Genomic DNA, 144,179 nt, shown 5'->3' with positions numbered 1-144,179 from the left:
TATATATATATATATATATATATATATATATATATATATATTGTTTTGCAATAATTGTTATTTTAAGATTTGACATGTTGCTTAGCCTTACCTCGTCTGTCACTGCATCCTCTGAAAGGATGATTTTGAGAATTTGCTGTGGCATTTGTAGGTTTTTTTTAGGTTGTCCTTCTTGTTGTACTGTAGTCATGCTCTTTTGTCATGTGAGTCACTCTATTTAGGAAAGCTAGTAAGTCTGCAGTGATATTAAAAACAAGATATAACATGCATTTGTTATATATAAATATTATAGAAACCTTCAACATTAAAATTATTCATGTTTATGCTATTACAATTACAACATTTGTCTACTTTCTATAACATTAGTACATAAGAACATAAAGTTTACAAATGAGCGGAAGCCACTTGGCCCATCTTACTCATTTGGTTGTTTGTAGCTTATTGATCCCAGAATCTCATCAAGCAGCTTCTTGAAGGATCACAGGGTGTCTGCTTCAATAACATTACTGGGGAGTTGATTCCAGACCCTCGCGATTCTCTGTGTAAAAAAGTGTCTCATATTTTCTGTTCTGAATGCCCCTTTGTCTAATCTCCATTTGTGACCCCTAGTCCTTGTTTCTTTTTTCAGGTCAAAAAAGTCCCTTGGGTCGACATTGTCAATACCTTTTAGAATTTTGAATGCTTGAATTAGGTTGCCGCGTAGTCTTCTTTGTTCAAAAGTGAACAGATTCAATTCTTTTAGCCTGTCTGCATATGACATGCCTTTTAAGCCCGGAATAATTCTGGTCGCTCTTCTTTGCACTCTTTCTAGAGCAGCAATATCTTTTGTATAGCGAGGTGACCAGAACTGCACACAATATTCAAGATGAGGTCTTACTAGTGCATTGTACAGTTTTAACATTACTTCCCTTGATTTAAATTCAACATTTTTCACAATGTATCCGAGCATCTTGTTAGCCTTTTTTATAGCTTCCCCACATTGTCTAGATGAAGACATTTCTGAGTCAACAAAAACTCCTAGGTCTTTTTCATAGATTCCTTCTCCAATTTCAGTATCTCCCATATGATATTTATAATGTACATTTTTATTTCCTGCGTGCAGTACCTTACGCTTTTCTCTATTAAATATCATTTGCCATGTGTCTGCCCAGTTCTGAATCTTGTCTAGATCATTTTGAATGACCTTTGCTGCTGCAACAGTGTTTGCCACTCCTCCTATTTTTGTGTCTTCTGCAAATTTAACAAGTTTGCTTACTATACCAGAATCTAAATCATTAATGTAGATTAGGAATAGCAGAGGACCTAATACTGATCCCTGTGGTACACCGCTGGTTACCACACTCCATTCTGAGGTTTTTCCTCTAATCAGTACTTTCTGTTTTCTACATGTTAACCACTCCCTAATCCATGTACATGCGTTTCCTTGAATCCCAACTGCGTTCAGTTTGAGAATTAATCTTTTGTGCGGGACTTTGTCAAAAGCTTTCTGGAAATCTAAATAAACCATGTCATATGCTTTGCAATTATCCATTATCGATGTTGCATCCTCAAAAAAATCAAGCAAGTTAGTTAGACACGATCTCCCGTTCCTAAAACCATGTTGACTGTCTCCCAGGACCCTGTTACCATATAGGTAATTTTCCATTTTGGATCTTATTATAGTTTCCATAAGTTTGCATATAATAGAAGTCAGGCTTACTGGTCTGTAGTTACCTGGTTCAGTTTTGTTTCCCTTTTTGTGGATCGGTATTATGTTTGCAATTTTCCAGTCTGTCGGTACCACCCCTGTGTCAAGAGGCTGCTGCATGATCTTGGTTAGCAGTTTGTAAATAACTTCTTTCATTTCTTTGAGTACTATTGGGAGGATCTCATCCGGCCCAGGGGATTTGTTTATTTTAAGAGCTCCTAGTCCCTTTAACACTTCTGCCTCGGTTATGCTAAAGTTATTTGAAACTTGATAGGAACTGGATGACATGTGGGGCATGTTGTCCGTATCCTCCTTTGTAAAAACTTGTGAAAAGTAATCATTTAATATATTTGCTATTTTTTTTCTTCATCTACGATTTTGCCATTTGTATCTCTTAAACATTTAACCTCCTCTTTGAATGTTCTCTTGCTGTTGTAATATTGGAAAAACATTTTGGAATTTGGTTTTAGCCCTCTTAGCAATGTTCATTTCTGTTTCTCTCTTGGCGTTTCTAACTTCCTTTTTGACTTGCGTTTGCAGTTCCATGTACTCTTTCTGTGTACTTTCTTTTTGGTTCTTTTTTAATGCTCTGTAAAGTGACTTTTTTCGCTGAATATTTTTTAATTGATCTATTGAACCATTTTGGCAATTTAGTTTTACATTTAGATTTGTCTACTTTAGGGATGTAATTGTTTTGCGCCTCTAGTACTACATTTTTGAAGAACAACCATCCTTCTTCTGTGGGTGTTTTCTCTATTTTACTCCAATCTACTTCTGTTAGTCTCTGTTTCATACCTTCATAGTTTGCTTTTCTAAAATTGTAAACCTTAGCTTTAGTCATTACTTTTGGGGTTTTAAAAAACACTTCAAATGAGACCATGTTGTGGTCTGAGTTTTCCAGTTGTTCTCTGACCTCTGTTTTAGTTATTCTGTCTTCATTATTTGAAAAGACTAAATCAAGGTATGCCTCCCCTCTACTCGGTGCCTTGACAAATTGTGTCAGGAAGCGGTCATTTGTCATCTCCACCATTTCTATTTCATCCTTCGCGCTACCCACCGGGTTTTCCCATTTTATATGGGGGAAGTTGAAATCCCCCATTAGTATGGCTTCTCCTTTTGCTACACGCATTTCTGATGTCATTGTATAACAGATTATTTTGCTCACCGTCTGAATCTGGCGGTCTATAGCATGCTCCTATTATTATGCCCTTTGAATTTTTGTCCGTTATTCTGACCCATATTGATTCGGCTTTATTTCCTTTGTCCAGGTTTAACCCTTGGGTTTCAAGACTGTTTCTTATGTATAGCGCTACCCCTCCTCCTCTTCTGTCCTGCCTGTCTTTCCTATACAGTGTATACCCACAAATATTATATTCGTCCCCATCACTCTCAGACAACCAAGTTTCAGTAACACCTATCACATCATAGTTACTTCTTAGTGCAGTAGCTTCAAGTTCTAGAATTTTGTTTCTGATACTTCTAGCATTTAGATAAATACATTTAATGGTTGTCTTACCTGAGTTGTTGTCCTTGTTTTGATGCGGTCTCCCTTCTGTTTTTTAGTTGATTTCTCCCCCCTTCCTTTCTAGTTTAAATGCTTCTGAACCTGCTCGAGGATCTTTTCTCCAAGTAGATTGGTTCCCTTGTTATTCAAGTGTAGTCAGTCCTGTCTGTACAGATAGTCCTCGTTGTAGAATGTGGTCCAATGATAAAGATAGGTGAAGCCTTCCCGTGTGCACCACGTCTTCAGCCATGCATTTGATTAATTATTTCCAGCTGTCCATATAGTCCTTTGCAAGGTGCTGGTAGTATACCAGAAAATGCCACAGTTTTGGTTTTTCTCTTAATTTCCTTCCTAGCTCTCTGAATTTGTTTTGCAGGGATTTTGGTCTGTCTCTTCCAATGTTGTTTGTACCGATGTGGACGACTACTACCGGGTTGTCTCCTGTTCGTTCTAGGAGCCTGTCCACGTTCTCAGTGATGTGCTTGACCGAGGCTCCCGGAAGGCAGCACGCTGTTGTAGTAAGGGGGTCCAAACTGCGAATTGAACTTGCTGTGTTTCTCAATATGGAGTCCCCAACAATCATGACCTCCCTTCTTTTTGCTGTCTGGTCACCACTGTCAATAGGGTCCTGGATGTTGTTCCTTTCGTTCTCTTGTTGTTGGTTGTGCTCATCAAAATTCTGAAGTGACTCAAATTTGTTGGTTGTTTTGATTTCTGGTGGTTGTGTTTGACTAAGTTTCTTTTTTTCCCTGCTTCTGCCTACCTGAACCCAGTACAAAGATTTCTTACTGTTTTAATATATATTCACATGATACCATGATGTTGACTATTTTAAACAACTTACTTTCGATAAGTGTTATGGAGTTTGTCAAGATTTGTACTTGTTTTTTCAAGTCTGAGTTTTCTTGTTTTAATGAGGATATCTCTGCTTTCGTTTTTAATATGTCTTCATTGTCATTCTGTAAAAAAAGTAAAACTTAAACTAAATCCTTATAACATTTTATAAACTCTACAGTTTATGAATCGGTTGTATAATAGCCTAATGTTCACATAAAATATCTAATGCAAACATCACATTTATAACTTACTGTACCTCACGTTTTGATTGTTGGCTGTCAATGTCTAGTTGTTTTACCGTCTGAGATGCCCTGGCCTTCACATTTGCCTCGCAGGATCTTCGTTGAATTTTTTAAGCAATACGAATAACAATATAATATTTCAATATTAATAATGAATTATTACCCGTACCATGGTTTATGTATGTATATATATATATATATATATATATATATATATATATATATATATATATATACACACACACACACATACACATATATATAAACAACAACACAACTCACAAACTCATCAGACCCCATGTCATCATTTTCATTGGAATACCTCCTCTTTGTCTTTTTTCTCAGTCTTTTTCCAGCCTCAGTTTTATTTCTTTTCATATATTCTTGTGCCTTCTCTTTGATGTCTTCTTTATTATCTGCAAAGTTGATTAATTTGAAATGATATAGTTGCAGTATGATTATCCTACTTAAACTTATCTTTTTTGTAATAGTTAACAATTACAATAAATAAACATACGATTTAACACACATGTACAGTACAATAAATACATAATAAACGACTTAATATTGATTACTTAATGTTAAAATAAAGTAAATGCTGTTACTTACCAGAAAAGCATATAACTTTCGCTGGGCACCTTGCACATTACATCTGTATTTGTGGTTGATGCCTCCTGTGAGCCAATCCACTATAACTTCCTTAGAAAAATCAAAGGACCAATTGTTGAGGTCTTTCTTTTTCATATTTTATCCACTTGGAAAATGATATTTCAAATATTGGATTCGGTTGATCGTTAAAAAAAATATAATAAACAATATTCCTCCATTTATTTTAAAGTTGACATCTACAATAACTGTACTTAATGGAACGCTTTGAGTTTAAAATAAACAGCGCGTGCCTCAGAATCAAATTCTGCTGCTTACGGTATTCATATCGTACTGATTTCCAAAATTGTAAATTTTACTCACATTAAAATAATAATAATAATAATAATAATAATAATAATAATAATAATAATAATAATAATAACATTGGTACTAGTAAAATGTTTAATGTTAGTGGAGGTGGAAATATATATAAAAGTTACTTAAGCGAAGATGAAGACGCTCCTCAGTCAACAAAGTACCGATGACAGAAATTAAGAAGGCTATCCACAGATGAGAGCTCCTCAACAATTTCAAGTGCACCTGAGAACATTCTGGAAGCGATTGCAATTTCAGAGTTGGTAAGTATTTGTTTAAATAAATTAATTAATTTGAAAAAAAATCTTATAGTGTGTTTGTTTTTTTTTAGTTTGTTTTGCATTGACGAGTATAAGAGTACTTTTTTCTCTTTTTTTAGATACAGGCAGGTGCATGCAATGAAGATAGAGTACAGAGGTAAACCATAACAATAATAAAAAGACAGGATACCAGAGTTTGCTACAAAGCGGTTTTAACTTGATAACTGATTTATTTGTCACCATTCAAAATGAAAACTAAACTGAATCACTCCCGGTGTTACATTCCAGAGCTGTACGTCATTATCGCCCCACCCACGTTCCTACTGCATATGAGCGCAGTTAAATTTTTCATACAGCTATTATGTTTCCAACCTTTTTTTAATACGTTTATGAAATATCAGCTCAAGTAATTCAATTCAATTCAATTATTAATTATATACTCTATAGAAACTCAAGAGAGACATTGAATACATATTGTGAATGGTAATTAAAGACAAACAGAGCAAAATATAGACAAAATCATGTAGTATATGTAGTTACCCAAAGAGTTTTTTATTTATACATATATCAATGTTTGTTATTTTTTTCTACATATTCCTCCAGAGTATAAACGTCGACACACTCTATCCAGGAGCCAGTATTTCAAGACAACAGAGTGAAGTTCTGTTAATGGGCATTGTATTGAAACATGGACTTTCTGATGCAGCGCTGGATGATTTATGAGTGCTCATTTCTCAAACTATACTGCATCATCTAAATATCTATTAAATCAGAGATTTAAAGATAGTTTAAAAAACTTAGAGTATCACTATTATTGTTCGGAATGTGCTTGCTACATTGGAAAAATAGGCATTGAGAATTGTCCTGATTGTGGCATGTTGTTTAATAAGAAAAAAGCAGACAAAGATGGAGATTATTTTATAGTCTTGCCACTGAAAAATCAAATTAAACAGCTGCTTGCAAACAAAGATTTCAGGGGGTTATTGTTTAAACAAAGAGAAAAAAATGGAACATATAGTGACTTATTAGATGGAAATATATACAGAAAACTTAAAGATGAAGAAAAGATTGGAAAATATGATTTAACCTTACAATGGAGTTGTGATGGGGCATCAGTTTTTAATTCTAGCAACCAGGCTATATGGCCAATCCTACTTATGATAAACGAATTAGAGCCAAGTGTGAGAAAACAACATATATTGTTAGCGTCGTGGAAAAAGTATACCACGGATGGACACATACCTACAGCCATTTGTAGACAAAGCTACACTTCTTTCTATTAATGGTGTTAATTGGACAGATAATGACTATAAATGGTTTAACACCAAAGTTCATGTGCTTACCTGCACTGCAGACTCTGTAGCACATTCTGTGCTAAGACACTGCACACAATTTAAGGGAAAGCATGGCTGTGACTGGTGTCTCCATCCAGGAGTAGTTGTAAAAAAAGGTTTGGGGCATGTTCGTGTCTATCCAAAGCAACAAGAACAAGAGTAATGAAGCTTAAGATAGCATAAACATGATGCAAAATGTGCTGTGGAAGGAGGCAGTGCTGTGCATGGAATTAATGGGCCTAGTGCTTTGATGTTCATTCCAAGCTTTAACATCATTGCAGGCTTTATTCCTGATTACATGCACTGTATTTTGCTAGGAGTTGTACGACAGTTAGTTAATTTTTGGTTTGATCCATCTAACTCATCAAAACCTTATTCTTTACGTAAATATATGGGAAAATTCAACAATTTGTTAGTAAACATTAAACCACCATCTGAAATAACTCGTACACCTTGTTCCTTAGAGCAAAGAAAATTTTGGAAAGCATCTGAGTGGAGAGCATTTTTACTTTTTTTTTTATTCAATACCCTTGCTTTCACAGTTTCTACCAAAACATTACTTGTGTCATTGGTTCCTCCTTATATATGCCATTCATTTGTTATTGGCAGATACAATGACTGACAGTACAATTGTGTCAGCAAATTGTGCTGATAAAAAAATTGTTAAAAAAATGGAGATGCTCTATGTCTTAGAAAATGTGTCTTTCAATGCACACCTGGTTTTGCACCTGGCAGACACCTGGGGCCCAGCATGGGGTGTGTCTGCATTTCATTACGAAGGGAACAACAGAGTACTTTTGAATTTATTTAGTGGGACTCGGTATGTCCCTCACCAGATTTGCAGTGCATATCTTATTATGAATAGTCTACCTCGGAAAGCAGAAAAGTGTATGCAAATGGATCCTGCGAATGTTCTAAGAGCATTCAATAGGATATTTCCAGATTTGAAATTGAATCCAATGATCACATTTCACATGCCCATTCCCTTGGGAAGTGGTTTTAATAACAAAATGTTTGTCATTCATCAGCTAGCTGTAGAACATGCTACCAATACAATCTTACCAAATACAGTGGGTGAATAGTTTGATCATTTTGTTGTTAATCACTTTGTATCATTCTGTGAACTACACTAGAGCCACCAAGAGAAATAGTCATGCAGGTCAGCTAGAGAATGGGAGATTTGTTGACATAATATCATTGGTCAAGGTAAAACTTGACTGTAAATGCAATTTCCACGGCAATTGTGCATGTGTTGCTTCACACTTCATACTTGCAGAAATTCCGACCAGCAAGTGTGCTGCAGTTGGTGATTGCGAACTTGCAATAGGGTGTGATGGATTTTTATATGAGGTAGGAAGGTGCAGAAGTGTGTGCAGTTAATTCAGAAACGCAAAATATATGTTTCTCTGTTTCCTAACCATCATGATTAAAAGAGCAAGTATAACGGTTGTTATAAAAATTCAGTCCCCACATGTAAAGTTGCAGAAACAGTAGAACATTATCTAGTAAAATGTGGGAAATATGAGAAACAGAGAAGGAGAATGGAGAGGAGGCTAAGGGAAATGGAGGTGTATGAGGTCAACAGAAAGAGCTTGCTGGGAAAAGGGAAAGAGGAAGGGAGACTGAAAAGAGAAAATATATTGATGAACTATATAAAGGAAACAGGAAAAGAAGGGAAGTTATAAGTAATAAATAAAGATGACAGAAAAATAAAGTAAAAAAGTCAACAAAGGACTACAGATAGAGGGTGCTAATCATCTAAATAAATGGAATGCACCCTCTAGATTAACCAGAAGAAGAAGAGTTGAGCCAGAGCGGGGAAGTGCTGCGCCTTGCAGGACAGAGGAGAGAAACTTGGTGTGTGTTTAATGAAGAGTCAATTCACGTTGCGAGTAGGATTTAGGATCTGCCACACCAGAGACATCCCAGGATCATTGTAACCTTTACCAGAGACATTCCAAGATACCTGTAACCTGTACCAGAGACATTCCAAGATATCTATAACCTGTACCAGAGACATTCCAAGATACCTGTAACCTGTACCAGAGACATTCCAAGATACCGGTAACTTTTACAAGAGACATTCCAATATACCTGTAACCTGTACCAGAGACACTCCAGGATCACTGTAACCTGTACCAGAGACATTCCAGGATCACTGTAACCTGTACCAGAGACATTTCAAGATCATTGTAACCTGTACCAGAGACATTCCAGGATCACTGTAACCTGTACCAGAGACATTTCAAGATCATTGTAACCTGTACCAGAGACATTTCCAGGACAACTATAACCTGTATCAAGACACGTAACTATGAGAGTTTTCATGTTTTTAAATTGTTTGAAATTGTAAACATTGTAGTGTGTTATTGAAAGAAAGGTATAGAACTGAAGTTTAGTTTATTAGTACAGATAATAGCATAATTATCTGCATTTAATCTGTTTTTAATTGTTAAATAAAATCAACTCTTGTTTTATTGTTTATAAACAAGTCCAAGTATAGCATTTTTATGTAAATAAATGGGTTAAGCTACAATTTTGAAATAGGGACACCTTCCGGGTTCTGTGAGGGCCTGGAAGGGGGGAAGATTCACCTTGCTAGCTACAGAGGCTCTGTGACAGAAAGCGGGAGGATCTGAGCTGTAAATCTCCCTCCTGACCCAAGAATGTGCTAAGCAGAGGTACTTGCAAGTCTGTAGTGAAACAGACCGGCTTGGAGAGAGGGGTGGAAAAGGAAGTCGGCCATCTTAGTGCAGGGTGGAATGACCATATTGGGGAACAAGATTACTGTGATCAGCTGTGCTGCATTAGACAACTGGCAGGTGTGCTGAGTTTCGCTGATCATGGGGTGGAGTCTCCTGGTATATAAGGGCTGTCATTTTGCAAGTGCAGGGCTTTTGGAGGTAGCACTGAACCTGGGTTGCTGAGGTGTGTGTGTGTGTGTTTGTTTGTTTGCTACGTGTTTTTGGTTTGTTTATTATCAGGACCGGGGTCGGAGTGAGTCGGCACGACAAGGAGCTGCCGCACTACTGCCAGCACTTTCACCTTGGACACCACACACCCCGCACAACTGAACTGTACACATCAGCACCTGAGCACCTGCACTTTCCACCACCCTGAAAGTGCACAATAGAGCTGAGAGGGACTCGCTCTATTGGGACCTATGATTTGTATTTTTTTGTTGATTTGGACTGCTTTCCCATAAATAAAACACACCCTCTACCATTGCTGGTATTGGGGTTATTTGCACCTGTACCAGTGACTCTGTGACATCTGTTTCACCACCACACCCACCGCACCGTCACATTTGGTGTCAGAAACGGGAGCTGAAGAGATGGATCCAACTGCCTTGGTGCCGTTATTGACAACGCTGGACCAACAGAGGGAGGATGTCGAGCTGAGGAGGGAAGCCCAGGAGGTGGAGAGGCAGGAGGAGCTCACTGCCGCCTACACTTCACTCATCCAGACAATGGCCCAGCTGCACCAACCTGGTGTGGCACCAGTGGCTGTAGGGGAGGATGGATTCCCCATAGGTTCGATCCCCAAGCCGAAGCTGCAGAGGATGCTGTGTACCGAAGACCTCTGGCTTCCCGGCCCCACGTGGTGGCACAAGAGCTGCAAGACCAATCCGACCGGTGACTCTGCCCTCCAGAAAAATCGAACCAGGAAGTGGCCGAGCTGATTTACATCGAACAGCTTACAAGCATGATGGGGGCAGAAACTCGGAATTGGATTGCACAACACCGGCCCACCACACTGACGTTGCCCTTCTCGGCATCAACCTCTCTCCCTCCCAAGAGTCAGATCCAGCTCCCCAGCCCACCTCTGCCTTCACTGAGACCATCATTAACACCCATTCTGGCACGTGCCCTGATGGGCCACCTCCCTCCCAAACAATGGAGGCCGAGGTTGGCCCCTAGCTGGGGTATAACAGGATTCTCTCCCCCCCCCCCCGTTTGCTCCAGGGCAGCGAGAGAGGTCGGCTTCCTTGGTGTCCTCACCCCTGGTCTGATGGAGATGCCATGAGCCAGGTCACATCCAGCGATTCTGCCCTGTAGCGATGGAGTGTGATGTGGCTTCCCACTACCCGGCTCTTGAAGCAGGTAAGTCCTGGGAAAAGGGTTGGGAGGGGCCTTGTGTCATTGATGTAAAGATTGGCAAGAGTACCCATGCCTTAGTGGACTCAGGGTGTGGGCAAACTATGATTGGGTCTGCTCTCGTGGAGGGTACATCTTGGCAGCCGCATGCCCACGTGGCTATTTTCTGTGTGCATGGAAAAACCAAGGTGTATCCGACCACAAAATTATATGTGACTGTGGGAAGTCGGACAGACCACGTAGTCATGGTTGTCGCGAATAGTTTGCCCTATCCTGTCATTTTGGGGAGGGACTGACCGTGTATCAAACAGCTGTTATTGGGTGAAACCGGTCCAGCCCCGAGTAAGGTAGTAGTTGCAAAGAAGGATCGTATTGGCCAGATCTTTCTGATGCAAGCTGAAGTGTTCTCATTTTGCTTCCGGCCCCGAAAAACAAAACGAGAGCGATGGGCTGAGAAGTGGGAGGGGATAGCATTGAGACAAGGGTGGGGCTTGATTGGAGACACTTCTGTGTCTGTTAAAAGCCAAGGGAAGGGGATAGGGGTATAGTGTGACCTATGGGGCAGAGTTACTGAAAACGCCAGTGCACGGGTGTGGCAAAGTGGTTTGTAGTGCTCCGGTGTATAGGTGAGTTGAGGTGCTCCAACAAAGGACAAACACAAAGTCTACCGGTCAGGTTTCTTTTAATGCCCTTTTTAAACCGGGTTTCAAATAATAAAGCTGGCTCTACCCAGCAATGGGTATTGCCAGTGAAAACTGGACCCAAAATAATAAAGCTGGTTCTACCCAGCAATGGGTATTACCAGCTACAAAACAAAGGGGTTGCAGTCCCGAAATAATAAACACAAAAACACGTCTCCAAACTGGGTGCTCTGGTGCAGGTGCGGTGCTCTGAGTGCTGGTGCTCGTGCGCGTTCAGGTCCGGGCTTCTTGCTGCAGCTCCAGCTTCGTATCAGCCGTCTGGCAAAACAAACACAATACTCCTCAATGAACCCACACTTCATTCAAGATTCCGTCCTTGTCTCCTCCCATTAACCACAACAAAGGAGCCGATTACGGCGTCACGTCCCCCTAAAGTACCCTAAGCTCCACCCCCTCCGATAGCTAGTTCAATCACGTCTCCTCCAATTCATGACTGAAACTTCGCTCACCGTACTAGGGCGATGACTCCAGGTACCGTAACGCCGCCCTCTTCCTGAATGGCCGGCTGCCGACTGTCCCCAGGATGAACTGCCCAACCATTCAGTAGGAAGCCCGCAGCTCCTGTTGTACAGTGCCCTCACTGGTCGAGAGGGAGATTTTTGATTCGGATTCATTCGCTCTCCGTCACAACAGGCTACCATAACCTCGCTCGACATACCGAAGTTCTGGGACCGGAATGTTGACCTGGCAGGGAACAAAGTAATTACCCCACCTTGGTTAACATCCGGGCGCAGGTTTGGTCTGTCGAGGGGCAGGCTATTGATAATACTAAGCCGCTCACTTTTCCCCACTACGTCATATCTGGGCAGTTACTGCATAGGGTAACCCAAGCCCTGGGCACAAGTCCTCCTGTAAAACAATAATTGGTTCCTGGGCCTTTGAGTTGAGGTGATGCGGTTGGCACACGATATACCTTTTTTAGGGCACCTCGGTTCTGAAATGACACTGGAGCGAATATTGGCTCAATTTTATTGGCTTGGGATATGTGGTGAAGTGAGGAAATATGTCACGGAATGCCCTGACTGTCAAAAGATGGCGCAGAGTTGAGTTCGCCCTACCCCGTTGGTCCCACTGCCCTTGGTGGGGGTTCCCTTTGAGCGTATTGCAATGGACATAGTGGGCCCATTGATTCCCTCTGACTCAGGATATATGCATATTTTAGTAGCGGTGGACTACGCAATGCGATATCCTGACACAGTGCCTTTGAGGTCCACTGGTGCAGCTACAGTCGCAACCGAATTATTTGAGATTATGTCTAGAGTAGGGATTCCCAGGGAGATTGACTGATCACGGAACTAATTTTTTGTCTAAATATCTTGCTCAATCGTATAAACTATTGCAAATCCGCTCTATTCGCATATCGGTTTACCATCCACAGACTGACGGCTTGGTGGAGTGGTTCAATCAGACCTTAAGATGCTGAGGCAGTTTGTAAGCCAAGAGCAGAAAAATTGGGCAAAGCTTCTCTCATACCTTCTGCTTGCAGTGAGAGAGGTGCTAGAGAGCTCAACTGAGTTCTCCACATTTGAGCTGCTGTATGGAAGACAACCCCGAGGCATTCTCGACCTAATAAGAGAAGGGTGGAAGAAGCCTCAAAATGAAACCAAAAATGTAGTCCGGCACGTAATGCTGTTGAGACAGTGCCTAGAAATAATTGGCATACTAGCGTATGATAACTTAAAACAGGCTTAGTATTGTCAGGAGCAACATTATAACAAAAACGCACGAATTCTGACCTTTCGGCCTGGGGATAAGTTGATGTTGCTCCTGCCCTCAAGTGAATCAAAGCTGTTTACTAAATGGCAGGGCCCATATGAGGTAGTGTGGGCAATGGGACAGGTAAATTATGAGATTCGGCAGCTCAACTGCCGTAATAAAACTGAAATTTACCACATTAATTTGTTGAAACCCTGGAGGGAAAGGGAGGCCCTGCTCATTGAGATAATGTCGAGGATGATTTTGGTCCTGATGTTCATACCCCTAGCAATGTGAAGGTTGTGGTGGGGGATCAATTAGTACCCAATCAACAGTGAGAGATGCAGGGGTTAATTTGAAAGTCTGGTGATGTTTTTTCTGAGTTGACAGGTAGAACGAATATAATCGAACATGCTGTTGTTACTTCCCTGGGTGTAAGGGTGTGGGAGAGATTGTATTGCATTCCTGAAAGTCAGAGGGGGACAGTGAGGCAAGAGGTAGCGGATATGTTGGAGTCATAGAGCCTTCATGGAGCGAGTGGTGCAGCCCGATTGTCTTGGTTGGCAAGAAGGACGGCACCAATTGTTTTTGTGTGGATTTCCGCAAAGTGAATGCGGTCTCCAAGTTCAACGCACATCCTATGCCCCGAGTGGATGAGCTCTTGGACCAGATAGGAGGGATACTGTCAAATTCCCTTAACTCTAAGCTCGCGAGAAAACCACATTTTCGACTTCGGAAAGGTTGTTCCATTTTGTAACCATGCCGTTTGGTCTGCATGGGGCTCCAGCAACCTTTCAGAGACTGATGGATCACGTGCTAGCTCCACATCAGAAATATGCGGCCGCGTATATTGACGATGTGGTAGTGTTTAGCTCTTCCTAGAAAGAGCATCTTGTTAGACTTGCAGCCATCCTTCCTTCTCTAAGGGAAGCGGGACTAACAGCCCACCTGAGGAAATGTGTGTTTGTCAAACTAGAAACACAATATTTGGGTTATATTATGGTTAATGGTCAAGTGAAACTGATGGCCTCCAAAGTCTAGGCTTTGATAGACACTCCGATTCCGAAGACCAAGACCCAGGTGAGATTCCTTCTCGGGTTAGCAGATTATTACCGTAGATTCCTCCCAGAGTTCTCCACTATTGCTACCATGTTAATGGACCTGACTAAGAAACAGGTTCCAAATTTGGTAAAATGGTCAACTGAGTGTCAGGGTTTTTTTGATGTGATAAAGAGGCGACTGAGTCAAGCTCCTGCACTAATATTTCCTGTTTTCAGCAATTAATTTATCCTCCAGACTGATGCGTCTGATGTAGGTCTGGGGGCGGTCTTGTCCCAGGAGATTGATGGAGTAGAACACCCCATCTTGTACATCAGTAAGAAGATGCTCCCTCTAGAGCATAACTACTCCATCATCGAGGAGTGTCTGGCCATTAAATGGGCTGTGGTACAGCTCCGGTATTATCTTCTGGGGTGTCGTTTCGTCCTTGTCACAGATCACACTCCGTTGAAATGGTTAGACACGATGAAGGATAACAACACTCGGATAACTCGGTGGTATCTGGCGTTGCAATCTTTCAACTTTCGGATGAAACATTATACATAAGGAGCACTCAAACACAGATTATTTCTCTAGGGAGGGGGGCCAATTGGGGAAGGTAGTGTTGGCCGAGTGTGCCTTCGGTTGCACTCTGAGGAAAGGAATATGTGACAGAGAGTGAGAGGATCTGAGCTGTAAAGCTCCCTCCCGACCCAAGAGGGCGCTAAGCAGAGGTACTTGCATATCTGTACTGAGACGGGCCGGCTAGGAAAGAGGGGCAGAAAAGGAAGTCGGCCGTCTTAGTCCAGTGCGGAATGACCATATTAGGGGACAAGTTTACTGTGATCAGCTGTGCAGGTGTGCTGAGTTGCGCTGATCATGGGGTGGTGTCTCTTGGTATATAAGGGCTATCATGTTGCAAGTGCAGGGCTTTTGGAGTTAACACTGAACCTGGGTTGCTGAGCCATGTGTTTATTTGTTTGCTACGTGTTTTTGGTTTATTTATTATCAAGACCGGGGTCGGAGTGAGTCATCATGACGAGCTGCCGCATTACTGCCAGTACTTTCACCTTGGACACCACACATCCGCACAACTGAACTGGACACATCAGCACCTGAGCACCTGCACTTTCCACAACCCCTCAAGTGCACAATAGAGCTGAGAGGGACTCGCTCTATTGGGACATATGATTTGTATTTTTTTTTGTTGCTTTGGACTGTGTTCCCATAAATAAAACACACCTTCTACCATTGCTGGTATTGGGGTTATTTGCATCCGTATCAGTGACTCTGTGACGTCTGTTTCACCACCACACCCACTGCACAGTCACAGGCTCTCAAAAGTATTCACCCCCCCCCCCCTTTGGACTTTTCCACATTATATTGTGTTACAACATGGAATCAAAATCATCTATGAATGAGTTTGACCAGAAAAAAGGTTAAGACTTAAAAAATATGTCAGCTCAGTTCGGAAAACGTTAACCGCCTCTAAACATTGTTAATGGCTAATTTTATTAAGAAAACTTTTATTTTAATGTGTTTGTTATTTTTGAATAATCTATTTTTATCAATGGAGAAAATTATTATAGGCTCTTTTAATGTGAACGGGTGCTGGGATTTTAATAAAAGCACAATTATTTGATTTTTTTAAACAGCAAGCATTCAAAGGTGATTTTATTGCAGGAGACACACCCAGACGGCAGTAATCAGTCTCACTGGCAGTCTGAGAGGAGGGGAGCTGGCCACTGTATTAAATACTTTTGACCTGGTTGACATTTGGAGGACTTTTCATCCCACAAATAGACAATATACATGGATCAAATGTAATCAAAATCAGCTGTCAGGGGCAAGCCTGGATAGGTTCTATACTCTACAACAGCATATTAACAAATTCACTAAAAGTAGTATAGCACACAATAGTTTTTCTGATCATCATTTTGTTTCCATCACTGTTTCACTACTAACCAAATCACATTCAAAATCATATTGGCACTTTAACAACAATCTGCTACAGGACGAAAACTTCACTAATTATTTTAGATTGTTTTGGAAAAATTGGCAAAATGAAACTAATTTTAGTAGTTTAAGACAGTGGTGGGAGATAGGGAAAATTCAAATAAAACTTTTTTTGTCAACAATAACAACAAAATGTCACCAGGTCAGTGGATGCAGTGGTCAGTGAGCTGGAGAGAGAAATTGTTGAGTTTGAGAGCCAGCTGGACAGCGAGAACTATGAGGGGGCGTATCCAGGCCTGCAGGAGAGGAGGCAGCTCCTGGGCAGCCTGCTGGAGAAGAAGCTGAAGGGCTGTCTGCTCAGAGCCTGCTTTACTGAACTTAAAAATATGGATGCCCCCACAGCCTTCTTCGGCCTGGAGAGGAAGACAGCGGAGCGCAAGACATTGTGCTGTCTGAGGCTGCCCGGAAGGGAGAGAGGTCTCCAGCCCTGCAGAGCTCAGGCATGTTGCAGTGAGCTTTTATACTGATCTCTACAAGGCTGAGGGCTGCGACCCGGGAGAGATGGAGCTGCTTCTCCAGGGTCTCCCCAGCCTGGACAACCTAATGATCACCGAGAGGAGAGGGCCTATCGACAGCTTTGATAGAAAGAGCTCAGTGACACCTACCAATAGGCAGGAGTATATCCCATAATTATGTTTTGGTGGTTATCTTAGATTTGAAAGGGAACTACAGACAGTGTCCTTCAGTGCTGTAATAAATCTCCTTTTGTTTATAAAAACATATTTTTGCTGCACATTGAATGCTTACTGGAATAATACATTTTTATACATTTACATGAAATGTATGTAATTAAACCGGACATTTCGAGACAGGGCAGGATTTTAAATGAAATACACATTGTTAATCCATATCAGTTTCTAAATGAAATCGCGGATATTTGACTAGTGAAACTTTTATTAAGAATGCTTTCCAGTATTCATTTATAGCCTATACATTACAATGTTACAATAGTACATAACTGTAATAAATGTTCTTCAATTAACAACATATTTTAATACTGTTTCAGAGTTGTTGTTATTTGTTTATAAATCATTTTTATCACCGATAACCCTAAATGACCCAAATGTATTATAAGATGTATTATTTATATATTATGGATTTTATAATATATTAGTTGTCTTTATATATACACACACACACACACATATATATATATATATATATATATATATATATATATATATATATATATATATATGTTATATACACACAAATCTATAATATAATGTCATAGATATTAACATAAATAGTATTACAATACATATTATATATTATACATAATTGTGTGTATATATATATATATAATTATATTATATATATATATGATGTATTTTTGTAATGCAATTATATACCATTAATTTATTATGTACTATTGTAACATTGTAATGTATACGCTGTAAATGAATACTGGAAAGCATTCTTAATAAAAGCCTTAATACAAAGCCGGGGGATAGGCTTTGTCTTGTAGTGTACATCTTGGTTTTTGCTTTTGCAACTAAATAGATATATTAATTAGACAATTCGAGAGTTGGTGGATAATTTAATTGTTTAAAATCCAATTTGAGCTAAATAAATTAAACCCTGAAAAAGCCTGCGTGTATCTGCTTGTTTACACCTGTTAACTTACAGCTCTCTCAGCGGCAGACCTATAAGCACCCAAGATGGCGGACCGAACTCTCATTTGACTGCATTGAGAAGTCAGCCGTTGGTGGATCTAGTTCTATATATGTGATGGATAGAGTGAGAGAGAGACATGATTAAATTCTCCTTGAAAAATGGAGCAATGAAGACCTTCGCGCCACCTCTTCACTGTCACTTGATGTTGATAGTAAATATTCTTCGTTTATGTCTTCACTGACACAATCGCTGACATCTGATTCAATGGAATTGTGTGTATATGAATTTAAAATCGGAAGCTGAATACTTCTTTCTCACTTAGTGATTTTCGGCATTGTCGTACATAATATTTCCCACCATACAAATTTTCCCACCCTAACTTCCAGTTCCGTGCAGGATTTTTTTGCCACAAGGAAAAGTTACTCAATTGCGAAACAATGTTTATACTACATTTATTCATTAGAGTGGCGGGTTTTATTATGTGTAAAAGAAGCACCGTTATTGGAAACAAGTACAATGTTTTAATAACAATTGCATGTATAACACAGTTGTGGCAAAATATATAATTAACAGCACAGACAACGTTTTCATGTTAAAAATTACATTTTATTGAAAAAAATTATAAAATAAAGTAATAACAAACTTAAAAAACTGTTAAACTGTCTAAACGGAGATAGCTCTAAATGCCTCTATATTAATATATATATATATATATATATATATATATATATATATATTATATATATATATAGTGAAGGATTGGTTAAGTAAAGGAGCAAAATGTGAAAAGAGAATATAAACTAAAAGGAGGGTAAACAAAGAAATTGGATTATGATTTGGATTGAGATTTGGTTTTGATGACGATGTAGCAGGCTTAGCCTGCCTTGTTATTAGTTAAGGAATCATTTGTGTAGATAGGGCCTGAGATCGGGTTAGGTTTTGTTTTGTTTATAAAAGTGTTTAGTTGAAGAAGGAAAAACGTGTGACCAGAGGGCAATCCGTCACTATATATATATATATATATATATATATATATATATATATATATATATATATATATATATATATATATACAGTGCCTTGCAAAAGTATTCAGACCCCTGACCAATTCTCTCATATTACTGAATTACAAATGGTACATTGAAATTTCGTTCTGTTTGATATTTTATTTTTAAACACTGAAACTCAGAATCAATTATTGTAAGGTGACATTGTTTTTATGTTGGGAAATATTTTTAAGAAAAATTAAAAACTGAAATATCTTGCTTGCATAAGTATTCAACCCCTGTGCTGTGGAAGCTCCCAGTTTGCACCGATGAAAGAAATTGCCCTAATGAGGACACAATTACCTTACCATTGGCCTCCACCTGTGAACCATTAAAGTTGCTGTCACATTTTCTGGATAAAAACCCCACTGTTGAAGGATCATTGGTAAGGCTGTGAATCTGAAGGAAAATGAAGACCAAAGAGCATTCTACAGAAGTTAGAGATAAAGTAATACAAATGCATAGATTAGGGAAAGGGTACAAAATAATATCCAAGTGTTTGGATATCCCAGTGAGCACAGTTGGATCAATAATCAGGAAGTGGAAGATGCATCACACCTCCCAGGCACTGCCAAGAAAAGGCCATCCCCCAAAACTCAACGCTCAAACAAGAAAGAGACTTATGAGAGAAGCCACAGAGAGGCCAACAATCACTTTGAAGGAGCTACAGAGTTCAGTGGCTGGGAGTGGAGTAATGGTGCACCAGTCAACCATATCAAGAGCTCTGCATAACACTGGCCTGTATGGGAGGGTGGCAAGAAAGAAGCCATTACTCAAAAAGTACCATCTGAAAGCATGTCTGGAGTTTGCCAGAAAGCATGAGAGTGACCCAGCTGCGATGTGGGAAAAGGTTTTGTGGTCAGATAAGACCAAGATAGAGCTTTTTGGCCAAAACTCAAAGCACTATATGTGGCGCAAACCTAACACTGCCCATGCCTCAAGACACACCATCCCTACAGTGAAGTATGGTGGTGGCAGCATCAATCTGTGAGGATACTTCTCATTAGCAGGGACTAGTCATCTTGTTACAATTGAAGGAAGAATGGATGGAGCAAAATACAAGAAAATACTGCAAGAGACTCTTCTTAGTCTGCTAAAAAACTGAAGTTTGGGAGGAAATTCACCTTTCAGTAGGACAATGATCCCAAGCACAAGGCCAAAGCAACATTGGAGTGGCTCAACAACAAAAAGGTGAATGTCCTACAGTGACCCAGTCAAAGTCTTGATCTCAGTCTCATTGAGAATCTGTGGCTCTATTTGAAAATTGCGGTCCACAAACATCGTCCAACCAACCTGAACAACATGGAGCAAATCTGCCAAGACGAATGGGACAAAATCACTCTGACACTGTGTGCAAAGCTGGTACATACTTACCCCAAAAGACTTAAAGCTGTTATTGCAGCGAAAGGCGGCTCTACCAAATATTAATGTGTGGGCGTTGAATACTTATACAAGCAAGACATTTCAGTTTCTTATTTTTCTTAAAAATATTTCCCAACATAAAACCAATGTCACCTTACAATAATTGATTCTGAGTTTCAGTGTTTTAAAATAAAATATCGAACAGAACGAAATTTCAATGTACCATTTGTAATTCAGTAATATGATTGGTCAGGGGTCTGAATACTTTTGCAAGGCACTGTGTGTATATATATATATATATATATATATATATATATATATATATATATATATACACACACACACACACACACACACACACACACACACACACACACACACACACACACACACACACACAGTACTGTGCAAAAGTTTTAGACGGGTGTGAAAAAATGCTGTAAGTACGAATGCTTTCAAAAATAGACATGATAATAGATTATATTTATCAATTAACTAAATGAAAAGTGAGTGAACAGAAGAAAAATCTAAATCAAATCCATATTGGTGTGACCACCCTATGCCTTCAAAACAGCATCAAGTCTTCTAGGTACACTTGCACAAAGTCAGGGATTTTGTAGGCGTATAGTCAGGGGTATGATTAAACAACTATACCAAACAGGTGCTACTGATCATCAATTCAATATGTAGGTTGAAACACAATCATTAACTGAAACAGAAATAGCTGTGTAGGAGGAATAAAATTGGGTGAGGAACAGCCAAACTCAGCTAACAAGATGAGATTGCTGAAGACAGTTTACTGTCAAAAGTCATACACCATGGCAAGACTGAGCACAGCAACAAGACACAAGGTAGTTATACTGCATCAGCAAGGTCTCTCCCAGGCAGAAATTTCAAGGCAGACAGGGGTTTCCAGATCTGTCCAAGCTCTGTTGAAGAAGTACAAAGAAACAAGCAACGTTGAGGACCGTAGACTGCAGCAGATGAAAGACACATCATGCTTACTTCCCTTCGCAATCGGAAGATGTCCAGCAATGTCATCAGCTCAGAATTGGCAGAAAAGAGTGGGACCCTGGTACACCCATCTACTGTCCAGAGAAGTCTGGTCAGAAGTGGCCTTCAAGACTTGCTGCCAAAAAGCCATACCTCCGACGTGGAAACAAGGCCAACGACTCAACTATCCACGAAAACACAGGAACTGGGGTGCAGAAAAATGGCAGCAGGTGCTCTGGACTGATGAGTCAAAATTTGAAATATTTGGCTGTAGCAGAAGGCAAGATGTTTGGGCCAACCCACCTGCTGAGTTCCTTCAAAAACTGTGTGCAAGTGTACATAGAAGAATTGATGCTGTTTTGAAGGCAAAGGGTGGTCACACCAAATATTGATTTGGTGTAGATTTTTCTTCTGTTCACTCACTTTGCATTTAGTTAATTGATAAATATAAACTATTAACATGTCTATTTTTGAAAGCATTCTTACTTTACAGCATTTTTTCACACCTGCCTAAAACTTTTGCACAGTACTGTGTGTGTGTATATATATATATATATATATATATATATATATATATATATATATATATATATATATATATATATATATACAGCTCTAGAAAAAATTAAGAGACCACTGAAAAATTGTCAGTTTCTCTGGTTTTACTATTTATGGGTATGTGTTGTTGTCATTGTCATTTTCTGCAAATAAATGCTTTAAATGATAATATTTTTAATTGGAATTTGGGATAAATGTTGTCAGTAGTTTATAGAATAAAACAAAAATGTTCATTTTACCGAAACACATACCTATAAATAGTAAAACCAGAGAAACTGATAATTTTGCAGTGGTCTCTTTATTTTTTCCAGAGCTGTATATAGTTTCATAGCATTTTGTATAGCCAGCAGTGGTGATTAAAGTAGTGTATCAGTAGGGTGAGCACTCGTCCCTAATTGGGCGGGACATTCCCAAAATGTAAAGATCAAGTCCCGGACCCAGGCTTAATGCCTCCGGGACGGCATTTATCTTGAATTCGTAGACACAGTGCAATCTTACAGTTTAGCGCCAATCAAACCATAGCACAGAGACTGAAACTAAGCACTGTCCTTTTAAAGAAGAAATGTTTTTTTGTTTGTTTTGGTGGGAAGATATTGTATTTATCCAATCAGCGTGGATGAGGGGCGGGACAAGAAGGCTTGGTCTGAAGCATGATGGAGGATTAGCAGTCAGATGAACAAGTAATCTTCAGTAATATAGGAACAGTGTCAGTGGTGTGTGTGTAAGAAAACTACATGAAAACAAAGTACCCTAACCATCTAGTACAATAAAGTACAGCTTTGCTAAGACTAATACTGTTTCTGAATTACTGTGGGCAGCAAACAAGTAATACTGATCAGCTGCTGACTACACTGCCTGTGAACAGACCTCATTGAACAGCTGTGCAACGTTACAGGTTTGAGTGCGAGAGTAATTGCATGTGATAGCGATTTAATATTAGTTAACAGAAAATAAATAGCAACATTAACTCATTAGTGGCTGCAAGTAATAATAATAATAAGAAGAAGAAGAAGAAGAAGAAGAAGAAGAAGAAGAAGAAGAAGAATGAAAAACAAGCATATATATTATTATTATAATTATACAAGTATTAAGCACTGATATTCATTTGAACTATACATATATACACATTTACATTTGCAGTACAATTTTTACACCAAAAAAAAAAAAAAACAGTTGAAGCGAAACACTAAAATAGCAGCATTTCAATGATTGATTAAGTTTCACTTCACCCTCCGGAAAAGCAAAACCAAAAAAAAAAAAAAAGAAAACTTGGATTTTAGTTTATGCTCGAATCGGAGCTTTCTGGTATTGTGGTATCAAATCTTGCAACGGAACCGGAAGTTGGGGTGGGAAAATTTGTACGGTGGGAAATATTGTGTATGTCACCTGTCTACAAACACTGCTGGCATTTTTGTGACTGGGATAATTATATGTAATTCAGAGGGTGCAAGAGATAAAAGGTGTTACAGAAACGTTAGGTTATTATCATAACCCTGGTTCCCTGAAAGAGAATGACAACCATTACCGAAGAGCCTCTCTGACCGTCAATCACTGAGCGTAGATAAAAAAAAAAACTGCCCTATCAGGGCCCTGCTGTGCGGGGAAAGTCCCTCCCACCTCCTATTGAAGAGGGACATCCTTACAGTAGCACATCACCATTTTCACCCCAGGTCAGCTGGGGACACGACCTCAAAGGGTAATGGTTGTCATTCTCTTTCAGGGAACCAGGGTTATGGTATTAACCCGAACTGGGCATAACATGTGTTGTCAATGGTCCTCCTCTCACTCATGCGGGGAGGTCTAAAAGTTTCCAAAACCATTGATTGGTTAATATGGAATGCGGATACCACCTTTGTCAAAAAGGATGGATTTGTTCTTAATGTTACCTGCGAGTCATTCCCAGTGAAAGCCATACATGTGTCATCGATGGACAGCACATGAAGCTCACTTACTCGTCTGGCAGACGTAATAGCTATTAAAAATGCCACTTTCAATGAAACACGGCGCAGTTCTGCTGACGCCATGGGCTCAAATGGGGGACCCATAAGGGCCCGCAGTACCACTTGAGGGCCATACTTTTCATAGGAGGACGGAGCCTCCGAGCCCCTTTAAGAAACTGCACTGCCAGGAAATGTGCCCCAGGGGACACTGAGTCAGTTTTGTCATGGCACACTGATATTGCTGCCAGGTATACCTTCAAAGTGGATGCTGATTTTCTTGCATCAAACAAGTGTTGTAAGAAGGTTAATATCATCTCAATTCGGCAAGTCACAGGATCGTGACCTTCGGCAAGGCACCAGTCTTGGAAAACTTTCCGTTTATATAAGTACTGGGCTCCAGTGCTCGGCGCCCTAGCAGACTGTAGTGTTTCTACTACTGCATCTGGCAAACCTCGTCTGAATAGACGGCTCCGTTCAACAGCCAGACCCAGAGTAGGAGCTGGGCTGGGTTCGGGTGCCATAATAGCCCCTCCGCTTGGCTCAGGAGGTCCTTGTGCAGCGGAAGTTGCCACAGCTGATCCAACAACATGTCGGAGAGGAGAGCAAACCAGGGGCGTCTCGGCCATCTGGGTGCAAACAGCAAAACGTGTGCTGTCTCCACCCTGATCCTCTCTAGTGTCAGGGGTAATAATGGTAGCGGAAGGAACGCATACAATAGCCCCTGTGGCCAGGGGTGAGCTAGTGCGTCTACTCCCAGGGGGCCCCCGTCTCTCTCCATAGAGAACCATAGGGGGCAATGAGTTGACTTGGCTGTGACAAAGAGGTTGACTTGTGCCGGTCGAAATCTCTCCCAAACTTGTTTCACCAAATGAGGATGCAGCCTCCACTCCGAGCTGCCTGGAGCTCTTCTGGACAGGAGGTCTGCTGCCTTGTTGTCCACAACGGGGAGATGAACCGCCCTGATGGAACGCAAGTTTCTGTGCGTCCAAGACAGGAGTCTGTGAGTTGTGTGGTGAAGGCCTGGCGAGCTCAGGCCACCTTGTTGGTTTATGTAGGCTACCACTGTAGTATTGTCCGTCCAGACCAGCACATGTTTGTGCGCTAACTGCTGGCGAAAATGCTTGCATCATTTGGACATTTATGTGCGCTTGCTGCCAATGTCTCTTCCACTGACTTCTTATTCCTCTTCCATTCCAGACTGCTCCCCAGCCCAGGCCGGATGCATCTGTAGTCATCACTTCCCTTCTGTGAGGGGATCCGAGGGGAGAACCGAGGCGTATATTGCCAGGATGGAGCCACCACTCCAGTGTCTTCCGGCATTGTCTGGACACTTGCACCAGCCGGTGAACTGATCTCGGACCGGGTGCACCTTGAGAGTATTTACCCAGGCTTGAAGCGGGCACATTCTCAGCAGCCCTAGTGGAAGGATTCTCGAGGTTGCTGCCATCAGCCCCAACGACCTTTGATACACCTTGTCCTGTAGGAGAGCATCCTCTCTGAATAGGGAGTGTGGCCTCCAACAACCGAATCCTGTCTTCCAACAGTGAGGCAAGCATGCTCACAGAGTTCAGTTTGATCTCAAGGAGCACTGTGGACTGAGACGGTAAGAAGTTGCTCCTCTGTTGATGTACTGAGAGCCTTAACTTCGTCACATGACCTGTTTTGTGTGCGCCTCTGCGCGTGCTTTTGAATACGCGCAAACTAGCCAATCGTCCAGATAGTTCAGGATCCGAATACCCAGCAGCCTGAGTGGAACCAGTGTTGCATCCATGCACTTTGAAAAAGTGCAGGGTGCCAGCGAGAGGCCAAAAGGCAGCACGCAGATTTCGTACCCGTTGCCTTCAAAGGCGAAGCGCAGATATTTTCTGCGCATGGGACGGACAGGGATGTGAAAGTAGGTCGATCGATGTGAACCAGTCGCCTGGTTGGATGGACTGGATGATACGCTGTGCTGTAAACATGTTGAACTTCCTCTGTTTGAGGAACAAGTTGAGGACTCTGAGGTCCATAATTGGTCTGAAATCGTCGTCCCTTTTGGGCACCAGGAAGTACCTGGAGTTAAAGCCGCTGAGGGCATCGCTTAGGCTTACCAAGCATACAGCGTTCTTCCTTTCAAGATTGGCAATCTCCTGTTGAAGGTCTATCGCCCTTGCTGGTTTGACAGTGGTGGGGAGCACATCCTTGAAGGGTGGCGGACTTATACGGAATTGTAGAGCGTATCCGTGTCTCATTGTCGATAGCACCCAGGAGTCCTGGGTGCAGCCTTGCCATGGGTCGTTGCCGTTGGTCAGTCCAGTTGCGGGGAGGTTTGTTGGCAGCTGGGGCCCCTCAGGGGCAGTCTCCCTTGGGCTTGGGAGGGGGCAGGTGTTTCTTAGACCCTGGCCTCGGTCTCTAGCCGGAGAACCGGTTACCCCTGGCCTGCGGTGGTCCCCTGCCGCTGGCTCTGCCAATGCCCCTGTCTGCTTGTCTTCTCTGGGGTGGAGGGCAATGTTCAGACCCTTTCACCCCAGCAGGCTGCCCATGCCACCTTGGGTGCTGACAGTAAGCCGGAAGGCGCGAAAACTTGGAGGCGACCTCCGTGGCCTTATGGGACCTCTCAATGCTCACATCAATCGTCGCTCCAAAAGTCTGTAATGGGGGCGTCCAGTAGCGCCACGTTCTTGGTCTCCACTACCTTAGCTTGTGTCAGCCACAAATGCCGGCGGGTCTGTTGGGTCCTTATCCCCCGTGGTGAAGGTGGAACCTTGCACCAAAACCGTGACAGTGTCCCAGATAGTGGGGAATATGCCTAGGCCCGCTTCTTGGGCTCCTGCAGCATAAAGCAGAGACTCTGCTGTTCTTGAGGCTGAGAATGCAGACGCTGGGTTGCTCCAGGAAGTCCTAGCATAAAGGGAGGGCATGCTGTGGGTGCCCTTTCTGCTGGAGGCAGCAATTCCCCTTTCACTCTTATTCTGCCGGCCAGGGAACATCTGTGGCTGTAGCTGCACGCTGCATTAGGGCCCGGAACTCTTCCCTCTGCGACACGTGTGGCAAGGGCATTTAGGAGCCTCCCACTGTGGCCTTCCCGATGGAGGTGGCTGGGTCCAAGACATCCGATCTGGACTCCGACAAGGACAGCTCGCCTGGGCTAGGGGGTCTAGGCAGAGGGGATGGGAAACGAGACAATGGTGGCTGGGACGGCCCTGTGATTTTAATAGGGTCTCCAGCATGGTCTGCTGAGCCCTTACAGTCTCTGCCAGTTCCACGAAGCACTGTTCGGCTGAGCTTGGGGACAATCGATGCAACTGTGATGGAGATTTTCTGCACCTGTGTGGAGAAGGGGAGCGGTGAGTGAGCAGCGACCACCTATCCCTTGGGGAAGGGGAGTGGTGCCTGCGTGGCGACAGCCTGTCCCCTGGTGAGGGTCCCCTCGAGAAGAGGTGACCATCTCGCCTCCCTTGAGAGGTGTCTGCGCCTCTGTACTGGTGGTGGGGGAGGAGAGGGTGACCCAGATGGGCGTGAGTGCTCCCTGGTCACTGTAGCATGGGGGGGGGGTCCTGGATGACCTCTGCAGAGGCTCTTGGACCACTGATCTCTTCTCCCCTGGCTGGAGGAGAGAGAATCTGCTGGGGATAGGGCTGCCCTCCATTGCTAAGTTCTCCTCGAAAACTTCCTACATGGAGAGCAGTCCAGCTCAACTGCCAGTACCTTGGCCACATGTTCTGACCCTGGGCATCAGGCGCAGGACTGGTGCTTGTCCTGCCTTGTTAGCTTCGCTGAGCATTGGTCACACTGGTGGAGCCCAGCGGAGGACCCAATCGATTGAACTGACATGGTTTTGCAGGTGAACTGCTGTACTCAGTGCCGGGCTGCAGACACTTTAGAGTGATTCACCAGTGCCAAATTAATTGGTGCCGGAATTGGCGTCGAGGCAAGTGCTGTCGGTGCCTAGTCTTTGCCGAGTCAATCGGCGCCGAGGTTGGTGCCAATGTGTAGTGCGTTCGGTGCCGGGCTGTAGACGGCCTCGAAGCTATTCCCTGGTGCCGAATCAATCGGTACCGGGATCGATGTCAAAAAGAGCGCGGTTGGTGCCGAATCAATTGGTGCCGAGGTCGGTGGCGACGTGCAGCGTGGTCGGTGCCGGGCTGTAGACAGCCTCGAAGCTATTCACCGGTGCCGAATCAATCGGCACTGGGAACGGCGCCAAGAAAAGCATTGTTGATGCCAATCAGTTGTTGCCGAATGGACCTGTTCCAAGGTTGGTGGTGATGGTAGGCACAGTTGGTACCGGGCTGTAGGTGGCGTCGAAGGTGTTTACACCGGTGCCGAGTCAATCGGGACCGGGAAGGCACTGGGTTCTGTGTTTAAAGTTGCAGAACGTGCCGGTACATTCATACTACTAAAAGGGATATATATATCCCTTTATATATATAGGGATATTCAGGTTAGATGCAAAATGCGATATTTGCACCAAAACTGAGCTAAAAGTAGGATCATTCATCTCACAGTGCCTACTTTCTGATGTTCGGTATCCTTTGTCCTCAAAACACTATGTACACCACGTTAAATACAACTGAAATGATCGTTTCTTTCCATAACTCACTATTTGCCAGGCTTCTAATTTAGCAAAATCCGACATATCCACTGAGCCAATCGACGTAGAGTATCACTCTTGTGACTCTATTATGGCAGCACCCAGAGGAGTATAGTAGCGAATTTAATCTTGTAAATTGTGATTTTATTATTAAATGATGAATAATTTTAAAAAATGCAGGGAAGTCAATTTTCTAACAGGGTGTAGCAATGGTGAATAAGCATTCACAAATAATGCTTAGAAAACTCACTCGATCGGAACTGTGAAACCTCCCTTGCAATGCCAACCCCAATTAATGGTGTTTTCCGTTTGTGTTCTGCCTCTGCGTATGATGTGAAGTTTATCGTTTGAATTTACTGAAATGCGTTGCATCTTTAGAAGTATGTGAAAAATCATTTTACAAAAATGTGGGGATTTATACTTGGTTATGACCCTGACTGAAGATGTCGTTAGCAAAGGGGGCCTGTTGTACTAACGAGGTCAAACAATAGGTCACGTTTTACTAAACATTTTAAAACGAATAAATAAACAATTGCCATAATGAGCGCTATTGTAGTATGTCGTTTAAAACATAATAACACACTATTCATAATAAAGTTGAGTTCTTATTTATAAACAATAACATGTTTAAAGCTTGGGACTCTGTCTGTAGCTTGGTGTTGTTTACATTATCGTCAGCATATTTTAAGTGATTGAAAACTGAAATTACTTTTTTAAAAACACACTTTTCTTATACCAATACAGTATTGGCAAGCGATAATCAGTTTGTTTGAAAACCAGGCTTTAGTCATTGATAATAGGTGTACAGGCGGCAATTCTGTGAATGCTGTGGGGCTCAAGCACCAATGGAAGAAAATAAGGTCCTGCACAGTTAAAATAAATCACCTGTTCTGTCAAATTATAGAGTCGATGCTTCACAAGCAGAACTGTTATTGCAGCGTTTAAAAATGTAAAATCCATTTATACAAAAACTCCCAGCTTTCTAGAAAAGATTTGCGTTTCCCTTGTTTTTCTTTTGTATTTGTTTTGCTCTCATTAATATCTAAGGGTCATTCTACAAATGCTGTCATTCACCTTTATAGTAATTAAATTCAGATAAAAATGGCAAATAATCACATAATTCCAAAATACTTAGTTTAATTAAGGTCTTTTTGAATGTTCATGTTGTTTTCTACTCTTTTAGCTGCAAAAGTTTAATTAATTTCACATTTCAAAGTCAGTGAGAGCATGAATATTGTCCGTCACTCATATTATGAGCAGAGGTGTTATGACATTTTCCTAATGTAAAAAAATATATTTTGATAGTTTTAAAGCTTGGTTGTAAACAAGTGTATCTAAATATTTATTTAGATATGTGGAGAAGTAGTAGTCTTCAATAATTATTTACATATGTTTCATTAAAATTTGTCACCCAATTTAACATCAGTGGTGTTACCACAATGAAAATTCTCTGGTACGATGAAAAAAAAAGGCCTCAAGAAGTCCTTACTGTTGCAAAAGGTCACTGGAGGTGGGGCTTGGGCGATGAGCACATGGTGAGTGAGCACAACCTTGCACTTTCTCATAAATTTGATGAACTATATGGTTATTTTGTCACACTTTAAAAGCATCACTGGTGTTACCACCTTTTATTGCTGGGAAAATGTAATTTCAGCAAAAATATTAAATACACTTAATACTTCACTGGTACATAAAGGGTTGATTAACCTTTTTTCTGGGAGGCTATGGTCTTCATCTTGGAAAATCTCTCATTTCTAGAATTTGTCAGCGGTATTACCATCAGTGGTGTTACCGGTCTTGCTGGTAACACTACTGACAATGGGGAACATCACTGACTATTTGTGTCTTTTTAAAACATTATCCCGCTCCTAAACAAATGTTCAACATAAAAGTATTTATTTATTTATTTAGCACTTATTATAGCACCTTTAACCAAGGCGCTTCACAAGTTTGTAGAATTTGTACAATCTGAAAAAATGGGTGAAGAAAGAGGGTAAGATTATTGGAGTAAGGTGAGAAGATTAATAGCTATACAAAAGCAAGGGCCAGAGGCTAGGTCAGGATCGGACAGGCAGTCATAACAGGAGGTTGGGTGCCAGGAGTACGGGTAGGATGGGCTAGAGAAAAAATACGAGTTTTAAGGGAGGAGCGAAAACTGCATAGAGTGGGTGACTGTTTTATGATGAGTAGGAGTTTATTCCAGTGAAGGGGAGCAAGAAGAGAGGAACGGAAATGGGATTGGGCACAGGGCAAGGGTGGGGCAGAGAGGGACAGTAGGGATTGGGAGCATAAGGGACGAGGAGGAATAGGAAATTAGTTCAGCCAGATCTGGTGGGGCATGGCCATGGACAGATTTATATACTAGTGTAAGGAATTTAAACAGGCAATGGTGGTAAACAGGGAGCCAGTGTAGCTGGAGGAAGAGAAGGGAAGTGTGGAAGGAGTAGGGGAGGTTAGATATAATACAGGCAGCAGCATTTTGAATTTGTCGAAGTGGTGTAAAGGCATAACCAAGCTGGGTGAAAATGAAAGTTTGGTAGTGGAGAAGGAGATGGAGGGGTGTATTTTGCGGATTTTGAATAGGTGAAAACAGCAGGTGCGTGTTATGGCTGAGATATACTCAGAAAGGGAGAGGGTGGAATCGAATATGACCCCGAGGTTACGAGCAGAGAGGGTTGGAATGAGGGGCTGGGACGGAGGGGATGGGGGGTGAAATGGTGGTGGAGACGAGGGGGAGGGGAAGAAAAGGATTTCAGTTTTTGATGGGTTGATGAGGAAGTAACGGCACTCCATACAGGATTGGATAGCAGCCAGACAGGCTGACCAGGTCAGGGGTAAAAGAAGGGAATGAAAAGAAAATCTGGGTGTCATCAGCAAAGAAATGGTGGGGGAAGTTAAATGGGGAAATAATAGCTTCTAGGGGTGATGTGTACAGGGAGAATAGTAAGGGCCTGAAGACTGAGCCTTGGGGGACACCAACAGTCGGGAGGGGAGTGAGGTTATTGAAGGCAACGGCAGAGGTGCATGAAGAAAGATATAACTGTAGCCAGGCAAGGGGTGTGCCAGAGATGCACAGGCTAGAGAGAGTGGAGAAGAGGACAGGGTGGTCGACAGTGTCAAAAGCAGAGGAAAGATCGAGAAGAATGAGGATAGAGGAAAGTCCAGCATGGAAGAAGTTGGCCAGATGGTTCGTATCACATGACTTGTCAGGTATGGCAAAATTAAGTGCAGCAGAGAAACAAAAAAGATACAGGCACAGTTGTTCCTTTGGAAAAGGTATTCAAAATATTTTAAACAATTGAATTGTTAGAATAAAACAACTTAATTGATCATTTTCAATGTATTTTAAACTAATGTCATCTTTCAAAATTTGATATATTTCTTAACAGTTCATAAATTAATGACGTTTGTTGATACAACAATGTGTCAATGTCATTGTTGTTACATTGTGTCAGTGGTGTTACTGCACAGAGGATTGATGTTCTGGTAACAAGAATGCCACAACCTAAATATTCATCATTTCAACATGCTTACTTGTAACATTATTTGAAAGACAACATGTTAAGGACATACTTATGCAAGTTTGATGAAACATATTCAATTATTGTTTAAATTAGAGGAAAAATAGGCCAGCTCAAATCGATAAATGGCATACAATGCAATTTTACACTTTAAAAAAAAAATAAAAAAATTACAAAAATCTTCTTTTAGAATTGTTAGAAGACATTCCTTTCCTAAACATGTTGTGCAAAAAAAATTAACAAATAAGATTGTGGTTAACCAGTATTTGCATTTTAGGTATGAGTAACACCACTGACAAAAGAGCAGCTTAACCACTATTTGATTAAAAATATTAAAATAACTGAAATTAAGCTCTAAAATTAGTTGTATAAGAAAGATAAGATGTTCACAAATGCATTACACAACTTTTTCTTAATGGTGAGTTTCATTTCTAAGAAATTTTCAGATCCAAAAGCCACCGCATTTGTAGAATGACCCTTATAGTAGATTCAGTGTCCGTCAGTTCTGGCAGATTCTACTGTACTTGCTGAAGTGGTTTTATCCCACTGCTAATTAAAAAATAGCCACTGCAGATGCCTGTAACAGATCCAGACTGCCGTGCTTGATCATATGCCTGAAGATGACATTCATCTTATGGACTGTGGGCTGCCTTAGTAACTTCCAGAGAAATGTGCTGAAAAAAATTAACACCTACAAGGCTGACTGCAGTCGTACAGCTGGACTGGAAACTACCATATGAGTCAAAGTAGGCTGCTTCGCAAAAACATTGACATTGCCACTGGTTTCATCAATGGGGCAATAGAGAAGCTTCAAGCTGTTTCCTACTATCTGGAAAACACAAGTATGGTCATACCCATAACCAATGGACTCACCCATACCTTTGTATTTTACACTCAAAGTTTGAAATCATGGACAGAGTCTACATTGTTTGAGAGCAGTTCTCAGTCATTGGTGCTCATCCAATCACCATTCACAAATGCCAGGGTAAAGACTCTAAAAACAGTTATGATGGATCTTGGTAACTCAATTTCCTCCTATGGACAAAGTTTCGTTGCACTTTCCAGAGTTACATCCTTAAACGGTGTCTACCTTATCTTTTTTACCCCACCTGCATTAAGGCACCTCAAACTGCACTTACAGAATATTTAAGATTTATTGCCCTAAGTTGATAAGCTTGAAGGAGACCAACACGAACAAGGGACACAAGGTAAAAGATTGAGTGCATTTCATTCACCGAGCCATCACTAATGTTCAGGAACAGCAGAAGCCTCAATCTTCTAAGAGAATACTTGCAGTTACACATCCATTCAGAGGCTTGAGCAACCCCAGTTTCACCTCATGCTATGCAAATGCAACATTGCAGTGCCTTCTTCACTTGCAGCCTCTGAAGGATTCATTAAAACACAGTCAACAAGAGGCTATCAGGAGCTTTGTTTACAACTATGAACACTTGCCATCCACTGCATCTCTAACTATTGTGGATATTTGTCACTTCTTAGGAGAACCCTTCAATAGAGGTGAGCAGCAAGATGTTGCAGAGTATCTCACCAAATTGTCTGTAATTTGTCCTGAAGTATCTCGCATGGTTTCAGTCACAATAAGTCATGACATTCTATGTACTAGATGGATCCACTGTTCATCAAACCAACAGGTGTTGCATGTTCACCCTCTACAAGTACCTGCTGGTACAGAGTCCATGTGTTTGGAAGAACTCATAAGGTATTATGTATAACAAAAAAATTGTCAATGTAAAAAAACAAGTTAGAAAAACGCAACAGCCGTTTAAAAGTAGGATATCAAACACAAAACCCCAAGTTAGGAGAAGCAACTGGCAACCTTTTCAAGCATCAAGTAAATAGGCACAATTGTAAAGGTGCTGGGGCCCAACATTCACACAATTGTTGCTTCTAACTTGGCTTCTTTTCTTTGATCGCTCCACTTTACATTGAAATGCTCATTCCCTTATCAGCTGGGTTTAACCAGAATAAAGATGCTGAAGTTCAACTGGCGACTTTTCACTGGCTACCGAACCCTCCCTGTTGTATTGCTGTAAAAAATAAAGTATTTGAAAATGGAGAAGTTGCAATTTTTTTTTATTTTTTATTTGTGAGTAAAAATAAAGTCGGTCGAAGGCTTGGTTGCAAAGTTACAACAGAGATTCTTTTAATGATCGAGAAAATTAGGAACTCCCCATAGCACACTAAAAATGACCTCTTGTTAATCTCATTCTTTTCTCAGAGACAGAAATGAAAGACATTAAGAAGAATTTGAGACATATTGTATGTCTCCTATTTCTCATTTTTTCTCCCGAGACAAAAACTAGTAGAAATACTCTCTGACGGTTCTCTTGATAATCTCACTGTCTCGGTATCTCAGAATGAGATCACTAACTCAGACAATTCTTTCCATAATCTGTGTCAAAATTCTACATTCTAATACTCATGACATATAAATTACAATTTACTGTTACCGCCCTAACTTCTTTGATTGAGTCCCCATGCATACATATTTATTTATTTATTTTAGTAGACTAAAGTAGGTTTTTTCCACCTACAAATGTGTTTTTTCATAATAGAATTTCTCACTGGACACTGCAGCTTTAAGGTTAATGTTTGTTTTGTGAAAAGATTTGAAATGACAAAACAGTGGACCTATTGCAGCAGCTTTGTATTGGTTTACACTTTTGACATTACAATTTAACAGCACTTATTGATTTTGTGTGCTCTATCTTTTGAATTTTAGCATGACTGATTGTAGTAATCCATCGACCAATATGTCTAAAATACTGCAGTAATATAAGCGTGCAATTTTGAAAACAGGTTTTGTTGTTTAGCCTGAGTCACTGGTGCACGGGTTTCCTATAAAATGCAGGCGAGTTTTATTTTTTTAATTTACGGATTATTCTATGTGTTAACTTCCACAAAAAGCACAAATCCACCTTTCTGCAAACAAATTTACATTTAACTGTGCATAGGTTTTTTTTCAGATTTTCTTTTATGCCGTTTCTGCGTTTTGAGTTTCCGCCTTCATCGAGTATTTTTCCGTGTAAGACAAATATAACGATAATGACGTTTATTTAAAAAATAAAGTTATAATTAGAATTGTAAATAATTATGTATTCAACTTACAAACGTTATGACATTACATGAAAAGCGATTGTACAAAATAAAAAATGCATTAGTAATACATTACGGTTACTTTTTTAAACACCTAATATTCTATGAGAAATCCAAGGTAGTGCGAGCCTTTTTTTCCCTTATATTATTATTGGATACAGTAAAACATGTTATTTAATTTTAGCAGATTATGAATAAAATTTTTGCCTGAATTGATTAGCTGGGGCTTTCTTCATGAACTTCGGAACAGCTGACGTTCATTGTAGTGACGTATGAAGATATCGCGCAACTTTGAACTAGCAGTTGAAATTGAAAGTTTTTTCTGGCGGCAACCGCCACTTTTTTCACAGAGCAGTGGAACTAATTCAAGAAACCGTGTGTAAAAGGTAAGCCTAAAGCGATATGTGTGTTTTTTGTAATAGGATTAGTCAGGAATTGGAATTAAAAACAAAGAGAGAGAGAGACGGAGAGACGGAGAGACGACGACGACGACAGGAAAGAAAGGAAAAGAAAACCAAACCGAAACTATTACCGAAAACATAACCATCCAACTATTCAGGCCTGCTTTTTTTTTTTTTTTCTTTTTTTTTAAATATTTAAATACAGGGATGTTTAGATGGCGCTCTTAAAATTGGTATTTAATGTTTAACTTAATAATATGGGCAATTTATCATGATTTTTCAAGTTGAATTGTTAAGTTTTTGTCCTTGCAAATGTCATTCGAGAGCATGCATGCAGTCAGGACCTAGCGTAACGCTTGGGAGTTTACAGGTATAGCACGCTGTACAACCCGAAAATAGTGCAGTTTGAATCGAAAGGGGATTGTTAACTTTCTCTTGTCATCTAAGTATATATGAACTGTTATTATAACAATAAATAATAATAACAATAAATAATAATAATAATAATAATAATAATAATAATAATAATAATAAAAAACATACAGGTTTTAAAGCAATGTGTTTATTCACATAATGCCATACATACATTTTAATCAAGTTAGTGTAATGCGCACTTAATTTTTTTTTTTTTTTTTTTTAAGAGTTTTGTTGCCTGGCCTACACAGTACAAGAGCATACTTGAATAACTGCAGTGAAAATAAAAAGGATCAGGTAAAATAATGAATTCTGTATTATGTAAGAATGAACATGCAAGGGATAAGCTGTAACCTACATCTGTAAGACTAACGCATTGCTGATGAGAATATTAATTGTTTGCAAATAGATTCCACTTACTCTTGCAACGTTGAATATATTGCTACTTTTAATTTATATGTCAAAGGGTTATATAAAATAAAAAAGTAGTTATTAAACAACATCAATACAATTAAATACAGTAGTAACCACCTTTTGATTAGTACATGTATTTATATTTAGGATAAATTAAAAATGTAATGTAACATAGAAATTTCAAGGGAATCTTCTATTTAAATATTAGTAACATAATTTAGTGCATTTTTCCTGGACAAAAGACCATGATTTGTAAGTGAGTAATAGAACTGTTGACAGGTGTGCTGCTTGATGGCAGGGAAGAGCTTCCAAAAAGACAAAGAAAATTGCCAGAAAAGATAAGGGAATGTGATGATTCATCAATGAGCCCTCCCTCAGCTGAGAAAAAAAGGTTAGTTATACTATACAATGTACATTTTATATAGTAATGATTTATATGTATGTGTGTATGTACATCTGCTGTTTGAATACTTTTTCAGCTAGGAGGATCTTGCTGATGCTGTTCCATTTGGAAAGCATGGAAAGGTCCCTGAAAGAAAAAAGCTTTTGCATCAGAAGATTGTGGATGGAATACAATGCAAGTATAGCTTTATCTCTAACATCAGACCCCCTAGTTGTTGCATTTCTTCTTGGACATTCATGTTTTACAATGATAAAGCACAATTGTCCCCATATCTTGTGAAAAGTTATTCGAAAAAACCTATAAACAAACATTTATGTTGAATTTCAAAACTAACAAGGATGCTTAGGTTAAATGTGTAACCCTCAATGGCTTCAATTTTCCATTAATGAATACTATTCTTTTAACATTAGTTTTTGTCAAAAGTTAAAAAGAATAGGGAGGCTAGTTAAACGAATCAGAAACCTAAACTTTATATCACAAAAATATCTGCTCACACAAACTCATTGACAGGGAACATAAGTTTACGTTAAGGATTATGATTAGGGGGATTATCCCACATAACAACAATCCCAATTGGAAAGATAATGGAATGAAAAAAGGTACTGAATGACATTTTTCTTCAATTAGGAGTTTACTGCACAAAACACAATTTGGTAGTTACAATTAGGACACTGCTAAGCTTTGAAAGTCAAAGCACAATGAACATATTTATGTAAGATGGTTATGTAGTTTTATATATATTTGATATTTACTTTATTGTTTTCTTAATCATTTAAAACTCTGAATTTCAGCTTATGTTCTACTTTGTTCCACAGTGGATGGATGGACAGCAGTGGAGTCCTCTAAACTGAAGAAAGCTTTTGTAAACAAGTGTCGTCTAAGAGTCAAAAACGAGACACCAGAAATAGGTAACACTTGTTTGATTCTTGTACACCTGTCTGATAATGACAGTTTATGACAGCTGTTATAACAGGTTGACAGCAGATCTTAGTTTTTGAAAGCTTGGAAAGATCAATTACAGTTTAAATGGGTAGTTTATACTATTTGCATTTTCCTATTTAGAGAGGTTATTGATAGATAAAATAAAAATGTAGTATTATTGTATTGCCCATGTTTATATTTGTTTCATACACTGCAGTATGTATATAAACACACACACACACACATAATATATATATATATATATATATATATATATACCTAATATGGATATATGTAATATGGGACGAAGGATGTTGAGGCCAGCACAAGTGTGCGTCTGCTTTGTTGCAACTTTCCTAAGCCTGACATGCCTTTCCTGTGCAGCTGGTTACTTGTCAAGGGGAATTCTAGTACGGAAACTACAGAAGTGATACACATTGAACCACAAGCGGGGATTCCCAGTGTCTAATTAAGGGAGATATATTGAGGGTGAATAGCCCATAGAGTATTTACTATGGAGACAGGTATGGAAGCACCTGCCAACTGAGCACCCATTGTCACTCGTCTGTATTGCTGTCCTGTTGTGACTGAGACTGGGAGATGCAGCTTCTATACAGATACATGCATGATAATTTAACTAGTCGTAGGGCAACACATTTTCACACATGTACGTGCTAGATATTATATGTATTATATTTCTTTGTGGCTGAGTTTGTCAGTTGTTCATTGTGGAACGGTAAGTGAACTGTGATAGTGACTGCGTGATTATTGGAAATCATGATTGTCATTACTTTTACATTGTATATACAGTATTGGGTATACTTCAAATACTTCAGTGATTCTGCAGTTCTCCCATGGTTATACTAGGTTGCCATGTTTTTAGTAGGCTTTACCATATCTCTGTTCTTTACAGTGTTTATCCATGCTATAACTGTTTCAAATCATTTTTCTAGGTTTTACTATGGAAAATGTTATAAGCGTGCCAGTAACTAGCTCCGTCAGCACAGTGAATCATGTTGCGCAATGCTGGGGATCCAGCTGTTTCTATTCTCTGGTTGAAACAAGGAAGTAATACTGTGGTACAGCTACAGAATTTCCATAAAATTAAGACGTGGGCGAATACTTAGAATAATTTGCTGCAGTATACATAAAGGGAACCAAACAACAAACATTCAGAATTCTGCACCAACAGCATACTACGGTATTTCTACACTTTTACCTTGATTATATGCATTCACCATAGTTTGCACAGAAGAGGTGACTGTTGCTGAGAGTTTTTGTACAGAAGAGGTGACTTGCGGAGAGGTTGTGTACAGAAGGGTGCTGAAAAGGTTTTTTTTTTTTTTTTTTTCCGATCAATCCAAATTAACAAGAAATAAGACTGACGGCATCCAGAGAAGCTACAGAATATGGGGTAATCATGACTATATTGTATTGTCTCTTTACCTACTAATGATTCAGTAACTTAGTCTAAATAGTTGGGGTATTACAACATGCAGGTCATGATACAAAATATATCATGTTATGGTGTGGCTACCTGATGTGTAAAATGATCAAATGGACATGCAGAGGTGAAGGGGGTGGGAGCTTTACTATAGCTGTCTACAGGGGAATCAGTTCAGATCTAGTGGGTGAGGGTGTGAAACATGTACTGCAGGGTTAGCGACAGCAGACGAGATATATAGCAGTGGGTTTGTTATAAACAGCACAAGAGCTCCCTGAAATAAAAGATGAATCCTGGAGGGTGGAGGCTGATTGAACACAGTCAGGAGGCGGATCTGCTCATCTGCCCTATGGGAGTTCAGCGGACGGGTACAGGGATGACATGAAGACTCCTATTGCAGTTTGAGCCACCCCAGGTTTTCCAGTAAACTCAATGTAGCCCTTCTGAGCCTCTCCTTTGTAAAACCTGGCACGGCTCAAGCAGCTATACAATGGGAATCTTATTTCCATCTCTGCTTCGCATCTCAAGAACAGCAGCAGAACTGTACATTTTCTTTCCTGTTTTGTAGATTGCTTTGTGAGCGCATCACAGACCCAATCTAGCCTCCATAGGCAGGACCCACTTTGCATCTTGAATCTTTAAACTATTGGCCATAAGACCAGACTTTTATTACCACTTGTGTGAGAAGCAGCATGGGCAGAGTCAGCAGAGAAGCTGTCCCTGATGTGTGAGAGGGGCTACACAGTGGGCTGAGATTTCAAGATCGCCAGGGCGGGGCACTGTGAGCAGGAGGCGCTCTGCTCCAGTGTGTCGTGGTTGGGAGAGGATGGCAGTGTGCTCCTATAAAACTCCTTTGCAGCTCTCCAATCAGAGAGCTCAGAAGACTGACATCCAGTTATAGCCATAGAGATCAGGAGCCAGATCAAAACATTCCAGATACTAAAGGACACAGAGCTAACAAAATAATCCCACTAGATCTTGCCTAAAGTATATTGCATCATTTCATACATCACACTATTAACTATTAGTGAGGAATTTTCTTTCACTAATACATATTAGGTGAGATGTACTGGGATTTTTTTGTTAGCTGTGTATTTTAAAGCTCTTGAATAGTGATTGCACCTTCCTCATCACTGTGACCATATACAGTATTATATAAAAACTCTGCATTTTAAATTATTTGTTAATGTATAATATAAATTATTTTAAAATGCTTATGTTGTTTGTCTTTTTTAAAAAAAACTTTAGAAAATGCTTCACCAAAAGGCATCCCTGGCTTACCTTCTTGGTTACATTCCAAAACTATTTACACCTGCTGGACATTTTATTATACTATACAATTAAAAATGAAACGCCTCGTTTTATTGAAAACATTCAAACTTAGTAGAAAGCAATCTGATTCTAATAAATGTGTGCATCGTTCCTATTAAGATATACACCATGCACTCAAATTATAGCTTATAAAGAAAAGCCCTGAAGAAAAAAAACAACCCTGCTTTACTTGGAATCTTTTAAAAAATCATTAAATTAGTTGTATAGAAAGGCTGCACTAAACCATTTAATTTTGTATTTGTAGCATGCACCATTTGTCATTTAGGAGAAATGAGAGAGGATTAGCTCTGTCAATTGTACTGACAAGTTCTGCACAAGATAAATGAAGTATAAAGCTATTGGTGCAGTGTACATTTAGTTAATCCTTACTGAACTGACTACACTACAAACATTTACAAAATGTTTTGGTTTAGATTTGGATTCGTGAGAGCTGCCCTGTCCTGTTTAATGCTGGTCTGGGTAGGCTGTGATATGTATAGGAAGACATGTCCAGGCAGTCTGGTTTCTCTTGACTCCACAGAAGATGGCTGGATGCGCTCATAGCCCCAGATCCTTTTCCACGCTCTCCCTCAGTTTATACTTCTGAACCTGGAAGAAGAGCAGGTGAGATTAGGAATATTGTAAACAGACTTTTGAGAATACAAAATTATACTTATAGGGTTTTTTTTCAAAGTGAACTAACTTGTTTTTGTGTAAATCAGTTTTAAGTCATTCAACTAAAAAGGCAAATTACATTATAAGCAGAATTAGTTAAAGATACAGTACAGCAGTGTCTGCTCTGAACACAGCACACTGTCCTGTATATACAGTGTCGTGGTGTAGAACCCATGAGGCAGACAACTCACTTGTACCCATATTGGGAATATATGGATGCTGATCTGGAATTTTCCTATAATTCTATTGGACAGACCCAGACGGCTCAAATGCAGCTGTTCAGGGGCCAGAACCAGGCCCCCTGCACCTGACTGAGCAGATTGCGGTGCTTGGGCAGTCTCCGCTGCATCGGGGTTGAAAACCAGTCTCCTGGGCCAATGTGGGGCTACTAGCAGCAGTTTGGCCCGGTCCTACCAGATTTTCTCCACACACAGCCGAAGCAAGGCGAGCGGTGGGAAGGAATATAACGGTTGCCTCGGCCACCAGTGTGTCAAGGCATCTACTGCCAGCAGGTGGAGAACCAGAGGGGACAGTGGGTTGATTCCTGGGAGATCTCCCGAACCTCTCCCAAATGAGGTTCACCACCTCAGGGTGAAGCCTCCACTCTGAGGCGCTGGGAATTCTCCTTGAGAGGAGGTCCTCCCAGTTTGTCACATCAGACACTGCCCGCAGCGAGGCAAAAGCTTGTGGGCTACGCGATGGAGACTGGGCGTCCTTAGGCCATCCTGGTGGTTAATGTAAGCCACCACTGTTGTACAAGCACATCTCACTTGAACCTCCTGCAAAATATGTTGCAAGGACAGGTAAACTCTTATGTGGAGACCCTGCAAAAGGGAAGTTCCACACACCTTGTGCACCCGTCATTCTACACAGCGCACCAACCCAGGCTGGACCTCCCTTCTGGTGACACTGCACAGCGCTATGCAGAGGCGCAGATGGGATGACTGTTTCCACCAAGAGAATGCCTTTAGACAGTGATAATACACAGTCAATAGGCCGGTCGCAGTTCAATGCGGGCTGAAAAACCCTGTTGTGCCAGGATTGCAGAGGGCGCATGCACAGGAGACCCAAAGGTAGGGTCTGAGAAGCTGCTTCTCTGTTGAGTTGAAATAGCTCTAAACAGATGGCAATTTTCTGCACTGCTGTCTGACAGAGTGGAGTCCATGCACACTCGTAGCTACGTGGCTGACTGAGAAGGTGTGAGCTGGCTCTTTGCATGATCACCGAAGACTCAACCCCTGAAGGTGGCTAGTGACAAGTTCCGTGTGACAAGTTCCGTGGCACAAACGAGCCAGTCGTTCAGATAATATAGTACCCTGATGCTTTTGAGTCTCAATGGGGCAAGGATAGCGTCCAAGCACGAGGAGCGAGAGACAGGCCAAATGGCAAGACATGGAACTCGTATGCTATTCGCTGAAAGGTGAACCTGTGCACTGGTTTTGTGGTGATTCGGAAATAGGTGTTTTGGGGGTTCACCGTGGTGAACCAGCTGTTGCATCATCAACATTTTTAAACTTCTTTAGCTCAGATACAGGTTGACCTGTCTGAGGTTGAGGAGTCGCCCCCTACTACTCTAAGTCGCTTTGGATAAAATCGTTTGCTAAATGACCAATTAATAATAATAATAATAATAGTAATAATAAACCCTGGGTACTGAACTGAAGTTGTTCATGTTACAAATATTAAAGTAAAATACAAAAAAATAAATAAATGTATTATTTTGTGTATGGGACAAATCAATAATTAGTATGCATTTATTTAGCAATTTATTTTTACGTACAGTTATCAGGGGCACGATTCTATTGTAAGCACAAAAAATCACGACAAAACATGAGGGTACTGCGAAAAAAGTATATAACGTAATAATTAAACATTAAGTGCTATAAAAGAATGCTCATTTGTTATGAAAGTTTATTTCTGGGTGTGTTTCATTTTTATTACCGCTATGCTCTGGTCAGAAGTTAAACACTAAAAAAAAAAAAAAAGAGAGAAGAAAAAAAGGGCTTTTCCCTGGACATGCATCAACACCCTACATTACAGCAAAGCAAAGCAAACAAGAACTTCCTTCTGGGGAGTTTCATTCACTGGATGTTATTTTTTGTGCTTGTGTGTACTTACTTTACTTTTTACAGTAGTATGCATTGTTTTAAATCACTTTTTAAGATGTTAATGGTGTATTTTATATGTCTTGACTATTCCCTCCCCCAACAGACTAAAACATCCCAATCATTTAAAAATGACCACTCAACAACAAAAATATTAGTAAGTATAGAAGTCTGTATATTAAACCAATAACCCCAAAATGTGTAAAACAATTGGTGATTGATTATTCCAAGACATGTTATGTACAAATACAGTACAATCTTTAAATGTTTATCTTGTCTATGTAATAATTTGCAACTGAGGAGCAACCAGATTTTCTGACTACATACTGTAAAGTTACCAAATGTGTAGCACAAAATACACAACATTTTACACAAATTCTACACTCTGATATACTAAAGTACACTCTGTTGGTTTCATGCAGGTACACTTTTCCTAATAAGTGTGCTGTGTTTTGTTTCAGTCTGTAAAAGCAAAAATTATCACCCATCGACGTCTTAAATAACAAGCACGTAACTGAGTGAACAATGTCATTATGAAGCACGTAACTGAGTGAACAATGTCATTATGAGGCACGTAACTGAGTGAACAATGTCATTATGAAGCACTTAACTGAGTGAACAATGTCATTATAAAGCACGTAACTGAGTGAACAATGTCATTATAAAGTACGTAACTGGGTGAACAATGTGATTTTGGATTAACTGAGTGAACAATGGGATTTCAAGTACGTAACTCCTGAAAATTAATTATGGATTTTGTAAGGGGATTCAATTCGGCATCCTGAAATTAAATTTTTGGGGGGGGGGGGGGGGGTGGTGTCCATATGACACTGGTAATGATATATTCCTAAAAAACCTCCAACATGGAATTAAACCACACCTCCTGTAAATATATCCATCCCTTCCCATACCCACCCTTACACCTTTGTTTTTCTTTTATTGCATCATTGTATATGTTTAAATAAAAGTATTTTATTGAGTTATTAATTAAGAAATGTAAATGGGCTTAAGTATTAATTTATGACACTGTGACATATGATATATGCTACATGATATCTTTATATATGATACATGTGATATCTTTCAAATTATAAAGCAAGGTCATGAATTAAGTTATGGTATAATAAGTATTCTTAAACTGAGCTGCAGCTGATATACAACATATAAAATAATAATAATAAAAAAAATAAAATAACTTCAGGTGAAGAGTGAGTTCTCACACAGCTTTAATTTTCACATTTTTCATATTTTCACAAATTCCACTAATGGGACCGATTTTTCAAAACATAATCTGGATCGGGTGATCTGGATTCTGTAATCCTAGATTTTGTGATCGAGATTCCTTTAAAAACAAAACGGATTTCGTAAGCATAATTATTTGGAATATGGATACAAGTAATCCAGCAATGACACTGTCTGTAAAAAAAGATCAAAACGTTCCAGATAAAAAATCTGGAACAAAAAATATCGGAAAACAAAATCTGGATCACTGTTATCCAGATTAAAAATTTTGAAAAACTGCCCCCTGAAAATCAAATTCAAAAGAGCGGGTTGATGACCTTGGTACCGGTTCACCACGGGTAGCTCTTTACAGAGTTGCCCACCTGTGCAAGCTACTGGCAGAACCATTCAATCAGTACTCACATGAAACTGAGGGAAGCCTGCTTGTTACAATTAACTAACAGCCCTCGTTATGGTGATGCAAAAGCTGTCACCAAAACATGTTTGCCTGAGTTCCACTTTCCTTTAGAAAGGTGTGTGTTGAAAATGACCGTGCATTTCAGTCAAATACCTCAGTTTAAAATGTAATTGAAGAGTAAGAGGAAAACGAGAAGCAAGTTTCACTACACAAAGTGGGATTACATTGTCATTTTGGACCTTCCTAAATTAAATAAACCCTGCCTTGTCATTACAGCACAATGGAATATAGGGCCCAATGTTCTGTCATTTATAAAAACAACTTTGTATTCATATCCTTGTTGCCAATGCTGTGTATTTTTTTCCCCCAAAACGTTCTGGCTCATTTGAGTGGTATATTAGCAGCACTGCACAAGCCCTGTTCTCAAGCCTAAACACCACACAATTGCCATTGTGCAAGATAACAGCACACCAGTCTTCTCAGGCCGCACAGTCCTGGTCAATGTGGCTGAGTGCATTCTCTAAGCTCACTGACCAGAGACAGCCTGGCAGCCTCCAGACAGGCAGAAGCAGCAAGGAGGACCTACCTTTCCAGACACTGTGAGCGGGTATGTCTCCACGAAAATCACGTACCGAGGGATTTTGAAATGGGAAATCTGCATAAAACACAAAACTATTAGATAATAAACAAGGTGTCAATTTTCTAAAATAATAATTACAGGGCTGTTCTTATGTTAAGCAGTATGTCAGAGATGATGCAGTGATCAGTTTGAAAGGGAACCCTCTTTATTAGTGTGGGGTAGACTTTAGCACACAAGAATCCAACATGGAAAAACAGCAGAGCAGCTGGCTTGTCTAATTACCCCCCCCCCCCCCCCCCACTCACCTGCCCTTTGCAGGCGGCCTTGATCTCCTCGGCTGTGCACTCCACCCCCGCCATCAGTCTGATGCAGGCACACACCTCTTCTCCCATCCTTTCGTCCTTCACACCAATCACCTGTGAAGAGTGATGAGAGAGGAATCTTAAGTGCCTTCAGGAAACTGGATCTTTCAAGATCTCCAGTGACTCCTTCAGTAAAGACACGCCCTCACTGGAGTGCAGGAAGAGTGGCACAGTAACACTGAACTCATCAGCTCCCACAGGGAGTGCAGCACTGGCCTTCCCTATTCACTGTAGTGCACTTCAGCGCCCCCTACTGATCAGAATGAGCCTTAACCCCCCCAGGATTCACACATTTTACTACTTTGGATTCTGCAGATCTTAGCCTGGTCTATCAGTCCTGCTGCTTTCCAGACCTAGAGCAGCTCTTAGCCTGGTCTATCAGTCTTGCTGCTTTCCAGACCTAGAGCAGCTCTTAGCCTGGTCTATCAGTCCTGCTGTTTTCCAGACCTACAGCAGCTCTTAGCCTGGTCTATCAGTCCTGCTGCTTTCCAGACCTAGAGCAGTTCTTAGCCTGGTCTATCAGTCTTGCTGCTTTCCAGACCCAGAGCAGCTCTTAGCCTGGTCTATCAGTCCTGCTGCTTTCCAGACCTAGAGCAGCTCTTAGCCTGGTCTATCAGTCCTGCTGCTTTCCAGACCTAGAGCAGCTCTTAGCCTGGTCTATCAGTCCTGCTGCTTTCCAGACCTAGCGCGCCTCTCAGCCTTGTCTACCAGTAAAGCAGCTCAGTGCTGTTGCTGCGTTTTGTCTTCTTATAGGAGAGATTTTGTATGTATTATACGAGTACAGGGCGGCTGATGCCAGGCTATTACTGCATGGATGGATTTTTTTAAATGGTTGAAATCAGAGCCTGACATATCTACGTCTTGTAGACAACACAACAGTCCAACACACATGAAGCTCAGCAGTCCCAGTGACCCCCTTCTCACTCCTGAGCAGTCGGCTTGGCAGAGGCAATGAGGACGTGCTTTTCTAGACACTGTGAGCGGGTATGTTTTCATGACAAGCACCATGCAGTAAGGATTCTTTTACCTGGACCTCGTGGACCTTGGGGTGTGTGTGGAGGAACTGCTCGATTTCGGCTGGGTAGATGTTCTCTCCTCCACGGATAATCATGTCCTTAATGCGGCCCTCGATCTTACAGTAGCCATACTCATCCAGGGTGGCAATGTCTCTGCAAGAGGGAAGCACAGTCACCAATGCCGCCCGAGAGCAACAAGCTTGAGCAGATCTCACATCAAGAGCTGCCTCCATCTCATTACAGTATCCAAGCTGGGACTGCAGTCTATCTGCACCACTTTCTATAATGTCTGTATATTAGACACAAGCACAGATCAACAAGGGCTTCAACAAAAGAAAAGGGCGAACCAGTGATAAAACTGACTGTGAGCAAGATGTAAGATGAAAACCTTGGTTAGCACTCTTTTAACTAATCAGGACTGCAGGGGTTTCAAGCTACAAAATGAGTAACAAACAATGTAACTTGCATTCGATTCCTGCCCCATCACTCACCCGGTTTTGTACCAGTGTTCGGTGGTGATGCTCTCCGCTGTCTTTTCAGGGTCGCCCCAGTACCCCAGCATAACACAGTACCCCCGGATCAGCAGCTCTCCGGCAGTGTTCAGGGGCACAATCTCTCCCGTGTTGGGGTTCACTATTTTAGCCTGCAACATAGCAAGGTCAGGAAGGATTCTGTTCAGACATGGACAGGAGGACGCCTCAATCTGCCGGTAGCTCTACGGTTTCACCTCACAGACAAACTTTTTCATAATGCTTTCCTCAGTACCATAATACTGTACACCAACTCAGTTTTACTTCACAATGTATGTTTGTGTGTTGGAAGCTATGGTTGTACCGAAGACACAACAGTGAAAAGTAACCCTATTTGAGGGTGTCCTGGAAAAGCCTGATAGGCTTGTGTAATAAAGAGAGAAAGAAACAGCTGTAACTCTCCCTCTCGATTAGAAAGGGCGCTGTGTAAGGTTGGTAGTATGCTTCCCCATAAACAGGAAACAGGAAGTGCATAGCTACACGTATGGAAAATGATTCCCATGTGATCAGCTACGGACCTGGCAGCGATTGGATAAACAGTGGCGCTGTGCCAATTGCAGGGAGGAGTTGGGTAGTACAAAGAGGACGCAGCTATGTGAGTACAGCCCCTTGCGCTGAGAACCTAACCTATGGCCGAAGCATTGTTTGTTTTGTTACGTGTTTGTTTGTTTATTACAGAGGGGGAGTTACAAAGCCAGCATTTTCTGAGCACTTCGTTCACTGCACAGACAGAAACACTCACCATGATTCCACAGCCAGCACTCTGAGCACTTCCTTCACTGCACAGAGACACTCACAACGATTCAACAGCCAGCACTTTGAGCACTTCCTCCACTGCACAGACACTCACCATGATTCAACAGCCAGCACTTTCTGAGCACTGGATTTGAAGAGCGTTATTTTGTGCACTGTGGACTTGGATTGGAGAATTACTTGCGCATTTTTGTTTGGGTTTTCAAGCCTGCCGTATTCCCCCCAATACCACTGCTGGTAGAGAGGTGGCGGCTCTTGTTTCTGTTTGAACAAACTTTCGTGAGAAATATTGCCTGGACAGTCAATTTATACAGTACAATACTCGCATAGGGTTCACATCTTGATTAAAAAAATTAATTAATTAATTAATTAAAAAGCTGTTGCGAAAAGTCTTGATCACCCACAAAAATTTCAGTTTTGAAAAAAATGTATTTGCTTGGTAATATGAAGCAAGAAAATGAAATCGAGGGCTTTCAAGTATTTCCAAGACACCCCTCTTCAATGCACTGGCTTTCAAGCCAAAGACAGGTCACATCACAGCCCTGTTTCCACTGGGTGCTGCTGGTATCAATGGATACTGCAAGTGGGTTTGGGAAGCAACCCTTATATGCTGACTGTCCTCATCTATAGCCTCCTACTGCATTCATGTAATCCCAACATTACATTCCAGCTTCATAGTCCTTCCCTAAATTCAAAGCCTGTTAGCTTGTTCCTGTTCGCAAGTGCATATGCTTTTCTATACAAATTAAGTAAATATATAACAAAGATAAAAAGGGAAAAACATATATTGAATTTCTACCCAACCCTACTCGTAAATAAGTTCTGTGCAAATTGCTGGAGAATATTTGTTTCTTGTTTGCTAATGTTTCGGATTTTGTGTCTGTCACCTCTATCATGGCAATCTAATATAAATACAGCTTCCTCTTCTTCCGTTTAATAAAGGGAAGCCCTCCTTCAGAAACAGGCCACTCCTCCACTCGTCCCGTTATCAAATAGAAACTGAGTTTAAAACTATTCCTTTTGGCTGCAGATGTCCCTGGAGTGAAAATAATCAAAGAATCAGTAGTGTGCCGTGTCACTGCAGTACCACAGAGCCACCTACTGACTGAAATCAAAAGATGTCTGGAGAACCAAACCCTCCAGCAGGATTTTCAAAAGGTCTTAAAGATAATGAAAAAATCGATACGTAACATTGATTTTGGCATTTTCAAGCGGTCATTATGCTTTCTTTGTTATTAAATAATTGTGCCAATGTGATTTATGTAATGATGTTGATCTATGAAATAATGTTAATATCTTAACAAGCAGTGCTTCTTGCGACTATTTCTTTGTGTGGGAATTTGAAAGCAAATCCGTGTTAATTGTCATAATTGATCAGGAGTTGATTTGCACTTGAAAAAGGAGGGTTTTAATTAACGAAACAGTGTATAACTCATCTTGAAACAGAACTGTAACAGATGATACAGATAGAGAGAGTGTACAGGACAGGGTTAATTCCTTACAGACTACCTAGATAATCCAATAGTTATAGTTATAAACATATTTAAACCTTTTCTATACTTGTGGTTATGAATGAGATTGATTCACTTGTTTTAATCATCTGTAACCGTATGGAATATTTGTTGTATTGCTAAATTGATATACCGTTATTTGCACCCAGTATACTGTTACAGAAATTATCAAGGCAACTGTAGCCTTGATAACTCTGGAACTCTGGAAATGTACATTATATGACAACTGACCTCTACTGTAGATTTTATTTGAATAAAAACTACATATTACAATAAAGTTTCCTTACAGGCAACAGATCATTGACATGGATTTTGCCTAAATGTATTTGTAATTTTGACCACACTATCTACAGTGTACACTTTCATACGTTTGTATGCATATAAAATGTTATTACAATACTGTAAGTGTTTGGTGGCTACTTCTAATCATGTTGAGTTTATTTATCGCAGAGGCGAGCAAACGGTACCAGAGAAAATGCATGGAGGAATTCTTGTTTAGCGAGAAATGTATTTATTAACGACCTCATCGACTCAATTTCAAAGTATCAACAGATTGACTTTACTAAGCAATTCCATTTGAAAAGAATCTTGCTACTAAAGCGGTCGTTACTACAGCCCACTCTGACACCACTCACCTCACTGTGCGGGAGGGCATATCCTACAGTCTCGGAGCCCACTCTGACACCACTCACCTCAGTGTGCGGGAGGATGTATCCTACAGTCTCGGAGCCCACTCTGACACCACTCACCTCAGTGTGCGGGCAGATGTATCCCACGGTCTCAGTTTTCCTCTTAATTTCATCCTTTGGGAAGCCCAAGAAAGTCACTGGGCTGTTTTCGGTTGTCCCGTAACCAATCTGGAGAAATTAAAAACAAGACGCTGCAGTTACCAGAAATCATAAAAAAACAATCAACTGTAACCCCACAATAATGGACTTGGGACTCTCTCACATAGTTGAACTCATAAAAATGGTGCAATGTGGTAAACAGTGTCTTTATTGATATTGTAATCATTTTGACCTGTGTTTAAGGCGAAGCATTCTATCAGAGTGTTCTGCTATCATAGAACGTATGGTAGTACCCTCAAATTGAGCTTCCTAACAGGTGGAGAGAAAGGTTCCTAACGTGGCTGTAAATGCAAAACTAGCTGTAAGTGTTACCCCATGACCTACCTCTATATACTGTACATGTAGAAATGAAAGAGATTTCAATAACCTGAAACTTATACTAAAGAATTCTGTAACTAAGGTTTAATAATCCCTAGATATAAGTACAAATGTAACCGTGACATTTACATCAGTATAGATGGAAAGACACCTCTTTACACAGAAGCCCCATAATTTGATACTCTTAAAAACTAACTCCAAACATTTCCCAACCAAGTTTTATCACAACTGTAACAGTGGTTCTCAATATGTGTAAAACTCTTAATGAACCCCTGCCTGCTGAGCGTGTGCGTGCATTGCTTGCGTGCGAGTGTGTGTTACGAAGCGGGTACCACACAGCTGCACTCAGCGTTCAGAATCAATTCACAGCCCCCACCGCACAGACTAACCTGCAGCTGTTGAAGGTACTGTACTGTGACGTGCTGTGATGCACTGCGATGCACTGTGATGTACTGTACTGTGATGCCATGTACTGTGATGGTGATGTACTGATGCGATGTACTATGATGTGATGTACTGTGATGTGATGTACTGTGATATACTGTGATGGTGATGTACTGTGATGCACTGTGATGTACTGTGATGGTGATGTACTGTGATGGTGATGTACTATGATATACTGTGATGCACTGTGATGGTGATATACTATGATATACTGTGATGCACTGTGATGTACTATGATATACTGTGATGTACTGTGATGGTGATGTACTATGATATACTGTGATGCACTGTGATGGTGATATACTATGATATACTGTGATGCACTGTGATGGTGATGTACTATGATATACTGTGATGGTGATGTACTATGATGCGATGCGTTGTGATGCGATGTACTGTGATATACTGATGAACTGTGAGTAGGTAGGTAGGCCTACTTACTGTATAATGGAATGAACCCAACATCTCAAAAGAGACAAGGAACCATTGCTTTCTTCACACTTTAGAGATGAGCCTACTTTGATGTAATGTTGCTGACTTTTTACATTTTTCAGTTGCACTAAAATTCACAACAAACAGTCAAATAGGGAGGCAGTGGGAATGCTATAGAATGAGAAGAGGGTGAGGCATGTGGTGGTTAACTGAGAGCTGGCACAGCCGGGCTGCAGAAGCACCGGAGCCCACTGCACTCTTAGTTATATCTGAAACAAAAACACATTCGAACTGTGAAAAAACACCAAGTTATTAGAAGTGCCCAGCCATTTAAAGTAGAGATATCAAAAATACAAGAAAAGTTTCAAGAAAGCATTGGGGCAACCTTGCACAGCACAAAGCAAACAGGCACAACTGTAAAACCGATGGGGGCCAAGGCTGCCCTAATTGTTTCTACTAACTTTGCTTGTGTTTTTCATGCATTTGATCCACTTTTATTGTGCCTAATAACACAAGCCAAGTGGTATACAGTGGCTCTCAAAAGTATTCACCCCCCCTCTCTTGGACTTTTCCACATTTTACTGTGTTACAACATGGAATCAAAATGGATTTAATTAGGAGCTTTTGCCACTGATCAACACATAAAAAGTCCATAATGTCAAAGTGTAAAATAAAATCTACAAATTGTTCTAAATTAATTACAAATACAAAACAGAAAATAATTGATTGCATAAGTATTCACACCCTTGAGTCAATATTTGGTAGAGGCACCTTTGGCAGCAATTACAGCCATGAGTCTATTTGGCTAAGTCTCTACCAGCTTTGCACATCTGGACACTGCAATTTTTGCCCATTCTTCTTTGCAAAATTGCTCAAGCTCCGTCAAGTTGGATGGGGACTTTTGGTGAACAGCAATTTTCAATTATTCTCAATTGGATTGAGGTCTGGGCTTTGACTGGGCCACTCCGTGACCTTTTTGTTTTTAAACCACTCCAGTGTGGCTTTGGCTGTATGTTTGGGGTCATTGTCCTGCTGGAAGATGAATCTTCTCCCAAGTCCCAGGTCTCGTGCAGATTTCAGCAGGTTTTCCTCCAGGATTTCTCTGTACTTTGCTGCATCCATTTTGCCCTCTATCTTCACAAGCTTTCCAGGCCCTGACGCAGAGAAGCATCCCCATAGCATGATGCTGCCACAGCACCATTCTGAGAACACCATCCCCACCATGAAGCATGGTGTTCTCAGGATGGTGCAGTGTTAGGCTTGCACCAAACATAGTGCTTAACGTTGAGGCCAAAAAGCTCTATTTTGGTCTCATCAGACCATAGAATCTTCTTCCATTTGGTCTCAGAGTCTCCCACATGCCTTCTGGCAAACTCTAGCCAAGATTTGATGTGAGTTTTTTTCAACAATGGCTTTCTTTTTGCCACTCTCCCATAAAGGCCAGTTTTGTGACGTACCCGGGCTATTGTTGCCGTATAAACAGTGTCTCCCAGCTCAGCCGTGGAAGACTGTAACTCCTTTAGAGTTGCCGTTGGCCTCTTGGTGGCCTCCCTGACTAGTGCCCTTCTTGCCTGGATATTCTGTTTTTGAGGACGGCCTGTTCTAGACAGATTCATAGTTGTGTCATATTCTCTCCATTTTTTAACAATGGACTTTACTGTGCTCCGGGGGATATTCAAAGCTTTGGAAATGTTATATCCTACGCCTGATTGGTGCTTTTGAAGAACCTTATTCCGTATTTGCTTTGAATGTTCCTTCATCTTCATGATGTAGTTTTTGTTAGGAAATGTACTAACCAACTGTGGGACCTCCCAGAGACAGGTGTATTTAACCTGAAATCACGTGAAACACCTTAATTGCACGTAGGTGGACTCCATTCAACTAATTATGTGACTTCTAAAGACAATTGGTTGCACCAGAGCTTATTTAGGTGTGTCATATAGTGTGATATAGCTACCCTACTTTTTTCTAATCTGCCTGTCCTCTGAATAGAGTTATCACCAACAGCTCAAGCCGTGCGAGTCCCCCTGCACTCCACTACACTCTTCAGGCAGAACCACTGTGCCACCCTGAGTGTGTACAGCTGCAAAAAAAAAAGTGCTTATTCTAAGCTCTCGAAGTACGGTATGGCTATACTGGATCAAAAGACACGGCAGTATTCTGTCAAAGCTGGTACTCATTAATACAAGGAGTGCACTGGCAACACAATCACTCGGGGAGACTTCATTTTGCAGTTAGCCCTGGAGCTTCGGCAGAAACATTTTGATACAAGATAAGAAAGCCGGCTGGCAAATGCCCCTCAATCTTCAGCCAGCACTGCGCCCACCGGTACACGGAATAAAAGACAATGCCAGGTTGCTAAATGCAATAAACTTTTGATGTCTCTGCCTGTTGTGAAAAGCCAGTCTGTGACAATGCATTGGTACAGTTGAAAAGTGTGTTTTCTACGTAGATTGCACTTAGAAAGGTGTAATAGAACTCAGAACAAACAGACAGAGCCTTTGAACTATGTTTCACTAAAAGCACTTTCATGTTGCATAGGTTATGTTATATTTTTGTTTTATGCTATTTTTAGAACTAGTTATTTATGTTTTATAATTGTATATGTGCATAAAGCTTTTACACTTTACGTTTACACAGAAGTTTATTGCATTTATTTTGAAAAAAAATGAGAATAGTTTAATTTTCAATGTAAATATGGTGTTTCTGCTCTGAAAATGTTATGATGTTCAGAAATAAAAATATTAAGTTGCATCTGATTGTTTATTTTTAATTTTCATATCAAAACTGTTTTAAAATGGAGCTGCACATTTTGCGGGTGTAACGGTTGTATGTAGTCTGAAATCTCAGCAGTTCCAGTGTTAAATAAAGACAAAACCAGAAGCTTTTATTGTGTATTCATCCTCAGTGTAATATACTCCCAAATTTAATTTATTGTTCGCTTATTAAAAATAAATTGCACATGTCAGTTTATTGTGAATTTCTGCATTGAAGGTGGCATCTCACTAGAAACTAGTGGACTAAGCACACACTGATGATGGGCAGAGTTTCAAATGACACCGAGGAAGTAAGGGGAGCAGCTGCCACGGACCCTGAAGCTGTTTCTTCAGGTAAGTTTGTGTCCTCGTTATATGTAAAGCACACATATTCAAGTTCATTTTCATCCTTTCAGATCTCAAAAGGTGTTTTTCTTAGTTGGTGGACACCCACGCATCCAAGTCGTGCCAAATTAAGTTGAAGATCAAACCAGCCTTTACGCACCAAGCCGATCTCGGCGTCAGGGGACGCTGCCTCAATTTCCCGCAGAAACTTCAAATCTAGGCCAGTAATTCAGGGGATGGTGTCTGGCCTTGTCTTTACCTGCTTTTCTAAGAGTTTTCATGACTGACAGGAATACATTCTTGGTTTTAAGCTCACTGTCAGCAGAGATGCTAAAACTTCTGCGTTAAATCTATTTAGTCCAGCTCAGCGTTATAACACTGGAAACTGAATATTGGTCTCCAGTTGAACTTTTTGCACTAGCATAAAACTGCTTCATGTTGTTGAGATTTTTTTTTTAAACTTATTTCCTTAAAATATCCATATTTTTTTCTTTAAACCAGCCTTAAGTACATTAACAGCCCATGCTGTGTTTTTTTCAGTCTTTGCTTTCTTCTATTTCATTTAGCTGTTCCTCATCTACTGTTACAGGTTTACTCGACAGTTGCTGGTGAACTTATTTGGTATTATTATTTTTTTTTCAGGTGGACTGCTGTCTTCACTCAGAAAGTTGGTGCTGTACCAGTTATCTGGAGCTTCTTCCCTAAATATATTAAAGGAATTAGGTGTAACGTCACTCATTTCTGGCAGTAGTTTTGTAACTATTAACAAATAAAATGGCAGTTTATCATGGAATTTATAATTCAGTGGTGCATAGTGATTTATTCAATGTGACAGGCTCATTAATATGCAAGCAATGGTATAGGCTATATACAGCTCTGGAAAAAATTAAGAGACCACTGCAAAATTATCAGTTTCTCTGGTTTTACTATTTATAGGTAGGTGTTTGGGTAAAATGAACATTTTTGTTTTATTCTGTAAACTACTGACAACATTTCTCCCAAATTCCAAATAAAAATATTGTCATTTAGAGCATTTATTTGCAGAAAATGACAACTGGTCAAAATAACAAATAAAAAATGCAGTGTTGTCAGACCTCGAATAATGCAAAGAAAATAAGTTCATATTCATTTTTAAACAACACAATACTAATGTTTTAACTTAGGAAGAGTTCAGAAATCAATATTTGGTGGAATAACCCTGATTTTTAAGCACAGTCTTTCACATTGATGTTGGGTGACTTTATGCCACTCCTGGTGCAAAAATTCAAGCAGCTCTGCTTTGTTTGATGGCTTGTGACCATCCATCTTCCTCTTGATCACATTGCAGAGGTTTTCAATGAGGTTCAGGTCTGGAGATTGGGCTGGCCATGACAGGGTCTTGATCTGGTGGTCCTCCATCCACACCTTGATTGACCTGGCTGTGTGGCATGGAGCATTGTCCTGCTGGAAAAACCAATCCTCAGAGTTAGGGAACATTGTCAGAGCAGAAGGAAGCAAGTTTTCTTCCAGGACAACCTTGTACTTGGCTTGATTCATGCGTCCTTCACAAAGACAAATCTACCCGATTCCAGCCTTGCTGAAGCACCCCCAGATCATCACCGATCCTCCACCACATTTCACAGTGGGTGCGAGACACTGTGGCTTGTAGGCCTCTCCAGGTCTCCGTCTAACCATTAGACAATGAGGTGTTGGGCAAAGCTGAAAATTGGACTCATCAGAGAAGATGACCTTACTCCAGTCCTCTACAGTCCAATCCTTATGGTCTTTTGCAAACCTCAGCCTGGCTTTTCTTTGCTTCTCATTGATGAAGGGCTTTTTCCCAACTTTGCATGACTTCAGCCCTGCCCCTAGGAGCCTGTTTCGAATCGTCCTTGCCATGCACTTCACCCCAGCTGCTGTTTGCCATTCTTTTTGTAGGTCACTTGATGTCATCCTACGGTTTCTGAGTGACACTCGAATGAGTTGGTGGTCATCCCGGTCAGTGGAGTCGTTTTCGCCCTCTGCCGGTCTGTAGCTTTGTTGTCCCCAATGTGTGCTGCTTGACCTTGTTCTTATGAACTGCCGTCTTTGAAATTTTAAGGATGGAAGCAACCCGATGCTCACTGTATCTCTCTGCCAGTAAAGCCAGAACTGAACCCTTCTTTTCCTCACTCAAAACTTTCCTTTTCAACTCTTTGGGCATGGTCAATAGTTATTTTTTGATTCCAATTACTTTTGAGGTACTACTAGCACTGTTTTGCCATCCAGCTGGTCCTATTGCAAGAGGATAGTGATGACCACAGGAGTGGTTTTTATACTTTTCCTCATTAAATAAGATTTGGTTCAGGTGATCCCCTAATCAGTACCTCATTCAGTAGAATGAGGTGTGCCTGCGTTGGAATTCAACAGAAACTGGAATGGAATGGCTGCCATACATATAGAGATGCTGATTTAAGAAAAATTTGCAGTGGTCTCTTAATTTTTCCCAGAGCTGTATATATACACCCACACACACAAACACATATATACAGGTAGTGGGCAAAAAAATGGAAACACCTGGGTAAATGAGGGACACTAAGTATATTGAATGCAAGGGCTTCCACACAGGTATGGCTCATGCGTTAATTAAGCAAATGACATAAGAACATAAGAAAGTTTACAAATGTTGTTAGTAGCTTATTGATCCCAGAATCTCATCAAGCAGCTTCTTGAAGAATCTCAGGGTGTTAGCTTCAACAACATTACTGGGGAGTTGTTTCCTGACCCTCACAATTCTGTGTGTAAAAAAGTGCCTCCTATTTTATGTTCTGAATGCCCCCTGGTCCCTCATTCTTTTTTCAGGTTGAAAAAGTCCCTTGGGTCGACATTGTCAATACCTTTTAGAATTTTGAATGCTTGAATCAGGTCGCCGCATAGTCGTCTTTGTTCAAGACTGAACAGATTCAGTTCTTTTAGCCTGTCTGCATACGACATGCCTTTTAAACCCAGAATAATTCTGGTCACTCTTCTTTGCACTTTTTCTACAGCAGCAATATCCTTTTTGTAGCGAGGTGACCAGAACTGAACGCAATACTCAAGATGACATCTTACTTTTAACAATACTTCCCTTGATTTAAATTCAACACACATCACAATATATCCGAGCATCTTGTTGGCCTTTGTTATAGCTTCCCCACATTGTCTAGATGAAGACATTTCTGAGTCAACATAAACTCCTAGGTCTTTTTCAAAGATTCTTTCTTCAGTTTCAGTATCTTCCGATATTTATAATGCACATTGTTATTGCCTGCGTGCAGTACCTTACACTTTTCTCTATTAAATGTTATTTTTGCTATGTGTCTGCCCAGTTCTGAATCTTGTCTAGATCATTTTGAATGACCTTTGCTGCTGCAACAGTGTTTGCCACTCCTCCTATTTTTGTGTCATCTGCAAATTTAACAAGTTTGCTTACTATACCAGAGTCTAAGTCATTAATATAGATTAGGAATAGCAGAGGACCTAAAACTGATCCCTGTGGTACTCCACTGGTTACCTTGCTCCATTTTGAGGTTTCTCCTCTAATAAGTACTTTCTGTTTTCTACATGTTAACCACTCCCTAATCTATGTATTTGCATTTCCTTGAAACCCTACTGCGTTCAGTTTGAGAATTAATCTTTTATGTGGGACTTTGACAAAAGCTTTCTGGAAATCTAAATAAACCATGTCATATGCTTTGCAATTATCCATTATCGATGTTGCATCCTCAAAAAAATCAAGCAAGTTAGTTAGACACGATCTCCCTTTCCTAAAACCATGTTGACTGTCTCCCAGGACCCTGTTACCATATAGGTAATTTTCCATTTTGGATCTTATTATAGGTTCCATAAGTTTGCATATAATAAAAGTCAGGCTTACTAGTCAGTAGTTACCTGGTTCAGTTTTGTTTCCCTTTTTGTGGATCGGTATTACGTTTGCAATTTTCCAGTCTGTCGGTACCACCCCTGTGTCAAGAGACTGTTACATGATCTTGGTTAGTGGTTTGTAAATAATGTCTTTCATTTCTTTGAGTACTACTGGGAGGATCTCATCTGGCCCAGGGGATTTATTTATTTTAAGAGCTCCTAGTCCCTTTAACACTTCTGCTTCGGTTATGCTTAGCATCCCAGCGTGCTTAGGGTCATGTATAAAAATTCTAGACAGACCTGGTTGCCTATAATTATGGCTAGCATGGCTGCAAGAGGAGATCTCAGTGATTTTGAAAGAGGGGTGATTGTTGGGGTGAGTTTGGCAGGATCTTCAGAGGCAAGACAGCTCAGCTTGCTGATGTTTCTCGAGCAACGTTGTCTAAGGTGACATCAACAGCAAAGGACAACAGTGGGTGGAAGCTCCAGGATTGTGATATCCATGCATTAATTCGAAGTGCAAGACAAAACAGGCGAGCAACTGCAGATCAACTGACTGCAAATTTCAACTTGGGGCGCGAGCAGCCAGTTTTATCAAAAACAGTCCGCTGAGAAATCCACAGAGCGGGGTACCATAGTCGGGTTGCAGTGCACAAACTGCTCATCACACCTGCAATGCACCACTGGACTCGTAAATGTGCAAAGAGCACAGGCAATGGACTGGCGAGCAGTGGAGAAATGTGATATGGCCAGATGAATCATCCTTCACCATGTTCTCGACAAATGGACAAATGCATGTGTGGCACCAACCTAAAGAACTCTAAAGCCCTGAGTGCTTGGTTCGAACAGTGAAGGGTTCTGGTGGTTTCGTAATGTTGTGGAGTGCATTTTCCTGGCATGGTTTGGGTGCACTCATTCCCTTAGAAGGCATGGTCAATGCTAATCGCTACTTAATGGTACTGAGTGATCATCTTCAGCATTTCTTTCCTGCCGGGGGGAGTGTCTTCCAGGATAATAATGCCACCATCCTCAGAGCACGTGTGGTCGCCCAATCGTTTGATGAGCATGACACTGATGTTATCCATATGTCATGGCATTCTCAATCACCAGATCTGAACCGAATCAAGCATTTATGGGATATTCCGCACGTGGTGGCCCAACGTCCTATTAAGTGACTTTACATTGGTGTTTCCAACCACAAATTATATATATAATATATATGATATATAATAGATATAATAATGATATATTTAAGTACTATTGTTTGATTGTTTGAGTAGTACTGCTCCTTGGGATAACAAAAGACACGATTTTAATTAACGCAAGAACAGCGAAAGATATGACCATGCCCTGCTTGAGTAATGAAGATCGCCTGGTTGCTATCAGCATGACTGAAGGCAGCCTGTCTGTGAGAGAAGTTGCCTGGAGAATGAGATGTTCTACTTCAACAATCAGTAGACTAGTCCATCTCACTGGCGGCGGCGTGGCGTGCTCTCACTGGCAGTGTGGGGCACTTTCTCTTGGGCGGCGCGGGACACTCTCTCCAAGGTGGCGGACACTGCCAGCGGCTGCGGTCTCTCTGGCAGTGACTCGACGACCACCTGGATGACCTCATCCAGCTCCCTCTTTTATTTGGCAGGTAGTAGGAAGACAAATAGGAAAGAAAGAGCCACCGAATTTAAAAGCATATCTCCCTGCCTGTGCTTTTGGTCTCCATTTTGTTGTGTATATGTTTTTAAACTAGTATTTTAAAAGGCATTGGGGTTTTAGAGGAGTGCTGGAGACGGGCGGTTTTGGTTTTATTGTTGTTTTTTTTTTGTGAGCCTCGTCTCCGCGCAGGTATTGTGCAGGTATCCACACTGCCCTTTAGTTTTAAATTGTAATTCTGTGTTTAGTTATTGTTTTAATTAACAGGCAGTGCAAACCGCTTGCCGTGACTCTGTATTCTACATCTGCCCTGTTTATTAAGTATAGTTTACCACTTTTGATTTAATAAAGCGATGTTCATTGCCAGACATAGTGTGGTCAAGTTTATATTTTCCCACCCTGATCAGAAAGAACAAATGCCCTTCCCAGGTGCTCCATATGTTCAGCAGCAATCTGCTACATAAACGAAAGTGTAATTTTTTCTAAATAAATATAATTGATTCAGCATAATGCAAATGATATATCCAAATTCAACCATGATTTTATATTATTTCATCAACAGTATACCACAAACACAATAGAAACTATCAACAGTGAAAATACTTCAATAATGTAATTGACATATCTGACTTATATCAGAGATTTCATATTAAAGAACACAAACTGACTCTGTCATTGAGATCAATTGGTTCTAATATTTGGAGGCAAATATCCAGTATGCTTCTCTCTGTAGTATCACAATCCCACCTCGAGCTGGTAGAGTTACTGTCTCCACCCCCACAAATGATAATGAGTGTGTTGGTGATCCATGACCACCTTTTTTACAGTGTTTGGCTATTGCATATTCTTGGTTTTGGTTCCTAATTGCTGCTTTATGTTCAAAGACCCTTATATTTAAGGCTCTTTTCATCGGACCTGTGTAAAAAAAGCCCGCATGGACAGGTTAACATATACATTACTCCTGTGGCATTACAGTTAATGAAATTTTGAGTTTGTATCTTTTTACCTGATTGTGGGTGATTAATAGTGAGGTAAAAAACATAGTTAGATCACTTTTAGTGTTTTTACCTTTCTTTTTAAGAAGTATCTCTTGATCACAATCTTTAGCTTTGTACATTGTTTCTTTAAATACAGTCATCATATCCGAGGAAGAATTGACCTTTCGGTATACTTCTTATCAGTGAGCGAGGATGTTGACTTTTTACCAGTAATGAATTCTGATCCGTTGGTTTATTGAATACAGTAGTTTGTAAGGTGCTGTTCTTATCTTTAGATATTTGAAGTCTAAAAAATGTACTCTATCTAGATCAGATTCATATATAAATTTTAAATTGCCTATTTGCAGAATTAATATAATCCACAAAACGATCAAGTTGAGTCTTTCATCCCGACCACATTAATAAGACATCACAGACCAAAGCCTTGGTCTATCAAAACTGCAGTGTACTGTAATACCGAGTAACACAAGTAAGCAGGTTGTTGATTCATAAAATGTGCCTTTACTGTTAACATAATGCATTATGCTACATTTATTATTTTACTGAACTAACGTGAAATAACAGAAGCATCACCATTTATATCATTTAAAGGTACAATAATTGCAAACAGCATTCATCTACATGTAATTTTAGTCAAAACTGAACAGAAATCGTTCTGCACGTATATTACATATTGTTCATGCTGTGCTCCTTTTTGCACAGCATAGTCCTTTTAGTACAGTCTCCTTAGCTTAACCGTTTAGCTGTCATATATAGAATATACAGATTCTAGTACAAAGTTATGATACTCTTATACCAAATATGTCATATAGATTGTTTTAATTGTGAGTCTATTTAACGAAAGATGTTAAACGTTTATATACAAACAACATAAAAATATTGCATATCATTCATATTAGTACTGGATTTTGTAACAAACTATTGAAAAAATTATTTTTTCTTAATAACATGTACCAGTAAGTACATTTTCTTAAAAGGAAGAAAGAAACTTGGTCAAATCACGTCAAACTGTGCTCGCTCACCGGTGGTGCACAGTAGGGGTCACAAATTCCAAGTATCTGGCACATCATAAATGAGATCTTTCTAATTCCTGTGACTGGAGGTAAGAAGTACGCTCTGTGGTTGTAAGTACCACCAGTGTAGCGTGCTGGGGTCACGTGACTGCAACCCCTCACTTGGATTGTTTACATCATGTGGATATGTTCGTTGCCCTCAGCATTATTCAAATAGAATGTACAGATCAGTATTAGACAGTACAATTTTTTAATAAGATAGTGGAAATAATTTAAGCAGCCAATGTATGTCAAAAAAAAAAAATGCTCTGCAAACCCTGTAAACAGCAACACACATTCTCCCCATTCACTAATGGTGTGACCCGTTCCCCTTACAATACATGTAACATATATAAAAGACAGACGAGACAAACTGAACAGACAACAAGTCCTGCAACAAAGCAATTGTCAGGGTTTTCTTTTATTTTATTTATTTTCGTTTCATACAGTATTAAATGGCAGTGTTTATATGATAGTGAAAATAAATAAATATCAAGATAAATAAATAGTGTAAGCATTTGTTTATTTTAATATTTATATGAATTTATTTATTTAATGTTTTACCAAATGTATAGGCTATCCATCACATACCCAATTCTCAGAAATTAATGTTTCTTTTTGTCCAGTGGGGATCACAAATAGCGTTACTCTCATCAACCAGTTTCGAGAGAGGAAACTGTACTTTCTTGCACCAATAGGGACCACATTGAGAATTACACTGACAGGAAAGCAAAATCTCAGAATGAGGATGATGATGATGGCTCGAAAAATCTCAAAAATATAAGTCCCGAACTACTGCTTGTCTCAAATAATTGTGTAGCACTGACAGTTATAATACAACACGCTTGCAAACTCAAGGTTATAGGTTCAAATCTCATGCGTACCAGACCTTTTTTTATATTAACACAAAGAAAGATTTTTTTGAAGGCAAACGTGGCATTTTAAAACAGAAATAAATAATTTAATAAAAACTATATAGACGTCAAAATAAATGCATTCCCCGGTATATTTCCATGTTGACAAAAGAAGTTAATTGTCATTCAACGCGTTCTGTTCTGTAATATTCATTGGGTGGATCACAGTGCCTAGAGCCTGTAAAAATATGGTGGAAGTACAAGAAAAAGAAGGAGATGGACATTTTTATCTTACTTTGGAGACTTATTTCTTTTACTGTATGACATGTATTAACTTTTTTTTTTTTTTTTTTTACATTTCACCTAAGTGTGTTGGGAACAACACATTAAAAGTGGAATGGTGGTTTTGGCTGATTCTGTTCTTCTCGATAATACCATATTATGAAATGGGTAGAAGCAATTTGCGAAAATACTAGATTCTGATTGGCTAAGACCTATTCCCTAGCCATTAGATATCTAGTGATAACGCAGAACGTAACCTTGGTTCCCTGAAAGAGAAGATGACCACCACGACATTAGGAATGGGATATTCCTGCCCTTCGGGTAGGTATTGCTGAGTTCTCTATACCAGAGCTGCCGAAAGGCCCCTTCCTGGGATGAAGCACTCAGTCCCGCCCACCGAGGGAATAAAACTGTCACCCAAAGGAAGCTCTTCCTCTTTTTCCATCGAATCTGTGAGGGAGACCTACGCGACCTTGCGGGTGGTGGTCATCTTCTCTTTCAGGGAACCAGGGTCCGTGTTCCGTGACAGATGAAGAGCTGGTCAGATTGACACAGAGCTCTCGTCCCATGCATGCAGCACCTCAATGCCAGCACTGGGCAGATGAAATTCAATCTCTCATCCTCCGTTGAAGCATACAGAGGTGGATGAAATCACTCCAGTTCCACAGACTGGTTAATGTGGAAGGCTGTAATCACCTTGGGGAGGAAAGCAGGGTTGGTGTGCAGAGACACTCTGCTGCCATCCACATAAATACGCATGCAGGAGCTGTGCACAGACAGCACCTGCAGCTCACTGATCCGCTTAGCGAAGGTGATCGCCAAGAGGAAGGCTGTCTTCATAGACAGGTACTTCAACTCTATGTCGTGTAAGGGCTCAAAACGGGGCCTTTGTGAGAGCCTCTAGTACAATATTAAGGCTCCATTCGGGGAGAACAGTCCTCCTAGAAGGGCGTAATCGCTGCATGCCTTTAAGAAAACAGGTAGCCAAAAAATACACACCCGGAGACAGAGAATCTATGGGGCATGGCACGCAGAGACAGCCACTAAATACACCTTCAAGGTGGAAGGCGACCTTCTAGCATCAAGTATTTCTTGTAGAAACTGCAAGATGACTGTCATAGAGCAAGAAATGGGATCATGGTTTCTAGCCAGGCACCAAGCCTGAAAATACTTCCACTTACAGATATATAAGGACCTAGTGGAGTCTGCCCTAGCGCTAGGGCTTCTACGCCAAGTAGACCGCCTAAGCGGTGGAGGGAGTACCACAGGGGGCAATGTGTCATCTCTGTCAAGGCGAAGAGATCGACCTACGCCTTCCCAAACCATTCCCAAATGCGCTCCACCGTCTGAGGATGGAATCGCTACTCTGACGGATGCGGGCCGTTCCTGGAGAGGAGGTCCGTTGCCCAGTTCACTACTCCGTCCGTAGGAACAGCAGGTTCCTCTGAGCCCATATCAATAGCTTGAAGCCCATGTGATGCAACCCCAGGGACCATAGGCCGCCCTGGTGGTTGACATAAGCCACCACTGTTGTGCTGTCCATCCGGATCAACACAATTGTACTGCTCAGCACTGAGAGGAAGTGGTGGAGAGCACTGGATACCGCTTGCAACTCCAGCATGTTTATGTGCAGGGATGTCCAGCGGTCCAGCCAGGATCCGCGTATTCCTCTGCCTTCCTGAACGGTCCCCAAGGGTTGGTCCTCCCTTCGTAGACAGCACTTGGTGGTTCAGCACACTCCCAGTCGTATGAGGGTAAGTGTGGTGGAAACGCGTCGACACTGTCGGTCTGTGTTTGACAGCACAAACCGGTTATATCGACGTCGGTAGTCTTGATTTATCAAAAACCGTGTTAGAGTCACACTGGACGAAAGGGACAACTTTTCCTTCTCCGTTTAGCCTATCGACGTCCGAGACAGTAGGCTATCCATACGCACGTAGTATCACGCAGAGGAGCCCGGGGTTCATGCACCACGTCACTGACGTGACCACATTCTGTTGCATTCTTTATGGTGAGGCCCAGCCTGACCAGATGCTCTGTCACGACCGCCGTGTGGCGGCACACCTGCTCACGAGGAGAGCGCTCGCCCTTGTCGAGCTGGTCAGCGACTTCAACCAGTTTATTGACCTTATTAGAGTTTATTACTCTTAGCCAGGATAGCGTCCACACACTTTGAAAATGTATGAGGCGAGGAGCTAGGGTGAGGCAAGAAGGCCACACAGCAAACTCGTACACTCTTCCTTGAAAAGAAAAGTGGAGATACTTTCTATGCTCTGGACGAATGGAAACGTGAAAGTACGCATCCCATGAGTATACGGTGGTAAACCAATTGGCTGGCCGAACAGACTGGAGGTTGTGACGGTGCGTCAGCATTTGGAATCTCCTTTCTTTTAAGAACCCTTTGAGGAGTTTCAAGTCTAAGATGGGGTAAAAGCCACAATCTTTCTTGGATACCAGAAAGTACCTCGAGTAGAACCCCTCTCCGTGGGAGATGGGGTCTATGAGACGAATGGTTCGCTTGCACAGCAAGGCGGCCACTTCTTTCTGAAGTACCGAGGCTTGTAGAGGGTCTGTCACGAAAGTCACTGATACCTTAAAAAAAAAAAAAAAAAAAAAAAAAAAAAAGGTAGGGGCGTGGATCAGAAAACCAGTCAGTATCTGGTGTGAGCAACATTTACCTCATGCAGCGCAACATATAAACTTTGCATAGAGTTGATCAGGCTGTTGACTGTGGCCTGTGGAATGTTGTCCCACTCCTCTTCAATGGTTGTGTGAAGTTGCTGGATATTGGTGGGAAATGGAACACGCTGTCGTACATGTCGATCCAGAGCATCCCAAACACGCTCAGTGGGTAACATATCTGGTGAGTATGCAGGCCATGGAAGAATTGGGAAATTTTCAGCTTCCAGGAATTGTGTACAGATCCTTGCGACATGGGGTCGTGCATTATCATGCTGAAACATGAGGTGATGATGGCGGATGAATGGCACGACAATGGGCCTCAGGATCTCGTCACAGGATCTCTGTGCATTCAAATTGCCATCGACAAAATGCAATTGGGTTCATTGTCCGTAGTTTATGCCTGCCCATACCATAACCCCACCGCCACCATGGGGCACTCTGTTCACATCGTTGACATCAGCAAACCGCAAAAGGGCACTTCTTTCCCGAAGCGGCCTCGTCACAGCAAACAAAATCAATACGACAACCGCAACTGTACGTCTGGGTGAACAAAACCACTGGAGTCAGTCTGTATAACAGCAATCCCTGAGATTAACTACAAAACCACTGGAGTCAGTCTGTATAACTGCAATCCCTGAGTAACTGCAAAAATTCTGCATCTGAAAACATTGCAAAGGAAAAGAAAATGTAAACATCTCGCCATACTGAGTGAATGAAGCAAATTTTGACAACCTAGGAATCACCAAGAGCCACACAAAATGGGCTATGAAAGTTTTCCGTGCCTGGTTAACTGAAAAGAACATTGACATTGATTTACAAACAAAACGTCACAGCAGCAGCAGCAGCAGCAGCAGCTCCCTCTACTGGACAAACTCCAGACATACATGTTGAATCACTGAATGCAACATCGTGTTCAATATCTACAATGTCTAAACAAGAAACTATTATCGAAACCCCAAGAAAGAAAATATTATACAAAACAGTTTCAAATCAAATGTGCTCTTGTTAAGCTAACTATTTTAGTTACTGTGGCACTACTTTTTCTCTCAGTGGAAGATCACACAAATAAAAATTCTTAAAAATAAAAGTTAAAACTTCTTCATTTTACCAACAACATACTAACAGACCCATTTAATAATAGCAATAATACACTGCATGGTCTGTGTGTTTTCATGAGACATCACCACTTCTTCAGTGGTTAAAGGCATGATAACACTCACCCTGTCGTGTATTACTGAGTTTACTACAAAATAAAACCACTTTTGGAACGACATTCCCATGTTTGTGATCCTAGAATACAGGAGTAGAGATATACTCATTACCTGAGCAGGGCAATCTCAACAGACGGGACCAATTCCTACTTAAATCAGTTCTATAAATATACACCTTCAGCCAAACAAAGTGGTGTTGTCCTTCTGTCCTCCAAACTGCGGATCTCAGTCAAGGAAGGCCTTTTCACTCACAAGGACTGAGGCAACCCATTGACTTCCAGGCTAAGGTCACAGACACTAGACCAATCCTCTCTCTCAAACTTCAGTCTTTTTAAAATTGTCATTAAATGAATTGTAGCTAATAAATCTTATTGCAAATTCCACACACTCTGCACTTCCATTAGCTACACAGGTCTCAAATATGCAGTTTTTATAGAAGCATGGGTTATAGTGTTAGGCTTACTGGGATAGGGTTATAGTTTTAGGGTTACAGTGTTAGGGTTATAGGATTAGGGTTATGGTGTTAGGGTTATAGGATTAGGGTTATGGGGTTATAACAAACATGTATTTTAATTTAAAAACATGACATCTGGTACAGCACCTGGTTAAACAAAACTGGCTTTGCCTTCCAGCAAGTCTGTTACTGCTTAACTTCCTTGGTCACTTCCCCCCAGCAGTGTCTTCTGTCAAAACATGTTACTGGCTTAAAGCATGTCAGTCAGTAAGGGAAGGGGCTGGCTTTGACAGGAAAAAAAGCCAATGAAAGGGTGGGGACAATTTCACCCTCTAATTTAATTTGGATCAAAGTGATCTGGATTTTCTGATCCTATATTTTGTGATCGAGATTACTTTTATCTGGATCATTTTGAACCGGTTTTTCAGAAAATGTCATTGCTGGATTACACTTATCTCAGTTATCCTTAATGCATTTTGATGTTTTGAAAAATCCAATTGCACAATTGAAAGTTCCTTTCAAAAGTTGTGGAGAAAAATGTATGGAACTACAGTGGCTCTCAAAAGTATTCACCCCCCTTGGACTTTTCCACATTTTATTGTGTTACAACATGGAATCAAAATGGATTTAATGAAGAGTTACAGCCATGAGTCTATTTGGATAAGTCTCTACCAGCTTTGCACATCTGGACACTGCAATTTTTGCACATTCTTCTTTGCAAAATTGCTCAAGCTCAGTCAAGTTGGATGGGGACCTTTGGTGAACAGCAATTTTCAACTCTTTCCACATATTCTCAATTGGATTGAGGTCAGGACTTTGACTGGGCCACTCCAGGACACTGACCTTTTTGTTTTTAAGCCACTCCAGTGTGGCTTTGGCTGTACGTTTGGGGTCATTGTGGGAATCTTCTCCCAAGTCCCAGATCTCTTGCACACTTCAGCAGGTTTTCTTCCAGGATTTCTCTGTACTTTGCTGCATCCACTTTGCCCTCTATCTTCACAAGCTTTCCAGGCCCTGATGCAGAGAAGCATCCCCATAGCATGATGCTGCCACACCACCATACTTCACGATAGGGATGGTGTTCTCAGGATGATGTGCGGCGTTAGGCTTGCACCAAAAAGCTCTATTTTTGTCTCATCAGACCACAGAATCTTCTTCCACTTGGTCACAGTCTCTCACATGCATTCTGGCAAACTCTAGCTGAGATTTGATGTGAGTTTCAGCCGTGGAAGACTGTAACTCCTTTAGAGTTGCCATAGGCCTCCCTGACTAGTGCCCTTCTTGCTAAAGATACTCAGTTTTTTAAAATGGCCTGTTCTAGACAGATTCACAGTTGTGCCATATTCTCTCCATTTCTTAATAATGGACTTTACTGTGCTCCGGGGGGTATTCAATGCCTTGGAAATGTTCTTATATCCTACCCCTGATTGGTGCTTTTGAAGAACCTTATTCCGGATTTGCTTTGAATGTTCCTTCGTCTTCATGATGTAGCTTTTGTTAGGAAATATACTAACCAACTGTGGAACCTCCCAGAGACAGGTGTATTTAACCTGAAATCATGTGAAACACCTTAATTGCACACAGGTGGACTCCATTCAACTAATTATGTGACTTCTAAAGACAATTGGTTGCACCAGAGCTTATTTTGGTGTGTCATAGCAAAGGGGTTGAATACTTATGCAATCAATTATTTACTGTTTATTATTTGTAATTAATTTAGAACAATTTGTAGATTTTATTTTTCACTTTGACATTATGGACATTTTTTGTGTTGATCAGTGGCAAAAACTCCTAATTAAATCCATTTTGATTCCATGTTGTAACACAATAAAATGTGGAAAAGTCCAAGGGGGGTGAATACTTTTGAGCGCCACTGTATTTTGTTATCTACAATTAGTTTAAGGAATAATTCGATTCAGGCAAAAAGAGGTTCAATGCTATGTTATAAATATCTTGTCATCCTTATTATCTCATGTCTATGTGAACCACAGCCCGTTGGTTTACCATCACACAGACGGGTCATAAGAAGTCTCTCCACATCTACACTAGTCACATGTACTGTATGCAATCTGCTGCAGAAAGGAAACCTTATATCATGCCTGGTCTGATTGAGAGCGGCATGTTGCACAATTTCATCTGTGCCTTGTCAATATTTCTAATGTCTATTTTTTTTTTTAACTCTGTTTAGATTGCCATGTGACATTTGACATTTTGCATTTCAGTGATTTTATTGTAACAAATGACTCTGAAGTGCCTCAAACTGTGGTCCTCCTATAGTCATGGAGGGTTCCTGGCTTGCAGGATGCCTGGTAGTTTAAAATTTCCACTTCCATCAGCCTGTTGGCAAAAACAAGAGCGAAGCACAGTGATCCAGCAGGGCCTCAGTCAGGGCAGCACACACAGGACCTCATTCGCATACTAACATTACATCTGTTAAGTAAATACCAGATTCCACCCAGCCAGGTAGAGGCCAAGCAGACTCATAAACACAGACATCTGAGTCCAAACACCTGGGAGGGGAGCCAGGAACAGCAGAGCAGACAGGCCTTTAACTCTTAATAGCAAAATAGTGGGCATTTCAGGAGGGACAGGAAAACACCAGCTGCCTTAGTGTGACCCGGATGGCTTGTGGGTGACGTCAGATGGGGAACAGATTGACACAACAGGAAGTACCACAGGTAAAGTGCTGCTGCGTACGTTTATTAAATAAAAAGGTTGAACAAAAGAGAAACACTTCACAAAACAAAACGGCACGGTGGCCAAAACAGACAAACAAAAACAGACACGGAACAAAACAAGTAGCAATTGTGTTCTATATTATTCTCTTTACCTCATGACTCACATCTCTTGCTCCGCCACTGAACACACTAAACCCTGAGTGAGAAATTTGTGCTTTTATCTGCAGCTGTTCCGGGACTCAATTGATAATTAATCATTCAACTGACTCCAGGAAACGTAAACTGGCAGTACAGCTCAAAAGAAGATGGCAGATTACGTCACTAAATTACGTCTTTCAATACAATTTCATATCACTAACAAACAAGTGTGATTAATCTATGAAATCGATCGTAGATGGGATGATTAATTAATCAATAGAAAATGTCAAGATTAAAACCCCTAGATAATGCATCAGAATCTGGATTACAGTTATTAAAAAGAAATGTCATTATTTATTCTGATTCAGTTCTGCATGAATCTGGTCCACTGGGTCCTAGAGTGTAGATGTAAAAAGAGACAGGAGAAACTATTCCCTGTTTTCTGCAAAGTTTTAAATCCCAGCCCTTAGGATATTGGGGAAACAAAAGAGTATGTTTAATAACAGCCTGACAAACAAAGAAATAAAACACTAGTTGGCAAACTATTGTGATACTAGTCCCCTCTTGGCAATGACACATCTTATCTTTAAGCTTTGGATTTGGCAGATGCATTAGCAGTCACACGTGTGTGACACAGCATCTAGCACAGTCACTGTGCAACACTGTTAGAACATCAGCAATGTCAGAGATGGACAAACAGAGACACTGTTCTATCCACTGAGACCCGTCCCTTACAGCATGACTATTGTCTGGATCAGAATCTTCCAACACAGTGCACAATCAAATTTGTTTTGAATGATCTAGGGCAGTGGTTTGCAGCCCTTTTAACACTGCACCCCTTCTGTCTGGAGGTTTCAGCTCAAGTACCCTTTACAATATTAAATATAAAAAGAACACCCTGATTTACAATATTTGTTCTCTTTATTTGACATATAATTTATGTCACAACAATTTGGGACTGACACACTGTTTAAGACAGAATAAAACAGTACCTCTTGAAACTTTGACTTACAAGTCACTTGGGGTGGGCTGCAAGTCCAAATCTTAAAAGTCGGTCTTAAATCTCAAGTCAAACTTAAATATTTGAATTATGTCTGTTGCACCAACCAACAATTTAGCTTGGCTTAACTGCGTCCAACGATACAAAGGATAATCTGGATGTACCCTCATCAAACACCATAAATAAATTCAGCAAGATGCTATTGCTGTTACTAAAATGTAGACTAGTACAGAGTGGCAACCTGCTCAATTGAAATCATGCCTGCGTTCAGGTGGATGATCATTTTTTAAACTAAACTATACTAACCATTGAGATGCTAAACAAATATGAAATAATTATGCCCTGTGGTTTAGAGATAATATAATACCTTAAAAATTTCACAATTATTATTTTCCTTTAATTTTCCTTTAATTTCTTCATTTTAGAAGCACCCCAGTGGTGCGTGTGCCCTGGTGAAAACCCCTGGTCTACCAGGACATCCATTAATGAGAAATGAAGAAGCACATCATCCAAATACTGGATTCATTCAATTCAATCAGCTTCACTCAATGATAGCGAATATTGTACGTATACAACACAAAAGACAAATACTTTTCATGAAAACATTTGCCTAATGTGTAATATAATTTATTGATAGGTTTTGTTTATGTTTAATTAGCTCACTCTACAAGCTGTGAATCCTTTTCTAAGTCCCTTGCACCTAAAAGAAAAAAAAAGAAAAAAACACAAGAATCTTTCTAAAAATGTACAACACACTAAAGCACAATCTAATGCTTGGAAATACTACCTGAAGTGAACAGCAGCTCTAGCACCTGCGTTTTGGAAATACCATAAATTTATCAGAACTTGTCATTTTTAATATAACAAATTATGCACCTTAAAAAAAAAAAAAAAGTTTTTGCTACCCCCTCGATACATTCTCTGTCATTCATCAAAACTGTAAGCATTTCAGTACAGCTGCCAGCATCACGGCTATTTCTTACTAGTTTTGTTAAATTACCGTAAATCATTTTCCCTTAGTTGTCTGCGCAGAATCTTATTATCTTGGAACAATTTAGAAATAGTGTTTGTGGAAACATTTCAGCTATTGGTACAGTGTGTTGGAAATTGAAATTCTTGTTCTGTGTCCTACTCTCTCTCTTGTTTTTCTTCTACAGTCTATTGCATTTTGCTTGCTGCATTACATCGTATTCAGTTTGTTTACTTTCATTTGTGAAAAGATTTTCCTTAAATGATGTTTATTTTTAAATAAAATGTTATAAACTATAAAGAAGTAAAGATGATGAGAGAAATGCAACATAGATACACAATGAGAATCCACACCAGTGCAGTGAGGTTTCCCTTATAAAAACAACCACAGATGCGCCAAATCACAGACGGTAGTCTTTAGCAGCATGGAAACTGTTAAAGATCACAGAGCGCAGGCACAACCCTTCGGTTCCACGTAACACGTTGGCTCTGCTTTCAGGTGTTTTCATAACTTTATAAATAGTGCTGTGTTCTTTCAAGCCAAAGCACATTCCCTCCTCTCCCTCTCTCCTGTTTGTTCAGCCACAGACCAGACAGAGCAACCAGCACCAGACATGCAGAGAATGAGCTTCCTGGTTGCCTCTTTGCTAGCCCTGGTGGCCAGCGTCTCTCCTGCTCTGAGTCAGTGCCCCAGTCCCTGCCACTGCCACAGTGACCTGCAGCATGTCATCTGTGACAACGTGGGGCTCAAGAAGATCCCAGTAGCGTCTGACGCCACACGCCTCCTCAACCTGCAGAGGAACCAGCTGCCTGTGATCCCCAGCGGTGCCTTCAGCAGCTCGCCAGGGCTCATCTCCCTGCACCTGCAGAGCTGCCACATCAAGGAGATCTCGGGCAAGGCCTTTAAAGGGCTCAAGAAGCTCATCTATCTTTACATATCCAACAACGAGATCAGCATCATCAAGCCGGGCGCCTTCGAGGACCTGAGCGAGCTCACCTACCTCTACCTGGACAGCAACCGCATCAGTGACCTGCCCCGCGGCATCCTGGCCCCCATGATCAACCTCTTCACCCTGCAGCTGAACAACAATAAGATCCGTGAGCTCCGGGCCGGCTCCTTCAGCGGCGCCAAGGACCTGCGTTGGCTCCACATTAGCGACAATGACATGGCTTCCATCCAGCCCTCTGCCCTGGAGGATGTGGAGAACCTGGCCATCCTGCATCTGGAGCACAACCGTCTGTCTTCCTTCCCCAGTGCCGCCCTGAGCAAGCTGCGTGTGTTGGAGGAACTCAAGCTGTCCAAGAACTCCATGAAGAGCATCCCTGACAATGCCTTCCAGTCCTTCGGGAGATACATGGAGAAGCTCTTCCTGGACAACATGGGTCTGGAGAGGGTAAGCACGTCTGCTTTTTAAAGGAGGTGGGGTATAGTCCAACACAGTGGTAGTGGTACTCACTTGTGGCTCTTTCAAGCTATGTCAGTCCAGGATTTTTTCTTTTCCAACCACATCCATAATTACTGAATTGAGCCATCAACAGCTGTCTTCCAACCAGCTCTTGACCTGAAGCAGGGAGTGCTGGACCAATGTCCGGCACTGGCATGGGCTGAACTGAAAGCACCGCAAGTGCTCTAATCTTTGACAAATAGCTGATTATCTACGTAACAAAGTGGTTATACATTTGCCAAAATGTTCTGTAAAATACCTAAGCATTGTGTTAAAAGACCACAGATGGAATCACAATTGATGTAGTAAAATTATACCTTCCATACGCCAATTTCCACAGTTTTGTATATTCCCTCTCTAAAGAAGCTTTAGAGCTTTTGCAACCTTTTTTTCAGCATTGTTACTACATCTTGCCAGCTTCCTATTACAGTAATAACAAAGGTTAATAGATATTTTTTTTGTTTAAATATTTGTTTTCATTCTCTAAGTACCACGCTAATGAAGAATGCAATAGCATCACGCTAATGAAGAATGCAATAGCATCACGTTAATGAAGAATGCAATAGCATCACGCTAATGAAGAATGCAATAGCATCACGTTAATGAAGAATGCAATAGCATCACGTTAATGAAGGATCAATAGCATCACGTTAATGAAGAATGCAATAGCATCACGCTAATGAAGAATGCAATAGCATCACCCTAATGAAGAATGCAAAAGCATCACGCTAATGAAGAATGCAATAGCATCATGCTAATGAAGAATGCAAAAGCATCAAGCTAATGAAGAATGCAATAGCATCACGTTAATGAAGGATCAATAGCATCACGCTAATGAAGAATGCAATAGCATCACGCTAATGAAGAATGCAATAGCATCACGCTAATGAAGAATGCAAAAGCATCACGCTAATGAAGAATGCAATAGCATCACGCTAATGAAGAATGCAATAGCATCACCCTAATGAAGAATGCAAAAGCATCACGCTAATGAAGAATGCAATAGCATCACGCTAATGAAGAATGCAATAGCATCACGCTAATGAAGAATGAATGAAGAATGCAATAGCATCACGCTAATGAAGAATGCAATAGCATCACGCTAATGAAGAATGCAATAGCATCACGCTAATGAAGAATGCAATAGCATCACGCTAGTGAAGAATGCAACAGCATCACGCTAATGAAGGATCAATAGCATCACGTTAATGAAGAATGCAAAAGCATCACGCTAATGAAGAATGCAACCGTACCTTCTCTAACACATTAGCATTTACTGTACTGTAGGAAAAGTTTAGAAAAGAGCAATTTTATTAGCCCAGCTTTTTATTAAGTGAGGTTGATGAAGAAGCCTTACAAGGGAAATACAATCCAAGCTAAAAATGGAGGTATAAATAGGGGGATTGTAAATAACAGCACATTGCAGGCTGCTTTCTCCAGAGTTTCACTTTAGCCTCCACTGCAGTGAACTGAAGGATATTGTGCATGTGTCCTTGAATGTGTAAAACCAAACAACAATAAAATAGTCTAGATGCATTCTTTAAAAACAAAAACAAAACAAACAAAAAACATACGTACTGCTTTTGTGGATCACATATAGCTCTAGAATGTCTATATGTTGTTAAGTATTTATGTTTATGTTGTTTATTATTTATTGGACCAATACCTGTGTTATCAATATAATGTATTTCTTCATAATCACGATTTCCCTTGAAGAAAATGCAATCTTGAAAAGAAGTATCAAGTTCTTGTTTGTTAAAGCAGCCCGACTGCTCCACACTGTCTGTAGCACCCTAGCAAGATAGTGCTGAATCTGGAATCCTGGCTAGGTAGAATTATGTTCCTGTCTGCATGCAACTCAGTGTTGATCAGTGACAGAGAGCACTTTGTTGGCAGGACCCCTTTAATACAGGTTCCATTAGTAGCCCCTAGACAGGGGCGGGTGGGCTTTCTCCATGTAGGGAATGAATGAACAGTGTAGTCCCTGCAGTGGCTAACTGGCCAGTTCTAACCAAGCTAAAGGGCATCATCCAGTAAGTGGTGAAGACAGCATTCTACTTTGCAAATTCACATGCATTTGCATATTTCTGTAAATTCATGGCACGTTTCATAGGACATTCATGGCTACATGCTGTTGCAACAGCAGCTGCTCAAGCCTGAAAACACAACAGCATCACAAAAGGTCAACGTTACGTTGCAGCTATTGTGACATGTTCCAGAAACTCCAGTAGTGAAGCTGAATTGTAGAATTATATAACCCAATGTAGAGGCAGTGTCTGAGGATGGAAGTCCAGTCTCTGGGTTCAGAGACCAATGCGCTATTTGTTTGGCTGACGATGGAAGTCCAGTCTCTGGGATCAGAGACCAATGCGCTATTTGTCTGTCTGAGGTGTTGTAAGAGCAGGACACTGTTTGTGGAGTGGACAGCAGGATTTCATGTTACTCGACTCGTCAGTAACTCACCAGAGTTTAACACATAGACCTCAGCGATGCCAGTCCTTCAACACCTAAACATTTAGAAAAATGTTTACTCACACAATGCTGACTAGAAGAGTTTTTTCAGTGGCAACATGTGATGAGGACGGGTGGGGAGCACAGTCCCCTTAAGATTCAAAAGGCCAACCTGAAAAATGGCTTTCCAGACCAAATCATGTATTTTTAGGCATGCTTACTGGCCGCCATCCAAGCGTGTTGAAGACGAGTGTTATTTTCAGATGCAGTTTATTTTCTCAATAGAATCCCCTGTAAACAGGCTGCAGAGGGATCCTGGTGGATAAATATAAGCAGTGTACTAGGATGCATGAGAAGAGGTATTTTAAAGTTGCCATCGGCCTGCTGAATAGACAATCAGGTCCTTTGCAAGGCTGCTGGCAGGATAGTCTGGGAGGAGACAGAGAGAGAAACAGCCGGGAATCTGGACAGCCCATCTCCCACTCCTTCTCACTGAGCCCTCGTTCTGACACAGTGGAATTTTCCATCTTCTCTCTCCTTGGTCTTGCATAAGACACACATGTTTTTATTTCTCTTTTTCGTTTTAAAAGACAGGAATCATACAGCTTGCAGAGATCCAATCTCTTGGCACCACCCCGAGAGGTTTCACATTTTAATGTTAAAAATGTTTGATGGCCACTGCCAGGAGGATAATCTGCTCTCATAAAGAGCCATGAGTGAAGTCTTAACCATTTATACACAGATGCATGGTGGGCGTTTGCATTACCTGGTAACTTTCATCGACTCTCATACTTACTGTGTTTTGCAGAGCAAATGTATTTTTTTGGACTCTTGAATAAATAGGCTAGCTCACAAAATAAATTGTTCACCTTTTAGAAGCATTTGACTGGATTCTTATTTGGAATGATGGATGCAATTCGGTTCATCGGTTCAGTTTTGTATCAACTCTTTCAGCTGTTTCTGACATCCAGACAATTTTCATTAACACCAAAATGTGAAAAACCAAACTGCTGTGCAGCCAAGGGAACGGGACATAGCATTATTAGTTTTATGGGTTTTTTTAACTCTGAAAATAAACCCAACACAGTGTTATTGCATCACTAAGATCAATGTATGATGCAATGAGACATCATTTCACTCAGTTTATTTACATTGTTCGGTGACATCATTTATTAAACATTTTAAAATTGCTACCATTTGCAAGTGACTTCTAAAATGATAGTGCTTTACAGTTTAGTTGTTTTGTAAGCAAGGTTATAAAAAAAATACAAAAGCTACTACAAAGTAAATAATGCAACCCTTTGCAATAATTAACCAAGCAAACAAACAAATGCAGCCCTTTGAAAAGCACAGCAAGGTTTGTTTATCCTTTACTTTTATTATTTTCATGTTTTATTATTTTCTGTCCCTTAGCAGTAATAAAATATGCAATTCATGTTACACTAGCCTTAAGTAGCATCTCTCAGGAGTACCTAACAAGAACAAAAAGCCAGTTATACTCCAAAATGTATTAAATTAGCAGAGCTGGGAAGCAGTGCCAGAGGTCTCCTATATTATTGCTGTGCGCTACCGACCTCAGCACCAGGCTTCAGCAACCGTGTATAAAGTTGAAGTAAAATCCCTAAAACCTAATTAATATGGCAAGATTTACTTTGTCAATAATTTGTTGAAAAAGACAAACATGGGGCTTAGCTTCAGAACGTTACAAAAGCACTCAGGTGGATTGGCATGCCCTGAGGAATGTGTTGAACTCGAACAGACTACCAGTATACTGGATCCACAGTAACAAACAATAACATTCTACCGGCGAGAGCCTTGCACTGTCCCTGCAGAAATCAGATGAATGTATTTATTATTATTATTATTATTATTATGATGATGAACATTATGTAGTGGGAACTGTAGGTGAGTAGGATAGCTTCTAGATTTACAACTAGTACTTTGAATGGAAATGTTTATATTATTGAGCAAAACTCCAGGATTTGAGCTCAATTTTAGACAGAAATGCTGAATCTACCCTCCTCTAGGAAATCTTGATCATATTATTTATGTACATGCACAGTGTGTAAAAAATATACAGTATATGCAGTCAAAAAATGTTTAGCAACTATGCAAAGTGCTTTGTTCTGGAATGTTATTATTGTGTGGGTATTTGTGTAATGATACAAAGCGCTTTGTTTTAGAATGTTATAACCCTTCTGTAAACAATAAGATTTTTCATCATTAAACCCTTCTGTAAATAACACAACTTTCCATCATTAAACCCTTCTGTAAATATAAATAAAGTCCTTCTCATCTCGTTCCAATAAGCGGGGGCATCCACTGGTTCACAGAACAAGTTTTCAAGTGTCACAATTTTGTACAGTTCCCTTTTAATAATGTCTTAATTTAGCTTAGATGTTTCCATAATATGAAATTAAGGCTGCTAACAGTTTTTTTCTGAAGCTGGTGGTTTAGAACCTGCTTCTGGCAGAGGTACAGTAACTCTACTGATCTATCAGAGTGCGTGTGAGAACAGGATTTCTGTCTGACAAACAAGACTCATTTCAGGGGCTCCCGAGTGGCGCATTCAGTAAAAGGGCTCCACGTGGCGTGCAGGATGTGCCTTATAGTCTGGGGATCGCAGGTTCGAGTTCAGGCTATGTCACAGCTGACCGTGATTGGGAGTTCCTAGGGGGTGGCGCACAATTGGCCGAGCTCTGTTGAAGGTAGGGAGGGCTTAGGTCGGCAGGAGAATCCACGGCTCACCGCGCATCAGCGACCCCTGTGGCCGATAGGGCGCTTGTGCTTCTGCAGTGGAGCCGCCAGATCGGCGTTGTTCTCCGCCGCTATAGGTCTGGTGGCCTCGCTTTGGATCCGCAGTGTGAAAAATGACAGATTGGCAGAAGCACGTTTCAGAGGACATGTGCTCCAGCCTCCATTCACCAAGTCAGCAGAGGGGGGTTGAAAGCAGTGAGCCAAGAATACAGACAATAATTGGGCACACCAAATTGGGGAGAAAACCAGGGTAAAAAATTGGAGGCAACAAAATTTATAAAAAAAAAAAAATAATTAAAAAAAAATTGATTTCAAAGTGTGCCAGTGACTGATGGAAACATAGATGGACCTTGAAGAGATTAAAAGGATTGTACCTAACAAAATAATTTCACAAATGCTACCTGCTCTGCACTACTTTTAGCTATATAGTTCTATATATATTTTCATTTGAAAACAGGACAGCCCGGTACTACCTGAGGTTAAAGATCTATGTTTCTATGCCTTACTCTTTGGTTATGTGCCCTGCCTTGCTGAAAGCATGCCAGTCAATAGTGGAAGCAGTTGACTGATTCAGGACAGGAAAGGAGCCAGGGAAGAGGGGACAATTTCACACTCCATATGACATGACCCAGGAAGTGCAAAACACACTAAAACAGTTTCTTTGACCTAGTGAAGTATCAGATATCATGTTATTTAATGAATATTCTTGTTTGGTATAAAGGGTGTTTCCATTAAAACTGCACATTTGAGACGAATATAAATGGCATGAAATGTTATGGAACGAGATGCATTTTGTTAGCTGCAACTCTTTAATTCAATATAGTGTTTTAAATATGGGTAATTTCCTTTAACTTTGCTTTCGGAAAAGGTCTGCCGCTTAGCAAGCTGTGCCTCAGTTTGCCTACCCTGGACTGTGTCTGCCTGCAGACAGTACCAGGGTCCTGGGGAGCATCGCAGATAGGCCCCTCACTAACAGCATGTTCCTGCTCAGTTTTCAGACGGAGCATTTAACGGAGTCACAGCCCTCAAGTCCCTGCATTTGGAGAACAACAAGCTCAATACCCTTCCCAGCAGCCTCTCCTTCACCACCATTGAGAACATGACAATCGCCAACAACCCCTGGATGTGCAGCTGCTCGCTCGCCCCACTGCGCAAGTAAGTGACTGCAGGCAGTGCCAGAAACACAGGGAGCAATACTGCCTGCAACCCTCCAGCACTTACGATAGTTCCCCACGCCAAGTTATTAGCGTTAACTACCAGACTCTCTATACAACAAGGATAGTTTATGTGCTTTCAAAGTATTGGCGCAGCAAAAGTAATTTAGCCAAAAAGCACCATTTCACTTTTAACCTGCAGTTCCCAATACTTTTAGGTGAAATGTAGAAAATCAATACCTGTCACACAGTAAGAGAAATAAATCAAAAGTAAGGTAAAAATGTCCTCCTTTTTTTGCAGATTTCTGCAGGCCCCAAGCACTTTTTGTAAATTACATGACATCCGAGTTTAATGACAATTAACTTGTTTTGTCAACATGGAAATATACTAGAGAACGCACTTCTGGTGACTACTATATCATTTATATTAAATGATTTAATTCTGTTTAAAAATGGAACATTTGAATAAGGTCTAGCATGCATGCAATTTGAAACTATAACTTTCAGTTTGCAAGCATGTTGTATACTGTCAGTGCTACAGGATTAGTTGAGAAAACAAGCAGTAAGATGAAGTCAGTCAGCTGAGAATTCTCGGGACCTTGTTATATTTTTCAGATTTTGACCTTGAGCTCTGAACATTTTTGGTTTCCTGTCAGTGTAACGCTCATTGTGGTCCCTATTGGCATAAGGAAGTAGTTTCCTCTCTCGATACTGGTTGATGAGAAAAAAGACAAAAAAGAACATTAATTTCTGAGAATTAGCTATGCTGAAGGATAGCCTATATATTTGGTAAATGTAAAAAAATAAATAAATATATTAAATATTGAAATAAATTAATACATAAATCAATACATAGACATTTATTTGTCTTTAGCTATCTTGATAGTTATTTCTTTTTCACTATTAGATATAAACACTGCCATTTATTACTGTATGAAACGAAAATAAACACTCAACAGTTCTTGTTCAATTGCATATTAGTGAAGATTTTTGTACATAGAGATCATCATGCTTTCATATTTTTACTTTCAAATTAAAAATGGTTATTATTTTCGTGCCGTGAATTCCAGTCCCTGACAGAAATTATCCGTAGTTTCAAATAAAACAAACATTTTCAGAATTCAACACCGTAGGGTGACCAGATAGCAAGAGTGAAAAATCAGGACACTTTCAGCTGGTGAGGGGAGGAAAGAAACCTTGTGAACTACTGAATAATGCAAGCGACGCAAACTGCGTGTCTTTCTTCTGTAGATAGGCTTTTTTATTCCTTTGCCTTCCAGTGTGCATTGCACTTAGGCAAACAAAAACTTAGAGAAATATAATTTTAAAAAAAAATACTGCAAAGTGGTTAACTTTCTTGCTTACTGTTCAGATGACAATGATGTTTTAATCAACCTATCAGTCTGCCTGTACTGGCTTTTCTGTGACCTGTTGTACTGTACACAGTAGGTGGGACAAAGTCAATGCCGCATTGTTTCCGGTTTGGTTGCTAAAATCTAGTTTTCAGCATTAAACGTAAAATACCAAAAATGGACGACAAAGCAAAACAAGCAAAGTATATTTCGGCTGAGAATTTCCCAATTAAAATGTACATGCAGATGGAGGTAATTGTTTTGCACATCTTGTAATGTGACAAAGAAAATACGATCGATCGCCATAACTTCAGAAACATATTAAAGAGGCTGCTGAACAGAACGTAAAACAAAGAACAGTTTTCAGAAAACAAACTGGAAAGTCAGCGCAGACAAAAAGTATTCCTGTATTGGTTGTACCGAAGCTAAATCAGCACTACAGGTACAATCAAGCACAGCTGCCTCGTTCAAACAACCTTTTTAATCGCAGTTAGAATTTCAGACCCAGATAGGCAAGTTTTCTTTGTTTTCGGTACTGATAAAATAAATTCCTCGATGGGACAAATAACATGACAAAAAATTTGCTGCATATATGGACTTTATTAAAGAATGCCAGATACCTTTAGGTAACCGATTTTTGGGACTGTTCCTAATTGATGTCCCCATCTGTACAACTTGGCAAAGCTTGCCTTACACTTCCAACCAATATAGTGGCTGCAGACATGCAGTCTCAATGTATGGGTAATCCACACCAGATAGAGAATGTTGGCAGCAACTGCAGGGGGATGCTGCATGCTTGCCTTTTAACAAATGACAGCACTTTAAGTAAGTAAGCAAGTACCACTATTTTAAGGCTTTTATGGTATTCTGAAATATTAGGTGTATTTAATGTTTAAACAGGTCAGCGAAATGTCTGTGAAATCCTAATTCTAATCCTAACTGGATGACTTGACCATGGACATATGATTGAATCAATTTTTTTTCCCCACTACGTTCGGTACTTGCACTTTCTTTTTTGCTTTTCAGTGACAGGCTCGACAACAACACCAGCCACCATGACATTGCGCCAGTAAAGCCGGAAAAACACATGATGCATACCATATCACATGACTGCAGGTTAATGTGATTGGATAGCCGCATAGATGCAATACAAACAACTCATTCAAACAACACGCCCTAAACCAGTAATGCTGTTGCATCGCAAGTCAGTACAGCAGCCACAAACAAACTTTCCTAACAAGAAAATAAAAATGTCACATTTTACACCTGAGTTTTCTATGTTTACTCTAAAAATCGTGACAAATGGCGTCCCGACAGACCCTCGATCGGAAAGCGGGACAAAGCCCCTAATATTGGGACGATCCCGATTTTTACATACATACAGTGGTTTGCATAAGGTGGTTTCACCCCCTACCAATAACATCACATTTTGTTGAATTAAAAATAATGTATGCAGTTTTTAAAACCAACTTTTTTTTATTCAACGCTGTAGTGTTAAACTGAACACTGTTATATGAGGAGGAGGTTAAATGTCAGCAAAACATGCTATTACTGCTATGAGTCTTTTGGATAGGTCTCTACTAGGTTTGCACAGTAGGATGGTGACATTTTTGCCCATTCTTCATGGAAAAATTGCTCCAGTTCTGATAAGTTTGTTGGGGATTGTCGATGGACTGCAATCTTCAAGTCTCGCCATAAATTTTCAACTGGATTCAAGTCAGAACTTTGACTGGGCCACTCAAGAATATTAATTCTCTTCTTGTTCAACCACTCCAGTGTGGCTCTGGCTTTGTGCTTCGAGTCATAGTTATTCTGAAATCTTAATTTCCTACCCAGTTTTGTAGTCTTCACTGACTCAAACAGGTTTTCCCTCAAGGATTTACGGGTACTTTGCACCATCCATTCTCCCTTCTATCCTGACAAACTTCCCAGTCCCTGCTGAAGCATCCCCATAACATGATGCTGCCACCACCATGCTTGACAGTTGGGATGGTGTTGACTGGGTGATATGCAGTGTTAGGCTTGAGCCAGACGTGACACTTAGAATTTAGACTGACAAGTTAAATTTTTGACTCGCCTGACCACAAAACCTTTTTCCATGTGTCTGCAGTATCATCTACATGCTTTTTCGCAAACTCCATACATGCTTTAAGAAGAGGCTTTTTGAGTAATGGCTTCTTTCTTGCCACCCGTCCATACAGGGCAGCTTTGTATAGGGGCCGGCTTATTGTTCATGTGTGTAGACTGACTCCCATCTCAGACACAGAACTTTGCAGATCTCTCAAGGTCATTGCTGGCTTCAGAGTGACATCCTGAACCACTTTCCTGCTTGCCTGGCTGCTCAGTTTGGGAGGGCGATCTGATCTGGATAATCAGAGCCTTTTAAATTTTATTGTACCCTTCACCTGCTCTGTGCCTCTCTTACCACTTTATCCCTGACTTGTTTTGAAATCTCCTTGGTCTTCATGGTTGCTTTGCTGGATCACTACGTGAGCTGCAGCTTGAAAGTCGTTATATACCTGAGGGAAATTATCTACAATTTAAACCACTGACTACACACAGGCTGAAACCATTTCACTAATTTTGTAACTTTTCAAACAAATCATCTCCACCTGAGCTTATTTAGGGCTGTAGTAGCCAAGGGGTTGAATACTTATGCAACTGAGATTAATCTGTTTTTCTCTGTAAATCTTACTTATTTATATTCTACATGCATTTTTTAACTTTATCAAAGTGGAGTAGTTTCTGTACATTCTACATGTAAAGTCTAATTTGAAAGTGTCGTGGAGTGCGTTCAGGTGCCAACAAAATGTGAAAACTTATACATACACACACATACACACACACACACACAGACACACACTGAGCATCAACAATTTACTCAAAGCCTCCACTAGTGTTTTCCACTATTATAACAACTTTGTTATTAATACAGCTTAGTTTGGGTGTGAAGAATCCAAGCTTGTCATTTAGCAATCTTTAATGCACATTGATCAGAATCTTCAAAAACTTGTGATCACAACAACTCAAAGTAAACTATACATGAGCAGGTAATCTGAAGTGTAGTAGCTAATCCAATTCTACTACCTTGGCTTGTGTTTTCCAGGCACAATAAAAGCGGATCAAAAACACAAGCCAAGTTAGTAGAAACAATTGGGGCAAACTGGCCCCCACGGTTTTGACAGCTGTGCCTATTTGCTTGGTTGCCCCAATAGTTTCTTGAAACTTAGCTTGTGTTTTTTATACAAGTTAGAAGAAACAATTGGCTGGGCACTTTTCTTAACTTGGTGTTTTTCCACATTTCCAATGTGTTTTTGTTTCAGATATAAAAACGTACGGTTATTATCATAACCCTGGTTCACTGAAGTAGTAATGTATCCATTAAACATGGGTTAACCTATTACACCCGATTCCACTGAACACTTTTACCAAAGTCGCGTCTACGCCCACGACGTCAGCACGTCTGTCTCCACCCCCACAGGAGACAAGCTACGTGCAAAATGGTACTCAGCGCCATAAAGTTTCTTTAGCCTACTGCGTAGAATGTATGCAGCGACCAAAGAATTGTGACGGATACATTTCTATTTCAGGGAACCAGGGTTATAATAATAACCTTACATTCCCTTTTAAGTACAAAATATATTCCATTACACATGGGTAAGTATACCTAAAGCCGTCGCAAGAACATGATCTGCAGAACAGCCAATTTTGAAAGACTGATGCCTTGCCGTACTGATAAGACAGAGTAACGTCTACAGAATGCATAATTACCTTATGAAAGTGCTTCTGAATGCAGCCGACACACCACTGTCAGCACTCTGGTTCCAAAAGCAGGGTTATGAGGATCCAGGACATTATGCCTGTAGAACCTTGTGAAGGTGTGAGGAGTGGCCCACACCACTGCATCGCATATGTCAGAGACCGATGCACCCTGAAAAAATGCCCAAGAGGTAGCAAGACACCTGGTAGAATGACCAGTAACCTTCTCTGAAGGAGGCACTATCCAACTGGACAGCCTCTGTTTTGATAAGAGCTTGACTTTTGTTTTTAGCTCCAAAATAAATAGTTGCTCAGACTGTCACCAAATTTTTGTCCTGTCAACATAATACGCAGGTGCCCTGACCGGGCAAAGTGCATGTAGTTGACACGCCTCATTTGACTGGAATATAGGAGGATGGAAAGCCTCCAATTCCACAGACTGATTGACATGGAAGGTCGATAAACATTTAGGCAGAAAGGCCGGATTTGTAAGGAACGTGACCTTAGTCCTAGACTCTGTAAAAAAAACAAGCAGGCTTTTGCCACTAAAAAAGCCTGCATCTCACTAACACGTCTAGCAGATGCAACAGCGAGTAAAAATGCTACCTTCAAAGACAGCTATTTAAGCTCGCAAAATGCAGAGGTTCAAAGGGTGGTTTTGTGAGTGCATGCAGCACCACATATAACCGCCAATGAGGCACTTTGTTCTTCAAAGGAAGCCGAAGCCACCATGCTCCTTTTAGAAACTGACCAGCCACAACGTCCCCTGCGCCTGGCTGAGCAGGTCGCGACATGTGGGCAATTGCTCCTAGAGATACTAGATACTAGAGGTGCAAAACAATTACATCCCTAAAGTAAACAAATCTAAATGTAAAACTAAATTGCCAAAATGGTTTAATAGATCAATAAAAAAAATATTCCGCGAAAAAAGGCACTTTACAGAGCGTTAAAAAGGGTCCAAAAACAAAGTACACGCAACTGCAAAGTCAAAAAGGAAGTTAGAAAGGCCAAGAGAGAAATAGAAATGAACATTGCTAAGGGGGCTAAAACCAATTCCAAAATGTTTTTCCAATATTACAACAGCAAGAGAATATTCAAAGGGGAGATTAAATGTCTAAGAGATACAAATGGCAAAATCATAGATGAAGGAAAAAAAATAGCAAATATATTAAATAATTACTTTTCAAAAGTTTTTACAAAGGAGAATATGGACAACATGCCCCACATGTCATCCAGTTCCTATCAAGTTTCAAATAACTTTAGCATAACCGAGGCAGAAGTGTTAAAGGGACTAGGAGCTCTTAAAATAAACAAATCCCCTGGGCCGGATGAGATCCTCCCAATAGTACTCAAAGAAATGAAAGAAGTTATTTACAAACTGCTAACCAAGATCATGCAACAGTCTCTTGACACAGGGGTTGTCCCGACAGACTGGAAAATTGCAAACGTAATACTAATCCACAAAAAGGGGAACAAAACTGAACCAGGTAACTACAGACCAATAAGCCTGACTTCTATTACATGCAAACTTATGGAAACTATAATAAGACCCAAAATGGAAAATTACCTATATGGTAACAGTATTCTGGGAGACAGTCAACATGATTTTAGGAAAGGGAGATCTAACTAACCTGCTTGATTTTTTTGAGGATGCAACATCGATAATGGATAATTGCAAAGCATATGACATGGTTTATTTAGATTTCCAGAAAGCTTTTGACAAAGGTTTGTGGAGTGATGAAACAAAGACCAAGCTGTTTGGTCATGCTGATAGTCGTTTGGAAAAAGTCTGGTTTGGCGTACAAAGAAAAGAACAACAAGCCTACTGTCAAGAATGGAGGTGGTAATCTTCTTCTATGGAACAGTTTTTCCTGTAATAGCACAGGAGATTTAGTTCCAATACATGGTAAAATGGATTCCATAGCATACCAAAAGAGAGATATTAGCCAATCATCTGAAACTCTCCACTGTAAAACTTGGTTTAAAGCACTACTGGACGTTCCAACACAACAATGATCCAACGCACACATCAAAATATACTTTAGAATGGTTAAAGAAGAATAAAATCAAGTTCTGGAATGGCCTAGTTAAAAGTCCCGATCTAAATCCGATTGAAAATCTTTGATATGAGTTGAAGAAGGCTGTGCACAATTAAAGTCCTCAGAATTTGAATGAACTGGAACAATTTTGTGTTGAAAAGTTGTCAAAAATCTCTAGTCATGCTAAAAGCTCATTGACAAATACCCGAATCATTTAAAAGACATTATTATTGCTAATGGTGCCTCAACTAGCTATTAATATAATTTTCCTTGTCAGGGTATGAATACCTTTGAATTAACATTTTTGGAGTTGTAGACATCTATTTCTTGTAACTTTTTTCCCTCTTACACAAAAGCAAAACTTTTGCTACAAAAATTTTTTCCTATAATTAATTGTTTGAAAAATTTCTAAAAATTATATGTAATGGGGTATGTACATTTTTTACTACAACTGTATATAAACTACAGCCACAACCCCTCCAGCTCAGGTAAAACAGAGGAAGCACATTGTGGCAGAGCTCAGCTCTGCCCTTTAGAAATTGGCAGGGATGGGGTTAAATTCCCCTACCTGCCTGGCTTTATTGTGTTCAGGTGGCTGGGGTTGATTAGTTGCTTAGCTTAATTAACGATCAATCAGCACCCAGCCACCTGACATAACAGCCAGGCAGGTAGGGGAATTTAACCCCACCCCTACCAATTTCTAAAGGGCAGAGCTATGCTCTGCCACACCCATATATAAACTACAGCCACAACCCCTCCAGCTCAGGTAAAGCTCTACCTACAGCAGAAAAGTTGTGCATTAAAATTTTGACACTATCAACCTTGATATGCCTCAAATCATATTAAATCTGTAATCACTAAGTTATGAACGGTACCAGACAAAACGCGTAAAGTTAACTACTGTATTTTGTTTTTAAATCAATGAAACTTATTCACCCCAACTATTTACCATAGACTTTGATGCCACACTCAATATTGCAGTCTGAGTTGTAGTAACAAATGTCAAAAGCCAATTATTAAAACTGTCCTATTACAACCAAATTGCAATGTGCATCCCCCACAGTGAGGGGTGTTAGAATGACAAGGCTCTTCTGTGCTTGCAGGTGGATGGACTCCAACCGGCTCCGCACAGAGGGCGCCTGTGCCGCTCCCTCTCAGTACCGAGGCCAGCAGATCAGGGACACCGCCGCCTTCAACAGCTGCAGACAGAAGACAAAGAGGGCTAAAAAAGGGGCGCGCTATTAAAGAGGTACAGGGTGGGCCTCTCTCACTGCTCTCGGGGGGCTACTGCACAGCACTTCATCTTACATTAGCATTCACAGTTACTGCCAATTCATTCCATACACATATTCACTTAAAAGCATGCACACTCTTATTACACCTTGAGCACCAAGTCTGTGTTTAGCTGACTGGTATAGCTTAGACCTGCAACAGTTTAGTTAGCACTCCTGGAAGGAGTTAGGTTTTTGGTTTTGTTTAATTTGGAGTTTGAAATAAACATGCAGGCCTGCCCTGTTGAAAATGTAAGGTTATTATCATAACCCTGGTTCTCTGAAATAGAAATATTAACCATCACTAATGGGTTATTCGCCTTTAAGAACCCAAGAACTGAAGCATGTACGCCAACAAACTCTCGCGAGAGTGCATGACACAGTGCAAGTTGCCCTGACAAAAGCACGCTGCGGCCATTTGCAAATTCTCTTTTTTCCCCCACCAAGAGAGAGTCTGGAGACAGTATCTGGACACTGTCACTAAGCGGTTGCGGTTCAGCATTGGGTGAGGGACCATCCTGTTGAACCAAACCTGTAGGGGTCGCATATGTAAAAGGCCCAGGGGAAGGGATTAAGAAGCTGCTGCCATCAAGCCCAGAAGTTTCTGGAATGTCACCACTGGTAAAGCTCTGCCTAACCGGAATAGGTCTAGACAGGCCGACATGTCTGTCACCATGTCGTCCAACAGAGCAGCTGTCATGGATGGACTGAGAGTCCAGACTCAGACCCAAGTACCCCGCTACTTGGGTTGACTCCAACTGGCTTTTCGCATGATTCACTTTCAGGCCTAGTCTGAAGAGGTGATCGGTGACGCGTTCCTTGTGTTGTCGTGCTTGACCTGGCAAAGCCGCACAAACGAGACAGTTGTCCACGTAGTTTTGAACTCTGATACCCTTGCGTCTCAGAGTGGCCATGCATTTCGTAAAAACGGGTGGCACCAGGGACAGGCTGAACGGCAGTACCTGAAACTCGTAGTCTTTTCCTTGAAAGGTGAACCGAAGGTACTTCTGGCGCCCTGGTTTTATGGAAATGTGGAAGTAGGCGTCCCGTAAGTCCACTGTCGTGAACCAGTCGCCTGGCCTAATGGACTGCAACAGCTGTCGCAGGGTCAACATCTTGAACAGCCTGCGGCTAAGGTACAGGTTGACCTGTCTGAGATCGAGGATTGGTCTGAGGCCACCGTCCTGCTTGGGCACCAGAAAGTATTTTGAGTAGGACCCGCCGACCATGTCAGAGGGTGGTAAGATGCGAACAGCCTGCTTGTGCAGGAGGGCCAGTGAATCATTGGCTCGGGGGTCCTTGACCAGCGTATGGACCATGCCCCAAAAGGGGGGTTGTAAGGAGTATCCTTGTAAGGAGTATCCCCAACGTATAGTGGTAAGCACCCAATAATCGTGGGTGCATTGGTCCCAGTAGTCCAGCTGGTCCCTGGAGAAGGAGTCCAGGGCCTGTGGCAGCAATGTCCTAGGGCTGTTGCTTCAACTTTGGCACACACGGTTCCTTGGCAGGTGCGTTGCGCTGAAACCGCTTGTGCCTACCATACCCTCGGCCCAACGTACCAGCAACTGCTGGAGGGTCCCGTGGATCGCCCTGAGGCTGCCACTGTGGCCGGGGTGGTGGTCTCTGATACCACTGCCTCTTAGGCGGTGATACAGGCTTAAGGGCAAGGTCATCAAATACCTTTGTTGCCTCCATTGCCGCCTTGGACCGAAGCAACATATCATCCACTGCAAGGCCAAAAGTATGCTCTGGTGTAATGGGCGCGTCAAGCAGAGCAGCCTTATTACCCTCTGTCAGCCTGGCTTGAGAAAGCCACAGCTGACGGTGTGCTGCTACCAATACTGCCATAGTCCGCCCTTTTATTTGGCTCAGGAGCTTCGAGAGATTAACTGCAGGGGTGAGTCCCACCTCAGCAGCGGAGCACCAAAATGTAGCTCTGGTAAGCCAACAGGCCTGTATTGTAGTTGCCCAAACGCGCAACAAAAGCGTCAATGGAGTAGGCTTTCTTTAGAAGGACCTCCATGACCCTACACTGCTTGTTCGGGCAAGGGCTTCCTTGGACAGCAACGCCAGGTTAGCTGGCTGCGCCAAGGCTTGTATAGTTGATCCCACTGGGGGTCCAGGGGCTGTGGCTGGGTGTTGCGATGACGAGGTAAACAAAAATCTGGGTGGATGGGCGGGGCTTCAGATGGAATCTCCTTACGCTCATCAAATACAGAGCACCTCTCGGCCTTTGTGCTTGGCCATGGCACCTTAAATGCTTCATTGGCTCGATGCATCAAGGGTATCAGGTCCCCAGGTAATGGAGGTAGAGGCAGCGAATCCAATGCTGCTTGTTCCTCCAATACAAACCCCTCTTCTTCTTCCGAAGCAAGGACAGAGAGAGCATCCTCCATTTCCTCCCCCACCGACCCAAATGAAGTGGGGAAGGGAAGTTACCGTGTGTGACGGAACAGGTGCTTGTGTCGCCATATTGGGGGGGGGGGGGGGGGGGGGGGGGGGGTGGGGTGAAGCAGCAGGAGAGGAAGAGGAAATGGGGCTTCACCTGTGTCCCTTCCTAGAGAGAGCTCCGCAGAATGGGGCCTCTGGCTACGTTATTTGGAACGGCGCTCTCTGGAACAGCGCTCCCTAGGACAGTCGGAACTGCGCTCCCTAGAGCGCCCCTACTGCTACCAGTCTCCGCAGCAGGTAGTTGCGCAGCAGTGATGGAACGATCATTCGACTGGCACATAAGCCTGGTTTGTAGGGATCGCTTGCTGAAAAGCAGCATAAGGTGCGCAAAAGGCAGGGTCTACCAGCGCTCGCTCTGCGTGTTCCTGGCCTAAGCAGCGCACACATTTCTTATGGCCATCAGCTGCTGGCAGCTTGGTACCACAATCAACACAACTGTGACACATAGTGCTTATTGCCTATGTAATAGGCTGAGCACAAACAAAAATTAACTAGTACTGAGCTATGCTCTGTATCTAGCCTGGTACCTGACTTGGTATCTATGGACTAGGGTAACTAATATCTAGTACAACTGGTACCAAAAGCAAGCAAGTTTGGTACTAATTCTGGTGTTGACAGCAATAAGTTGGTGCCAGCAACCTGGTTCTGAAGTTGTTTAGGTACCGTGTATGAATACTACCGGTACCGAAACTGATTGAAAACGGCTCTGTACCGACCTGGTACCGACCGCTAGTACAATTGTTTTTATTTTTTTTTAACGAGATGTCGGTACAGGACGTTAATACTCACCTGACAGCCCCGGTACCGAGGTATACCGTCGGTACCGAGAGGCTAGGTACCGTACACGTTATGTATCGCGTTAATATAGAGTCTGTACCGAGTACCTGCTCTAAGGTTGCGTCCACTCTGGTACCAAGGTACAAAGAAGACAACGTCAACCTTGTGAACAGAACTCACAGAACTCGATCCCGTTTTCTGCAAAACAAAGAAAAACAAGGAAAGGGAGTAATCAGTAAAGTAACAGCACTGAATACACAAGATAAATAAACTATCCCAGCAGGGGTAGTACTATGTTTGTATTTACTATTTTTAATTCTAGAACATTGCCCTGTCCAGACAAGAGTACTTTGCTGCAAGAGTGAGCTAGACCTGGGAGAGGGCGAACGCAAACCGCAGGCTTCCGTTGGTGTACGGCCACTTCGGGCTAGCCAACTCACGGCAGAAGTTTTTTTTTTTTTTATTTAACCAGTTATCGACCGAAGGAAAAAACATTGTCATAAGACAAAAACCTGTAAAAAACAGTTTAATAAGGCACAAACCGAGTAAGTAATGAAAAACTCAGCTCAGATGCTTTCACTCTTAGTGAAAAAGGAAGAGAGAATTTGCAAATATCTGCAGTGTGCTTTTGTCCGGGAAACTCGCACTGCATCATGCACTCTCTCGAGAGTTTGTTGGCATACATGCTTCAGTTCTTGGGTTCTTAAAGTGGAATAACCCATTAGTGATGGCTCATATTTTGTATTTGTAAGAGAACCAACCTGTGCTTGTGTGTAGTGCTGTTACTTTTACACAAAAGACAAGTGAAGACAGTCCTGCATGTGACAAGCTCCCCCTGGGTTTGTAAAAGGAACAGTACTCCACACAAGCACAGGCAGATTTCAGCATGGCAGGCCTTCATGTTTAGGAGCAGCCACATTTTCACATGTTTTTGGCAGGGACAGGAATTAACCCCATTACTGCCAACCACCACCAAACACACAATATTTACTGGCAGAGCTCTCACTCTGTCACAGGGACAAATTTTTATATATATATATATATATATATATATATATATATATATATATATAATATAATAACACCGTGTAACACTTTTTTTTTTATTTTTTTTGGTTCCTGGGTAGTAAGTGTTATTTCCTAATTGCTTATGCCTCAAAAGTATAGAAAATGGCTATTATTCCACACAGACTTTGCTTTTGTGACCAGGACAGTGATATTTTGAAATTTACCTATTTTCCAGAACATTCCAGATAGAGTCAGTGCTGAGTAAACTTGGAGTAACTTCTAGAACTTTCCAGTAATATAAATAGTAGTATAAACACAGGGTCCTTAAGCCCACCAGTTCAGTTTAGTTCCAGCTGCCTAAGTGGATACATATCTGCATTTTTCTGAGATGGCATCAAGAGGCTGCAAGCATCCGGCAGACGCATTTTGCTACGTCTGCTGCCAATTTATCAAGACAAGAGCGAAAAAGTACTCCGTGGAAGCATCTGCTAAGATGTGGGAGGCCTACAAGGCATATTTTGGCATGCCTGTCGGGAATCAAGACAAACCCTGGGCACCTCATTTCACCTGCGAGCACTGCAAAAAAAACTCTGGAAGGTAACATGAACAATTGTTGCTCGGAATTTTATGTTATAAAATTTGTTAAAATTTTTAAAATTGTAAAAGTTTTTGTTGTGAGAATCTCTTACACATTAGTCATGGGCGAAATAAATGGGAGAACATGGGAGCGTACTCGGAGGAGCAAGGCGAGCGCTTCCACCAGGACATAATGGACTTTGAACGTCGCTACCAAGGACAGTATAACGAGAACATGATGGGAGACTACATTTGTGGGCTGAATCATGAAAGTGATTTACAGTATAATTGTAAATCTCGAAAAACTACTCACTTCTAAATCTTTTGTAGTCATTTTTGTATTACTTTAGTATAACATGTTAATTTGGATTCATATGTTGTTTTTTTCTGACTGTACGTGAACGAAAAGACACAAATTCGCCTGTTTTCTCATTGGAAATAGGTAAATTTCAAAATATCACTCTCCTGGTCACAAAAGCAATGTTTGTGGGGAATAATAGCCATTTTCTATACTTTTGAGGCATAAGCAATTAGGAAATAACACTTACTACCCAGGAACAAAAATTGTGTTACATAGTGTAATATATATATAGTAGGGAGACACTTGTAGTTTATACAACAGTAGTGTTGTTTAAAGCAGCCTTCTTGTGTGCAATCAGTTTATGCGCGGCATACACACGACTCATTATGGATGGTAAATGAGGTCTGTGATTCAATGGCCTTAAACTAACTGAGTAGCAGGAAGGAGCATATTGTTCTGACCAGTTTCATGCAAGCCTATCACTGTTACAAACACCTTATTCCTTTCTATAAATGTGCCTTTGTACTCGCTTCGAAACTGTCTTTTCTTCCTCACTTTAAAAGTTTATACAGCAGGTCTCCTGGCTCTGTGTGACAGCATGAAGATTTCCACATGTGACCCAGTTGCTGCTAAGTCCTTTGTATTGAATCAAGATGCTGTTATGTCCTAGTGATGCGTTTCCCATTCACTGGCTTGAGGACCTGCACGGGCTGTTTGCTCTAAATAGCACATTGGCTCTGATATTCAAGTGCAGAGCCTTCTGGTTAACTCCCTTCGTTTTCTTCCAAAAGCTTAATAATTACCAGACAGCATGGAAACATTTTGAGTTAAATGCAATGCAAAAAGGGTGCATTTTGTTCTATTTTGAATACATGCTTCTGCCAGGATACTAAGACCATGAAGATCATTAGGCAAGGTGCTGCAAAAAATCATTCACAACACACCTCCCTAAACACATTGCTGCAGATTTAAATCTGGGTTGTTACTCATACTACCATTTGACAAAGTAGTGTGTCGGTAATGACTATGTAATCTAACTGCACAAGAATTAGTACCACTGCATGCACAGTAAATTGTACTGTGATCTATATAATCAACATATCTATTGTATGGCAACTTTAGTTGATCATTACACCCATTACAAATCATTAAAGCGGAAGATCTCCAATCTGTATGACTTGGGAAAAATTCCTCACATTTGCCCCACTGACCCAGGAGTATCCAATGGGGTGGGGCAGATCTGCCTCTTGTGCTTTTCCACCCTGGCCCTCCACCTCCCTTCTTCCCCCACTACTGTCTGATTTGGCTTTTCTCCTTGTGTCTTTCCACAGAAGACAGTGAAAAAGTCTATCCAGGTGACCGGCTATTTGTATGAAGAAAGAAGCCATGCCAACTGCTACTCTCCTCAGCATCTCTCTATCCCGTATTTCTCTCCCCTCTCCACTTCCCTTTCTCTTTCCCTCTCACCCCCACGACAACACCAAAGAATTTCTGACCCCACAGCCAGTCTCCACAAATTCCTCATCCCCACGACAGCCCCACGCTCGCCAGACTCCCACCCGCCATTTACTCTCTAGGACATGACTTACAGCCTAATAAAAATAACTCCATGGATCAGCAAACTGGGTGCGAGGGTGAGACGGGAGATGAGTTACTGAGGGGATGCTTTTTGTTTTCCATTGGGAAATCTTTTTTGTGCATTTTGTCAGAGGTTTTGCTCAGGATATTCTTCACCTCTTCAATGGTAAACACAGATTAGCAGATCAAGGACTGGCACGATCTCTAACAGCGTTTTCACACTAGGATTTCATAATTCAGCGAGAGCAGGCCACACTGCCTACTGGATAAAAGGGATCAAGTTCATGTAACTTAACCCAAGTTAACCCAGTTGCTGTGTAAGCATTAACTTGGTTGATAGAGAGGATATGTAAGAAGGTACTGTGTGAAAATGGTGTTAAGAGTCCAGACATCAGAATTATTCATCCTGTAAGTGCATGTCAGTAGAACCTTCAGGGCCAACCCCTTTTCAATGCTGTATAGCCAGCAGACACAAGCAGTTCAACACTTCAGAACAAGCATCCCTCAGAACTCTGGCAGTAGTTATGATGTAGCTTCCAAGTGTGAAGTTGCAACTGTTTATCTGAGTGGTAGTAAAGCCATTGATAGGGCTTTTGAGGTATCACTTATTGCCTATAAAAAGTTGACTTATCTGAAGAGGCACAATATCAAGTTAGCAGGAGGTCAGACAAAATGACTACAAGGTACAGATTCCACCCCCAGGGGTTTTCAGACAGAACTGGGGTGGGTTGGTAGCTACAATGAAGTGTGGGATGGGAGTCAGGGTTAGAGTTTGGTGTTTGGGACCAATCCAGACCGGAAATCCCATTAGTAACGCTGTAGGCATGTCTTCATTTACAACGTGAACCAAGCTTCTAAAAGATTAGATTAGGGCGGGTCACATAGCGGTGAATCAAAGCTGCTGGGCATTTTAATGTCAGGACGAATACATTTGAAATCAACCCTCTGTACAACCAGCAGCCAGTATAGGTGAACTGAAATCGGGAATATACTCAAGTGGCAGAAGAGTAATGTTCAGTAGGGAGCCGCAATAGCCAGCCAACAATGAGTTTCAGCAGCCAGCCAGGTAAAAATGAGTTTCAATAGCCACCCAGGTAACAAGTTTCAATAGTCAATCAGAAAGACAATGAGAGTTGCAGACTTACTCGCTCACCTCTTGAGGCCCGGCTTCGAAGCTCGTTCAGTGCCGCTGAGAATCGAAGGGGAGACTTTGCAATGCAACACAGGTTAAAGTATAGGGCCTGCATTTACCTTAATTATAATTAGACATTCAAACTGATGCTTGAGACTCACTCATGCCGCAGTCTGATACAAACTGGCCTACCTCCACCAGTTTCAGCCACATAAAATTTTAACCATTAAAAGACATTTTTAGAAAAGTGGAATGAATATCCAATTTAATTTCATGAAATCAAAGCCTATTTATTTGTGTATCAGGCTTCTCTACCCCCCCCCCCCACATCCCCATCATTGCAGTAAAATTGATACAAAGTGTAGTAAAACAATGGGAAACCATGACAATGCAGACAAAAATCAGTGAAAAAAGTCAAGTATGGGGTAGGCATGGTGAAGTGCATCTTTACTGTCCCAATGCGTAGCAGGATAAACATTTCGAAGGGCAGAGCACATGGGAAAGACCTGTTTCAGTGCAGAATGCTGCAGCAGTCTCTGCTGTGCTTGGCTCTCCTCCAGCAATTGAAGGGTGAATGGTCGCTGCTCCATGCTGGTGTGGACTGTGTGAGAACAGGGCTGTAGGTCGTGCAGGTCACTTTACTATACAGCTCTGGGAGGGCTATGAAACACTGAGTGATGCAACTCATGTCAAATGTTCAAGGTTACTTATGCAAACTGTTAATATGCTAATAGTGTTGTTGCGAATTTACTAACATGGCTGCATGCAGAATGCTACACATATTTCTTACTGATACAGACGCATAGGGGCAAGTGCTGGTAACCTCTGCCTCATGCCATGGACTGTCTCTATTTTGGGCTATTCGAAGGTCCAAAGGAGGGACTGAAGAGGCAGACCCTTGTTGGCACTTGCAGGGTTAAGGAGGATCGCGTGATGTTCCCGAGGCCAAACGTTCTAGTGCAAGATGACTGTTTTGCTTTTGATACAGAACGTTCTAGTGCAAGATGGCTGTTTTGCTTTTGATACAGAACGTTCTAGTGCAAGATGACTGTTTTGCTTTTGATACAGAACGTTCAAGTGCAAGATGGCTGTTTTGCTTTTGATACAGAACGTTCTAGTGCAAGATGACTGTTTTGCTTTTGATACAGAACGTTCTAGTGCAAGATGACTGTTTTGCTTTTGATACAGCTGTGTTTGCAAAAGATTAAGAAAGAATGTGGTCAAGGTGGCTGTATTTTTGTAAGAGTGTAAAACTGTTTTCCTGAGCTTTGAGCAAAAAACAACTTGTTGATGTACTAATCTGCTCAAATGTTGCTCTGCTAAACATGTATAAGTATTAGGTCACCTAGTCTTAAACTAAGAGAGTGTGTTCATGTAACTGCTGCTGTGCGTTCATGTAACTACTTCTCTTCCCTTGCACGCATTGTAATAAAACTTCTTGAACTGCTACCGATCGGAGTCATCAGTCATTTCATACAACAGGGTATTTTCCCAATACTACACTATTTAATACCATTTAACAAAGCAGCAGCTACCCCCAGTTCATCAGTCTTTATATAACTATTTCTGCTAAGATTCTATTCATTCTGATTCTAAACTTTACATTTGGGTCTAGTAATATATATATATATATATATATATATATATATATATATAGACACACACACACACACACACACACACACACACACACACACACACATACAGTACTGTGCAAAAGTTTTAGGCAGGTGTGAAAAAATGCTGTAAAGTAAGAATGCTTTCAAAAATAGACTTGTTAATAGTTTATATTTATCAATTAACTAAATGCAAAGCGAGTGAACAGAAAAAAAATCTACATCAAATCCATATTTGGTGTGACCACCCTTTCCCTTCAAAACAGCATCAATTCTTCTAAGTACACTTGCACACAGTTTTTGAAGGAACTTGGCAGGTAGGTTGGCCCAAACATCTTGGAGAACTAACCACAGTTATGTGGATTCAGGCAGCCTCAGTTGCTTCTCTCTCTTCATGTAATCCCAGACAGACTCGATGTTGCTGCCATTTTTCTACACCCCAGTTCCTGTTTTCATGCATAGTTGAGTCGCTTGGCCTTGTTTCCACGTCGGAGGTATGGCTTTTTGGCAGCAAGTCTTTCATGAAGGCCACTTCTGACCAAACTTCTGCGGATAGTAGATGGGTGTACCAGGGTCCCACTGTTTTCTGCCAATTCTGAGTTGATGGCATTGCTGGATATCTTCTGACTGAGAAGGGAAGTAAGCATGATGTGTCTTTCATCTGCTGCAGTAAGTTTCCTTGGCCGACCACTGCGTCTACAGTCCTCAACGTTGCCCGTTTCTTTGTGCTTCTTCAAAAGAGCTTGGACAGCACATCTGGAAACCCCTGTCTGCTTTGAAATTTCTGCCTGGGAGAGACCTTGCTGACGCAGTACAACTACCTTGTGTCTTGTTGCTGTGCTCAGTCTTGCCATGGTATATGACTTTTGACAGTAAACTGTCTTCAGCAACCTCACCTTGTTAGCTGAGTTTGGCTGTTCCTCACCCAGTTTTATTCCTCCTACACAGCTGTTTCTGTTTCAGTTAATGATTGTGTTTCAACCTATATTTTGAATTGATGATCATTAGAACATGCTTGGTATAATTGTTTAATCATACACCTGACTATATGCCTACAAAATCCCTGACTTTGTGCAAGTGTACCTAGAAGAACTGATGCTGTTTTGAAGGCAAAGGGTGGTCACACCAAATATGGATTTGATTTAGATTTTTCTTCTGTTCACTCACTTTGCATTAAGTTAATTGATAAATATAATCTATTAACAGGTCTATTTTTGAAAGCATTCTTACTTTACAGCATTTTTTCACACCTGCGTAAAACTTTTGCACAGTACTGTATATATACCTTTTTATTGCATTTTATTTTAATAAAGTTTGTATATTTTAAATAAAGTGTGTTGCACTTGTATTGTTTTCATGCCTTTCCACTGCCATAAAAGCACCATAATGTGGACAAATAATTAGAAACACGGGCCATATGGAGTAAACAGGACCATCATGGTCTGTAGTTCCTTCTACTGAGTGCCTACTTTAAGCCCTCTAGTCCGAGACATCCCATTTACACAGAAGTGTGTGCTACAGTACTTCCTGCATGTGTTCCCCATTGTTCTGTCCACCCCTGTAAACACATAATATACAGAGCTGTCAACTCTCTCGTATTCACCAGGAATCGCCCATATTTTGGACCCTTCTCTTGGACATCTCCTGGGACAGATTTTCTCCCGTACTCTACTGTTAAACCCCCTTAATGTCTACAAAATTCATGGCCGGTGTGTGATATCTGCAATCCCCGTTTGTACATAGCACGGTTTAGGACCCATAGGCAGTTCTATGGCAGGCATACATTCAGTGCACGAGGAACGTTCACATACTTATACACGCATCTGCCGCCCCCCCACCCCCTCTCTACAGGCCTTTGTCAACGTGGGACCCCTCCCCCCCCCTCACCCCAGGCCGGTTTACAAAAGCTCCTGGAAAGATTTTCCAGGAAAAAGCAGTCTCAAGGTTTACCCGTGAAACTCATGGCCATGCAATGGATTCTCACGTTTGTCGCATTACTGTTTGCGAAGGCTTCGAAAACCTTTAAACATGATACAGTGATAAATCCAATACAACTGTCCAAGCTGATTTTTTCATTTAGAAGAGGTGTACATTTACCATTCTATATTCTGTAGCTGTGTAACAGGATGGCGTGTGTCGGGACGTCAGACCAGAAATGAACACACTTAGCACTGCAAGGGGATATGCTGAGTGAAATGAATTTGCTGCTGCGCGGTTTATTAAATACAGAAAAATAAAAGGTTTGAACAAAAACACTTTGTAAAATAAAATGGCACAGTAGCCAAAACGAACAGACAATAAACAGACAGACAAACGAGTGACCTGATTGGTGAGTGAAATGAATATGTTCATGGCCACGCAAGAGGTCGTGTTTATAAATCGTTAACATTAGAACTTATTTGAAACAAGAGTGGGCACAGGTGTGTGTCGTGTGTTTTGGGGCTCGCTCAATAAAACGGCACAGTACGGCCTAAAATACGTCGACAGACTCTGAGTTAACGAATTGTTAGTAAGTTAACCCTCGGGCCTGGTTGACGTGCACTTAACTTTCACGATAAAGGGCACAGTGTATATAAAATGAACGTGCACTTCACGCACGTTAGTAGCATATATGTAAAATTTCATGAGAACATGTGTCTGGTTAAGTATTGGGTAAATTGGTTATTCCGTTTGCTCATATTTCCTCACAACCCAACGACCGGTCGATAGGGTCGAAATGCACACATTTGTATGTCAGAGTGTTTTTTAACATTGCCTCACTCGTGAATCATGTTTATTGGTTGGGCCTCACTGTACAACTTACACCCTTAGGCCAGGTGCAATTCACAGGGCTCAATATACTCGAGTGTTTCCGTGAAAAGTGCTGTGAATCAGTGTCCTCGGTATATGTACCTTTTAAAACAGGCAGTGTACACAGACATCCCGTGTCCAACTTGTCGTACCAGGTATACACCAACGTCTCTACACAATTACATGGTAACAAACCACACCGTCGCCTTTTGGACTTTGCCCCGTCTAGTAAGTCCCCCCCGGTGAGGACAGCACCTGGCCTTTCCGTCCCCACAGCAGCCCCCCCTCAAAAAGTATCGGGCGTCAAGGTCAGAAGGGGCCTGGAGGGCAGCTCATACACTGGGGACCATGGCTTTTGCACTGCTCGACTGGCACGGGCTGACTGGTGGACCGTCCCACCTCGTCAAGCTCTGTCTGGGCCCCACCGAGTGGGCTGCACTCATTCGCTGGGTCAGTCCTGGTTGCTCCCTGCGGTGAACCTGAAGTCCCCCCTTCTTTCAAGCGCCCTCTCCCTCTGGTACCGTGCATCTCCTGCCACCGTGACGCCGCCCCAGGCCATAGAGGCAGCAGCAGGAGCTTGCTTCTCCCTCGAACCCTGCCAGGGTGGCTCCATAGGCAATGTGGAGACAGAGGCAGCCCCTGGCGATGCAGAGCAGCCCGAAGGGGTCCGCCTAGAGGCCAGCGTCGTCCGTCAGGTACCACACACGGGTGTCGGTGGACAGCCATGTAGGAATCCGTTTGGCGGTCTGTAGCAGGGCTCGCTACAGCACTCATTAGGCGGAAGTAACCCGCCAACAGGCATGTCCTTAGGGGCTGACAGATGTGAGGGGAGTCAGGACAAGCTGGGGTGCAGGTTTTGGCCCTCTTCTTGGCCACTGCAGCCGGGCGGTTATTCCCCGTGCTTCCTGTAGCAGCCTATGCAAGGACTGCCAGCATCTAGTCCTGGTCCTTCTGGTGAAGGGAGAGGCAGCTCCTGCTCCTCTCCCCCTGATGGTGAGCAGCAGGCACCAGGAATCCGTTCGGTCAGTAGGTAGCACTGACCACCGTTGGCGGTCCTGCTCGCCACGTCCGTGGAGGCAGAGCCAGCATCCAGTCCTGGTCCTTCTGGTCAGCTCCTGCTCCTCTCCCCCTGATGGCAGAGGCAGCTCCAGCTCCTCTCCTCGTGATGGTGGGGGAAGTGATACGAGCAGGCATTCACCCTCTGCTGGTGGAAAGGGACCCAGCAGGCATTCACCCTCTGCTGGTGGACAGGGACCCAGCAGGCATTCACCCTCTGCTGGTGGACAGGGACCCTGCAGGCATTCACCCTGTGCTGGTGGAGGTGGCGGAGTCAGAGGCAGCTCCTGGTGCTCTGCGCCTGCGGGTGGAAGTGGCGGAGGCAGAGGCAGAGGCAGCTCTAGCTGCTCTGCTCCTGCCGGTGGAGGTGGTGGAGGCAAAGGCAGCTCCAATGTACCAATGACTACACACCAACATTAACACACTACACGTAACATACAACACAAATGAATAGCCCAGGGGCGGGGCACTGAAAGCTGCTACACAAACTTCCTCTTTCTCCAAAGATAGAATTGCCTTGTTGTCTCAAACTGACTGTTTGTCTGCGCTAGCCTTCTATGTTTCTGTACAGAACACGTGATTACTCGGACAGAATCGAAGGATGTCTCGTTCACGCAGAAATTACCACAGAAATAACAGAAATGGACATCAATGAGAATTTAATTACACTATGTAACACAATTTTTGTTCCTGGGTAGTGTTATTTCTATTTGGATTCATATGTTGTTTTTTTCTGACTATGTGAACGAAAAGACACACATTTCTCCCATTCTCACTCCCTGAGAGGTTATGACCACTTTGAACCTGGCTGACAACGCACTGCACGGACATGAGACTCACTTACTGTATGCAGGCTGAAAGCATATTCATAACCCTGCTCCCACCCCTCTGAACCTGTCCAGAGCGAGCTGGCAGGACAGATGAACCAATGAAAATGCTGAACTTTGTTGGTAGAGGAGTCGGGAACCTATGACATGTTCTGATTGAACAAGTTGGATTTTAGCAGCTGATATTATGAATTCAGAAGACATTCTGATGGGAAGACCCGATGCATAACCAACGTGAAACAGCAACAGCTAGTCAAAACTATGACCAGGGATATGTTAATAAAAATATACAACATTACAATTATGTTGAAAAAGATATTGCAGGAGCATGTACAACAAAGCAGAAAAACAGGTAAAGTAAGGCGCTGTGTTTAAACTCTACAGCCTGGTTAGTAACACTTAAGTTTTAATATAACATTCAGTTTTCACTAGCGTATCCACTAGAATAAATTGTATGACCATGCAGCTACTCTGACTAGGTAAGCTCAGCAATACATTGCTAAAACAGGTGTGTTGTGGATGAGGAGACTGGCTCCAGTGAATTCAGTGTAATGAGGTGATGCAGTGCCGCAACACTGGTACTCACACACAGATCTGGCATGTTCATAGTGTTCATCACCTTCTTCATAACCTCTGCAGGGCAGGATGATCCAGCCACTATCCCTGCAATCGCAGACAAGAAATCTCTTTCACTATTCATTCCCGATCTCTACACGATCCGTCCACTGTACAGACACAGCTACATACAACACTTATTTCTAATGCAGTGGAACACACAAACCCCTGGCATACAGGAATTCTGTCTCATGGGTGAGTTTGTTTTAATGACAGATCTTATTTATGACATTAATGTTTTCACTTGCTGTAAATAAGATGTTAATAATGATATACTGCAGCTACTCTAACTCATTTGAAGGAACTGTACGGGTCATTCTGTGACAAATCACCCAACAGGTAACACTCGACACCCTCTAATTCACACCAGGGTCAAGAGGTCAAAATGTGGTTGATTTTGGACCCCAAAATTTAAAAAATAAAACTTGTGTTAGGTGTCTTTTTAGTGGAAATTGCACGAGTTATCCAAAAACAAGTGTGAAGATATCGTGGCCAGGTGTAAACAAGTGTGAAGATATCGTGGCCAGGTGTCTGCCACAGGAAGTAGCCAGGAGACAAGAGTAAAGAGCAATGAGAGGGTTTTTTGAGATCTTTGGTCTAATAACAGCCATCCATAATCAGGACACTTAGCTAGCCTTTTGACGTTCACTTTTCAAAACAGTAATCAATGTCTGTTCACAGGGTACACTGCTATTCTTTCACTGGTCTTGTCAGAACCTCTCTCCCTAGTATGAGGCCATCACAGGTATTTATACCTGTCCCAGTGACTAACCCCTCCCTTGGACTAGTCCAATATTTTAAACATAAAAATAATTCAAACCATCCTTCAAAGTAATATATGTTATGTCTAAATACCTGGATTTATCACTTCACAATAATCAAATTACTCTCCCTTTAGTTTTTCAATCTTGGAAAACATACTAAGGAGGCTGTGTGGTCCGGTGGCTAAAGAAAGAGGCTTGTAACCAGGAGGTTCTTGGTTCAAATTCTGGCTCACTCGCTGCGTGACCCTGAGCAAGTCACTTAACATCCTAGTGCTCCATCTTTTGGGTGAGATGTTGTTGTAACTGATTCTGCAACTGATGCATATTTCACACCCTAGTCTCTGTAAGTCATCTTGGATAAAGGAGTCTGCTAATAATAACACTATAATTTAATGTCAGTTTTAAGTCCCCCCATTGACTAACATAGGCATGCAAATCTGCGGCCGCACTTCCACAATGGTGGCGCTCATCTCTTCATCTAAATCACTGTAGTAGCTGCACAATTAAACTCAAGCAAGTGATTTCAATTATTTTTATCCTAATATCTTTCAACTCTTGTTGCTGCTAACAAGTCATGTTATTGTACAGAATATGTGCACCTATTCTCCACAAGCAGTTACGGTGTCAGGATAAATTAAACATTGCAAACCAGAAACAATGGATCGCCACTCACCCCTACAGGTACGTTACTCACGGTTCTTTCTTTTACTCACAGCAATTTGTTTTGGTAGTTTTATGTTTTCAGGTTAAAATAACAGTTAAAAGAAACATTTATTTGCACAACATACTTAGGTTAGAACAGTGATGTAGGGTGTTATTTTTTCTCCATCACAGTTAAAAACAAGTAAACAAAAGTTCTGACCTTTGACCTTTGGGAAAACCCCCAATAATAAATTATCTTCTTCACATATACAGTTACAGGCAGGTCATTATTTTTTGTTTAGCTGTGGGAAAAAAAAAAAAAGTTACCCGCCCTCATTCCAAAGAAATAAAATGGTCTTTATCATGTGCTCTGTGAATCAGCAGCCCATCACCTGCAGACAATGAGGAGAAGTCAATGCTGTCGATAGCTGGCTGCCCAAGCATATCGATGAACATAGTGGGGGTGCCGCAAACAAGGTTGCATCTGGGGAGGAGAGATGTGGTTAGTGACAGAAAAACTAAACAGGTGTTGCTTCAGTAACAGGTTCCAGAGCTGTACACCTCCCCCTTACTCCTACCCTTACCTCTCAGTGCTTACCCCACCCACCATCCCCTCCCCTCAGTGTGGACACTCCCTCCCCTCTCCGTGCTGACACCCTCTCCCCTCCTCTCTGTGCTGACACCCCTCCCCTCTCCGTGACACCCTCTCCCCTCCTCTCTGTGCTGACACCCCTCCCCTCTCTGTACTGGCACCCTCTCACCTCCTCTCTGTGCTGACACCCCTCCCCTCTCTGTACTGGCACCCTCTCAACCCCCCCTCAGTGCTGACACCCCCTCTCCTCAGTGCTAACCCCCTCCCCTCTCTGTGCTGACACTCCCTCCTCACCCCTCTCAGTACTGACACCGTCTCATCTCCCCTCTCCGTGCTGACACCCTCTCCCCTCCCCTCTCTGTGCTGACCCCCTTCCTGCTCAGCGCTGACTCCTTCCTCACTACTCTCAGTGCCGAGTCTGCCGACACGCTCTCCCCTCCCCACACCGTGCTGACACCACCCCCCTCCCCTCTGTGCTGACACCCTCTCCCCTCCCCTCTCTGTGCTGACCCCCTTCCCGCTCAGTGCTGACTCCTTCCTCACTACTCTCAGTGCCGAGTCTGCCGACACGCTCTCCCCTCCCCACACCGTGCTGACACCACCCCCCTCCCCTCTGTGCTGACACCCTCTCCCCTCCCCTCTCTGTGCTGACCCCCTTCCTGCTCAGTGCTGACTCCTTCCTCACTACTCTCAGTGCCAAGTCTGCCGACACGCTCTCCCCTCCCCACACCGTGCTGACACCACCCCCCTCCCCTCTGTGCTGACACCCTCTCCCCTCCCCTCTCTGTGCTGACCCCCTTCCTGCTCAGTGCTGACTCCTTCCTCACTACTCTCAGTGCCGAGTCTGCCGACACGCTCTCCCCTCCCCACACCGTGCTGACACCACCCCCCTCCCCTCTGTGCTGACACCCTCTCCCCTCCCCTCTCTGTGCTGACCCCCTTCCTGCTCAGTGCTGACTCCTTCCTCACTACTCTCAGTGCCGAGTCTGCCGACACGCTCTCCCCTCTCCGTGCTGACACCACCCCCCTCCCCTCTGTGCTGACACCCTCTCCCCTCCCCTCTCTGTGCTGACCCCCTTCCTGCTCAGCGCTGACTCCTTCCTCACTACTCTCAGTGCCGAGTCTGCCGACACGCTCTCCCCTCCCCACACCGTGCTGACACCACCCCCCTCCCCTCTGTGCTGACACCCTCTCCCCTCCCCTCTCTGTGCTGACCCCCTTCCTGCTCAGTGCTGACTCCTTCCTCACTACTCTCAGTGCCGAGTCTGCCGACACGCTCTCCCCTCCCCTCTCCGTGCTGACACCACCCCCCTCCCCTCTGTGCTGACACCCTCTCCCCTCCCCTCTCTGTGCTGACCCCCTTCCTGCTCAGTGCTGACTCCTTCCTCACTACTCTCAGTGCTGAGTCTGCCGACACGCTCTCCCCTCCCCTCTCCGTGCTGACACCACCCCCCTCCCCTCTGTGCTGACACCCTCTCCCCTCCCCTCAGTGCTGACAACCCCCCCTCCCCTCTGTGCTGACACCCTCTCCCCTCCCCTCTCAGTGGTAACCCCCCTCCCCTCTCTGTGCTGACACCCCCTACCCGCTAGTGCTGACACCCCCTCTCCTCAATGCTAACACCATCAACCCTCCCCTCTCTGAGAGACACAACTGTGGGGACTGGGTACCCCTGTTGGGGGGGGGGTGCGAGTCACCCCCCCTCACCTCAGTGGAGTCACGACTGTGGGGGGAGGGGTGGTGCGAGTCACGACTGTCTCCCCCTCCCCTCCCCGCTGTGCTGACACCCTCTCCCCTCCCTGTGCTGAATCCCCCTCCTCGCTCAGTGATGACACCTCCTCCCCTCAGTGCTGAGTCTGGTGACATCCTCTCCCCTCCCCTCTCTATGCTGACACCCTCTCCCCTCTCTGAGCTGACACCCTCTCCACTCCCCTCTCCATGCTGATCCCACCCACCTCTCAGTCTGGATGGCCTCCAGTGTGGCACGCCCCTCGAAGCTTGGGGAGGGGAAGACAAGGGTGCAGCCATGCACAGCCATCACCATGGCGCCGCCCACCGAGGCAAAGCAGTGGTACATGGGAACCGGTAGACATACACGCAAGTCCTGAGAGAGGATTATACACCGAACAAGCATGTCAGGGGCCGCTAGGAAGACAGCATCAGAACTGTCTCTGTCATGAGAGAGTGCATCACTATCACCTGCATCAGCATGTACAACTTGAAGTACAGAGTCAGATGGAGAGGTACAAATCCCCAAATTGTGAAAAATTCATCACAATTGGACAAGAACAGGTATAAGTGTGGGATACCATTAGAGTTCGCCTGGAGTCATTTCCATAATAGTGTGAATATGAAGTCTCTGGCTGAAAAGTGAAAAACTTTATAAACTTGTAGTCTTGGAGGAGGTACAAAAAACAACAGAACTGGTAAATAAATATGCCTCAGCTTGAGAGCCTATCCTGGGATAAAGCACTGTGTCACTGTGTTCAGAAGCCCTGTGCTGGGAGCTGGTCTCCTTTCTGCTGTGTCACTGTGTTGAGAAGCTCTGTGCTGGGAGCTGGTCTCCTTTCTGCTGTGTCACTGTGCGCAGATAAAGCCCTGTGCTGTGAGCTGGTCTCCTTTCTGCTGTGTCACTGTGCGCAGATAAAGCCCTGTGCTGGAAGCGCAGCTCCAGAGCTCACCTTCCAGTCATAGCCCAGGCGCAGGCCGATGAAGTTGGCGTTGTTCACGATGTTGTGATGGGACAGCACGGCTCCTTTTGGGCTCCCTGTGGTCCCCTGTATCAGAGATACACACATAGGGTAGGGCATTACAACCACAACATCAGCGCTGCACTGTGCAAAATCAAAACGACCAATATGGGAATTGCTCGAATGGAGCAAGAAAATCGTAGAATTGTATCCAGTTGTTTGCTATTTTATCAGGTTTTACAGGGTTTGATTCTCAAAGCTTTACTTCAGATCGTCTTTCAGAAAGAAGTAGCACGCCCTCTGTGCAACAATGCATGTTTGTAAAGTTTGCACACCCTGTAGGTAAGGAATGGGTGTGTGGGTGTATTGGATTTATTGTGCGCCGGGGAACTCGGGGGGGTGTGTACCGAGGTGAACTGGATGTTGATGGGGTCATCGCAGGACAGCTTCCTCTGCAGAGTGCGCAGCTGCTCCAGGTGCTTGCTGGTCCCTGCCTGCATCACCTCCGACATCTGGAAGGCTCCGGGCAGTTTACTGTCCAGCATGATGACCGTGCTCAGGTCTGGCAACCTGCAACACACACACATACACACACACACACACACACACACACATACACAAACATGCACACAGACATAGACATGCACACAAACACAGAGACACACACATAGTTTAGAACAGTGAGTCTGCACTTCATGTGATTCAATGCAACGGCTGCTTCATGCCACGGCTATACAGGCTACATTAGCGCTCTATGCTTTGCTATACCATACCTGCTGCTTTTGAGGCCCCCGGGAGAGGCCTTCTCCAGCTCGGGACAGATCTGCTTCAACATGTCATAGTACCGCTGGGTTTTAAACTGGCTCGGGCACACCACCGCGGCACAGCCAACCTGTACACAGAAGCAGTCAGGCAGTATATTCCAGCAGCAATGTGCAGCAAAGCAGAGACAAGATCACGAACCAGACCCTTCTAAATGTGTACTGCCACACACCCTGGTGAAAGCCAGGTGTAGGAAAGTGAAAGCATGGTAAAGTGGATTATAAATGTCAATGAAAAGACCTGGGTCAACTACTTGATCAAGTGTAATGGTGTTTAGAATTGTGGTTACTGTGCAGGGATATCCCGAGAGATGGGTTTGGCGAGAATGAGTTGAAGAGCTGATATTGTTTATTAGATTAACAGTGATATGCAAACACTCCCTTTCTACAACTCAAAAGGTTCTTCAGGTGTATTTTCCACCTCCATTTTCTGACCTCTTGAATGTTAGTGCTTGCATATCGCTGCCTGTCTATTACACAGTATTAACTCTCCCAATCCTCTTCAATACTGTACTAAACAGAAGTCAATTCAAACTTGATACTAAGTTAATACAAAAAGGTGTACAGGGCAGTATTAATTACATTTGCATACATAGTAATCACCAGTATCTAGTTGTGGTAAGTAATTCAGTCTTAGCAGTGTGCGACACGCAGTCGGGAAAAACTCAGCTGTGACGTCAAACCAAAACCGAGCACAACTGATCGCAGAATCCGTGCAAACTCAGATGAGAGGAGTCAGGACTGTGTGCGGTGGGCTTTATGAGGTATTGTTTCCATAGGAACACACTTTTGTTCTTTGCAATGAAACAGAATATTCTGGTGCCGTCCGGTGTTATGTATGTGAGAAAGCAGTGTGACTAACAGAAACCTCCCTGGCGCAACAAGAACCCCTGCCAGAGTTCAGCATTTGCAGTGTCTGTGCACTTTCACATTCTTTTCCCATGCGAATACTATGAATTTACTGCTACAACATACAATATGTACCATGGTTATATTGAAATTTTTTAAAGGAAGGCTGTGCTGGCAAACTACAGTAAGCATTCTGAAAGGGAGACTCGTGCAGAGCTATGGAAACTCACAGAGTCTGCATTCTTCAAGTCATACCGTATGCACAGTTTAACAAAAAGGACAGACCCATTCCTGGCAAGGAGATGAAGGCAGTTCTATATATACATAAATCATTGACATTGAAAAGTTAAATACATAAATATTTGTTTTCCTGCTTATTATAAGAGGGAGAGAGTGAACCCTACCTTCTGGAGGGCAACCTCTACCTCCTTGACCTGGTAGGCTGGATTCACAGAGACCTGTGGGAGGAAGCGAACAGACATGCTGAGGCAGCCTCTTCCGTGTCAGTGAAGTCAGTCATCATGCTCTGAAACACAATGAGCCCTGAGCCTGGGACAGGGGCTTGTAGTAATGAACAAACACTGCACCAAAGCTTTAACACGGCACCCTAACCTTAACCCTAACTCACCCAGCCAGGGCATTCAAACCAACCCTTCACTGCGACTGTGAAACAATACTGAAAACAGCACTCCAGACTCACGTAGCCAGGGCATTCAAACTAGAACGTGAACAAAAGTCTCCCTGGGGGCCCGAATAAGGGGAGTTGCATATGAGATCGAATGGTTTGTAAACATTAGCAAAATGGGTGTTTGAAAAAGCATGTTGATCCTTATATTTGACCAGAGACTAAAACAATGTATGCAATTTTTACTGGACACTATCAGTAATGGAACCAAACTGAGAAAATCATAGAATACAGCCTTGTACCAAATATGAAGACAAAAACTCAAAGTGTTCTTTGTCTATACAGCTAACTCAAAGAGCTTACCAGGATTTATAAAAACCTGCAAATATGAAGTCACTACCTCAAACGGCTTCTGAGATACGAGTATGCGGCAGCTTTGTAAAATCACTACCATGAAGTTTCTCTTGTACGATACCGCTGATCGAACGTGGCAAGGAATCAAGAAATCCAGTAATGTATGGTACACAGTATGAAGCCAAAAGCTAAGCTTTAGATATTAGCCGAGGTGGTGGTTTTTACAAGAACACAAAACCTGCAGAGCAGCTTCTCACCAGGATGATCCCGGCCTGCGCCGTGGCAAACTGAACCAGCAGCCACTCGTAGGAGTTGGGGCCCCACATTCCCAGCCGGTCTCCTCTCTTCAGCCCCAGGGCCAGCAGCCCTGCAGACAGCTGGTCCACCTGCCAAGAGACAAGGAGACCTCAAACAAGTGGTGTGATGTGTCACAGGAAACCTGTCTCTAAACCAGGTCGGCCCTAGCACTATGGGACACAAGTCATCTCAGACGACATCAAATTGGAAAATAACATAAGTGGACTTCCGTATGCTTGGATGCTATTTGCAATACTGGGTTGCAGTTTCAGGCCTAGTGTTACCACAGAGGACAGGGAAAGGCTATGCAAGAAATCACTTGTCACAATTATGAAATTCGCCATTTGCTGTATTTTGTACGTAAACCAACGTAGTAACCACAAAAGTAATTCCTCTGATTTCACCATAATCAGAGTTGACGTATGTCCAAGATGACTTGCGTGTGATTTTACTGTGATCTGACAGTGCTTGGGCTAACCTGGTTTTTTGTTAATATTAGAAATAAAATAATTAGATTTTACTTGTAGGTTCCTATATAGTTTTGGAATGTTCTGACATACAAAACCCTGCAGTGTGCACTGTACAGCTTTTACATGGACAACAACAAGGACAGTAATGATTTAAAATACTGTACATGAGTCATTATAATTTATTATAATCACTGCAAACCAGGCATATTTGTTGTAACACCATATCTGTGTTTATCTGATCCAGCCTCAGTCCCACATGAAGTGAGTTGAGGATGTGACTGTCAGGACATACTGTCAGGGTTGGGAATCGAGATGCACCTACCCAACGGGGTTGTTACTATGGCAGCCCTTGACTCACAAGACTAGAGGCAGCTTTGTTTGCGTGCATGCATGAGTGAGTCAGTGAGTATGTGTGTGTATTTCTATCAATGTGCAGAGAAAATTTAAGAAAATGTCCCCACAAAGATAGTAACTCCTGAAACAATGATGTTGTGGAACATCCCCACTTTGTAAAACACCTTTTTAAGAACTAAATATGCCTTAAAAAAATAAAAAAAAACTGAAATTGGCAAAATATTTAGTTTGTCGACTTTCACCCTGTATAGAGTTTTGTCTGATTGGAGTTAGAAATAGTCAATAAAAAGTCCCCACAAATATAGGAATGCAAACGTGTGTGTGAGAGTGTGTGTGTCCGTGTGTGTCCGTGTGTGTCTGTGTCAGTGTGTGTGTCTGTTCCTTGTTGAAGCTCTGAAGTGATCAGTCAGGAATCAGCAGTTTAAAGTTTCAAAATATTGCATTGTACTTAAAAATCTACACACATGCATCGTTCATGAATACAAAAATTATCAAAAACAGACGAGAGGCACAGAGCTTTGGGTCAATCCACTGTGACCTGTCATTTGTTTTTTATCATTTAAATAAATCTTTAGTTGAACTGATGTTATGCTGCCTGAGTTCTGTTTACCACCCATATCACGAAGGTAAGGCTGCCACTCACATCCTGTTTGAACTGAGCGAAGGTCTTGCGGATGCCGTCTCTCATGAAGACCAGGGCCTCGCGCTCAGGGCGTTTCTCCACCATGTCGTCCAGGCACTGACCCACCGTCTTGGGCAGGAGTGGCCAGCTGGAGGTGCCATGTATGTAGCTGGTGGAGATAGTGGGTCTCGTGGGAGTGATGTCTGCACGGAGCGCACTGGAGGAACAGAGAAAACTCCCTTAGAAGAGTTTACCATCCTATTGTTACACAGTATTCTTGCAGTTTTATTATGCTTCTACTATGCATTTAACAGTTTTCTCTGTGTGACAGGACAGCCAAGTGTTGACGTCCCCAGAGCAGACAGCTGACAGAGACACACAAGCAGGTACTACGGGTGAAAGCGCACTGGTGCGTCGCTTTTATTGAAACAAAAAATAAATAAAAAGGATTGACAAAAGCACTGCTCACACAGCAAAATAAAAGAGTAAACAAAAACTGACACATAAAGGGGATCATGTGGCCATGCTGTAATGGCAGCGTAGAGATCTCGCTCCTTTCTACCCTTCGCCTTTTTTAACTATAGTTCTAATCACCTCACTGCTGGTCAACTGCATAATTTATGTCTTGTAGGCCGGGAGGAAGGATTGGAAGATGAGAATGCCATAGATTTCTTAACCAAAATGCTACCAAGGTGGTTTCCTTCTCTCATGGGCAAGAACATCGAAATTATGAGGGCACACCGCATATATTCAGACAGGTCCTGGATGACCGACAGACCACAAACACTCATCTTTAATCTTCTCCACTATACAGACTGCCAGCTCATTCTTCAGGCTGCTGGGAAGACATCTCTCTGTCACACTGGGAAGGGCATTAGGCTCTATCCCTATAGCAATTACACAGCTCAGAGCAGGCGGTACTTTTCACAGACGATGGGTCTAGATCGCTCTCAGGGTCTGCAGGCCTTTCTGCTATATACTCCAGTCCTCAAGATCACTCGTGCTTCACAAACCCATCTGTTTCAGTAACCGGCTGAGGCGCAGTTTTTCCTCAACTCGACTGGCATCTCTGGTTCTCTTCGGCCTCGCGGTACAGCTGATCTGTTCCCTTCCCATTCTGTCGAGGAGATGGAGTGTGAAGGGGTAATGCGGAGGTCTGCACTGCATCAGCTGGAACTATGATAAATCTTGCTTTATTCACTCAGCTTGCCTTGTTGCTGTCTTTGGATTTCGACACGGAGGCATTGGTTCTTTGAATGCGACTGTTTTGACTTGACTGCTGGACTATCATCTGGTTACAACAATCAGGGATCTGTTCTTCTGGGCCGGACATTTTATTTTCTTTACTTTGGCGGCACCTGGATCATCAATGATTGTTATGCTCTTTTCTAGATTTGACTCAGCCGCCACTTAACTACAAGCAACCCCCCCGGGAGGATTGGACCTGCAAGTGGGTTTATTTTTATTTTATTTTTTTAAAAACTTTTTTCATTTATTTATTTTTTATGGGACACTCCCATAGGTCCTGCTGGTGAGCAAATTATGGTTCTGTTATATGGATAATTCTGTGTATACTCTACGGGGGCGGGGGGTGACCCTGATAATCCTAGGTACTGTTTCTGCATCGTGATGTCTGTCTGCATTCCATAACTCTTGCGTTGTATCACTGCTCGGCATTGTGTTCACTATTGTATGTATTTGGATTAGCTACATGTTCCCTTGCATATCTGTCTCTGACTTCTGAATTTGTTCTAGATACCCAAGACTGATACAAAGGTGTTGTCCTGGAATGTATGAGGCCTTAATTATCCCAACAAATGGGTTAGTTGCCATGATCTCGTGTAAAAAGAAAACAGATGTAGCCATGTTTAACAGGGCTAGGAGCCCTGTACAGGAGAAAGGGGCAGGACAAAGCCCTGATCCTATATATTTCTTTTGTATTATTATGATTTATTATGTATTTAAATGACGGCGAAAGCTGTGTTATTGTTTATTTGTATTTATTTAAAAATGTCTGTGACGGCGTAGCCGTATGTTTGTTTTGTTTTTGTATTGTTTTGCAGCCTGGATATGAAGCCCCACCCACATTAAAAACCTGTGCAGAATGTGACTGAGGGATTATCAGATAATTGATAGCTAGTGAATCCCTCGGTCACTAATAGAAAAGACTGCAGTTCTCCCTGCTAGGGGTGGCTGTTCAGAGGAGAGAACAGAGCGAGAGCAGTTTAAAAACGAAACTAAATGCAAAGTCAGTGAAAGCGATTGCCCAGTCTGACCTGATTTATTTTTGTTTAATATTTATTTTGCTCAGTGAGGAAGGGCTTTGTATTAAAAAAATATAAAGGGCGCACGCTGTGTCTTTTTGACCTACAGTACCTTGTCTGTTATTCTTCCTGCTTCTGGCCTGACGTCACCACTCAGCCATCCCTGTCACACCATGATACAGGAATCTCATCTTAAACAAAAAGATGTTCTCAGATTTGCTACGCAGACCTCCTACGCAGACAACAAAACAAAGAGCTCACTGATTTTATTGCGCCACAGTTTTCAGATCACTATTTTGGACACAGCGGGAGACAGAGGGAAGAGTTGCACAATTAAAAACCAGCATCTCAGGTAAAAACATTGCCTCTGTCTAGATTTTATGGCCCGGCAACATTTGATCCAGAATTTTTTTTACTCAATGACCAAATTATTGTTAGATTTGTCCGACTTTAGTTTACTTATTGGTGCTGAAAGTGTTGTGAACTCGGCTCTGTGCTAGATATCATCCCCTTTCGTTGATAAACACAGACGTTAAATTGTATGCCAAGGTGCTCTCCTGTAGACTTGAGACCTACATGACTAAATTCATCCACTATAATCAAGCAGGATTTATTAAGACCCAGTTAGTGGCAGATAATATTTGCCACCTCCTTCACATTATTCATACGGCTAAGGAAATTTAAGCCCCATGTGCTGTCCTTCCATTAGAAGAAATCTTTTGACCACCTGGAATGGGCCTATTTCTCATCGTAGATTACATGTGATTTGGGACAGAGTTTATTAAAATGATAAAAATGTTATATGCTAATCCCTCACCGATGGTGCTCACAGGCACTAATTTGCTATTTCCTATTTCCAGGGGCACTCACTCTCACTCGCTGCTCTCTCTCCTCTGTTGTTCACTCTCTTGCAGGAGCCGCTCACACAAGCTGTCCACCAGTCTGTTATTTTTACCCCTATCAGTGTCAAAAATAGCAGGTATCACATCTCGCTTTACACTGATGATGTGCTATTATTTGTTAAATGTTTCCCCAACTGCGCCCTCATTTGCCAACTATTTTTAGCGATTTCAGTGCACAATCTGATATAAAATAAACTGGGCAAAGTCTGCTCTGATGCCGCTGAATGCTGCAATGACATATAATCTTGCCCTCAAATATACCGGTAGTTAAGCATTTTAACTTTTAAATTTTAACTCGTGTAGGCATTTGCGCCAAGCCAGTATTTCGATAATAAAAATGAACATACGCCCACGCATCAACTTTTTCAGTTCGATACTCTCACTCCCTCCCCGTTGGATATTGGGATAAATTGCATTCTGTAATCTCCAAGTTTGGAGGCGGCCTTGGATTTTTGATGACTTCAGCGGAGGTAGGCTGCTGGCAGTATTTTTTTTTTCAATGTACAGAAAAAAATGGAGAGCGATGGTGAATTTTTTTTTTAACTATTTTCAGAATCTAGTACCGAATTTGATCAGACACCAGCATCTGACTACCAGGAATCCGAGGTAGGTGTTTTGCAGCCCTACAGTTTCGAGCCTTACCAATTCGAGCACTATTCTGGAAAAAAATATGGATCAATTGCATGGTGTGGTGGCCGTGTTGGAAATGCTTAAAACCACAACTCCTCATGAACCCTTTGGCCGAATGACGTGAATCTTGGGTATACGTTATCTTTGTAGCGTCCTATGTGCGGCTTACAAGACCATAGCTGGTTAAATATTTACAAAGCTAACAAAGTTCAAGTATAATACCCAAAGCCAATTAAATTTAACTAGCATAATATTCTTAAGAGGGTATATAGCTGAGAACTGAAGGAAGCCAGGACTATACAAATGAGCTTATCAGAATCGTAAAAGAAAAAAGCAGCATGAAAGCGTAAAGCAGAGTAAATGTTCAATGAAATCATGGCAAGTGCAGGTAGAGTAAATCACAAAGCTGTAAAAACCTTGTGTGATGAACGGCTGGCTGGTGACGCCCCCAGACCAGGACGTGAACTGACACACACACACACACACACAGGTACTGCGGGTTGAAACCGCTGGTGACAGAAATGTAAATTCTGTCAAATCTATGCTCACTTTTATAGATAAGCTCTGGACCTGTAACCTTTCTTATTCAGTAACACGAGTCAGTCAGTTTTGGTATCTACAGGTGAGTGTTAAATTCTGAAAGCAGTACAACGATTCAGCGTTTTAATCAAATGTCAGAAGCAATGGTCAAAGAATTTTGTGTCATTCATAGGCGCCTAACTTTGTTAAACAGTAGGGGGGCAAACTGAAGGACTAACTGCTGAGCATAGAGAAGCAAACGTTTATTAGGCTTCCAAGCTGAAGGCTGGGGAAGCCTATTGTTTTTGTTAGGATTATTCTTATTATTTTTTTTCATCCAAAAGTTGCTCAAAAACTCACGAAATTCGGTACACTTGTAGATGCCTAAGTGCAATAGTCTGTGATATTCTGCAAATTTATCGTAGTTTGGCGGCCATAGTGGATTTTGAGGAATTTGTTAAAACGCCTATGTATTGAAAACTACTTATTGGCCATGATTAACTGTTGTTAATATGAAGCTGATTGGTTTGACAACCACATTGATTAATGTCATAAAATTACCATAAAAATATAATATCATTAAAATTCAAAACATCTTCTTTGAAACCGCTTATCCGATTAAAACAAAAATTGGAATAAAACACCTCAATATGGTCTTCTGTTATGCTTGTTCAAGGGAAGTTGCTACTGTGCAAATCATGGCGGCCACGCTGGATGACATCATCTGCATACACACCTGACTATAAAACTGCCTATAACTTTTAAACGGCTGAACTAAACCTCGCGAAAATTGGCACGAATGTAGATGACTATGGAACGTTGTGCCGTGGTCAATATGGCGGCCTTTGGTTGATGTGGCAGCCATTTTGGATTTACTGAAAACTTTAAACAATATTCAAAAGTCTTCTTCTCATGAACGGTAAATAGTACAGCCGTGAAAAATTTTGTACATAGTGCGCTCATTCCCACGATTGATTATACTTAAGGAAAAATGGATCAGTTGCATGGTGTGGTGGCCGTGATGGAAATGCTTAAAACGACAAGTCCTCATGAACCCTTTGGCTGATTGACGTGAATCTTGGATATACGTTATCATTGTAGCATCCTCTAAAAAATATATTCAGGAACTAACATGGCCGCCATGAGCCAATCAATATGGGTGACATGCCAGTTTTGCCCATTTTTCACCCTGAAATGACACACGCTCATAATACATGAGCTTTACAAGACAGACCAGTAGAGTTTATTTAAAAATCGTAATAAAATTGTTTAGAAAAAAATACTGTGATCTCGGGACGTATAGAAAGGTACTGTAAATTGAGATGTGTGTGTGTGTGTGTGTGTGTGAGTGAAATGTTTTTGTTAGCTGAACCGAAGCCAGTCAAAAAAAAATGCACCATTTAAACCAGAAGACAATCAAAACAATACAATGTATAATACATGTGCTGTACAAGTCACACGTTTAAAAATCTGAATAAAATTATTTTTATGACTGAACTGTGGTAAAACAACAATCACAAATGCAGAATATGATGCAACAAACCGCGCGTGTAACCCACAAAAGACGCATGACGGTGGGGGTGAGGGGGCAACTTTGCGAACAAATCTTTCATTTAACTAATTATTTTAGGTAATGAAAAGTATAGACAGAACTCTTCAGAATCGCTTGCTCTATGAAATACAATTGTAGTGGTGAAGATTGCACGGATTTAACAGAGAATCCCCCCAAAAAGCGGACATTTTAGTAGAATTAGAGCTGAGCAGCTTTTCTGCCGTAACCATTGTTTACTTAAAATAACCTTGTGGAAATGAAGGCCTGTACAGAACGGCGCGCACGCACGCACAGTGTAAGTAGGGCTGCCACCTTTTCCACAGACTAAACTCGGATATATTTCTCAGTCAGCCTACCTATCAAAACTTCAGCTGTAATACAGTTTAACACAATACCACCAGATCTCTGTGCGAATCAATAATCATGCAGTATACACAGTATTGTGCTCTTGATATTTCTAGCAATTGAACTTGCAAGCCAGAAAAATAGTAGCTATATTTCACGGTAGAGTACAGGCTAATCTTGAAGGCAATCTGATTATTTATTTTTTCCCCTCAATATTATTAAGCACAATTTTTATTTATTTATTTATTTCAAAACGTTTACCTCAATATTACACATGGTTTACTGTGAATTCCATGCGTGGTTAGACCCTGTTCAGGCTTTGGCGCAGTAAACAGCAAGTAAGAAATAATATTCTTAATTTACAAGCAGTGGCCACCTAGGACCATAGAAACTGGTAATTCCTGATAAAAATTATATTGCCTTCTCCTGCCCCATATACTGCTTAAAACTAATACATCTTATAGTAAATATAATGGTAATAAAAATATATATAGTGTGCCCACTTTATTTTTTAAGAGTGTAACATTGATTTTTTTATATATTATTATTTGCCATTTTTTCATAACATTACTGTGACCCAAAGGGACAATGCAAAGGTCACGTTGCGACCTGCTCATCGTAATACAAATAAATACTGCTGCCACCTTGTTAGCAGAGGTGAATGACATTATCATTATACAATGAAGCCATGAACAGCCTTGTCAACGCTATATTAAATAAATCAATTATTTAAAAAAAAAAAACATAATGTACTCATTCTGTGAAGTGATGTATAATTTTACAATAAAGTTAATATTACATTAAATTGACTGTTGATAATCCACACGAATGTAAATATAGCACGTTGCAAATGTGTGCTCTGCTGCAAGGTTTAGAGAAGGTGTTCCTTTAAAAGCTGCGTGCGAAGTTAAAAACAAAGCAGCCAACGCAGCAAGCTCTGGGTAACAGAACGCAGCAATTGAAACGTGTATTCTGTGTCGTTGACCATTTCCTTCAAAACCATTATCAAAATACAGTATCACTTCACAAAAATATCTTCCTCAGACAACACAGTAATGTTTTCTCCAAATGTGTACACCGTCTGTAACACACTAACACATGCTGCATATAAATTAAAACTTCCGAGTTGTGCAGGCCTTAGGGAACGGATGCCAGCAATAGAATGAAGTTGATTGCTTAAATACATTTCACTATAAAAGCTAGTTAGAATATTGTTTGCATCCAAAAAACATTTTAATTTGCTGCTAACCAATGCTTCCAATATGTTTGCCAAAATTGACAGGTCAGCTGTGTCCAAAATTATTTGTAATAACGTTTGATCTATAACAACCAATGCGCTTAAATTTCACAATAACTGCTTGGAAGCATTTACATTTGCTAGCAACTCTAGTTAAGCTACCAAGGGGAAGCCTATTGTTATTGCTATGTTTATTATTAGGCTTCCAAGCCAAAGGCTGGGAAGCCTATTGTAATGGCTGTGTTGTTTATTATTATTATTATTATTATTCAGCCAAAAGTTTGTCGCAGAGTCATGAAAACGCATATGTTAGTAGATGCCTATGTGGACAACCAGACTGGCATCCCCGAGTGGAAAAAGTTCACAGTTTGGCCACTACGCTACATCTCGTGAAAATGTTGGACAAAACTAAAAACTGGCTCCTTGCACCTCAGGGATCACAGATAGAGCCATGGTTCATATGGAACACATATAGGAAGTTGTATGTGCTCTATAAAAACCCATGACCTTTGACCACTGCTAAAGGTCAAAAATGAACATTTCTGGTAAAAAAAAGACCTTAAGGAGCAATCATTTATACTGAACACGTATAGGAAATCATCACCCATAAAATATCATCACCCATAATCTTTGACCAAAGGTTCAAAACCCACAAATTGGCCTATAACTCCTCAGCTGTATCTAACACAGATCAGTGGACTTAAACTTCAGTGTAAGATTATGCTCTGTACACAACACAACTTAAGTAGCCCATTAACTAATTATAGGAAACGTAGCGAGCTGTATCGGTGATTATTTGTGATGACTGAACCATGTTTTCTTGGAAGCCTTTGTAGTTGCTAGCAACTCTAATTTTTATTTATTTTTTATTTTATTTTACAATTAAGAAGCTCTAAGAAACCAAGCAAACCTTGCTGTTGTTAAATTACGGTTTCAGTAATTGTAAACCTACAAAATTGGGCAGATGTTTCAGCATAAAATTTCCAATATATACTTACTGATCAAGCATTAAATACAAATACATGCATGTCTCTGCACAAAGCTGCACCTAGAATTCCCACATGTAGTTCATTAAAAGAAAGTGTTAAACAAAGAAAAGAAAGTACTGTTCTTTAGAAGGTAGTTATTCCTCAAGTAAGGCCGTTCAAAATACTTGCCATGTCAAAGCACTATTTTACTATATAAAAAAAGACTTCACTCTGAAGCAAATGCAAGACTTTTTTATTTTCCTGCTGAATAAAACAATTTGAACAGTACACCCCATTCACACAGACGAGTTATGGCGGCTCTGATGCAGCATTTTGGTCTGTGTGAATTGCCTGTACCGTCACAGGGCCATCATATTTCATGCTGTCTATGAACAACTTCAGGAGGTGGTTCAGAAACGGCACTGAAGCATCTTAACTCCTGTGTGAAAGGCTATGCCGGCACTCGCCAGAACCTGGGGGCACAGATCCTGCACAAATCCACTTAATGTGATTGGGGCACTTCGAGAATGCAGAGGAAACAAAGCGAGCAACAGACACAACAGGCTGTTTGTGTATATATATATATATATATATATATATATATATATATATATATACATACAAACACATAGGCAAATTTTTGTAGCTGTTGACTGTATATGCAATAGGTAGAACTTGTTTTTTTATGGTCGAGAAGACTACAACTTTTAATACACTGCAGTTGTTATCAAACGGCTGAATGAAAATAATATTGATAATGCTTCCCCACTTAAATATGTTTATTTAAATTTTCCACATACAAAGTATTAATAGAAAGAACAAAGCAAGCACAGGGAAGTTTACAGTACACTACAGTTCTCCAGCGTCATTCATTAAAAGATACTTTAAATACTTTTTTTAAACGTCTCCAAGGCAGCTCAGTAGCGACATTTGTGTGTGAAAGTGGTATTAGTTGCAGTAAGGACCAATCAAGAGTTATTTCTTGTTTTACACCATTAAAAGGGTCTTATTACCTTTGTGCTTACTTCTAATATGGTCCATTGAGTTACAGGGCAAAACAATAACATAACACAATAATGTAACTGCTGCTAGTGCAACAGGTCATTTCTTGCTAGTTTTAAAGTATATATATTTTTTACTTTAATACTCGGATTGAGTACATTATTTATATCTTTAACCAGGAATGACAGTGCGCAGAACGGTGGGGAGAGTATAAGCAAGCAGTTTAATTACCTTACAATTCAGGGGCGGAGTGCACCAAGCAGGTGTAAATAACATCGTCGCAACTGCTTACACTGTCGTTACTACTTCCAACTTAATCCCAACTTAAAGTAAATTTCATGGCAAGCGCAACAAAGCAAAATCACCCCTGGCATAGTAACGACCGTGTTGTGACAGAGAGAAGGGAAATCGTCACAGTTTCACTTGTTGGCCTTCATGCCAAAAATGTCAAAAACATTTTTTTTTTTTTTTTACAGATCACGAAATACGCACACTGCTGTCTCTATATAAGAGAACAAGTACACTGTTAATTGTAAGCTTGACACGACAGTAATATTTAGTCAGAATGTGGCAGCATTCCTTTGGTTCATATATTGAAGGTCATCCCGTATTTCATCTATAACATGAAGGAGGTTCTGTCTTGGTAAACTGATAGCGCTGATAGAGCTAAAGATAATCAAAACATATCCAATGCATTAAGTCTGTCCCGCATGATTCTTTCATGGCGCATTGCACGGCGTGACTAAATCAAACCAATGTACTAATCCACCCATCTTTGGTTTTTGCTAAACTAAATGTCGTTTTACAATATCTGAAGCTGATTTGCTTTGAAATTGAACTTTCTCCCTCTATCCCTTATGTTATTTGCCTGTCTATGCCAGCCTTACATCTACCCCCTAGCAGGCATACAGTTACTCCTTTATGACCTGAATAAGACTTACATCTGCTTGGTGAACTCTGCAAAAAAATTAAGATTAAACTATTGTAATTATTAATACACAAATAAGCTTACTTGACTTAAATGCAAAGCAAAGCAAATTCATACTTGGTTTGCTATGAAAGCTGAAAATTAATTTTAATAAAAGAACAAGTTTTTAACCTACGGACACATTAACAATAGCAGTCGCTGGTGGTTGAAAATAAATATAGGCCTACCCTCGTGCTCTTGTAAATGTGTCTTTGTAGCTCTAGTGGTACAAAGTCTATCCTAACCAGAGCACCCTGTGTACCACCCCCCAACAGTTCTCCTTATACTTGTTATAATGCTTAGAAACAGCCAAAACACCAGGTTGTTTAAAAGCACAGGCTCCGATGTCTGAAGTTCAATAGTCCAATCTGTTCCGCTGGTTTGCACTAAGCGTTCTTATAAAAAGTCATTTAAAGACTTGCAAAACAAGCTGACAGTCACCTTTCAGTAGTAACTCTAGAAAGCTTGCACTCTGACGAGGCAAGACACCTGCAATGAATGTGTGTACCATAGTGTAATCAGCTGTTGAAAACTTGCATCCAAAACTTTATTCCACCACAATAACTTCAAGCCTTTAATTTGCTTTAATCCTTGAATTTTTTTTTTTTCTCTACATTCAGCGAGTGCTTTCTCTCCTTTCAGGTTACACTCAACAGAATATGAGACTGGCAATTACACAATGTAGTGCGTTTCATTGCCTGTTTTATGGCCATTCATCGTATCTCTCTAGTTTCACACAGTGCTTCAATTGGGCCTATTTCTAGATGTTTTAGTGTCTTACACTGTGATGTCAGGTGTAGAAATGGTCTTCCCTCACCCAAATGTGACATTTCTGCACAAAGCCAAACTGTAGATGACTTGCATGTTTCGAAAAGGGGCAAAACAGCTTATAATCTGGCTAGGAAAAACAAGCACGAAGTAAAACACAATAGAAACCATTGTTATTTTCAACACCTTTTAATGGCCACACTGTAAAGAGGATATCTTATACCCCTTTCACACACAAATGCCACCACTGAGCCCTCTCAGAAACATATCAATTTATTTATTAAATACCCATTCACACAGCACAAAATTGCGCAATCTATGCCAGTATAATACCGTAATACCAGGTTGAGCAGCAGCAGCAGCTCAACCTGTTTTCTGTGCTTTACCAAGTGGCACACATGCAAGAGAAACCAGTAAGACCTCAACTAGAATACTGTGTTCAGTTCTGGTCACCTCGCTACAAAAAGGATATTGCTGAAAGAGTACAAAGAACAGCGACCAGAATTATTCAGAGTTTAAAAGGCATACAGGCTAAAAGAACTGAATATGTTCAGTCTTGAACAAAGAAGACTACGCGGCAATCTGATTCAAGCTTTCAAAATTCTAAAAGGTATTGACAATGTCGACCCAGATGACTTTTTCGACCTGAAAAAAGAAACAAGGACCAGGTGTGACAAATGGAGATTAGATAAAGGGGCATTCAGAACAGAAAATAAGAGGCTTTTTTTTTTTTTTTTTTTTTTACACAGAGAATTGTTGGAGTCTGGAACCAACTCCCCTGTAATGTTGTTGAAGCGGGTACCTTGGGATCCTTCAAGAAGCTGCTTGATGAGATTGTACAGTGTATAGAGGATGAAAGGGATTCAGTTGCAGTGGATATGGAGGTTTCTGTGCCATTAGAAGAAAATAAATCTGACAAGGGTAGATACAGATAGATGGCTATCTATGTTAAGTAATGTAGTGGATTAAAAACTAGTTGTCCTGCAATATATCGTCCCCCTTTATAATGTCACCATTGCATACCACCAGCTATTCTTTCTGAACAGATATTCACCAACTGCCACCTTCCCAAGACAAGCAAACTTGCATATAAGCATTGTAGTTTATCTGTAATTCAGATATATGATAGGTTAACAACAGCTGTCATGCCACAGCTGAAAAGCTCTATTAGTATGTTTCAGTTTGCTGATACAGAGACCACCTTGGAACACGCTGATGTTCAATTGCAACAGGCCAGCAGTGACTGTGGTTTGTTTGCCATAGCAAATGCTCTTATCTCTTGTAAAAATGAAAATCCTACAACTTGTATTTGGAACCAGCACTTGACAAGAGAACATTTAATCAAATGCTTTAAGTCTGAAAGGCTAAAAATGTTCCTTTATATAAAAAAGGGAAAGCTGTATGTCATCAGCAGACACTTCTACAGGTGCACCAGAAGGACTGAAGTCCCCCCGAGTTCGCAGATTTTTTGACGCAGTGGTCGTAGCTGTTGGTCATACTTTCTGCCAGTTTGTGTTGCTGCCGGTGTCGACTTGTGACCAGGGTTTCCAACAGGCTCCACAATCCCGAGACACTATTTTAAAATTGCCTGTCTCATGAATTAAGTGAATGTGTAAATTGACTCATATATATTTTTTATGAGCAGCAAAGCAACCCGCGCTCCCCTCCCTCCTGGGTCCCCCCAGGAACCTGATCCCATCAGAGGCAGGATCGCTCATGCAGCCCTATGGATAGGGGGATCTCTGCTCTTATGAGACTAGGCTGTGGCCATATGGTGATGATTGCATTGCATCACTGCAAAATTGGTTCACCCAAAAACTGGCGTCGGGATGAAAAAATGTACTTTGCCAAGCCGTGCTGGCATCTAGAACTGTGGGGTCCCGCCGCAAAAAAAAAAAATCAAGTTCCTAACCCCCACAGAACCCGAGATACGCCCCGTCAAACACCCATATCTCCATGACCCCGGGGCCTAGAACCCAAATTGAACTTCCTAGGGTCATGTCTGGGGGCCCTCTTTTACAGGGAGCCCCCATTTTCAAATACTACATTTTCAATAAAGTTTCACATTTTCAGCATGATGGCATGTCAAGGTTGGATTTCCAATAGCTTTTGAGCTCCAGGTTGGCAAAAAAACCTCTAAATTGGGGTCTATTCCAGCTCGGGACACGTCGCGTCGTGGACCTCCGTACCGACTTTCAAGTCTCGGGGAGCCCCGGAGCACGAGATATAGCACTCGGAAAAATGTCTATGGGAAATCCCACTATAAAACACCTTTGGGGGTCACCTGGAGGCGGGGTGGCATACGATCCCATGGCCAATGTCTTTCTTTAGTTAAGACTCTTGTGCACGCAAAGAGTGCCCTTCTGAGTTTGTTGGCCGAGGGGTCATGGAGATAAGGGTATAATAAGAGACCACCCCCTCCCAATGGCAAATCCCATTATAAAAACACCATCGAGATAAGGCTCGACAAATGGCAGACAGGGGATTTGTGAACTTATGGGGTATGACAGAAGGACCCACCACCACAATTTTCTATGGCAAAATACATACACAAAAAGTCCATTATATATAAGACCTGAAACGTGCACATTTTGTAGCGTACTTACACAACAGAAGCACTGATTTAAGTCCATTCCAAGTGTTTTGAGCTCACAGTATCAGCTTGAGTGTACCAAAGCATAGTTTTGCGCAAGTGGAGGCAACAAAAAGTACCTGTAGGACATGCAGATAATAAATCCAGAAGCACGAGTGCTGGCTCTTTTAGTTCCCAAGGAGCAGCTTGTCTTAGACAGACGAAAATGCACTTGCACTATACTTGTACATAGCCGTTTTTCAAATGTTTTTCAGCAACAGAAAGGGTTAAGAACTCCATTTAAATGGATATGGTATCAGACAGGTTTCTATGCAGAAACAGGAAACTACAAGAGGGTATCAAACAAGCTGTGAATGGGCTGGGAGGCTGAAAATTACGCTACAGAGTACCTGTAGGACATGCAGATAATGAATCCAGAAGCCTGAGTGTCTAGCTTATTTGGTTAACCATGCGGTACCTGTCCTTAGACGGTCGAAACCACTGTATCGCTGTATAACTGTACAGCCTATAAATATGACTTTATTGTGTATTTGAGGCACACAACCACTTACGAACTTCATTTAAATTGCTGTACTGTCAATATATTAGTGTATGACTTTGCTGGGTTTTGCAGTGTATGCTGGGTATCAAAAGGCCAACACTTTTACAAAAGACCATCAAAGTTACAAAAAATAGGTGTGCTCCTAACCACTGGATCACCAAGCCTCCTAATCAGGGAAACGCAATCTTTCTTTAGAAGTACAGTATAAATAATAACGGTAAATATAAATATAATTATTAATCATAATACTTATACTGTGACAGTTTTTGTTTTATGTATAAGGCACGGCTGCATTTTAGTAACAGCAATAGCGGTGGGTTGAATTTGTTTTTGGTGTTTCATGAAATGGATACATGCAAAACAATAGAAATAAACACGAGTCTACAGAGTGCAAAGCGACAAAGTTATACTGAATCCCTTTGGATATTTTTTATGTTGGTTTTAATAAAAATGTTTATCATTGTTAGTAGCTATAGTTTTTATCTTGAGGTAAACATTTTAAATGGCCCACAATTATGCAGAGATGGGATGTAAATCTTAACATATAAAAAAAAAAAAAAAAGTATTTACAGTGCATACTACTTCGCATTATTTCTACTAATTTTGCCGAATAGAAAGCAAATACAACTGTTTCCAAAGAGATTACCAAAAACTTGTCTTTTTAATTTTGTCCATCCAAATACTGGTAATTAAAAGTTTTAAGAATTAAGCCCACTGTTTGATTCTGTCCTAAACCAGCAGTTTGTCATTTTAAAACACCATCTTCACTAAAAACGTGTACATTTTCAGTATATATTAAAACAGGTTTAGATAGTCCCACACGAAGACTTGATTAAAAGTCAAAACAGTATTATCTGTACCAGTAAAGTGTTTGTATCCACTTCTCCATAATATTTATTTAAAAAAATAAAAAATAACCAAGCATTTTATCGTGAAAATAACAAACTTAGTTAAACCTGAGCCTACATAGAATATACACCTATAATATTTGCCTATGCCAGTGTGAAACGACATTTCTGAAAAGCAAGTAGCAAACATTTGGCAAGTAGTGATTTTAACTCTGCAGAAACATAAATTATACTGACAAAATGTGTCTGAAATACTTTCTTACTAAAAACCACACTGCACATCCAAACACACTTTGATAAATAAGATGACAAATGTTACCTTTGTAAACAAACATACTGTCTGCAATACACTTCAATAAATATGATGTCAAAGGTCAAATTTTTCAAAAAAATAAAATAAAATAAAAATATATGATCTACAATTAAGGTGACCATGTGGCTCCGTGTTCAGCGGGACAGTTCAGGCTTGAACTGTCCCAAACTGTCCTGCTGAACATAGTTATATAATCACCTTATCTGCAGGGGTCAAGAAGAGCTACTTCCCAGTGACCCCTGGGCAACGTCTCTGACGGCAAAAAGCTCTTCAAATCGAACTTACCATGCAATGCTTAAGCAAAGCAATGTTGGGCTTGGTTAGTACTTGGATGGGAGACCACCTGGGAATACCGAGTGCTGTCGGCTGCATGTTAAGCTCATATATATATATACACACACACCTTATCTGCAATATATTTTTTTGTTTCTTAAAAAATACAAATGGCATCTGGAAAATCTTGGATAAATCTCCACTGAACCCTGCCTTTAAGTTCTAAAATTTGCACATGCGCAAAGGCAAACACTAACTTATGTCATTTCCCCTAAGTATGTATACACTCCCTACTGAACTGAGCTCAGCTCTAATTCTGCACAAGGCTCTGACTTTACCTGAAAATGTCAAGCAAGTCACAACCCTTTAAACAACCACTAATCTGTCCGAAGCAGTTAACTGTTATAGTACAGATAACTGTGAAGTGCAATACCTGGCTGGGAACTTTAATAACATGGGATTCACACCTACAGGTTTTAAGAACAAGCATTGTGGGTTTGATTCAAATACTGTACACTGAAGACACTTTAAATACCGTCTGACCTATTTCAAACATTCACTCTAACAATCTGACATTTCGTGTTTACTTTCTCTACAGCCCCCTTTTGTTCTATTTTCTCTTAATAAAAACAGTAAACAAAGAAATAATCTAACTGAAAATAGCACACTGATAGTTCATTTTTCAATCTGGACAAAACAGCCCGTCACCCACATATAGGCTGTGCTGGTTCATCACATTTCGATATGAAGAACGCACTGCCCCAAGATCATCTAGTAATATTTCCCAAGGCGTTCGTTACATAAAAGGCCACCAATAATTAACTCATATACAGGTGCGGATGAGGACAGGTGTGCAAAATGCATTGCCCCAAAACATTCTTTATTTTTTCCAAGATATGTGCTCACATATATATATATATATATATATATATATATATATATATATATATATATGAAATTACTTGGAGGCAATTCGTTCTTCATACAGGAATGGCACCTTTAGGACGTCATTACAACTCTCAATAGATTCAAGTAATTTGCATTGCTCCAAACTTGTATGTATTTTTTTCGAAGAGACATTTGTCAATGCTGTATTAGAATGATCAATTAGGGTGGGGCAAGACAATTTTTATTGATAAAACAGCCTTCATTGAAAACGGTATACTGCCTAAAGGGCATATTCATTATTGATCATGCTTGCTTACTTTAAACGTTAGCTGTTTTTTCAAACAGGTATGATTATATACGTGGAAAACGCAATGTTTAATAGTAGAAAAGCCGGGTTTTATACGTTCTTAAAACTCGACGGTAGTGTATTTGAGGCTGAGACAGCGTAGAATAGCGAACGTGGCTGCGCAAGCACGTGAAGTGAAAGCAAGTAAGAGGCGTTCTGAAGAGACCCCGGGGGTAGGGGGGTTCCAGGGGATACAGGATATTTCACAACACCGGTATAGCCTAAGGCTTTTTCAACATACAGATTCAGAACAGGACTGAGCAACAGGGCAATCTTATTATTACTGGTGAAACTGGCTGTGTGGCTCTGCGGGCATGCTGGTCTTTAGATAACTACTAAAGGTGTATCTTCTGTTATGTGACGGATGTGATGGCGCATTATTTAAAACCTCAGTACTTACTTTACATTATCATAATTTCATATTTTAATATTCTAAAAGAGAAAAGTAGCTTTTGTAAACGGCGACTTCCTACACACCAGTATTTACATTGCATACAAGTTTGTATTTTTACCTCGATATGTGAAAGCATGTCCTCTGGCATTTCCAGCTGTTTTCCACGATTTTCAGTGATAAGGAAAAACGCTTGCTGTGCTGAAAACCTTTGGAAAGAACTCGTGCAGTCATTGCAAAACTCGAATGTCAACACAGAAGAATAAACGTAAAACAAAAGTTTATAAGTTTTTCTTTTTCTTTTACTACAGTAAAGTAACTGTTTCGGACTTCTGTTTGAACAACCACTGGAGACTAGCTCGCCCTGCCAAGTAGTCCAAGCTTGTATTGCAAGACAACGCCTACATCTACGTTACGAGGACTATGCGGCTGACGTAGTAAAACTTAAAGGGTGAGTTCACGGAGGTCATTCTGCGCAGATTCTGTGCAGCATTAGACCAATTTAGCCGATGCGTGGGTTCACGGAGATAATTCTTAGATCATTGGCTAAATTGCAGATTCTGCACAGATCTGCGCAGAATGATCTCCGAGACCGGACCCAATGACACCGATAGGGAATGCTGACTCTGTGAAGGGGCGTAGATTGGAGGAACTCCAGACCTCTCGCAAAGCTCACGCAGCGCACATTCTCTATAGTTCCATTAAAGTGTTAATGTCTTAAAAAACTACAGAGATCCTGAGTCCCCTTAGGCTGTTTTTGTATATATAAAAAAAAAGAAAATTGCGAAACAGAAAATCGCATTAACATTAACAAAAACGACACCTTTTTTATTTAATTTTCTGTGACGTGTGGCTAGAGGGTTGGCTCCAGTATGGTTTGGCGACTGTCTTCATTTACTTTCACTTACTTTTTTGGCGGACATGTTTTACTACTCTTAAGGGCTGTTCACACTGGACGCGGCGCGCATGCTGCCTCCTTTCTTGTCGCTCTGCTACAGTACTGGCAGATTTTTTTTTTTTTTTTTTTGCAACACCCCACCAAATTTCAAATGTAACAGACAAATCGTGTTTTTTTTTAAGCAGCCAAAAAATAGCCAAATGTCAATAAGCACAATAAAGGCTTAAATACTATATGATGTCCTTTATTTATTTTAATCACGCTACGTGTTCTGCTAATCAGGCCTACACAATAGTTTATATTATTTCAAAACAACAGTTGAAACACTGTAAATGTCTTACCTGCTGCAACTACAAGCAATCAGCAACAAGAAACCAACTTGAAGAAAAAGGAAGGTGGTACACAGGAACCCCAGTGAAACAAACTGTCAAAATTCACATACAGTAAAACTGACTGCACTGTTTAAAAAAAAAAAAAAAAAAAAGCGGCAGTCTTTCTTCATTCTCTTACAGACATTTTTTACAGTTAAAAAATAAACTTCAGTGACTTGACATACCTTGTGACTTTATAGGTCAGTAACACTCAGCTGTTAAAAATTATTAATAACAACAAAAAAGTTTTCCATTCTCTTGTTACAGACATTCAATTCCTTTTCAGTACTTATGAACTGCGTGGTACATTCTTAAAAATTCTTCCCCAAATGTGACCAAGTCACAGCGTTTTCCTTTGGCCTGTAGGACAAACCGGACCCGCAACAAATTCTCCAAAGTTTACAGGCTAAGAGCATTTCGTGAATCTGATTTGAGAAAAGCAACAGCACTGAACATCCTTTCTGTTTCAGTATTGTCAACAGGTGGAATCAGAAGTTTCAAAACCAAATTAGCAAGTTTGCGCACGGCGTAGTTTCCAACACTGTCCCTGTAGTTGTAAAGGTTACCCCTGTACTGTGTGACATTATCCTTTTCATTTTCTGGAATGGAAAGCTGTATTAATTTTCAAGTGCCCCAGTCATTGTCGGGATGATGAAGTCTGAGAACGCAGAACACATGTCACTGAATGTGTACTTTGCCATAGATGCAGGTCGAACAAGCACAGGTGTCGTAGCAGCTGTATATTACAGGCAAACGCTGTAGCACTTGTTCGACAACAGTGACAATGAATGACTTGCACCTTTCCTTTATTTCTGACAACATACCATGAGGCACAGGGTTTTCTGTCAGAGCTAAAGCAAAGGAGACCCCAAGCTGGCAATCATCAGTATGCATGATATGTGTCACGATTTTCTGCATCAAAATGTTTCACAAACATTTCTAGCTCCTGAAAGATCTTGGTTTGGTCAACATCTTTGGCTTGGAAATTCAGAATCATAGTGTTGAAATACTCCAGTACTGGGTGTAGGAATGTGAAGTACAGTTTATTTACGTTATCGTTGTACATTTTATAAAGTTAACTGTCTGTGTAGCATCTTTCTTTGAAGTGGGCTTTAGCTCATTCCACCGATCTAACACACGATCCTCAACTTTACAGTGGCTCAGCCACTGTGTGTTGCAAACACCTGAGCTCTTTTGGGTTTCTTCTACATTTATGGTCTGGTGAACATCCTTATATGCTTGCTGATGTTTGCTGGAATGAGAAAACCATTTGTACATTTTACGGACTTGGAAATCAATGTTTCGGGGAAGCAAATCCAACGCGTAACTGCAGCAAGGTGCAGTGAATGACACGCACTTTATATGTATGAGGTTGGGCATATCTTTTTTTTACAAATAAAAAAGAGAATGGTTCTTACCGATCATGACGCTAGCTCCACCACTGGCGATGTCCAAAATGTTGTGGATGTTCTATCTAACAGATGCCAGGTGGTCAGCAACTCATACAATCCGTTTGCAGATGCACCCGTAACGAGCAGCATTGACAAAAAAAGTGGCGCACTGTTGTTAGACTGTTTAGAGTGGTACCTTATTACCTCACAGAAACGTTTTTTGGCTGCTCACGTCGTTTGATTCGTCAACTAAGAGACGGAAGGGATTCTGTCCAATATCTGTCAGGAGCTGATTTTGGAATGTGGGTCCTAAAACATATTTAATTAACTCTGTGCACTTAGTACGACCCATTATCACGTGCGATACAATTTCTGAATCTGAGAACACTGGCAATAAGTGGTCGATGACTGACATCGGTAAGTGAACAGCAATGTAAGTTTCAAGTCTCAGTTCGCCTTCTTTAACAGTGTTTTTCAAACTGCTTTTGGTATGTACTCTGATTTCTACAAATCTGTCCATCGTTGATGTAGAATTACGAGGAGCAGTTGCCCTTCTATGTTTGTCAGTGTCTTTGTGAGAGACCAGATCGCTGTAGTAGGCCCAGTTTGTTTGCAGTGCCTAATATGGACTTGTTTCATCACCCGGTGCACTGGTTAACCACGGCTTAAATTGTTGCTCCTTTTCCCATTCGTTCCTATATTTCTGAGCATATTTTGTCCACTTCTCAATTATATTACAGCATTTAAAAAATATATTTACCTAAATAATTTATAGCGCTCAACCTTCAAAATGGCCGTTGGTGCTGCCTGCCGAGTGCAACAAATAGTAGAATATTGAAAATAAAAAAAATCACACACTGCATTGGATGCTGCGTGATTGTGGGTGGGACCAACAGTTGTACAAAGCATTATGGAAAATGAAGTCTAATTAAGATGTCCAGTAAACGCAGCAACAGTTGTATTGTGCATCTAACAACACAATACCAGGAACAATGAACAGCAAACTTAAAAAAATAATTGCGATCGCCCTGCGCTACTGGAGAAAGAAAAAAAGTAAAATTACTGTGGGTCCATCACATCGCCAAGAAAAGAAAAATGTACAGTGAATATCATGGCTGATACAGGAGCTACGGTTTGATGAAGGCTGATTTCAGACCTACTTGGTGTTGTATTATACAACTCTGGAAAATCAGAACCACAGGCGTTTTCTCGGTCGGTGTGCATTCCGGCCAAAAATTTTTCTAAATCGGAAAACCAGAAAACGCCTTGTTATTCTATTTCGGGTTTTCATAAAAACAAAAATCGACCCGTTTCTCATTTTCCAATTTCCGAGTTTAAAATACAAAAACTGATTCAGGCCTGTTTTCCCATTTTTCATCTTGCTTTCATCTTGCATCCATGTGGGTAATAGCAGGTGGTTATGCTGGGCTCAGCTTGGCTTACTGCTGGATTGTGTATGGGCCCCAGTTGGGCTCTGCATGGGTTTCCTCACTAAAAACACAGGTCATTTGAATTTATGATGCCATAGTAATACATAGGGAGCATTCCCATGTGGGCCATTCAGGGCTACCTCCTGGGCTGCCCACATGGGCCCAGTAAATTTTGTCCGTTAAGATGATAAAAAAATCCACGCACACCCAAGGGTCAACTGAAGGTGCTCGAGCGAGTCCCTTTTCACGTTTCTGGGTTCACGAAACCGGAACTTTGAGAAGCATGGTCATTTTACTTCCGGCGTCTGTGTTTACTTGCATCGGTAATGGCGGAGATGAGAAGTAAAGGCTTTTGTAGTGTACCACAGTGTACAAATAATAAACAAATTTATATTTTGGATTTCATGATTTTCCAAGCAACTTAGAGCTTCGAAACAAGTGGCTGCAGGGGATTAAAATCTACACCCTCATCTCTTAAGATAAAATAAGGACTCACATTCATGTGTATTCAGTTCTTTAACCCGTCTGATGTCTTTACTTCGCCAACCGGTCACAAACTTGTAAAGAAAGGGGCTTAATTATTAAGTAATTAATAATTTGCGCTGCATAGAATGATATAAAAAATTATTTATTTATTTTTAATCTTAGGTGCACTGGATATGGCACAGGAGATGATAATGGAGTTGGAAATGAATTAATAATAATGTTAACTGGCAACAGCGAAAAAGTCAGATGTTTAGCTATATATGTGTCATATATAATGTGTATATGTCAGCTATTAATTAATTATAATAATACCACCAACAGTAAAAAAAGTCTGAATTGTATGTGTATGTAATGTTTATATGTCAGCTAAATTAATGAATAATAATAATAATAATAATAATAATAATAATAATAATAATAATAATAACCGGCAACAGTGAAAAAGTTAAATGGTCTACCAGAAGTTGTTTTCCCCTGCAAATCAGTCAGTCAGATTTCAAAATGGCTGCTTGACGGGGGTATTCTTAGGGGCGGTCGACAGCTTGTAAGCGAGATAAGAAAGTTCTTAGTTAAAGATAGATAGACATAATAGATAAATAAATTGTTAGAATAGTGTATAACTTAGATAGGGCCGTAAACTATTTATGTTAGATAGAGTATATAGGTGTTAAATAAATTAGATACATAAAGATTTAAGTTAGTTATATTCGATAGTTAGATAAGTTATTAGATAAGTAGGTAAGTTATAATAGTCGATAGATACATTATAAGTTATACAATAGATAGACATATATAGATAAATCGTTTTTAGTTAGACAACCATTAAAAAAAAAAAAAAAAAAAAAAAAAAAAAAAAAAAAAAAAACAGACAGGAGACTCATACATCAGAGACTCCTTTGAAAACTCCTACATCAAATTAAGGTAAGGACACTATATATTTGATCGGTAAAGTAGCAATCTGGGACCTGTAGGGAGCGCCATCGCTAGAGACTGGTTAATTGTTGTCTGTCGTGAGTTGGTCCTTGATAGGTGAATGTATTGTAAGGGAAGGGGACCACACCAGGGGAGTTATTTAGGGGAAGGGTGCGAGAGCTAGGAGGGCAGGGGACAGCAATGCATGTACATAGTTTTGACTGTAACCGGGTTCCCCCCCGTCCCGGATAAAAGTGATTCAGTCAGGGGAGACCGGTTGGGATATAAAAAGGGGAGGACAGGACGTGAAGCGGGAGAGTGAGACAGTGTGGGTTTGCGAAATATTTGCAGAATTACAGATAAAAAGCCTGTTGAGGAGATTAAAAAAGGGGATTGTTGTTTTGGCGTGGTCTCAGCCCGTAGAGACTCTGTGTTACTTTACAGTAATAATTAAAAAGGAAAAGCTCGGAGAGTGTTAACTGGAAACAGTCGTCTGTCTATTATTAACACAAAAATAATTTCTTAGAGACATACCGCGATGCTACACTGGTGTCAGATACGTGGGATCTACAACTAACGCCACCTTGGTCTCTTCAAAAAAAAAAAGAGAACAAGGTTAAAATGGATCAGAGTTTACAGAACCAGAGATATGCGGAGCGATTCCTAGACGCCAAGGCGAGGGTGAGAGTGTGAGGGAGGCTATGGAGAAACTGCGACTGCGGGGGAGGGATGTGAACGAGTTGCTGGCTGGGAGGCACATGGTACAGCGAAAGATGTCCGCCCTGCTAGGCAGAGATGAGGACGTGATGTCGAGAGGAACACAATGGGAGTGTTCATTGACACACAAGGAAGAGGAAGTGGCTGGTGCGGGGCAGAAAGGTGGCCATCTTGAGAAGGACGCAGATGTAAACAAAGGGGACTACTCAGCACTGCACAGATCGGGTGAGCAAAACTGGCGATTGTTTAAAGACAGTTCAAAAACAGCCCTAGCTAATGCATGGAATAACGAAGCAAAGCTAATGCAGTTGATTTGTTGTTTAGAAGAGGAAAAGTTTTAAAAAATTGAACCGAAGTTGCAAGAAGGACTGGGTTCATACGAGACTGTTATCTGCATGGATGAATGGGAGAGAGTTGAAAGCTTAGATAGGCCCCGACATGGGCCCTGCTCCTCCAGCAGCAGAGACGGTGTGGATGGGGGGAGTGGGCCGGGAGCGGCCATGGTGCTGGGGGGAAAAGAGGGCCACCGGGACAGATTAAAGGCCGGACGCTATGATGGACGTACGTCTTGGGAGGCTTACAAAGCCCAGTTTATGATCGTAGCCCAGGCCAATGGCTGGAGTCCACTGCAGAAGGCAGTGCAGATGGCAGCGGCCTTGAAAGGGGAAGCACAACAGGCTTTACTGAATCTGGGCGAGGCAGAGTTAACAAGGTTTCAGGCCATCATTATCGCCCTTGATTACCGCTTTGGAGATACGGAGCCCGCCACGAGTCTGTGCCAGCGCCTGGCCTCCCGTAGCCGCCGGCCTGGGGAAAAACTAGGCGTGTTTGCTGCGGAGATTCGCTACCTCGTCCGGAAAGGCTACCCACATTTCCCAGCAGGGATACAAGAGGACCAGGCTACAGAAGTATTCCTTGCACCACCAAGTCCGGTTAGCTACACCTTTGTCCCTGGAGCTCACTTTGAAGCATGCCCAGAAAGTGGAAGAGATTTTGGAAGAGGGCCAGCTCCCCCGGTCCTGATCTGGATGAAGAGGCTCCCACCCACCTGTGGGCTGCCTCAACAACCCGAAGACCGCTGCCGGGGCCCCAGCCACGTCTCTGCTGGCGATGCGGACAACCGGGCCATATTCAACGTTTTTGCTCTGCTCCTTCCACATCGACTGCGCAGGCTCCCACGCGTCAGTGAAATGCCGGGGGACCAGTGTAAAAGGGACACCACTGGCCACAAGTCCTGTCCCATCAATAGCACCCCCCCCAGAAAGACCATACCTCACCCTCCTGGACCTGCCCTTGTCGTGGGCCGCACGTCCGATGGAGACTACTGCCACACTGCCATCAGGATTCAAGGTGTCCCATGCCACGCCCTGATTGACACGAGGTCAACTGTGACACTAGTGCATCCCGATGTCCTGTCAGAGGGGACCAGGCTCAAGCCCACGACTGTCCACCTCAGCACGGTGACTGGGGAGGTTGCTCCAATGCTGGGGAAAGGCAGGTTTGCTATCGAGGTAGCAGGGAGGACTGTGCACCATCCAGTCTGGGTTGTGGAGATACAAGACCCGTGTATCTTGGGGCTAGATTTTCTGAGGTTTACTGGAGGGCAGTTAGACCTACAATCTGGGACATTACAGCTTAAAGACGGGCCCCCGCTAATGCTGTCTCTGCCAGGGATGGGCCGTCGGAGCCATGGCACCTCCGGAAGGTACATCCAGATGCCCCCGGGATGCTCCCCCAGCCCTGTGGATCTCCAGGATGACCCCTCTGGTCCCCCCTTGCTGTTGTCTTCTCCCTGTTCTTCAGGTTGTTCTTCCCAGGTCTTGGCCTCTCCAACCGATTGGCGGCCGCCTGAGCCAGTGACCCATCGCCGCTGCCGCCGCCGCCCAGTTACCACAGCCTACCCACGACTCATCAGCCAGCCACCACCGGGGGTCACCACCACCACACCCCAACAGGCCTCCTTTCAGCCCCTAGAGAGACACAACCTCCCGGATGATCCTACCACCGCCACCATTCAGACTATCTGGGAGGGGAGCTGCGAGGAGCTTCAACCTGAACAGAGATGCCAGCTTTGGAAGCTGCTGTTTGAGTTCCGTCACAGCTTTGCCACGTCGCCAGAGGATGTTGGGAGAACACACTTGGTCCATCACTCCATTGACACAGGGGATGCTCGCCTAATCAAACGGCGTCCCCGCACCTGCCTTATGCCTGCCAGGAGGCTGCAGACCAGGTCCTGGCTGAAATGAGGGCTGCTGGCATCATCAAACTCTCCAACAGCGCATTGACCTCCCCAGTGGTGGTGGTGCCTAAGAAAGACGGTAAGTGGAGGTTCTGTGTAGATTATTCACGCCTAAATGAGGTGACGGCCAAGGATTCATACCCACTCTCCCGTATCGGTGAGTCCTTGGACTTGGTGGGGGGGTCCAATTGGTTCTCCTCGCTGGACCTACGGAGTGGATATTGGCAGGTTGCCCTTACTCCAGAAGCGAGGCCCAAGACGGCCTTCTCAACAGGACGTGGGCTGTGGCAGTTCAGAACCATGCCCTTTGGGCTCTGCAACGCACCTGCCACCTTTGAACGCCTAATGGAGAGGGTCCTGTCTGGAGTGCCCCCCAGCCGCTGCCTCATTTACCTCGATGACCTGCTGGTCCATGGTGATAGCTTTGATCAAGCCTTCGCTGCTTTGAGGGAGGTTTTGGAGAAGGTGACTGAAGCCGGGCTGAAACTCCACCCTGAGAAGTGTCACCTGTTGCGGAGAGAAGTGTCATTCTTGGGGCACCGTGTGAGTGCGGTCTGATCACCACAGAAGCGGACAAGATTGCATCTGTGAGGGATTGGCCAGCTCCGGCTAACCTCCTGGGTCTCGCTTCATATTACCGTAGGTTTGCACTAGACTTCGCCACGATAGCCGCACCCTTGCACCATCTCCTGCACAAGAATGAGCCATTCGTTTGGACGGACGAGAGACAGAAGGCGTTTTCATGCCCTGAAGAGTGCACTTTGTCAAGCACCAATCTTGGCTCCCCCCGACCCGCAGCTGCCATTCGTCCTGGACACTGATACCAGCGACAAGGGGATGGGAGCCGTGCTGGGCCAGCAGACTTCGGAGGGGCAGAGAGTAGTAGCTTACTACAGTCGAACGTTTAGTAAGCGAGAGAGAACTGCTGACTGTGGTGGAATCTGTACGCTACTTCAAACACTATTTGTGCGGGCTCCCTTTCATCATTCGCACTGACCATGCGGTGCTGCAGTGGCTCATGTCGTTTCGGGAGCCAGAGGGGCAGGTGGCCCGCTGGATTGAGCAGCTATAGGCGTTCCACTACACCGTCCAACACCGCGCAGGGGAAAAGCACCACAACGCAGATGCCTTATCCCGACTCCCCTGCACCCCAAATAATTGTGGGTACTGTAACCGCCGCGATGAGAGGGAAGCAGAGCTGCGTGGGTCAGAGGATCTAACCTGCCGGGCCCTGCTGCCGGTGAGCATCGGGGGCTGGAGAGCTCACCAGGACGAAGATCCAGATCTGAGGCCTGTGTTGCATTGGGTGGCGGAGCAAAGGAGGCCCTGTTTGGAAGAGGTAGCCCCGCTGTCACCGACAGAAAAAGGACTGTGGGCCCAGTGGCCCGGGTTAGCAATCCAAGGGGGAGTGTTGCAACGTCGTTGGCTTGAGCTGGCAACTGGAGAGCAGCGGTGGCAGGTGGTGGTTCCAAAGGGGCTGCGAGATGAGCTGCTTGCAAGGCACCATGATGCTCCGGGGACTGGGCATTTCGGAGTGACTAAGACGTTGCGCCGCCTCCATCGGGCCTTCTACTGGGGCGAGATGTTGAGGATTACTGTCGCCACTACGATGCCTGCACGGCCCGGAAGGGGCCTCAAGGCCAATCCAGGGCTCCCTTACAACAGTATCAGGTTGGAGCCCCCATGGAGCGGGTCGCTATGGACGTGCTGGGCCCCTTTCCACGCTCGACCAGAGATAACCGGTTCGTATTAGTTGCCATTGACTGCTTTACTAAGTGGCCAGAGGCGTACGCAATACCGTATTCCGGAGGAGCTGCACTCCGATCAGGGTCGAAACTTTGAGTCAAAAGTCTTCCAGGAAATGTGCAACCGTTTGGGAATTCAGAAGACCCGCACGACCCCTCTGCACCCCCAGAGCGACGGTTTAGTTGAAAGGTTTAATCGCACTCTGGAGGTCCAACTGGCTCTCACCAGTAGGCTTTTAAGTTTTTTTTTAATGTCCCTTTATCAATTTTGCAAAAAAACATTTTAATTGAGTACCATCTCCATCAACCATTTATCTGTCACAGGTAACAACAGTGTGGGACCCTAAAACACCAATTTCACCTATCTCAGCTCTTCTATATTCTTCCAACTGATGTGTGAGGTATGTTTTTTTGTTATAACATATTAGTTCTCTATTTCTGTGCACTTGGTATTTCCATTAGGTTTGTTGAGTTATATCGAATTAATATATATATATAATATAATTTTATATGCTACATAATTGTGGGTGGGTCCCCTGCTAAAATCCCTGGATTTTCTTACAATACAATTTCATTCATATGCTCAAACATTTTGGTGTAATAAAAAAATAAAAAATAAATAAATCCCTAAAGTATCCCACCCTTCTCCTTGAAACACTGCTCTACTGGGGGCATTGTAGTGGAGAAGACTGTTAACAATACTTCCATAGCTTCATCATCAAAATCACAATTCTTATGCTGTCTGCTGGACTGAAAGGGCAGCATCCAAAGTATTAACCTCATTAATATTTTGCCAATGTTATGAAAGGTTCTATAATAAACATGGTTTCTTTTCAAAATTATGTATGTCTTTTCTTTTACTGTCTTGTACTTTGTATATATACTGTATGTTTTCACAAGGTTGAAGGAAAATGGTATGATAATATATAATACAACAGATATGGTTATAAAATATGCGTAAAATTGTTATGTTTATGTTGGATGCTTTGACAGAACAACAGACTGTTCAGATGTGTAAGTCTGTAAAATGTATGTTTTTATGAGAACATTGTGAGGTGATGTTTAAGCGAAATTTAAACTACTAATGGCAATTTGCCCATTCATAGCAATATTTGTCTAACAGTAACTTAAACATATCTAAACATATAAACTAAATATATAACATTGTATTATGAGACAAGAATATATAGAATATGAATGTGGTATTTCAGTGTTTCAGTGCAGGCTCAAAAAACCACATACATATGTAGCCCAGTTGGAACCTGGGTTTCTAGTGAGGAAGCCCACATGGAGCCCGTAAACAACCCACATGGGGCCCATGCAGGACCCACCTTTAGCTCAGCTGGGGCCCACGTGGAGCCTGTGGCCAAAATTAACTGGGGCAGCCCAGTTGGGGCCCAGGAGGTAGCCCACATGGGACCCACATAGGGCCCACTTGGACATGCTGGCTGGGAATCTGTAATACAAAAATAAATAAGACCATTAAAAAAAAAAGAAAAAGTACTAAGGCATGCTCTACTTGTATCAAATGTGTGCCGGTGTTATGACGTTTTCTGCATCAATACATTGGTATCTATATCTATGGATGCACCCCCCAAGTGAAACAATTGGGTACCAGTGGAAGAGGAGCTCTAAACTTATGTGAGCACCTTGGACAAATGTGCTATAATAATATAATCCAGTTAAATTTATAAAGTTAATTTATAAAGACAGGTATAAATATTAAGAACAGTACCTATAATTTTTTTGTAAAGGCTTATTATTTTTAGTATTATTATAATGCACTGTACCTGAGTGATACAAGGATGATTACTGTATTAACCTAACGCAGATCTAAGGCTGTATTGTAATATAGTACTTTGTAACAACCGCTAAATAAATAATGTTGGTAAACAGACACAACAGTAAACAGTACACTTCCACGACCATAAGCACGGGTACGGAATTGTTGCATCGTTATACTAGCGGGACACAAAGAGGTGGCTGTGGCTGACCTTTTATTTAAAGGTCTTGAAGGAGCTAAATAATTTTAAAGACATTAAATGTTGTGGAGTGTTTTCATACTGCAGTGGGTTTTTTTTGTAACACAGTATGGTGAAGGGTGGGGGGGAATTCTGTTTACAGTTTCGCTTTTTCTCGCAGTTCCTTTTGTAAGAGCTGCAAACCGCAGAGAGAGAGGAAATGCTAGCATCTCACAGAGCTTGCTCTTTCGATACTTTAATATATCTATCATTGTGTACCTGTTTGAGAAGCATTAACAGATTGCCTGTGAAGTGTTGTCTCTCCAGATATCTGCTTGAATAAAGATACCCTTTTTTATCACGGCTCTTGGAGATTGATTCCATTTTTCGTCCCTGCAGTCTGTTATTTATTTTTGTATTACAGATTATTCACTTCATATTTTACAGATTATTCTCTTCATGTTTTATTCATATTTTGTTGCAAAAACCAATATGAAAAATGGGAAAACAAGACTGAGTCCATTTTTGTGTTTTAAACTCAGAAATTGGAAAATGAAAAAATATGTAACAGCGAGCAGCCCTGTACAGTGTATTTTTAGAACGGGGTCTCCCCCTCCGCCCCTGTGTTAGTTTGTGTTTGTATTATGATTTATTTATTTATATATATAAATGTCGGCGAACGCCGTGTGTCGGCCAGGAATAATTAAATAAACTCCTGCAGACTGTGGCCGATGGGTTAAGGAATAATTGTTACTGCCCAGCCGGACCTGTATTATTTGTGTTCGTGATTATTTTTGTTAACCTTTTATTTTTCTGCTCTGTGAGCAATGTCTTTTTGTTTAAATATTTTATTTATTTTTGTATTTAAAATAAAACTGCTCACTCCGCATCTCTTTTGAACTGCAGTTATCTGTGTGTTTTCAGTTGCTACTTCTAGCCTGCCATCACCGCCACGCCATTTCCTGCCACACATGATGTCAGAGTGGGATCACCAGCACCTCCTGGACGCAGGCCAGAAGGGTACCGCAGTTTTTCATTTTTTTTTTTTTATTATTAATTTTTGGAGTGGATAAGATGGGAGGAAGATGAGGAAGGGGAAGGAGAAGCTGCAGCAACCGCAGTAGCAGAAGAGGTGGTGGACCCCTGGACAGGGCAGCCAAGCAGGAAGAATGGAGGGCTGAAGGAGCCCCCATGTGCGGAGCCTGTGGTGAGTTTGGGCACATTCGGGAGGACTGCCCCTATGGCGACCCCCAGTATGAGGAGGCCTGGAACCAGGGCCTGGTGGGGATGCAACAGAGTGGTTCTGGGCGAGAGACCAGACCCAGCCAACGCCCAAGAGGGAAGATCCCGAACAGCCACAGCCCAAGCCTGCTCCAGCAGAGGAAGAGTGCCTGCTGGTCCCACCACAGCCTCTGGAGGAGAGCAGCTGGGAAGCCTTCCTCCACACCATAGGAGTGACACAGGAGTGCTACCTCTGTGGGGAGTGGGGGCACTTTCCACTCAACTGCCCTCTCCCACTAAAAGAATACCTGCTGGTACTGCCACCTCCACCAAGAGGGGAGGAGCCCAAATGTCCTGTGCCTGAGTGGGAGGAGCCCGAACGTCCACAGAGGGGAGATTCGGTGAGTCCACAACCCAAGAGGGGGGAGCCAGTGCATCCACAGCCCAGGTACCCACCAGCAGAGGGAGAATACCTGCTGGTCCCACCTCCACCACTGTTGGAGGACTACTTGTCGTTCCCACCTCCACCAACAGAGGGAGAATACCTGCTGGTTCCACCTTCACCTCCGTGGGAGGACTTTTTGCAGCTCCCATCTCCACCAGCAGAGGGAGAATACCTTCTGGTGGCACCTCCACCCCGTGGGAGGACTGCGTGCCTTAACCACCTGCACCAGCAGAGGGAGAATACCTGCTCGTTCCACCTCCACTGCCGTGGGAGGATTGCATGCCGCTCCCATCTCCACCAGCAAAGGGAGAATACCTGCTGGTTCCACCTTCACCTCCGTGGGAGGACTTTTTGCAGCTCCCATCTCCACCAGCAGAGGGAGAATACCTTCTGGTGGCACCTCCATCGCCGTGGGAGGTCTACTTGCCGCTCCC

General features: G+C 41.8%; 2 protein-coding genes and 1 pseudogene across 2 annotated transcripts; 2 read left to right on the top strand and 1 right to left on the bottom strand.

The window, feature by feature from the left end:
- Positions 1-40,438: 40,438 nt before the first annotated feature.
- Positions 40,439-130,322, bottom strand: acsf2 (acyl-CoA synthetase family member 2). Its single transcript, XM_041220700.1, has 16 exons — positions 130,051-130,322; positions 112,604-112,799; positions 111,097-111,225; positions 110,265-110,318; positions 108,964-109,082; positions 108,598-108,760; positions 108,182-108,277; positions 107,456-107,604; positions 105,303-105,394; positions 103,476-103,552; positions 50,330-50,437; positions 47,278-47,429; positions 46,798-46,939; positions 45,714-45,824; positions 45,415-45,483; positions 40,439-41,018 (listed from the first exon to the last, which is right to left on the bottom strand). Exons 1-16 carry the CDS (start codon positions 130,161-130,163, stop codon positions 40,968-40,970), a joined length of 1,821 nt encoding a protein of 606 aa, XP_041076634.1. The 5' UTR covers positions 130,164-130,322; the 3' UTR covers positions 40,439-40,967.
- LOC121295714 (chondroadherin-like) lies at positions 73,088-98,049 on the top strand. The gene is made up of 4 exons (XM_041220701.1): positions 73,088-73,943; positions 80,194-80,357; positions 88,610-88,755; positions 95,222-98,049. The coding sequence occupies exons 1-3, from the start codon at positions 73,164-73,166 to the stop codon at positions 88,749-88,751; spliced, it is 1,086 nt and encodes a 361-aa protein (XP_041076635.1). The 5' UTR covers positions 73,088-73,163; the 3' UTR covers positions 88,752-88,755; positions 95,222-98,049.
- A 7,941-nt stretch (positions 130,323-138,263) lies between the features above and the next one.
- Positions 138,264-141,546, top strand: LOC121295912 (annotated as a pseudogene).
- The last annotated feature ends 2,633 nt before the right edge of the window (positions 141,547-144,179 follow it).

The sequence above is a fragment of the Polyodon spathula genome, chromosome 20, assembly GCF_017654505.1.
Source record: "Polyodon spathula isolate WHYD16114869_AA chromosome 20, ASM1765450v1, whole genome shotgun sequence".
Lineage (NCBI taxonomy): Eukaryota > Metazoa > Chordata > Actinopteri > Acipenseriformes > Polyodontidae > Polyodon > Polyodon spathula.
The sequence above is the reverse complement of the archived record's forward strand: the minus strand, read 5'-3'. Positions and strand labels throughout refer to the sequence as shown.

Excerpts from the sequence above, each read along its gene's own strand:
- LOC121295714 (XM_041220701.1), top strand. The coding sequence starts at position 73,164 with ATGCAGAGAATGAGCTTCCTGGTTGCCTCTTTGCTAGCCCTGGTGGCC. Across the intron at positions 73,944-80,193 it reads ACAACATGGGTCTGGAGAGG|TTTTCAGACGGAGCATTTAA; the intron begins GTAAGCACGTCT and ends GTTCCTGCTCAG. Across the intron at positions 80,358-88,609 it reads TCGCTCGCCCCACTGCGCAA|GTGGATGGACTCCAACCGGC; the intron begins GTAAGTGACTGC and ends CTGTGCTTGCAG.
- acsf2 (XM_041220700.1), bottom strand. The coding sequence starts at position 130,163 with ATGACTGCACGAGTTCTTTCCAAAGGTTTTCAGCACAGCAAGCGTTTT. Across the intron at positions 107,605-108,181 it reads GCCTGGGCTATGACTGGAAG|GACTTGCGTGTATGTCTACC; the intron begins GTGAGCTCTGGA and ends ATCCTCTCTCAG. Across the intron at positions 105,395-107,455 it reads GAGGCCATCCAGACTGAGAG|ATGCAACCTTGTTTGCGGCA; the intron begins GTGGGTGGGATC and ends TCTCCTCCCCAG.